Source organism: Lontra canadensis, unplaced genomic scaffold (genome assembly GCF_010015895.1).
Source record: "Lontra canadensis isolate GAN:19392208 unplaced genomic scaffold, GSC_riverotter_1.0 scaffold150, whole genome shotgun sequence".
NCBI classification, from domain to species: domain Eukaryota; kingdom Metazoa; phylum Chordata; class Mammalia; order Carnivora; family Mustelidae; genus Lontra; species Lontra canadensis.
In genome coordinates this window covers 2,674,400-2,818,578 of record NW_022631144.1, presented here as the reverse complement: position 1 = coordinate 2,818,578, position 144,179 = coordinate 2,674,400, and the positions used below count along the sequence as shown (strand labels likewise).

General features: G+C 39.2%; 1 protein-coding gene and 1 non-coding gene across 2 annotated transcripts; one reads left to right on the top strand and one right to left on the bottom strand.

Annotated features, from left to right (window-relative positions):
* Positions 1–2,460: 2,460 nt before the first annotated feature.
* On the bottom strand, positions 2,461–2,567 carry LOC116859219. The gene has a single exon (XR_004381117.1). It is a non-coding gene; the product is annotated as a U6 spliceosomal RNA (small nuclear RNA).
* A 49,822-nt stretch (positions 2,568–52,389) lies between these two features.
* Positions 52,390–135,094, top strand: CUNH12orf42 (chromosome unknown C12orf42 homolog). The gene is given in 9 exon segments (XM_032844327.1): positions 52,390–52,547; positions 52,550–52,564; positions 52,953–53,021; positions 72,188–72,227; positions 74,634–74,739; positions 81,367–81,451; positions 81,453–81,474; positions 130,628–131,002; positions 134,469–135,094. Coding segments are annotated over 9 exon segments (1,215 nt in total). The 5' UTR covers positions 52,390–52,511; the 3' UTR covers positions 134,936–135,094.
* The last annotated feature ends 9,085 nt before the right edge of the window (positions 135,095–144,179 follow it).

Sequence of the window (144,179 nt, the reverse complement as noted above, 5' to 3'; positions counted from 1 at the left end):
GGGTGGAAGTTCCATTTCTTCATCTTTGGTCCAAGTTACTTAGCAATGGCCAATCAAACTATGCACCCACCATATTGTTTTGCATGTTTGACTAGAACATTGACAGATTAATAGGAAGGGTAAATAGCAGAGCACAACTGCAGGGGCCCAGTGTGGGGTGGCAGGATTGACTGCTCTGGACTTTGTTGTGTTTGCTCAGAGGAAGCCACAGCAAAAGCCTGCTGGGAGGAGGTGACCCGGGTCACGGGCGTTTGTTTCTTGTCTCTATAGAAAACAATTGTCTTCTCAATGGAAGATGGCTTTTTCTGAATCTACATGGTTCCACCGAGGAGGAAGCATTTGCCATTCCAGGGTGCTTGCTAAAATACACACATACAGATAAAAAGGCCACACAAAAGTTCAAATTTACTGTATTCCCCCCAGAATCCTTTGTCTGAGGTGAACCAGCCTAACTTTGGAAAGTTTATCTAGAGGGTCTCTAAACCTTCACTGCTTCACGGTTAACTCCCAATATTTGATGTCTGTGAAGTTATTATGAAGTTTCAAAATGATCCAGCCGCCTTCCCACACCTCTGATTGATGAGTGTGGAATCCATTCCCATTTAGCACTGTTGACTTTGTAGACTCTGGCTTTGCTGGAAAGCTATTTTGATCTCGAAATTGTTCTATTTGGAATTAATATGAGTGAAATATGTAAATGGTGAAGAAAAGTCTACTGTGCAAATTTGAATAAACCGAAAGTAGTGTAGTGGATCTATTTAAAAGTGAGAACTGTGTTTCTGGTTGATAGATTTTGTTTGTTTGTTTGTTTTGAAAATGGCTGATTTTATATTTGCAGAGTTATAGGAGTTTTTGGAATCAGGTTTATTTCTAATAGAAGAGTTCAAAGGGTTCCACACTGATTTTTGATTAGTATTTCTTGATCTTTTTCTGTGTTTCTCTCCCTAATACATATAATACATTAAAATATATATTGCAAATAAATAACATGTAATCATTATTTTTGCTATATACATTATATCTATATTCTACCTACCTACCTACCTGTCTATCTAATCAGCCAGACCTTCTTCTGGATTTGGTAGGAAAGAGGTGTGGACAGGTGGCTCTTTAAAATTCCTCCTTTTGGTACTTTAATTAACTTTGCTTTGTCATGCTCAAATGCCTGTGAACTCTATTCCACCATCTCTCTCCATCTTCACTTCCTTTTCTCTCTTCTCTACACTTTTGTTTACTTTTCTCTTCTGCCTTCCATTTCCCTAGAGCTCAGATGTTGGATATTGTATGGAAATTTTACTGGTGGTTTAGTGGAAGCCATTTTAATTCCTGGCTGTTTACTTCAGGTTCCACCGAGTTTTATGTACCTCATCAACAGAAAACCCACCATGTGGGGAAAACACAACTCAAAAAACTCTGAGGAATAAAAATTTTCATGACACTAAAAACTAGGATCAATCTGAGAATGAAGAAAAACCAAGGCAGCTGCACTGATATGAGAAGCACTCTTTTATGGCATTAAAATCCTCTGACTCTGTGCTACTCCAAGCATAGTTCTTGTCCTTAGGGAGCTGACAGACTTGGGTTGAGGCATGGGGACAGATCATTATTCAGAGAGTTATAAAATAGCATATCCAGTGCCATGGTAGAGTGACCCCAGGAGGCTGTGACAGGCACAGAGGAGACACCAACTCTAATTTCTCAAGATACAAGAAGGTGCATGTATAATTGTTTGCCTTTGTATTGTAGCTTAATTTAAACTCCTTTGCAGGGCATAAAACAAAGAAAGAGCAAATATTTAGTTGATACCTGTATTGTAGACACATGATAAGCCTTGGGGAAAGAGCACTTGACTGTGGATGTAGAAATCGCATCTGTCACATTCACTGTGTAGTGTGTGAGCCTGACACTGATCCTGGGACTCCATGAATAACTGTGGAATGAATAGATGCTTGACACAAAGCCCAAAGACCATAATTACCAGTTATCAGCTGTGTAATCTTTAGCATGGCCGTAGGTCTCTCCAAGTGTCCCATTTCTTTACCTATCAGATGACTCCATAATGTCTGCCCATGTTCCAGTATGATCATAAAGTCAAGTCCTATTCATTGGGGACCTACTATGTGGTAGGTACTAGTCTAAGGATTTTTTCATGTGTTTACTCATTTCATCTCCACAATAAAAATATGAATAAGGTAATACTATTATCTCCAATTTACAGATGATTATGTGTCATCAGTTTTTTTTTTTTTTGTGGACTATAAAGTCCTTTATCATTTAAATAAAAAGGATTGCCATTAATATCATTCATATTTCCAAAACAAAAGCATGGGAATAGTTCTCTAGGACATCCTGTCTCTTGTCTGTGACTCTGTGGCTGTCCCACACTCAATTCTGACTGGGAGAATATTTTTTTTTTATTAATAAATTTTATTTTTTTTAAACATATAATATATTTTTATAAAAAATATGGAACGCTTCACAAATTTGCGTGTCATCCTTGCGCAGGGGCCATGTTAATCTTCTCTATATCGTTCCAATTTTAGTATATGTGCTGCCGAAGTGAGCACTGGGAGAATATTTTTGATATCCATCTTAATTAAGGATCTTTGTATCATAAAGAAGTGAAAGCATTTCAAATTTTCAGGAAGATCAATAGGTCTTTATTTTGAGTGTACGTGTCACTGGAATTGGAAAGCCAATTCCCAGAATGCCAGCAGGACAGGCTGCCATGCGAAGGACCAGCTTCTCTTTGACAGAGCACAGGTCCTCTGCTTCCCCAAATGAGCCCTCCATTATCCTTTCTTTTCAGTGGCATCTTTGTTTTTTTCACCATTGTTCTTTGTCACCAAGGCCCTTCCAGCTCCAGTGATGCCTCAAAAGATGCCTTTTAGCATCTTCTCCCAATTCTTGGGGTTACTTCCCTGTTGTATTCATTCTAGTTTATGTCATTGGTCCAGCATATTTTCTCATGCAAATTCACCTCACAGCTCTTTAGTCACCAGAGGGTCTGAACGAGGAGCAATGAGGGATCAGCAGTGTTCTGTGCCCTTGATGCTCCTGGGGGCTGTGGCTGGTTCCTTTCTGGAAGGAAAGGAAAAAAGGCAAACCTGAGACGGACATCTGTCCTACATCTTATTCCTGTCCAGCACTAGATCTGGTGTGAACTGAAGCATCAATTTTATTGTTTGTTAAATTTACCCAATAGAGCTTTTTTTTGAAGAGTCTCACATTACAAAGGAAAGAGGCAGATAGAACTTTTATTAGTTTCAGAGGTAGAATTTAGTGATTCAACAGTTGCATATAACAACCAGTTCTCATTACATCAAGTGCCCTCCTTAACATCTATTACCCTGTTACCCCACCCCCCACCACTTCTCCTCCAACACCCTTAGTTTGTTTCCTAGAGTTCAGCATCTCTTAACGTTTGCCTCCCTCTCAATTTTCATCTTATTATATTTTTCCTTCCCTTTCCCTATGTTCATTTATTTTGTTTCTTAAATTCCACATATGATGAAATCATGTGATATTTTTCTTTCTCTGACTGACTTATTTTGCTTAGCATAATACCTTCTAGTTCCACCCATGCCATTGCAAATGGCAAAACTGCATTCCTTTTGATGACTGAGTAATATTCCATCACACACACACACACACACACACACACACACACACACATACACACACACACCCATATCTTTTTATCCATTCATCTATTGATAGAGGTCTTGGCTCTTTTCATATTTTGGCTATTGTAGACATTGCTACCAGAAACATTAGGGTTGCATGCAGCCCTTCAAATAACTGTGTTTATATCTTTTGGATAAATACGTAGTGGTGCAACTGGAGGGTCATAGGTAGCTCTATTTTTAACTTTTGAGGAAACTCCACACTTTTTTCCAGAGTGGCTGCACCAGTCTGCATTCCTACCAACAATGTAAGAGGGTTCCCCTTTCTCTGCATCCTCACTGACATTTGTTGTTTCCTGACTTGTTAATTTTAACCATTCTGACTGGTGTGAAGTTTTGATTTGTATTTCCTTGAGGGATAGAACTTTTAAGGATTGTTTCTAACTGGAAAAAGAAATTAAATGAAAACTTTGGTTTTTAACCTGTGGCTAAATAAGAAAATGGTCTTGGGGTAATGACTTCCCAGATTTTAAGTCCAATTAGAGAAGGTGCAATGATTTTGTAGTGTCTGTGTTTTCAACAATTAGAAACAGGTTATGCAATTGATTTGATACATTACTACCTACATTTTAAAAAATGGAAAATAAACAGAAAAGAATAGGGGTTAAGGTGCTGTGTACTTGAAGGTATTCATTGTTTCTTGGCACTTTTATTGCAATATTCTGTGTGTGGTCATGTTCATTGATCATGGTGGAAGATGAATTTTTAACTATGGGATGTGACCAAGAGACCTGAAAAGTACTGATAGTGGTTAACACCTGAGTCTGGGGTCCTGTGGTTCCTGGTTCAAATCTTGACTCTACATTTTGAAGCTATGTTACTTTGCCTCACTGAACCACAGTTCCCTCTTCAGTAAAATGGGTTAAGAATACTTAACTCATGCAAACAAGATGCTAAGGTAATGGGGGAAAGTGTTTAGCATAGCATTCAAATAAATGGTAGCTTTAAAAAAATTTTTAAATTGACCTCTGCTAATTATTACTTGATTGAATGTGGAAAGTTTCTGGAAATTTTGTACATTCAAGATGTGGATAGGCATCAGGAAGTGGGAAATTGATTGCAAGCAAACAAAAAAGAACAGAGAAAACATTTGACATTTTAATGTCATCTGGAAAATCCATTTCTAGGTCCTTCGTGTTCTGGGTGACTTTTAAGTCTCTTTTTCAATGCAACCATCAACAATATTCATACTATATATTGTTACAAATGTCCCCAATCCAATTCTCAGAGATTTTTGGAAGTAAGGTAGGGGAAATGGTAGTTCATGGCCTGGTGAGGAAAAGGAAGAGGTGGAGAATAGTTGTCTTAGTCCATCAGGGCTGTTATAACAAAATACCACAGACTGGTGGATTGTAAGCAACAGAAATTTACTTTTCTCAGTTCTAGAGGTTGAAGTCCACGATCAGGGTGCTGGCATGGTCGAGTTCTGGTGAGGAACCTCTTCTAGGTTATGGACTGCTGACTTCTTCCTGTGTCCTCTTGTGGTGTGAGGGGACTTCTCTGGGGCCTCTTTTATTAAGGGCACTAATTCCATTCATAACACTCCTCATGACTTAACCACCTCACAAGGGTCCCATCTCCTAAAACCATCACATTAGGCATTAGGATTTCAACATATGAATTTGGGGGTGTGGGGGGAAGTCACAAATATTCAGTCATAGCATTAATGAAATAAGATGGGGCTATTTCAGCTACTTAGTGGTGTGCGACAAATGTTTCAAACAAACATAGTGTCATAAAACAGCAATCATTCTATTATGCTCATTAATTGTGTGAGCCAGGAATTCAGCCAAAGCACAGGGGGATGGCTTGTTTTAGTTCCATGATGCCTTGGGCATTAGCTGGGAAGACATGAAAGCCAAGGTTGACTCAAATGGCTGGGTGCTGGAATGGTCTGGAGACTTCTTCACTTCTCTGTCTGGCATCTGGGCTGAATGACTTGAAGGCTAGGTTTAGCTAGAACAGTCATTCAGCACATCTACTTGTAGCTTCCCCATATGGTGTGAATTTCTTCATCGTATGATGGCCTCAGAGTGGTCAGACTTCTTACATGGTGGCTCATGGCTTCCAGCACAGGTATTCTTAGTGGGTAAGGAGGAGGCTTTATTGCCTTCTGTCACTAGGCCTTGAGCATCATGTGGCACACTTCTCCTGTGTTCTTTAGTCAAAGCAGTCACAAGCTTGTGTAGATTCAAGGCGAGGGGCCACAGAACCACCTAGCATCAGGAAGAATTTGTGACTCTGTTCTCAAGCCATGACAGGGTCAGATGGAGAAGACGTTTGAATGCAGAAATTAAAAGGTGGTTTTAGATGGGAAAGGTGGTATCACAGAGAGTCTTCAGTCAGGTCCATGACTTTCATGTTCTTGCCATAAAAGGGAGGCAACTCAGGATGAAAGACAAAGAGGCAAGAAAGTGTCATTCATATTTGATTTTAGATCGTCACTTGAGATATTTTCAGAATGGACTGAGTTTCCTCCTGACAGTTGGCCCTAGTTAACTCAGAAACAAATTTGAATTTTGGGACCCCTCTTCTCCAAAAGGACCCTCTGGGAGATGTGGAAGGTGATGGTGAACTGCTGGGTGCAGGAGTAGCTGTCTTGTGCACTGCTGTAAAGATGTGGACAAAGGATGGGGAGGAAGTTTATCAAATGAGCATTAAAACTCTCCTCTATATCGCCATCTCTGCTTTGCAACAATGGGAAGGGAATAGAGCAATTCTTGGTTTTAGTTCCAAGTTCATCACTAAATGTTTGCATGACCCTGGACAAACCACTTCACCTGGTGGGTCATGTGCTCTGTGAGGTCACTTTCAGTTCTCAGTGACTGATTTCATCCCTTCCCAAATGGGCCAGATATGTTAATTTTATGAGCAAACCAAGCTATACATAATGCATTTTCTATCTATAATCTGAAAAAGTGACTTTCCGTCTGTAATTTTGCCTGTCAAATGAGCACAGATTAAAAACTGAATGTGGCTGAAGGGCATTAATATGGGACTCCTGTTCTGTCTAATGGCTGCAGCTTTTCTGGAAAGCAATTTGACTCAATTTTATGTACCAAGTATGTTGACATGTCCATATCTATTGATACCATTCATCTCTTCTGAGAATCCATCTTAATAAAATAGTGTGAGACCAAGATTTCTGTACAAGGATGGTCCCTACAATGTATTTATAGTTATGTAATAATGGGAGCCACCGCTGTGGTCCCCTAACAGGAAGATTCTGTGACTTACAGTGCATACAGACAATGATATTAGGTGGCTATAAGAATCTTATTTTAAAAAAAAGGATTTATTCACAATAAAGTTGCATACAGTAATTAAATTCTGGACAGAGGGGCATCTGGGTGGCTCAGTGGGTTAAAGCCTCTGCCTTCAGCTCAGGTCGTGATCCCAAAGTCCTGGGATGGAGCCCCGCATGGGGCTCTCTGCTCTACGGGGAGCCTGCTTCCTCCTCTCTCTCTGCCTGCCTCTCTGCCTACTTGTGATCTCTGTCTGTCAAATAAATAAATAAATAAAATCTTAAAAAAAAAATCTGGACAGAAAAAGACTGGAAGAGGGTACCTGGATGGCTCAGTAGGTTAAGTGTCTGCCTTTGGCTGACATTTGGAGCCAGGCATCAGGCTCCCTGCTCAGCCAGAGTCTGCTTCCTCCTCCCCCTCTGCCACTCGCCTTGATGTGCACTCTCTCTCTCTCTCTCTCTCTTTTGCATGCACACGCTCCCTCTTTCTCTCTCAAATGAATAAATAAATAAAGTCTTTAAAAAAAAAGACTGGAAGGAATGGAATCAAGATGTCTAGATAGAATTATTGGTGATTTTGTCCCCTTTCTTCATAATCAGAAAAGAAAATGAGTAGTATCGATAGATGTCTTTTACGTATCTTTTTTTTTCTTTTTTGTCTTGTTCTTGACAGAGTGCCCTAAAAGAGAGCTGTCAGGTTAAGACCTCTCAGAATTTGAGTCTTCTGAACACTAAGCCTTCTGCCTGAACCCTCCCCAAACTCCTTGCTCCCTTTCCCACCCAGCTGGGCTTCCCTCCCTGGGCACTGGCTCTGAGGTTGTAAGGTGGGGGAAGGGGGCCAGGGCAGGGGTGTCCAGCAGGTCCAATGGGGAAAAAAGTTTAGCAGGGCATCTGTGAGTGGCTGTGGGAGACTTGCAGGCACCATATAGCCTGTGGGCATGCATGTGGTCTCTCTGAAGGAAGCCTCAAATCTCTGCAACTATTAGCTAGATTTTACTGCAGTAAATTACCCTGCTCTGCAAGAACATTAACAAATTACCATGAAAATGCTGTCCTCACCAGCACAAATGTCTCTCAAACGCTCACTTCAGTGGTTTTTTTTTTTTTTTTTTTTTTTTTTGTCTGCACTATAAGATTCACTTGTTAGTTCTACAGAAAAGGGGAGCCTGATTCTCATAATTTGCACTTTGGGTGAATTCACCCTCCCCCTCTTTCTCCCCCCATAGGGTTTGTTTTTGCAGCCAGGCTTCTAGACGCTTGTAAAAGACAGGAGCAGTTCTGTGGGCACTCGAAATGGGGGAAGAATTCCAAAGTTGTTGCCTTCTGTTACACACCAAGAACGAGGAGATTGCCTCTTCGTCTAGAGTGAGAGAGGTCTGAGTTAAGATCAGTGAGAATTTTACCCGTAAAAGTCTGATTAGGAAAACCCCCACGGTTTACATTCTAGAAGTTTGCTCTCTGGTTGATAAAATTACTTAGCCATTCTATGAATAACTATCGCATGCATTACATTTACAGTTCTTTGGAGAATAAACACCTTTCTTCACCCAGGGAGTCTTAAGCTGTGTAGAGGGTAAGTCTGGGATTCAGAAAGGTAGGCCCCATTTACGAGGAGGAAGACCATACTTTGCACATCAACTCCTCTCTGAATGCTAGCTAAAATTTTAGGCTTTTCTGAACATTACATTTCATTAAGAAGTAAAAGCCGGCTTAAAAAAAAAAAATCAGAAGGGTGGTTAGCAGGTTATGAAATAAAAAATAGTATTCAAAATAAGCATTTATAGGCTGAACTTCTGTTACCAATTAAAGTTTTATTCTGTAAATGCAATCACGTTCAGACATAAGTTATTTTGGGGGCACTTGGGTGGCTCAATGGGGTAAGCCTCTGCCTTCAGCCCACCTCATGATCTAGAGTGCTGAGATCAAGCCCTGCATGGGGTTCTCTGCTCAGCAGGGAGCCTGCTTCCCCCTCTCTCTCTGCCTGCCTCTCTGCCTACTTGTGATCCCTCTCTGTCAAATAAATAAATAAAATCTTAAAAAAAAGAAATAAGTTATTTTCTAAAGCACATTGTATGAAACTTCACCTATCTTGTATTTATCAATGAACGTTTGCTGTTGGTATACATTGTTTCCATTTTAAAATGGATGCCCCTCATCAGGTCCATCTACCAGGCCCAGGTAGAAAAAACTGTAGCTTTCCTGCAATCTTTTCTAATATGCAGATAGATAGATTTATTGACCAGAAGCGTTTAAAACTAGCAAAATCTTTTAAAAACCTTTAAAAACCAGCAAAATCGACAGAAAAACAACCTCTCATTTCCCCTCAAATGAACAAACAAAAATCCATCAAAATAGAGAGGTTTGGCTTTCTGTAGTATGTCAGAAAGCTTGCAGTCAGAACAGCTAGATCCCAGCATAAACGAAAGTTTTGTGTCATTAAAAAACACATATTATTTTGAATGGCACATAGCAGAGGGCCCTGTGATCTTGCTAATGATTTGAGTTTCAAAATATTTAAGTCCCCTCCTGCTCAAATAAGGCAGATGAGGTTAAGACTTTTTGACATCTGGGCTCTTCAAGTAGACACTCTCCATCGAAGGTCAAGTGGCCCAAGGGAAACAGAGTGCATCTCTTACCACTGGAGGTCTGCAGGTTCATGGTCCCTGGTTGCAGACAAGAGCACCTGTGCTGGAAGGTGTTTTCTCAGCCCTGCATCTGCCCTTGCTGCTGGAGGGTTCAAAGTCACTCCTGAGGGAACTAGGGCAAAGCAGCCTTGCTTCTCAGGCAGGACAAGCCAGTATCTTGGGAGAAAGAGAGAGAGAGGAACCTTTCATGATGATCTCAGCTGCTTTACCTGGGATGTGGTCACTACCATCCTTTAATTGAGATGGGGAGCAGTCTTTGTACATTGTGTGCAGAGATGCGTATCCATCAATTATTTAGCAGAAATTCCCTCAAATGGAGCAAATACCTCCCTGCCCACCCCTCCCCCACTCCCCATGAATGCAGTGATGGATACTTTAAGTTAGTGTACGGCGGTCACATGATGATTAGGGCTATAAGTGTATATTTTATAATTCTAATAAACAATAAATTCTACCAAATTTTTATAAGCAAAATTATGGTAAATATATAGGATCTCATCAGTGATCTACATTTAGAACGAAATGCTTTCTCATATCATTTTATCAAATCTGTAACAGACAACTGATAATAGTGACTATGTTGCTCAGGTGTTTGAGGGCTTTAGCTGATATGGTCTGGACCTGGTTGATCTCAGCATGGCTCCCTCACACACCTGTGCTCAGCTGTGAGTCTGTCTGTTGGGCAGCTCTGCTCGTTTTGGCTCTGGGATTGGGCTGTGGCTGATCTAGAATGGCATTGACCGTGGTGACTTGGCTCTGCCCTATATGTCTTTCAGCCTCCAGCAGGCTAACCAGGACACATGCTCAGGTAAAGACAGGGAGCAAGAGTGAACAATTCCAATAGTGCAACTCCTTGAGCCTATGCTTGCGTTTGCATCTGCTACCCTCCCATTGGCCAAAGCAAGTCACATGGCTGGATCTAGTTTTGAGTGGCAGCTACTACGAAGTTACATGGCAAAGGGGCATGGAGACAGGGAAAGGTGAACATGGATACGGGGACCTGATAAAGCAGTCTGCCACGTGGGATAACATTTGAAATGTTATATGATTTGTTTTGCATTTTTGAGAGTTCTTGTTTTTCTACCCATTCCACCCCTTGAGACTAAGTTAGAATTTTAACATGGCATTTCAGAAACAATGGCCTTGGAAGCCAGCTTTCAATTTTGAGAGTCAGGTGTCTGAGAGAGAAAAGAGCCTTTTGAATTCCAAAGGCTTTCCTAGCAATAAGGTTGGCAAAGTGACCAGAGCTTTATCATTACAGAGTAGATTGGATCCTGGAAAAGATTATCTGGCAGCTTTCTTCCAGATAGAGGAGAGATGGAATGACTTTCTGAGCTAAGGAGAGGGGGAAGGGGAGGGCTGATGAGATATGGAAGGGAATGCCCAGAAGATGATGGGCTGTGAGACAGACAGAGAGAGAGAGAGAGAGAGAGAGAGGAAGCATAATGAAACAGCTCTCATTTGAGAGGGCTGTAGGGGAAGTGGGATCCTCAGTAAGAATCTGGGTTCAGATAGAATAGTCTTCTTAATGTGTTCTTCTAGATCAGCATCATCAGTTGGGAACTTGACAGAATTCCAAATCTTTGGACCCCACCCCAGACATACTGAATCAGGACTTCTGGGATGGACTCAGCAACTTATATTTTAACAATCCTTTATTGGTTAGGTATTGGTGTGTAACAAATTATGCAAACCTCAGAAGCTGAAAACAATGGATATTATCTTTCATTGTTTGAGGGTCTGGAATCCGGGAACATTAGCTGAGTGCCTCTGGTTCAAGGTCTGTCATGGGGCTGTGGTCAAGCTGTTGGTTGGTCTGCAGTCATCTTGAAACTGATGTAGTCTTAGAAGGGATAAAAAATGACTTCTGTGTTCTATTCGTAAGAGGTGGGTTGTGACTTCAGCTTACATTGGAAGGTATTACACAATGTATGAATACTAGGAATGAGGGATCATTAGGGACTATTTTAATGGCTGTCTACTACAAAGTTCTCCAGGAGACCCTGATGTACTTCAAGTCTGAGTAACACTGAGTTACAGTAAGAGGTCAAGAGGACCATTCAGAAAAGAGTCTGAGAATATAAGGAATTTTGTACACCATGGACTAGGGATTCCAGAGGGCACAAAGAAAGGACTTAGGGTAGTAGCTTTGAAACATTTTTGATGGTGTCCCACGTTAGAAAATATATTTTTCATCCTTATCTCAGTATCACACACACACACACATGCACATGCACACCCCTGCCCCCCACAAGCTGCACATAACAATATTAATCTCATTACATGTGATGTATTTCCTTTTCTACTGTACCTCTCTTACTCTTTCATGTTCCATCCCTTTGCATTGTACTCCATTCCATTTTCTCTAAATAATTGGTGATCATATCCCACTAAACTGACCCTGTGATATGCCAAGAGGTCATAATTAGCAGTTATAAAATATTTAGGAGAGTCAGGGAGAATTAGAAGATAGGGTCAGAACAGAAGGCAGATCTCAGTGAGTCTTGATAATCCTGGCTGATGATAATGGTATACTTACTCCCTGTCAGGCACGGTGCTGAGCATTCTATATAGGTATATATCTGTATATAATCTATACAGACCTTATTATATATCGTTCTATTACATTTGGAAATTGAGGAGCAGTTTCCTTAATATGGGGGGAAACTGAGGCACAAAGAACTTAAGCACTTTGCCTGATTCCACAGAGCAGGCAAGTGACACACCCAGGATTCAAACCCGCCAGCGGCAGCTCCAAAGGCTGGCTCTTCACGATTACCACCTTCTTGCTCAGGACACGGCCTGGACCAGGGGGAGGTGAGAAACAAAAGTTTCATTCATTGGTTTTTAGGACATTCTCCACTGATGGGCTTTTGTGAGTAATGCGATCAATGACCCTATGACATCTTTGATAATACTTAGCCATCACACCGACAGTGCTTTCTTGGATGTGCAGACACCCCTGGTATTCTTCAAATCAAGTCGGGTCCATTGGAGTTCCATGCCTTCCATGCCAGAGTTTACCAGCGTGGTTGCCTCATAGTAGGTAATGCCCTTCCTAATGGCAGCAATGCTTTGTCTTTACCCAACGAGTTTGCTTTCCTGTATTTTAGTCTGATAGACATGCTCTGTGTGTGGCTTTTAGGGGACATTCCAGTTGAAGTTGCTAAAGAAGGCAGCCTACAGTAGCACCCTATTGTGTGTTGTGGTATTAGGAGGGTGCTTTGGTTTCTGGCTGTAAACAATGTTTCTTTGTCTGGACTTCAGGCCATCTTCCATACCTTGTCAAAAATGGAAATAACGCCCAGCTTTCTAGATGATGTGTAGATGGATCAGCAGAGCTAAGTCTTAAACTCCACTGTATCTACTCGGGTTCCAGACTAAGCAAGCATGCAAAAGAGTTGGACAGTATGAATGTGACTACTTCTCTTTAAAAATCTTACATTTGCATAACACTTTGCAATTTCCAAAGCTCGTTTCCATATACTTCTTTTTTTAATCCTTAAGAGTATTTTAAGATTAAAAAGGGGTGGATAGTTTTTTTTTTTTTTTTAAGATTTTATTTATTTGTCAGAGAGAGAGAGAGAGGGAGGGAGAGAGAATGCACACAAGCAGGGAGAGTGGCAGGCAGAAGGAGAGGCAGGCTCCCCACTGATCAAGGAGCCCTGATGTGGGACTCGGGACTCCATCCCAGGACCCTGACCAAAGCAGAAGGCAGATGCTTAACTGACTGAGCCACCCAGGCATCCCCAAGCGTTGATAGTTTTATAACCAGTTTTCTGTTTGTGGAAATGGAGACCCCAAAGGTTAAATATATCATATAGAGTCCTGGATGTGGGAAAGTTATGTATGTATGTATGTATTTTAAAAATTTACTCATTCATTTATTTGACAGAGAAAGAGAGGGAGTGAAGGAGAGGGAGAAGCAGGCTCCCTGTGAGGCTTGATCCCAGGACCCCGGGATCATGACCTGACCTGAAGGCAGATGCTTACTTAACCCGCTAAGCCACCCAGGCACTCCTGGATGTGGCAAAGTCATTTAATCTAAATCTTTGCTTTACAAAGGAGGGAACAAAAGCCCAGAGAAGTCAGGTGGCTTGTTCAGGGTCACACAGCTAGTAAAGGCAGAGTTGAATTAAGAATTAAAGTCTCTTCTTCTTATCACAATCTGCTATCACTAATCTAATTTCATGAACATAAGTGCAGACATGGCAGATATGGTATCATTTATGTCCACATGTCTATAAGTGTTAGGGAAATGTTTTATAAATGCAAAGTGCCTCTGGAAGGCAGTCTTTGCATATGTCTCTAATCAGGAATGTATTGTCCAACTTCCTCATAGACCTAAAATTTCCAGACTTTAATTTGTAAGCCCATGATATTGTCTGTCCTCTCCATGGACATGCAATGCAGGATTATGTTGTTAGGGGATTATGAAGAGCTATTTGTCATCTTCAAAGTAAGGGGAAGCTCTGATGTGGCTTGAAAAAAAGATACTATTACTAATTGTCTGAGCTAGTGGCTGGATTGCCGGCAGTCTTTGCATTCTTTCTAAGCATATGTTCGAAATGGCATATTTGCATTTAAGTGTGAGAATATAAAATGAAATTGCATCATAATGCAATGAATGTGGTCCTAAAATTGTATTCTTATAAGACAGATTGCTTCATTGGAGGTTAGTGGAAGACAGTAATTTTAGTCGACCTGTTACAAGGATCATGGAAGTAAAGATCCATTTAATGGTGTTTTCAACAGACAGGATATTGCACCAAGGAAATACCTAAATGATCACAAGTGTCACTTCCTAACAGACCTTGGATCTACTCAGGCCAATGATAAGAATTTAAGTTTGTTAGAGGCTGGGAACCAATTGTCAATTACCTGATCTCCAAATTCACATTTAACATATGTGCATTCACTCCCACGTATATATTTAGCTCCTCTAATTTACAGGTAGGACTTTCTTACTAAAGTCTGCTTATAAATAGGTTGTTTACTTTCCACCTGGAAACATGTACTAAGTGTTCAAAGCTGAGCTCAGTCCTGTGGGTAGGCTCTGAAGCCACAACCTCAAAAGCCTTTGAAAACAACACTGTAGTAAGGGCCTATTTAGCCAGAGCGGCCCCACCCCGGTTGAACAGCCATTTTGTTGTTTATGCAGTAAAACTTAAATTGACCCCGCCCCCCGCAGGGGAACTTACTTAAAAGCAAGTGGGGGAAACCAGTCCCAGGTAACAAAGCCCCAATACAAGGGCGGGTCAGGTCAGGTGGAGGTAACAGCCTGAATGCAGGGAAGAGTCTGGTCAGGTGGAGACATCCAATCAGTAGAGCCCGCATACGGTCTCCCCAGCTACCAAGGAGTGTGGGCCCCGCCTTTTGGGCGCCAATTCTGACCAAGGTGATAGGCTAGTTCAAATGTCTACTATACGGTAAATTGTAATTCAATTGGTCACTTATGTGTGACCTAGCCTGACTGTGCAGCTTTCTCTGTGTGTTACAATCTCATTCGCCACCTGTGTGTGGCCAGGCCCAACCACATGGCCTTTGCTCTATAAAAGTTAGTCTGTGAGGCAGGGAGGGGTCGCCCTCTCTGTAAGGTCTGTTTGATGGTTGGTTTGATTCTTGATGCTTGGCATGAAATAAAGCTTTGCTTGACCTTTGCTTTGTATCAGTCTCACTCCTTTGACCATGGACCCATTATTGGGGGACTCAACAACACTGCAGCTCCCATGGCACAGATAGTAATTTCAGTAAGTCTCAGATCCCAGTCCCCAGGTCCCAGTGCCCCAGGCTCCAGTACTGGGTCCTTTTACACCGAGTTGGCTAGGTGCTAATCAAATCTACTCCTGCTCCGGAGCACACAGTGGGACCACAATTTCCAGCCTCCCTTGCAGGTAGATGTGGCCTTGGAATTTGTGCTGGTCAACAAAATGTGAGTGTGGAAGCAATGGATTCCACGCCCAGGCTTGGTCCAGAAAAGTCTCCCAGGATTTCCTATATTCTTTTCTGTTCACTGGCTGAAAGAGAAGGTCCCCAAGTCTCAAGGGGTTCATCCAGTAGAGGTTCCTGAATGATTGTGTGGAAGGTTGACTGTTACATATCTTCAGGGATTGTCGGATATGCAAAAAATAAATTTCAGTTGTGTGAAGCAGTTGAACTTTCGGGATTTATGTCTCACAGCAGTGAGTGTTAACAAATATTTTTTTATGAATCCTGTGCCCACAGAGTTAAGTCACTTTGGTCTGAGCTTTTCAGGAAGATGGGATGGCTTAGGGTACAGGAAGCTCTCAAGGTAGCTGAGGAGGAAGGGTTCTTGCAGCAGAGGTATGGAGAAGGACAAGGGTATCAGGGTCCTCAAAAGTGGGTGAAAGAGCGTCCTCTAGCTGTGGCAACAGTTCCAGGTAGAGCAAAGGCAATGTCTTCAGCAGCTCTGTGCATTGCTTGCTTCATGTAATATTTCTTAATTGAGAGATTGGTGCTACACACACACACACACACACACACACACACACAATCTTTTTTGAAACATCTAAATTTTAATTTAAGATTGTGTCTACTTCTGGATAAAATGTGAAACCTAATTAGGAAGCTGTGGTCACCATAAGAATTCCCCTCTCTGGTCTGTTAGGAGGCCAAGCATGATGGGGATACTGAGGCCCATCCTGGGAGGCAAGAGACTCTTCTGATGGCTGACTTTGGCTTGAGGACTCCCAGGCCTTCTAGATGTATTTTCCATAGATTGTGTGGCAGGATAGGAAGTTTCCACCCAGCCTCTGCTCTTTTCCTTTCTCCTTGCCTGCAGGGGTCAGACTTGTTTCTCCCCATTTTTTTCCACAGACATTTCTCCTAATACTTTTCTTCGTTGTTTAATCTGTTGTGGCATCTTCTTCTTGGAAGATCTGAACCAACACAAAAATCATTCTAATCTCTTTGGAGGTGTAAAAAGGGACCAATTCTCTTAAAATGTGAGGGAGCCTTGGTTGTCTCATCTAGTTACCTGACCAGGTGTGACTCCATTGCAGAGCATGACTTGGCCCTTGAGCTATAGATGGCATCTTGGGCAGAGACCCCTGTGGTCCACTCAAGAAACAGGACCAGAGTCATTAGGAAAGATAATTTTTGCTTTTAGGTCCAGAGATCCCTGATGGAGATGGGGACAATAGAAAAGGAGGAACATAGACTAAGACCTTGCTCAGCTGGATGTTTTCCACAGGGATCTCATTGGATTATTAAATGGAAATCCATTTCGGGTAGTATTTTCATCCCAAAGAAAGGACGATGCTCAGACACTGTAAGAAATATCACAATCTGGTAAGAGGCAGAGCTGGTATTTGAACCCAGATCTCGGTTCCACTACCTGTTGTACTCTTTCTAATTTGCCACATGCCTTTTCAGAGAGCAGTTTTGCTGTGAAATCTTGGAAAAGCACTGTCTGTTTTCTTTCCTACAAGTTGATGCTAGAAACCTACTGGTTTCAGAGTCTGTGGAGAAGGAAATGCCTCCTCCCATGGTTGTTGGATTCACCCCTGCCCCCCATGTCTTCTTTATGTGAAATGTCTCATAATTAAAAAGTACAGATTCTATACAGACACAGAAGCTTTTCAGTATAGACCACATTTCCAAAAGTGGTTATTATGCATGGATGTGCTTGGAGAATTAGATTTCTGTGCTCTTGACTTTAATTGCCCTGTCTAGATATGTGATTAAGCTTTTGTTCTTTGTTTCAAGATGACCAGTCAATGGAGTTGTGTGGTTTTCATTTTATCTGAAGTGCAGTTGGAGGACAGGCAACTGAGTCCGCTGCTTTTTCCCCCTTCTCCTTCCTAGTTGCTATGATTATTATCTCAATATATTCAGGTCTTATTAAACACCAAGACTGATATGAAATAGCACTACACTATGGCCAATTTTTTAGCAATGTGAAATTTTATTTTATTTAAAAAAAAAAGTCATACAGGAAGATAACAAAGATTGAAAATTTTACTTGTGCCTTTACCCCACCCCACCAAGACAGAGCATATAGACGTAAAGTTTGTGGGAAGTCGGGGCAAACAGTTTAACACAAAACTGTAGTGTAGGCCCCTGTCTTTGAACATCTGTTACTATGGCAACTGATTTAAAAGCTTGAAAGATCAGGTTTTTTAGGCAACTTAACTAGATGTTTTTGAAAGTATGGGAACTAAAAATATTTAAAAACAGACCCTTGTAGATCCTCATTCAGCTGACCTGGCTGACACAGCAGTACGACATTGTTGTGACAAGCGGAGAGACTGCACAAAGGAACGTGGCTCATAAACAACAGCTCCAGTCAGGAGAGCTTGCTTGGGCACCAAGGCGGCCATTTTCTCTCTGTTTTCCCAGAGATGGTCAGCTGGGCGGAGCTTACAGGCTGCCGCCCCTCCCCCTCCCGCTACACCAGTACAAGGGTGCTATTCGCTTCATCTTCTCTGTACCTTTCAGTCACAGATGAAGGAGCCAGCTGACTTTCTCATGGGGCACAAGCATGGAAAGGAGAAAAGTGAACTTCCTCAGAGAAACACAGTATGCATCTTGGCAGTACCTTCTGTGGCTAACTATGCTAAATGTCACTTTCTGGGAAGACTATGATACAGAAATTCAGACTTCCCTGCATGTTCATTTGGAATTGCAAACTCCCAGAATTCTCTCTGTTGCATCTTATGCAGAGGTTCAAAGTACAAAGTAAACAAATAACAGTCTCCAGTGACAACAAACAACAGGGTCCAAGTTCTATGAACACAGTTCTTCAGCCATACTGGTGAACATAGTAGCTGAGGAAAGATTACAAAAGGAAGAGGAAGCCTCAGGATCATGCATCCTTCCCTCTGTGTCATGAGTGGACCATTTAGGCTTCTTAGGAATTGCATTTTTAAGATGGTAATTAGTCAGATAATCTTTGTTTGAGAAGTCTTTTCATCATCCTTGTGAATTTTTCAAAGCAGATTATATTACTTTAAAACTCAGACCAAGAAGACAGAAATCACAAGTGACTGGATGAAGGATTTTACTAGCTTATTAACTTATTGCGTAAAGTCACACATAAGAAACACACTTAAATCTGCAAGGAATTTCTGTTTCTTTTTTTATTTACTTGAGAGAGAGACTCTTGAGAGAGAGAGAGGGAGAGAGTGAGAGCAGGAAGAGTCGGGGAGAGGCAGAGGGAGAGAGATAATCTAAGCCTGCATGCCCAGGGTGGAGGCTGATGTGGGGCTCGATCTCGCCACCCTGAGACAGTGACTGAGCTGAAATCAAGGCTCGGGCACTTAACTGTTTGAGCCACCCAGGTGCCCCTGTGAGGAATTTCTAAAAGGAAAGAGAAATGGATAAATTCAGACTTAAGGGGAAAACTATACCTCGATTTCCAAGGTCTATTGAACAACCTCAGTCTTTAAGCAAGAATTGATTTGTAGAGAAATGTTATGCAGTACCATGTAACTGGGCAAGTGTTAGAAGAAATATCCGGTTCAATTTCCAAACACTTTATGTTTTGCTTGGTTCTTTTCTCATGTGTGCTCTGTTTTACTGTTTGCCTGATGAAAATGGTCGATATGGAGTTAAAAGTCTGTTTTTCCTGGTATAGTGAAAATGGCAGCTCTCAAACTTTGGACTTTTGAACCCAAACATTAGTGAACTGAGGCAGGAATGAAATGTCTTTGTACTGATCTTTGACAAGATTTGAAAAATCCCTGTTGTTTCCAGAAAATGTCCCATAAATGTCAAAAGCCATCTTATTCAAAGGGGCTGTGTTCTAGAGTCATCAGCGACAGCAACATCTAGTAGACAAAGAAGAACACATAAGTCTGGGATTCTTAGTGAAGTTTATCCTGGATAAATAAAAAGGAATATTGTACAAGTAGATGTTTTTAATAGAAAACAAGTAGATAATTTTAAATATCTCTTATTAAACTCATAAATACTTACTCTAAGCTTGACAGGTTAAAAAGTAACATGCAGATTCACATCTTTCTTTTCCCTCTTTCTTAGGAGATAATAGGATGAAAAGATCCATGGGCTTATCCTTAAGAGAAAAATCAGTGAGGGTAGAAAGAAGAACCTCACATCTTAGGGAACATGAGGGAGAAAGGAGAACTTTCAGACAGTGTCAAGAGGAACAGAGAAGAAAGGGCCATCCAGGATGGTGGAAGGAGACCTGAATAGTGGGAGATCTGTATGGTGCAGATGAGAGTTTATTTGAGGAAGAAGAACAAAAGACTGTATAAGCAAAGATAAAATACAATGGAATATTACTCAACCATAAAAAGAATGAAATCCTGCCATTTTCAACAACGTGGATGGAACTAGACAGTGTTATGCTAAGTGAAATAAATCAGAGAAAGACAAATACCATATGATTTCACTGGTGTGAAATTTAAGGAACAAAAGATCATGGGGGCGGGGGAAGAGGAAAACCAAGAAACAAACTCTTAACTATACAGAACAAACTGATGGTTACCAGAGAGGCAGTGGGTGGGGGAATGGGTTAAATTGGTGATGGGGATTAAGGAGGGCACTCTGATGAGCATCCGGTGATGTATGGAAGAGTTCAATCACTAAATTGCACACCTGAAATGAATATTACACTGTTTGTTAATTAACAAACTAGAATTTAAATAAAAACTTATAAAAAATTTTTAATAAACATTGCTTTGAACCCAGGGGAGATTTATGATGGACATTTCTACTTATTCCACTCTTCTTTGAAAATTATATCACTCCAGAACCATAGTATAAGAGCAATTTTTTATATGAGTAATTCAGATGAATTTAATCCAAGAAACATTTGTAGGTGTGAGAGACTGCTATGTGTGTACTCAGTTCATCATTTTGAAATAGAAGTCTCCTGGCTTCCTTTTACATGGTTTTTCTTCCTAGTCTCTTTGCTATGTTATCTGAAAGATAAAAAGATGAGAAAGACAGTTTTTCTCTCTGAGAGCTGATAATGTAGTAGAAAAAAGACTTGCATGTTCCTTGGTATAACACTATTATGATTGTCAGTGACAGTTATGTATATATGTATATATATTTGTATATGTATATATATAAAATAACAGTTATATATAAGTGTTGTTCTAACTGCCAGGAGAATTCCAGCAAGAAGACAAGCAGATGGGATTGTTATTGTTGTTGTTGTTGTTATTATTGTTGTTGCAGATTGGTGATGAAACAAGGAACTCTTCAACAAATGGTGCTTGGGCAATAGCTTACTCCTAGATATATCTAGATTATCCTTAGGAAAAAAAAAGAAGTTTAACTCTTAACTCATACTTTATATAAGAATCAATTCAAGATAGATTAGAGACTTAAATATAAAAGACAAAGCTATAAACATTTAAAAGACAATATAGGAGTGCCTGGGTGGCTCAGTGGGTTAAGCCTCTGCCTTCAGCTCAGGTCATGATCTCAGGGTCTTGGGATCAAGTCCTGCATCAGGCTCTCTCCTCAGCAGGGAATCTGCTTCCCCCTCTCTCTCTGCCTGCCTTTCTGCCTACTTGTGATTTCTCTCTGTCAAATAAATAAATAAAATCTTAAAAACAAAATTAAAAAAATAAAAAAAAAAGACAATACAGAAGAACATTCTCATGATCTCTAGCTAGGGAAGATTTTTGAGAACAATATATAAAAATATTAATCATAAAAGTCTTGATAAGGACAATATATTAAAAATTAGTTCGTTCATCTAGACACCACAAAGAAAATGAAATAGTAAGTTGAAAAAGGGGAGAAGATATTTACAATACACATGATCCAGAAAGCATTAATACCCAGGATATACAAACAAGTCTCAATAACCACTTTACTATATATATTCTTTTATATATACCAAATATATTTAAAATTATAAAAATAATATATTTAAGTGAAATAATTTAGGAAGTAACATGACAAAGAAAGCATTTACACTAACATTAATTTCAATGCAAAGATATTTAAAAGGAAGAGGGGGAAATTCTGATATTTGTACAATTTCTAATACTTGATTTTATACAATTTCTGATATTTGATTTTATACAATTCTGATATTTTAAAATGACAGTAATGGCAGTAAACAATACATATGTGTATGTATATGTATATACCTCCTGATAGAAGAGAAAAGAACATGTTTATTTGTATAATTGAAACACGCATAAGTAGAAACTAAATGTGGGTGAGTCTTTAGATAGAAATAAATGAGTCAAGTAGTCAAAAATTATTATGCCTATGGAAAATATAAGTAACATAATTAGCAGTTATTATTTTTTTCAAGATTTTATTTATTTATTTGACAGACAGAGATCACAAGTAGGCAGAGAGGCAGGCAGAGAGAGAGGAGGAAGCAGGCTCCCTGCTGAGCAGAGAGCCTGATGTGGCACTGGATCCCAGGACCCTGAGATCATGACCTGAGCCAAAGGCAGAGGCTTTAACCCACTGAGCCACCCAGGTGCCCCCCAACATAATTAACAATTAAATCCAAATAGATAGTAAGCATAATTTTAAAATACATTTGGACAACTTATAAAAATCAATTATGTATTTACACATTAAGTACATAGGAACACTCAATGAATTTCAAAATCTGCTATCATAGAAATGACATTGAGGACAATCACGCAATAAAAACTTAGAAAATGCTTTCATTTTACTCTAAATTTTTAATTTGAAAGTGTAAAATTAAGAAGTAAAGGGTAATAAATGGAAGCCCTTCATATCAACACCAACCAGAGATCAGCCATACAGGGGCCAGGGAAAAATATCTAGCTTTTGGTGGCATTTAATTATAAACAAAAAACAGTAAGAAAAAAAGAACGAATCAAGCTTTCAACTTAAGAAGCTTCTAAATGAGTAACAACATCCACCCCGATCATTATAGTTACTGAATATAAAATTATTGAAATGGGAAAAAAAGCTAGTAAAGTTGACCCATAAAATCAAAAGTTGAATGGTTTCAAAAAAACAGTAAAATAAATATTTGGCATATATAATAAAGAAAAAAGAGAAAGAATGGAAGAATTTTTATTTGATTCAAATAAATGTGTCAAATTGGTAAGACACAAACAGATTTTAGAAACATTAAAATGAAGGAGTACAACATTAAATCTAGAAATAGGTAATAACATTTCAAGGATTTAGCCATGCACACTGGATGTGAATTTAAGTGTATAGTAGTCTCTGTCTTTCACAGTCTAAGGCCCTTTAGAAAATAAACTGAAGACTGATGCTAACTTAACATGAGTTCATACGACACCTCTGGTAGTGTTTATGGTCCGTGTCTCCCCAGTGCATTTGGGTAATTTCTGCTGAACAAGCTGTTGGCAATGTTTCTAATGGACTGTCAGCATTTGATTACAGATGCGTTTTGTTTGGCCTGCATAGCATTTACAAATTATTTCTGAATTATTACCAGTTTTTTTTTTTTTTTTTAAAGAAATCCAGAGATCTTACTTAAAAATCTAGGTTTCTGGGGCATCTGGTTGGCTCAGTCAGTTAAGGGTCTGACTCTTGATTTCGGCTCTGATCATGATCTCAGGTTCCTGGGATTAAGCCCTGCATCAGGCTCTGTGCTCAGTGGGGAGTCTGCTTGAGATTCTTCCTCTGCTTATCCCCCCACCCCCTTAAAAAAATCTAGATTTCTGTCACAGCAAAATTGGAGTTAGGGCCTGTGTTTTTCTACTTCCTGCATCCCCTGTGGAGTGAGGGGGCCTAAATTTTAGTACCACTTCTGCCACCCACCAGCAGGGTTGTTTTGAGAAAGTTACCCTACTCTGAGTGTGTCAGTTTTCCAAATTTGCAGGGTGGAGGAAATATTTGGCTTATAAAGTGATGGTTCAGGTTCATGGGTGTTAACTAAGATACAGAACATGGAAACATCATCTAGCAGTTACCTCTCTACCCTTTGTTGTTGTTCTGCACTGCCAGCTGTTATTTAGTCATAGAAACAAGATGTGCAACACAATTATTTGACAGAACATTCTGTAGTAAGTCATATCCTCTGCTTGGTTATTTGTACAATGATCCACATGCTGTTTGATTTGGGTTTAATCTAATGATTAAGACCTCTGCTGGTTGCTAGCCATGCACCTTCTCACTAGCTTGCGAACTCAAGACCTGTTTCTTTTCATGGCCTCCCCTATCCTATCTTCACCTGTCAGCTCTCTTTATTAGACTGTAAGCTCCTTGTTACCTACAAGGAGGGCTTACGTAGCCCCCCTTAATCCACCATTCTCAGCATGTTGAGCAAATCTTGGCACCTAATAGGCAACTCATACATATTTGCTAAGTGACTGATTTTAAGAGATTATTACATACAGAATTATATATTATCTATAATTATCTATAGTTAAATATAAAATACATAATTAATATATTTATATTATGTTACATAATATAAATATAAAACTAAACATATAATTATAAAATATAAATATATTATGAGACAGAAACAGTGTATGTATAATTTCCAAGGCAATTTTCCTTTCAAATAATATGAAAAATTGTTTCTTTACTCCTTAATGGATCTGTTATTTCTTCGTTTATTTATTCTTTCGTTTTCTTTTAAAAAATCATTTGCAACAGAAGGAAAGCATATAGGACAGTGTCTGGCACATAGAAGGAATTTGTTTGCTCATTCAACAAATTGATCTCCACTATTGTAATCACAAAGCAGTGTGATTTGTTGATTTGTTAAAATATAAAAAATAAGAGGCGCCTGGGTAGCTCAGTTGGTTAAGTGTCTGCCTTCAGCTCAGGTCATGATCCAGGAGTCCCAGGATGGAGGCCGGCATTGGGCTTCCTGCTCAGCAGGGAGTCTGCTCCCTCTGCCCTTATCCTGTGTGTGCTCTCTCTCTCTCTCTCCCTGTCTCTCTCTCAAATGAATAAAGAAAATCTTTTAAAAAGGTAAGCATAAAAAATAAAAATTCAGTGATTATCAAGACATGCATAGAAAGGTTGTACCAGGACCTACAAGGAACGGGCTGAATGGAGGGCTGATTTGATTTCAGCAGGAAGAAGCCACGATGAAATAATCTAGCGCTCCATTTACCAGACTGGAACACCCACCACAGGGTTTTCCAGGGAGAACTACCTTGTTTTCCACCTGCTGAAGATCTTGGGCAATCTGCTGGGTTTGCACATCAGTAAGGTTCAGTACTTGCAGATGTCGTTGGTCCCAGAGCTGTCATACCCGTGTGATTGTGGCCCGGAAAGCAGATAGGAGATCATCAGTTACTTCTCTCCTTACTTTTGCGAAGAAATGGCAGTGAGTGTGCACATGCGTTATGGTTACTGGCTGGCGTGATCTTGTAAGAATCAGGGAAATGTACGTATACCAGATTTCACAAGATGGAATATAGAGTAGGGTAAAGGTGTGAATGCGGAGGAAAACGAGCATGTTGTGAAAATTTTAGCGGAAGTTGTAAAGGTTATGATACAGGTTCTTGATTTTTAAGAGAGAAGAATGTTTTGAACAATTGCATTTCCTTTCCAGTGGAATGACATTGCTCCCTTTCCCAACAGAAGGTTCTGTTTTTCTTTTTGTCGTTTGAGAACACATTCCCTGATTTCACAATTGCCCATCTGAAAATTGCACGGGACCTGAAACACGAAAGAGACTGTGGAGAACATCCTGACGGCGGGGTCTTCTTTGCACAGCCCCTTAGCACAGTTCATTGTCCTGGCAGCTGAGGACTCTTCTGTGCTGAACTGTAAGGGTTCTCGTCTGATCAGAGCTGTGCTGGGTGCTGCTCTGGACCTCAGAGACGGTTGCTCTTGGGTGGCAGATCCACAGAGTTGTCTGAGTTCAGAAATATATGAAAAATAGAGACATATGGAGACAGAAGAAGAGGTGACAAGTTTTTGGGTATGTGTAGAAAGTGTTTCTTGAAATAGCCTGGTTTGACATTATTGCTCCACTTTCTCTTTTTCTTTTAATAATCAAGTTTCAGTTCAAAGGCTTTTACATCTGGAGAAAAAAAAATTTTTTTTTTTCATTTCTGTAAAACCGGGCCCAAAGCCTTGGGCTTGTATTAACATTAACAGCAGCATAAAAGTATAAGACTGTCTTGCAAAATATAAATTTCCTCCCCCTTTTTCTGTCCACTTTTGAGTTAATGAAATTTCCAATAAACTTGGGTTGGCCAAGGGGTGTCTAAAATCTCATGACCTTTTGGAAAGTACAATACTTAGGAGTCTAAATACTTGGAAGGAAATAATATTGCTTTTCAGAGAGTAAAAGTAATTGCTTGTCAATGACAAATGATGTTGGTCACATATAACCAATTGTTTGCTTGCTCTATAAGTGGATTTATTCCTTTCCCATTTAATGGTATGCATTAACATTCCTAAATCAAAAATGATGGGGATAGAGTAAGATTCCACCCACTGCAAGCACAGAGCAATGGCACATTTTTCAAGGTGTGCTCTATGGGCAAATGGGAAGTTAATAGATGTTAAATGTAAAAAGAAAAAAAAATTCCATGGTCAAAGTTTTGGAATTTTGATGAAGCCAAAGTTTGCTGCAACTCATCAGGAAGGAAGCTATAGTGTGCAAAGATTGCCACACTGATTTGGCCCCAGGGCAAGGATCTGAAATCCTCTTTTGATATGAAGTCAGACAGGTCTAGGTTGATTCCTGTGCCACTTTGGGCAAATCATAAAACCTCTTTGAACTCTGGTTTATCTGCAAAATGGGTCCAATAGCACATACTCCATGGTTTTTTGAGAACATCAAATGAGGTAATGCACATAAAACACTCAGCAAAGCTACTGAATAAGAATAAATGTTAATTTAAAATTTATCCAAATTTTGGAGTAGGGGTCTATAGTGAAATACCCATATGCATGGGACTAGGATTTAGAAGAAGCAGGTTCTGCTACTTTCTGACTAATCTCAATAAACCTCTTAACTAAAAGAATTGGGTTCCTGATGCCTTCACCTTAAAAACACCATCATCATCATCATCAATGTCATATCAAAAATAACTACAACAACATCTGTGCTCTTTTACATAGCACATTTATGAGAATCAAGTTAATTTTAAACTTGTTTTGGAAACTCTCAAACATCATGATATTTTATCCACCAGTTCTTCAGTATGTATCATTAATATTTTATACCAAAATTTACATCTCTCTGTATTTCCACATACTTACCATGCTATTATTATTCCTGAGAAAATTATCAATAGTTCATCAACATAATGTAATGTTAGTCCACATTTCTTTTAACCATATTGTCTCAAAGTGTCATTTTTCCGTTTGATAGGATTAGATGAAGTATCAAGGCAATTGCACGTACTGTGTATGTTGTTATATCTTTTGAGTTCACTTTTATTTGTAACTCTCTCCTTGTCCTTTTCCTTCCAACCCATACCACTCTTTTGTAAGAAAAAGTGGGTTATTTTTTTGCAAAATGTCCCATATCCTGGATTTTGCTGATTGCTTAATGGATGTGTCTGTTAACTTGTTCTTCTATCCCCTGTATTTTTGTAGACAGGTAGTTGGATCTAGATGTTCAGTTAGACACTGGTACAATTTTTATATCTATCTAGATAGATAGATATAGATATATGGTATATCATGTATCTATATCTATATAGACATCACCTCTTCTTTATATAGATATATATGATATATATCATATATATATCACCTCTTCTTTATCCATTCATCTGTTGATGGACATCTAGATTCTTTCCATAGTTTGGCTATTGTGGACATTGCTGCTATAAACATTGGGGTGCATGTGCCTCTTCGGATCACTATATTTGTATCTTTAGGGTAATACCCAGTAGTGCAATTGCTGGGTCATAGGGTAGCTCTATTTTCAACTTTTTGAGGAACCTCCATACTGTTTTCCAGAGTGGTTGCACCAGCTTGCAACAGTGTAGGAGGGTTTCCCTTTCTCTGCATCCTCGCCAGCATCTGTCAATTTCCTGACTTGTTAATTTTAGCCATTCTGACTGGTGTGAGGTGGTATCTCATTGGGGTTTTGATTTATATTTCCCTGATGCCGAGTGATGTGGAGCATATTTCATGTGTCTGTTGGCCATTGATGTCTTATTTGCAGAAATGTCTTTTCATGTATTCTGCCCATTTCTTGATTGGATTGTTTGTTCTTTGGGTGTTGAGTTTGATAAGTTCTATATAGATTTTGGATGCCAGCCCTTTGTCTGATATGTCCTTTGCAAATATCCGTTCCCATTCTATTGGTTGTCTTTCGGTTTTGTTGACTGTTTCCTTTGCTGTGCAAAAGCTTTTGATCTTGATGATGTCCTGATAGTTCATTTTTGCCCTTGATTCCCTTGCCTTTGGCAATGTTTGTGGGAAGAAGTTGTTGTGGCTGAGGTCAAAGAGGTTGCTACTTGTGTTCTCCTCAAGGATTTTGATGGATCCCTGTCTCACATTGAGGTCTTTCATCCGTTTGGAGTCTATTTTTCTGTGTGATGTAAGGAAATGGTCCAATTTCATTCTGCATGTGACTGTCCAATTTTCCCAACACTATGTGTTGAAGAGACTGCCTTTTTCCCATTGGACATTCTTTCCTGCCTTGTTGAAGATTAGTTGACCACAGAGTTGAGGGTCCATTTCCGGGCTCTTGATTCTGTTCCATTGATCTATGTGTCTGTTTTTATACCAGTACCATACTGTCTTGATGATTACAGCCTTGTAGTAGGGATTGAAGTCCTGAATTGTGATGCCACCAACTTTGATTTTCTTTTTCAACATTCCTCTGGCTATTTGGGGTCTTTTCTGGTTCCATATAAATTTTAGGATTATTTGTTCCATTTCTTTGAAAAAACTTGGTGGTATTTTGATAGAGATTGCATTAAATGTGTAGATTGCTTTAGGTAGCATAGACATTTTCACAATATTTGTTCTCCCAATCCATGAGCATGTAACATTTTCCCTTTTTTTTGTGTGTCTTCTTCAGTTTCTTTCATGAGTACTTTGTAGTTTTCTGAGTACAGATTCTTTGCCTCTTTGGTTAGGTTTATTCCTAAGTATCTTATGGTTTTGGGTGCAATTGTAAATGGGATTGATTCCTTAATTTCTCTTTCTTCTGTCTTGCTGTTGGTATATAGAAATGCAATTGATTTCTGTGCATTGATTTTATATCCTGACACTTTCCTGAATTCCTGTATGAGTTCTAGCAGTTTTGGAGTGGAGTCTTTTGGGTTTTCCACATAAAGTATCATATCATCTGCAAAGAGTGAGAGTTTCACTTCTTCTTTGCTGATTCAGATGCCTTTAATTTCTTTTTGTTGTCTGATTGCTGAGTCTAAGACTTCTAGTACTATGTTGCATAGCAGTGGCACTAGTGGACATCCCTGCCATGTTCCTGACCTTAGGGGAAAAGCTCTCTGTACTTCCCCATTGAGAATGATATTCGCTGTGGGTTTTTCATAGATGACTTTGATGATATTGAGGTATATACCTTCTATCCCTACACTTTGAAGAGTTTTGATGAAGAAAGGGATGCTGTACTTTGTCAAATGCTTTTTCAGCATCTGTTGAGAGTATCATATTGTTCTTTTATTAATGTTCTTTTATCACATTGATTGATTTGTGGATGTCGAACCAACCTTGCAGCCCAGGAATAAATCCCACTTGGATGTGGTGAGTAATCTTTTTCATGTACTGTTGGATCCTACTGTCTAGTATTTTGGTGAGAATTTTTGCATCTGTGTTCATCAAGGATATTGGTCTGTAATTTTCCTTTTTGATGGGGCTTTTGTCTAGGTTTGGGATCAAGGTAATGCTGGCCTCATAAAATGAGTTTGGAGTTTTCCTTCCATTTCTGTTTTTTGGAACAGTTCAGGAGAATAGGTATTAATTCTTCTTTAAATGTTCGGTAGAATTCCCCTGGGAAGCTGCCTGGACCTGGGCTCTTGTTCAAGAAAAACTTGGGAGATTTTTTGATGACTGCTTCAATCTCCTTATTTGTTATGGGTCTGTTCAGGTTTTCTATTTCTTCCTGGTTCAGTTTTAGTAGTTTGTATTTCTCTAGGAATTCATCCATGTCTTCCAGATTGTCAAATTTGCTGGCATATCCAATTTGCTCATAATATGTTCTTATAATTATTTGTATTTCTTTGGTGTTGGCTGTGATCGCTCCCCTTTTATTCATGATTTTATTAAGTTGGGTCCTTTCTCCTTTCTTTTGGATAAGTCTGGCCAGGGCTTATCAATCTTATTAATTCTTTCAAAGAACCAGCTCCTACTTTTGTTGATTTGTTCTACTGTTCTTTTGGTTTTTATTTCATTGATTTCTGCTCTGATCTTTATTATTTCTCTTCTCCTACTGGGTTTAGGCCTTCTTTGTTGTTCTTTCTCCAGCTTATTTAGGTATAGGGTTAGGTTGTGTACTTGAGACCTTTATTGTCTATATACTTTCCTCTCAGGACAACCTTTGCTCTATCCCAAAGGTTTTGAATAGTTGTTTTTTCATTTGTTTCCATGAATTTTTTCAATTCTTCTTTAAATTCCTGGTTGACCCATTCGTTCTTTAGTAGGATGCTCTTTAGCCTCCATATATTTGAATTCTTTCCAACTTTTGTCTTGTGATTGAGTTCTATTTTCAAAGCATTGTGGTCTGAAAATGGGTCACAGTGATCCCAATCTTTTGGTACCAGTTGAGACCCGATTAGTGACTCAGGATGTGATCTATTCTGGAGAATGTTCCATGGGCACTGGAGAAGAATGTGTATTCTGTTGCTTTGGGATGAAATGTTCTGAATATAACTGTGATGTCCATATGGTCTAGTGTGTGATTTAAAACCTTTATTTCCTAGTTGATCTTTTGCTTAGATGATCTGTCCATTTCAGTGATGGAGGTGTAAAAGTCCCCTACTATTCTTATATTATTGTTGATGTGTTTCTTTGATTTCATTATTAATTGGTTTATATAATTGACTGCTTCCATGTTAGGGACATAGATATTTAAAATTGTTAGATTTTCTTGTTGGACAGATCCTTTAAGTATGATATAGTGTCCTTCTTCATCTCTTATTATAGTCTTTGGCTTGTAATCTAATTTGACTGATATAAGGGTTGCCATCCCAGCTTTCTTTTGATGTCCATTAACATAGTAAATTGTTTTCTACCTCTTCACTTTAAATCTGGACGTGTCTTTGGGTCTAAAATGAGTTTCTTGGGGCTCCTGGGTGACTCAGTTGGTTAAACCTCTGCCTTCGGCTCTGGTCATGATCTCAAGTCCTGCAACAGGCTCTCTGCTCAGCAAGGAGCCTGCTTCCCCCCGCCCTCCCTGCCTCTCTGCCCACTTGTGATCTCTATCTGTCAAATAAGTAAATAAATAAAATCTTAAAAAAAATAAAATGAGTTTCTAGTAGACAGCATATTGATTTTTTTTTTTTTTAAATCCATTCTGATACCCTGTGTCTTTTAGTTGGGACATTTAGCCCATTTACATTTGGGGTAACTATTGAAAGTTATGAATTTACATTCAGGGTGACTATTGAAAGGTATGAATTTAGTGCCATTGTATTGCCTGTAAGGTGACTGTTACTGTATACTGTCTCTGTTCCCTTCTGGTTTGTTACTTTTAGGCTCTCTGTTTGCTTAGAGGACCCCTTTTGATATTTCCTGTCTGGCTGGTTTGGTGTTTGTGAATTCTTTTAGCTTTGTTTGTCCTGGAATATTTTTTTTTTTTTTTAAATCTCTCCTTCTATTTTCAATGACAGCCTAGCTGTATTTGGTATTCTTGGCTGCATATTTTTCTGGTTTAGTGCTCTGACTATATCATGCCAGTCCTTTGTGACCTGCCAGGTCTCTGTGGATAAGCCTGCTGCCAATCTAATATTTCCATTGTTGTACGTTACAGACCTCTTCTCCCTGCTTTCAGGATTTTCTCTCTGTCACTAAGAGTTGAAAGTTTTACTATTAGATGATGGGGTATGGACCTATTGTTATTGATTTTGAGGGGGGTTCTCTGTGCCTCCTGGATTTTAATGCTTGTTCCCTTTGCCATATTAGGAAAATTCTGTACTATAATTTACTCCAATATACCTTCTGTCTCTCTCTCTCTCTTTCTTCTTCTTCTTCTGGGATCTCAATTATTCTAGTATTGTTTTGTCTTATGTTATCACTTATCTCTTGAATTGTCCCTTTGTGTTCCAGTAGGTTGGTTGTGTCTCTTATCCTCAGTTTCTTTTTTCTTTGTCATTTGATCTTCTATATTACTAATTCTCTCTTCTGCCTCATTTGATTGCACCTCATTAATAGCTTTTTTGATTTCAACTTGGTTAGATTTTAGTTCTTTTATTTCTCCAGAAAGGGATTTTATTTCTCCAGAAAGGGATTTTCTAATATCTTCCATGCTTTTTTTGAGCCCAACTAGAACCTTGGTAATTGTCATTCTCACCTCTAGTTCTGACGTGTTACCAATATCCATATTGATTAGGTCCCTAGCTGTCGATACTGCCTCTTGTTCTTTTTTTTTTTTTTTTTTTTTTTTTGTGGGGAGTTTCTCCACCTTGTCATTTTATCCAGATAAGAACAGATGAATGAGACAACAAAACAATAAAAGGGTGGTGAGGACCCCAGAAAAATATATGTTAACCAAATCAGAAGAGATCCAAAACTGGGGGGAGAAGTAAGGGAGAAAAATAATAAAAAATAAAATAAAAAATATATATATTAGACTGGTGAATAGAACAGAGCCACACACTTGATTTTGGGTGTATTCTGGTCTCTTAGAAGAAACTACCTCCCAAAATTTTAAAGAAAGAAAAACACATATATACAAAAATAAGGGTAAACATGACGAAGAGTTGGAATATGACTGTAAAGATGAAAATTAAAAAAGATTCTAAAAAAGGTATTGATGAGTTAAAAAGTTGGTTGAAAAAAGAGAAGAAAAGAAAAAGGAGAAAATGTCATCAGGTTGGAGAGTAGAACAAAGTCATATGCCAGATTTAGGGTGTATTTTGATCTATTAGAAGAAATTATATCCCAAAATTTTAAAGAAAAAAAACCTACATGTAGCAAAAAATAAGGTTAAATACAATGAAGAGATGAAATATGACTATAACAATGAAAATTTAAAAAGATTTTTTAAAAAGGTATTGATAAGATAAAATAGTTAAAAATGTTAAAATAGAAAAGAAAAATTTAAAAAATAGAATAGAAAAAATCAATTTTAAATTTAACTTTGCAAGACTAAAGGATCATGGGAAAAAAGCCATGAATTCTATCTGTTGCTTTCCCCTAGCTCTGGAGTTCTGCAGTTCCCATTGATCAGTGAACTTGGTCTTGGCTGAATGTTCTTGCTGATCTTCTGGGGGAGGGGCCTGTTGCAGTGATTCTCAAATGTCTTTGCCCGAGGTGAAATTGCACTGCCCTTGCCAGGGGCCAGGCTAAGTAATCTGCTCGGGTTTGCCCTCAGTAGCTTTTGTTCCCTGAACCCTTTCCGTAGAGCTTTGGAGGACGGGAATGAAAATAGCCGCCTCCCAATCTCCGCCCCTGTAGGAACTGAGAGCTCGGGGCCCCACTCCTCAGTGCACCCTCAGAGAAAAGCAGTCAATTCCTCCCACCTCCCTGGTTTCCCACTGCACTCTGAGCTCACCTGGCCTGTGACCGAGTGTTTCTATCTCTGGTGCATGGTCCTGTTTGGAGTCTCCAAACCCAGCTGATTCCTGCAATGTGCTCCTGCACTGCTCCTTCCAGAGGAGGAAGGTGAGTCTCCCCGGATCTGCCACTTGTGGGGTCCTTGCTCAAAGAGTAGTGGTCTGACTGTGTCTTGGATCATGGTTTAAGGTAACTCTGAGCTGAGAGCTCACTCCTCACCTCCATTTCTGTAGCCGGCTTCTCCAGGCTGATACCTGGCAGCTCTGTCACACCAGTGTCTTTCTGTGACCCTGCAGGTCCTGAGACCACACTGTCTCTCTGAGGGTTCCACCCCCCGCTTAGCCTTTGGAACCATGTCCCTCATGGAGCAGACTTCTGAAAGTTCTGACTTTGTGCTCCACTGCTTGCCAGGAGCTGACCTCTCCCACTGCTGTCTATCTTCCTTTCACTTCAGATTCACTTATCTGCATGTCCTGCCTTCTAGAAAGTGGTCGATTGTCTGTTCCTAGAATTGCTGCTCTTCTTCTCTTCCAACTCCTGTTGAGTTTGTAGGTGTTTGAAATGGTTTGATAACTATCTAGCTGAACTCCTGGGACCTGATGATATTCCAGTCTCCTATTCCTCCTCCATCTTGCTTCCTCTGGTCCAGCTATTGTTTCTTGAGCACTTATTATGGGTCATGTTATTACCTGATTTCACCTTCAAAATGACCCTCAACTTTGACTTTTATTACGGTCATTATCATTCCCATTTTTAAGGATGAGGAACTTGAGGGGAAAAAGAGGTTATTACATAAGAGCTAAGTGTAGGATGTAGAATTTGAATCCAGTGTTTATGGTTTTGCCACAATATTATGCTGCCTATGATATTTAGCCAAATGTTTTATAAATGGTAGACCTCCATAAAAGGTTAGATATTTGTTTGGCGGAAATAGCATGGACTCTAGAGTCATAATGGCCTCTATTTACCTTTTGACTTCATCACCCCCAGCTCTGTTGTCTTGGGCTCCTAATTCCTATTAGTCACAGTTTTTCAATCAAGAAAATGGAAATAATGATGTGTAACTTGATGAAATTTTGTGAGCATTTGAGAAAGCATTAGAGTCTATGGAGACTCTAGCACAATGTCCGAAAGCATAGATTCTAGATCAATGGTAACTATTATGCCAGACCCCTCACAGTCCCTTGCATACTTTCATATTCAGTGAGTTTTTTTCTAATTTGATGCTAGGTAGTTACCCTCAAGGAATGGAGACAAAGGGGTAGTAGTGGCAGGTTGCATTATTACAGCTAACCCCAGAGATACAGATCTAGTCTGTAAATTCATTTATTAGCTCATCCCCACACCATTTATTTCATGCCCATGCTGTTTGAGAAACTGGGAGAGGCATTGTCTGCAGGGCAAGCAGGATCACAGGTGGAGCGTGTCCTTGAAGGGCTTCACTTCTGCATGGTGATTGGTATTGATGTGTTTCTAACAAGTAGGTACCAATGCTTCCCATCCATCCATTTGCCAAAGTAGGCCAAGTGTCACCCAGTACATGCAATTATAACAAAAGTATGAAATGCACAAACCACCAGTGTCCTGTACTTAAAAAAAAAAAAAAATCCATCTTTGGTTGATAGAGCTGAGTGAATTTTTATATTAAGCAAATAAAAAGACATTTTGTTTATATATTTCAATAGAATTACAAATTACTCAGAAATAATATTCAACTTGTTATCTTAAAAGGGGATGCCAAGAGCTTTGACTTCCTTTGGAACGTTCATTTGCCATAATTCTTTTTTTGAAACTCATTAAATTTTAACTAGATGCACACACTTTTTGCTCAACTTGGGGGAAAACATATTTTAAATATCTGTCAAGTCTGTCATCATTGCTCATAGAAATGTACCTAATTGTAAGCCTCGAAATGTTCATCTGCTCAGAGGAATGCCAACATGTCAACCAGAGAACACGCAGGGGATGCACATGTACATTAGAGGGACACAAAATCTTCCCAGAAGTTTCCCGGTGCCTTAAAACTGGAAGGCTCAGTTTGGAAATTTTTCATTCAACCGTACTAAAGACTTGGGGGCTGGGGTGGGGAGAGAAAACCCACTTATCTTAAAGATTCATGATTCAAACTCCTGATAGAATCTGCAGTTTCCATAGTGCTGGGCTCTAGATTTCCCTTTAATGTAATTAAGCCTCAAGATTTATGAATACAGCAGGCCAGAACTTGATCCGTGTTCATTTTCAATTACTGCAGTGAAAGGGCCCTATCCAGATGTCTCTATTTACAGCATTCAGGCAGGCCGGACCAGGGGCCGAGGGGGGAGGGCCCACAAATTGTCACACTTGTTAATTCTTCACAGAGGATACTCAGCCGAGGTCCTGGCTTTGACCCTGTGACAAAAGGCTGGGGGCCCCCGGGGCAAGGGCATCAATGCTTCCAGGGACAACACGGTGACCCACGGGGGTCACTCCCTCTGCTTTGTAGGTATTTGTGTAATAATGGGGTCCATTCCTTATTTTTATTTCTGTTACAGTTCTGGGAGCATCCAAGGGAAAAGACTGGCTCTGATGTGAAAGACAAACATATATAATGAGAGCATCAAGTGTCCCCTGGCAACAGTAACCACGATAAAATGCTACAGGGGAAATACACAGTATGCAGTGACCCACATAATCGGGCCTATTTTGGGAGCATTGTTTTATTTTTCTTTTGAAGCGTGTTGTGTTTTTTTTTCTTCCTTTTTTCTTTACTTCTTTCTTTCTTTCTTTCTTTCTTTCTTTCTTTCTTTCTTTCTTTCTTTCTTTCTTTCAATATTCCCAGGTCTGCAATTTAGTTTTGCTAGGATGATTGGAACACAAGTGTCTTATCTACTTGTTACAGTTACAGTCCTGCTCTTGTGCGTGCAGATTTTCAACCACCAAATAACCACCTGCTAGGGCGGCCTAAAATATTCCATTTTATTCCCTTATTTTTGCTTTAAAATATTTCTGTGCTTTCTATGACCATTCTACAGGTTTCTTAGACGTGTGCTAAGTGTTTTCTTACACTGATGTGGACGCTGGCATTGAGGTATCATTTTAAAAGGAAAATCCCACACAAAAGGCTTAGAAATAAGAGCCCAGCGGGAGACTCGGAACCTCTAATGAAATGAACTGCAGCCAGTAAAAAGCCCCAAATCCTACCCCACGCTTTTCCTCTGTGGCGTGTGTCCGGTCCACCATTTCATAGTCTCAACTCACAGACCAGAGTTGTTACCTTGTGAAAAAGAATGAATTGGGATATTGCTTCTGCTGAACAATAATTGGCTGTTCTATTAACGGGATGCTGAGGAAAATGGAATTGTTGGCCATTCTCTTCCATTTCAGGCGGCTCTTTCGTGAAAGTATTGCAGATCTCTCCTTGATGAGCCTCTTTAAATCAATTTTTGGGTTTCTTTTTTCAGTCATGACCTTCACAGGACTCAAATTCATTTCGGTCAATTTGAAGAGATTTGAATAGAACAAGGGATGATTCAAAAATAGAGGTTTTTCTTTACCCCCAGATTTATTCCATTCTCGCCCCTCAGACTGACATCTCTTTTTTTCTTTAAAAATTTGATTTAATAATTTAATAATTTTCTTTAAAAATTGATTTAATAATTCAATACCAAATCCAGTCAAATTCAGTACTTCATTATACATACATTTATCCTGCTGGCTCCAGTGAATATATTTCAGATACAAATGGCATCATTTCTGACCATCTTGTATTTCCTTTTTTGGAAGGTGCGTCGTACGAGGTGTATAGGGCCCGAGAATAAGGACTCTGAAGCTTTTTGTGACTAGTCATTCCTTCTGGAATGCTGTTATCTTGACAATTTCAACAATTGATCTGTACATTTTATAGAGGCACTTGTGATCACTCTGACTGTACTGACAGGGAATCCCAGTCCTGTGGTATATACTGGAGCAGTTTTCCTCAGAACAGCTCTGAGACCATTCGAATGGATGGGGATATTTCTTTCATTAAGTTGTATTTACTTAGTTCTTTTGCTATTTCTGATTGCTATATTGATTATCAGTACATTTTGTTTTCTAAAGTATTTTCAAGTTTACATGGATTTGGTCTTCCTCTTCTTGTGGCCTCTTTCCTTCTCTCTATAGTCTTTCCCTCCTTCTCTCTTGTTCTCATTTTCTATTAATCTCTGGATTTCTATGTTTTTGGTTATGGCGATAACGACTATGTAAAATGGTTGTATAGGAAGGGCCGCACACCTTTTTCCCTTGCTCACATTCCCTTTGGTTTTTAAAAAATGCTATTTTGAATGCAGTATATACCTTTGTATAATTTTGTACAGCTAATAATAATTATGGAAACTTCTGTTGCAGAAAAGTCCCCACAGCTTCAGTTTTGTGCCGGAAAACCTTTTGTGTAAAATCCCTTCTGTTAAAATCCCTGCTCAGGCAAGATCCCTGCTCACTGGAGGGATGTGATACCAGGTTTGGGCTCTAGGAGGCAGAGCTATGGCAATGTATCCCCAGAGGACACCAGGAATGTGAATCACTCTCAAGTAAGGTTCTCTGAAAATGCAAAGGTCAGGCTGGAGAAGTCAAGTTCAGTTAAAAGAGTGGACATAAACATCTGGAGGACTGGCATGGGCACAGAGCCAACTCGGAGAACTTGGGAGCCCAGCCTGCAGAACTCTGGGCTGGGGCCGTTCTGAGAGCTGGGGGTCACTGAGATCCTTATAATCATCAATGGTGTAGTCTCCTGTGACTTACTCGGCCTCTTGTCTATTGCATCCCATAACCCCTCCACATTTGGGGCCTAGGTGGTCTTTCTAAAATGTATCTTTGCTTTAAAAGTTGAACCTTGGCTTCAAACTTCTACTGCCCTCCCACTGGCTCCAGGATAAACTCCCACTGGCTCCAGGATAAATTCCAAACTTCTTTACAAATTTGTAAGGTCCTTTGCCATGGTAAACCCTGCTTCCTCTCCAGGTTTTTTCTGCCACTAAACTCACTTTCTTCTCACTTCTGCCATTTCTCTGAACTATTTTTTTTCTCTGCATATGCCATCATCTTTCTGTCATTGTATATGCTGCCTTCCCACTCATCCCCCAGTCTGAGCTTCATTTAGGAATGAATTAGGATGGAGCTTCCTTTAGGAAGACTTCCTGCACTTTCTGGTTTCCCTGGACCAAGAAAACAACTCTCCTCTAGTATAGCAGCTGTGTGGGACATGTCTAGTGGATTTTCTCTTTCACTGATGGGTTCAGAAAACCAGAAGCACATGGGTAGAGAATGCTGGGTGTTTGTTAACAGTAGAGATAATATAAATAAGCCATTTATGGCTTATAAACATGGCTACCAGAAAACCCCCAAAACCCAAACCTAAAAATCCAACAAAAAACTTAATGAAATGTGGCATACAGAAAACGAGCTTCTTGGGGCTCCTAGGTGGCTCAGTCTGTTCAATGTCTACTTTCAGCTCGGGTCATGATCCCAGGGTCCTAGGATTGAGCTCCACAGCAGGCTCTCTGCTCAGTGGGGAGTCTGCTTCTCCCTCTCCCTCTGCCTACTGTGCTCCCCCCCGACCCCCGCCCCGGCTTGTGGTCTCTTTCTCTCTGTCAAATAAATAAATAAAAGAAAAAAAAAGAAAAAAAATCTTCTTAAAAGTTCTTAAAACTTAAAACTTCTTAAAGGTTTTAAAAAGTGTTCCTGCACCCCGCTTGGCAGTTGGCTATAAATCATGAGTTTTGTCTGCTGTAAATAACTGGTTTATGCCAGATCCTCCTGCTGTATCCAAGTAGCTGCTTGTCATCTGCTGCTTGATGGAGATCAAATGATCCTGGTAGTACTGTGTGTTGTCTAACGGTCTCTAGGTTTAAATGAAGGCTGTGCACCCTTATCTAAGAAAAGTACATGCCTGCTGATATCAGGCTTTTACCATCATTATTTTGGAATCTCAGAGACCCATGTTGATTATTCTAGAAATTTTCAGATGGAAGATTGTTGTATTGAGAAAACAAAATATTTTCCCAGTCAGTGAAAGGAGGATTTGGCTAGGTAGTACTTTAGAAATAGATCTGGGCTGAGATTAATTTAAATACCACTCCCATGCTAAGCATAGAAATTAATGACTATTCCAGACAGCTCTAGGCTGTAAGACAGGGTAGCAAAGTTATCTTTTAGAAATGTCATTGACGACAAAGTTGCATTATACCAGAATCAGGGTTCAGTTGATGTTCTTTTCCAGAAAATTAGTGTCTAGTGACTTTATTAGATGTTGTTTCTCTTACTTCGATCTCCTGTATTAGATACACTTTCATTAGCTCATTCATCTGATCACCGATCATCCATTCATCCATTTACCTATTCATTCCTCACCCTCCCACCTACCCATCAGTCCGCCATCTTTCCTTCTATCCATCTCTGCATCAGTCCATTTACCACCCAGTAAATCTTTTGTAAGCATCTACCCAGAATGAGACATTCTTAGTTGCAGAGGGGATTAAAAAACAAGCAAAATAGCTTCTCTTCTCAAAGCGCTAAAGGTCACTTGTGGACTCTTAGATCACCACAGCGGGGGCCTGGATAGACTTAAGGGGAGAAGAGTGTCAAGGCAGAGGAGAGACTATGAATGTTGCTGTGCACTGGAAAGTGTGAAGTATGCTGGGAACAGTGAAGTGGGTGGAAGGGGGATCTGGGGTTGTGTGCAGGGGAAAATGGTGACTCTGGCTGGAACCGTAGCTTGGATAAAGGGACAGAGGTTCTTCAGTGCCAAACAAAAGAGTGTGGAGAAACTTTGGTGTTTTCTTACAGGGGAAAATAATGTGAAGGTTAACTAGTCTTTAGGGAGATCAATCCTTCCTAAAGGATTGATGGATTCCTAAAGAGATGGATTGGAAGAGGGGATAAGAGGATAAGCGAGAGATAAGAGGCAGAGAGACTGTTAGTGCTTCAAGATAATTAGGTTGGCTCTGATCTGGGTCACTTACAACACATGGACTGGGCCACAATTAAGTTAGGGGATTTTCCCATTCAACCTCCTCAGGTATGGTCACATGTCAGGATAGAAGAGAGAAGTTATGGTTATGTTATTCTTTTTGGCTAACATTTAATGTTGACTTTCTCCTAGATATTTAGGAGAGTGATTTGTTTATTCAAAAGAACTGTTCCTGAGCTAAGCATTCAGGTGGCTTTTGCTTAGGAGGAAGATATAGTTACCAAGCACGAGCTGGAGAGTGGGGGAAGGAGAGGCCCTTTCTCTTAGTAAAATAACATCAACCTTAGAAACCAACCTTTTGTCCTTGCACACACTAGTTGTAATATCTCTTGTGTAACTACTGTGAAAACAAATATTTGACTCATTAGTGATGTAACTTTGAAACACAGTGCTCTGGGTATGGAAGGCTAAAACAGAGGTGAAGAATTTTGGATCAATTCTCAAGGTCACCAGTATGAAAGAAAACAAAATTGGAATCATGCAAAGTATGGAACAGTAGATTCTTTTTATAGAGCGATAGAATGCTTGTAAAGTTACTTCAGAGAAAAAATGTCTTCACTGTCTTGGAAGACAAATTGTTTCAACTCCCTGCATACATCAGTAAACACAGCACATATATGAATAAACTTGCTCCTTATTTGGTAGTGGGCCACTGCAATGCTTTCTTCAATGTTAAGAAAATGTCTTTTCCTCATGAATTTATTATCCCTGCATAGCCCCGTTGAAGATAACCAACCTCAAACCTCATTGCAGAAATGTTCTCTGGCTTCTCTGACTTTCCACTGGATTTTCAGTCTCTCAAGAAAATTGTCCTAATATGTTGAGCTCAGCCCAGGGTTGGCTGCATGTTGTCCCTGAAATGCACTAAACCTTCAGTTCATAGAATGATCGCTCAGATCTTGAGGGCTTGCCCAACATTTCAGATCAACTGAAAAATTCTGGGAGTCAAACTCTTTTTCTACACTGTTTTTATGTCAACTTCTGTATTATGTATAAAATGCACATGTCTTCGTGGAATAACACACATTTTTATTATTAAAAAAACCAGCAGCCAAAATGATATCCCACCACACACATGCATACGCACTCAGTTGCAAAAAGGCCAGGAACAAACATTTTGAAATGAAGACAAAGGACCTTAGGAATCACTGCTAAATCCTCGGGACCCATCGGAGAATGAGGACACTTGCAGAAGGCAGAGGGGTTTTCTCTTCCTGGAAACGGGGGCGGTCGGGGGGATTGAATAAAATTTGGCACTTTCTCAGTGTAACAGCTGTGCCTGTCTCCACAAGAAAACACCATCAAGCAATTCGTGAATTCATGTTAAATAATTGCTCTTCACGTAAGGTGACTATTGTGTTCTGTCCCTCATTATGAAAATCTTGTGGTCTGATTTTCAGCACATTTAATCCTGTTCAAAACCAAATTAAACTCTGAAAGCATATGTTACTGTAAAGTATGAGTCACAGACTGTCATGATATTTTGCAGAAGATTATTCAGCAGCTGTCTTAAAAATAAAAAAGCAAAGAGCTACATCTACTCTCTGCTTATGTGCCAGAGCCTATATTAACTGATTCATGGGCCAGCATTAGGGGAGTGCTGCGGGAGAGGCAAAGCTTTACATTCAGGGGTCTGGGATTAGAACCCACAACATCACCTTTTACCAGAGAGGAGAGCTCTCCTGATGGGAGGCCTGCTTCACTGTCTAGAAAATGCTGGCAAGAGATAGTTTGGCTGAGCCTCCCCTGGGCTGGCCCTACATTCCCCAGACAGTGCTGGGAGAAAGAGAGGCTGTTAAGAAGAAGTCACCTAATGGCTCTGGTGTCTCAGACTGTGGCTTCCTCCCAGTAGCAGGGTTAAGTGGTTTAAAGGACACATGAGACAATGTGAATATATTGTTACAAAATGTATTAATTTCATTGACTTGACCAGAATCCACAAGAAAAGAAAGGGGTCTCTGATGCCCAGGAGTTTTCGACAGGCATGCTTGGATTTATAATATAAACAATTACACCCTTCTAAATATATATTTTTTATTGTTTCTTTTGGTTTCCATAAAATATCCCCCCCCCCAGAGAAAGCCTGTACCCCATTCAGGGGAGTTCACAGGGCTGCCTACCTCGCCAGAGTAGGCTTGTTCGTGGCCATCTTTATCACCATGAACATCGTGGTGCCCTAGGCTACTCTCATTGCTGGCCGTGCAGCTCTCCTTCAGTTGAAACCAAGTATATACAGGTCTGCTGGGCTGCTGGGGTTGAAATCATGAAGTGATCCTTCACTCAAATCCATTACCTCTTACAGACCCATGTGATCTGACATTCAGATGTCTCCATTGTCCTTGTATATTTGGCTCTCCTATTTGGTGAAGACTGGCATTTTCTCAGATTGTTAAAAAAAGTTTCTTTCTCAAATACAACTTTAACTTGTGAGTCAAAGAGCTAATGCATGTGGATGCCTGGCATGGTGTAGGTGTTTGATAAATGATTGCTTTTGTTATTAGTCATTGGAGGTCACAGAGCTAGAAAGGAAGGAAGAGACAAATGAAACATGTCAGGCTCCAGAGCCCATGTTTTACCCGCCTCACATACGACTCAGCCTCCCCTGTGAAAAGAAAAGCCAAGTTCGCTCTTTTGATATGAGAGATTGGTATCTCTCAAATTTTGTTCCAGTTTATCTGATAAACACCACAGAGTGTGTTTGTATCACAATGATATTTATTTGGTTATTACTGTATAGTTGAGGTAAAATAATCTTAGTGTTTAATTGAAAGGTTGTTAATAAAAAAGGGCTTGGTGTTCAATGAATTTCTCATTTTGATTTTGAAATAAGACATTTTGCTTGTGCTCATTCAAAGGTTAAAAATTTGGACTTAGTTAAAATGTTAGTGAACAGAAAGAGTTCCAGAACATGTGCTTTATAAGGCTGGGGTATCAGATGGTGTTTGCTGCCTTGGTAACAAGTCCAGTTGTGGCACCTGTGTTTATGTGTCATCTTACTTGATTATGCTCTACAAACTCAGAGCACCCTAGTTAGTTGTGAGGGCTCATTGCCCTGATCACTCAACCCATTAGCAGGAGAAACAATACTGGGCTCCGTTATGGCCTATATTTATATGAGTAGGAGTAGTGGATGGAATTCAAATGATCAGGGTTTTTTTTTTTTTTAAGATTTTATTTACTCATTTATTTGAGGGGAGGGGAAGAACGGGAAGGAAGAGAAACAAGCAGACTCCCCACTGAGCATGGAGTCTGACTTGGGGCTCGACCCCACAACCCATGAGATCATGACCAAGATCTGATGCTTAACCAACTGAGCCACCCAGGTGCCCCTCAAACGATCAGTTTTATGTCAGTTTCTCTCTCTCTCCCCTTATCTTTATCACTTTCTAATTGCCCACATCGCAAATTTATTTTCTGTAATTTTACTTTTGGATAATTCCTGTATTTTATGGTACCTGATGATACTATCAAATGGAAGAACAGAATAGAGGGTTCTCTGATGAATATATTGCTGTAGTTTTGTGTAATCAAATTGACAGTAAGTCCTCCTTGATCATTCCTTCTTTTAAAATGTTTGCTTATTGAGAAAGATTAATAGGGTTAAACATATATCCCTCTTAGAATAGTGTTATTGCTATAAAAGAGTGATGATTTTTTTAGGTACACAGAGAGTTAATTAGTTGCATATGAGCTTGTATCATGGATAAGACTGGTAAATGAATCTGCTGGTGTCCAATCTAATGTTCAATAGAACGGACAAGAGAGGTTGGGAACCACAGCATGGTCTTTTGTTGTACTTCCATCTTGAAGGGAATTAAGATATTAGTGAAAGCTCCTGGGGTGTATTTAGAGGTATTTTGAGGAGAGATTTTAGTGCAAATCCCTCTTATTTAGTAGCTGAGTATCCTTGGGACAGTCAGCCAATCTCTCAGTCAGTACTCTCATCTGAAGAGAGAGCATAATACCTACTCTGTAGGGTTGTTGAGATGTACTCAGTAAGTGCTGATCCCTCTTTTTCCTTAACCTAGTGCTTAACTTCTAAGACAGTGAATGGATGTGAGCTTAGAGAGTCTTCTACTTTTAACCAGATTTGCCAGACAAAGGTTGCTCTGGTCCCTAAGGTGAGATCCTTTCTGGAAGTAATTGTCAGTGGTGCCAGTCTCCCAGCTGTACTTGCTGGACAATGTTACAGCCCCAAATGATGTTCTTACAGCTCTTCTCTAGGCATTACCTAGAACGAAGATGGTAAATAAGGGCATACATTCCTCATCCACATGGGACTTGGCTGTGCTGTTGAGAATCATGCAATCAGTCATGGTGCTCTTTCTCAAGAAACCTGGAAAAACTCAATGTCCTGATAGCATTCCAGGCAGCCAATACCAATTGATCTGAGTTGATGTTCTAGTTGGAGAGGATTCACTCTTCTGACCCAACAGCTCTACAGGAAAAAAATGTATAGCACACACATTTGAACACAATGATGGACACGCAGCGATAGGCACACAAATATTTCTACCTTTTAATTACACAAGTACAGAGAAATTAAATGAGTTACTTGAAATCCCAAGTTGGCTACAGAACCAGGATTAAAACTGGGGGCTCTTGATCTCAAAATTAAGGCTCCTTTTTTCTAAGTTTTCACTCTGCTTATGAAAGGGTTGCCTCCTTGCAAATACTGGTTGCAGAAAACAGTGCGTTTGGAGGTCTTTGTGGAATTGTCCAACTACATGCTGGATAACAAGATGGCAATAGTACTGGGGGGATTCAGATGTCAGCTAGGATGTTGGGTTAAATGGTTTTGAGGATGTCTTCTGGGCTCCAGATTCTAATATTCTCCCAACACTGTCACTGAGGAATGCAATTTCCTAAACATGAAAAGTCTCAGGAAGTAAGTTCCATGTCTGGAGCTCATTTGTAATTGCACATGCAAGACTCTAAATAAAATTTGGGTTAATTAGCTTTTCTCTGGTTTCGTGAAGCACAGCTAGTACTTCTGACTATGTCAGTGTGTTTGCTCATTGAAAGGTCGTTAGCAGACTTGTGAAAATGGTGAAATTTGGAAAATAAGGATTGCCACATAAATACTTCTACTTTTTTAAAATCAAGGATCTCCTAAATGCATGAGAGAGATAATTTTCTTCTTGGTAGTGAAGAAATCTTATTCATCTAAATATCATTTTTAGATAGGCTCTATAAGAAAGTTGGCAATTGAAGATAATTCATGACATATCAGAAGTGCACATCTGTCCATTTCTGACAACAATGAATATTAAGTAGATTTTCAAGTTTTTTATTATGGGTAACATAGTGATGTTCTTATTGAACCTTAAAAGCCATAGTGAGCCTCTCTTGTCTCCCACCTTCCCCTTGCAGCGCTGTAAATCCAACTTCTGCCTGTCCTATTGTTCAGAAAAAAGCAGCCATATTGTGCTGATTGCTATTAAATTAAAGCAGAAAGAGAGAGGCACAAATGTGGAAGCCCTTCTTACCAGCAGGGATACCACTATCTTTTATTTTGCATTTTGGGAGGGTCAGAAAGTCATGACAGGCATCTGACCTCTGATAACCTCTTTGGTGTTTCTGTGCGCAGTTTTTGGGGAAGAACTTAATTAAATACAATTGAATTTCCCTGCTAACATTGCCACTGAAAAGACTCCTTTTAAATGGCTTGGTGTTTGCTGGTGAGGAACAAACAAAGATGCTTCTTTTGTTCCTCAAAGAAAAGTTAGCATATGTTAGTTAAGGATTTGTGATTTCTTTGACTAGACTGGCGGGTTCCTAAAAATTCAATGAGTCTTCTGAAATGAGACCCACAATAAAAGATAAAGCATACGGCTAGCTAAAACTCTAACTCTTCTTATGCTTGATAATTATGGTGGAGGTTAATGTTTTTAAGACTTCACTATGTTTATTTGTACTCAAATAAAAATGCGGACCTTAGATTTATGATGAAGTTGCTAATATTTGGCCACAAAAAATATAACTGGTCTGTCTCTTGGATTCTCCAGCTACCAGAAGAAGAGAAGAACTGCCGGCAGTTGTATATCTAGTACTTTCTGTTAGGAAACCATTAACAAGAGGTGCTGACAGAAAGAATATACAGTTTTTGGTTATGAACAATTTGTCATGCATATTAATTGCTGATAGGAAGCTCATCTACAAGTTACACTTTAATAAAAAGCAATAACCATATAAATATGTGGGTTAAAAATCCATTTTCCCATTTTGATAATGGGAAAGTCCATTTTGATAATTACTGGGTAGTTATTTGTTATTCTTAGGGTTCTGAAATCAGAGGAACTGAAGAATCAATTTTATAATCAAGACCTAGAGAAAGAGTGGGTTATTTTGTTCAAGTTTGAGTCTTAGTGCTCATTTTGAGAGGAATCAGGTTTGTGTCTTAGATGCAAAAAATCTTTTAATCCCACATGATTTTGTTTTCCTTGAAGAGAGGATTAGAATGAGGAACTGATGTTTTTGAATTTAAAGTTGACTATTGTATGCCCTAAGCCTACTTCCTCGACTCATACCCCCTTCCACTATTTGAGCTTTCTCAGGTCTCTCTAATTATTTAGAGGGTGGGGGAAAGTCAACACTTGACCCTGCTGACCTGTCTGGCTTCTGTCTCATCTCTTGTTTAATACTCACGGTTGAACTGCTAAAAGTAGTGCGTGCTACATCCACAGTTTTTCTTTCCATGTCACTATCTCTCTGGAGTCTAGTCTCTAGGTGCACCCATGCGGGGTACTATGTACCCCAGCTGAAGCCTCCAACTTTGGGGCCACCATGTTAGGTTGGAAGCATGTACCCTCCGCAAGGGTTCTAAGCCAAGAGGATAAGTGGAGGCTGAAATCCAGGTGCATTTGCGGTTCCACCAAACCCTGTCATGGGGATGTATCGGTGAAGAGAGGGCAACATTTTGTGTTTTGAAATTTTCCTGAAGGCTCCACAGTACTAGCTGTGCCTTTGTCAATAAAGGCCTTTGGCCCAATCTTGATCTTATTCTTCAAAATCTAGATCTTTAAAAAGGCAACAAATAAGCATGTAATCAAGAGTGAAATCATTAATTTTTTATGGGTACAAAATTCTTTGTAAACTGAAGTCTGCCCAAAGCTGTTAAAATCTTAAATCACAATGGGACTAGGATGGGTTATTTTTCTGTTTTTTGAGCAAAATACTAGTTGAGGAAGGAAAAATCAGGGCTGGGATCCTCATGGAAAATGCAATTTTGATTCCTTATCAGATCAGTCCTGCCTTCCATTCCACAGCCGAGGTGCTGAAATACAGGCAGAAAGCACAGGCTGGAGGACCAGGTAGACCCATGCTGGCATCTCAGTGCCACCACTTAGTGATATCACCTTGGGCTGTCATAAACTCTTGGAGCTTCAGATTTCTCACCTACAAAATAGTGGTAAGAATAGTCACTTCTCAATAGTCCTCTGGTGGAGGATTAGGGGAGCTGTTGTAGGGACACACCTCCTATCTTGCCTGGAGTCAGAATGTTCTCACAATCTAGACATTTCCCCACACTGATCATCTGCTAACAATACTCTTACTTCCTCTTCTTCAACTAGGTATGTTTTTGCTCAAGCTTCGAGATTCAACATCTTTTCCAAGAAGTGTCTCCTGATAGATATTTTTAAAGATTTGTTTATTTATTTGAGAGAGAGAAAGAGAGAGGGTGTGTAAGCAGGGGAAGGAGGTAGAGGGAGAGAGAGAATCTTAAGCAGACTTCCTGCTGGGTGTGGAGTCTGACCTGTGCTTTGATTCCAGGACCCTAAGATCATGACCTATGCTGAAATCAAGAGTCCTTATTTAATCAACTGAGCCATCCAGGTGCCCCTGATATTTTTTAACTTGACTAAATATTCTTCTCCTTAGCTCTGGTTGAGGTGCTCCTCTGGTACATTAAGCATCTTTTTTTGCTGTATTGTAATCACACGGGGGGAGAATTATGGGGATTATGCCTCATTTATGGTTACATCCTCAGTGCTTAACCTAGTGCGTGGCATTTTGATAATTATTCGGTAAAATCAATTGTCCAGATTTCAATGACTGGAGAAATGTTAAAAAACAGCTAGGGTGGCTGGGAAGCATGCATTAAGGTGTAGTGGGGAATGAAACATATTCCTTGCATATTTCATTTCTAAAAATTATTCATTCCTCTATTGCTTAATTTCTGGTCCATGATGCTTTTCAAGGTTTCTTCTTAGAGAGGAACTGATCTATTTCCAAGGCTTCAGTAACCTCTGGTCCTGATCTTAGGAACTTTTTAAAACCAGCTATCTGCCACAAAGCTGAGTAGATGAGTACCTTGTTGAATGGAAATCAACATTTCCTGGGAGCTTGTTATATACAGAGTCTGAGGCTCCAGGCTAGACTCCATGAATCAGGATCTGCATTTTAACTAGCTCCCCCAAATGATTTGAAGGTGCAATAAAATTTAAGAAGTCCTGGATTCATAGCAGGTATCTTCAAGAATAGTGTATTCCTTGAATTTCCTTTATATAAATGTGTTTGTCTATGAAGATACAGGAAAAGGTATTAGGATTGTTCCAGAGTTCCCGGTCAAAACCAGGAAGTAATTTTGTGATCAAGAAAAATATCAAATAGGTGACTAAAATAAAAGAATAAAAATTAAAAAAAAGGAAAAAAAGATCCTCAAATAAAACACTCCATATTTGATTAGAACAAGGCAGACAATCTAAATATTCAAAATGGTTTCAAATAAGTGAGAGATGGGTTTTTCAGCTTACTGTCGTGATCCTCTGCTTGAAAATAAAAATGTTTATCTTTTTAAAGAAGGGCCCTATTTCTATAAAGAAATGCACACACCCCATCATGACAAACATAATTTTTTTTTGGTAGCAGTTAAATGACCTAAGTGAGGATTTCAGAGCTCTCTCTTGGTTTCCGTTTTCTCTTCCAATCCCAAGGAAAAGCAAGTATTTGCTTTTAGCATAGTTGATCCCCGAGCACTTTGCAAATGTTTCCCCAAAGCCAGCTGCCCTTTATAGATCCCCCTGGGAACCTTTCTTCTGGTTACTAACCCTTAAGCACCCACAAACCCTATTTGCGAAGATATTTGTCATATGGGAAGGGTCCATGAATCTTCAGATTTTTGGAGGAAAGTGCTTAACCTCCAGTTTGGAAAGCTCTGTCCTTTGGCCAGGACCTTTGGGCTCATCTGAAGACTGGCTTCTCCAGCCAAGGAAAGACAAAAATATGCAAAAAACCAAACAATACCTCTGTAGTGTGTCTTGGCTCACTCTGGTAGGCTGGAAACTCTTAAGAAAATTCATCTTGAAGGGTTTCTTGGATTTTTTAATATTTTTGGAGCAAAGTTTCTGGTTATGAGTATTGTAGCCACATGGAATCTCAAGTTCACTTCATTTGCTTCCTCATAGTTCAGTCCTGATTCTTCCCTGGGGATTTCTTTCATCACACCTTATTCTGCTCTTTCCCCTGGTTGCCTTTAATGACTGGTCTTTAATGCCAAGTGTTAAATTGAATAAAGGACTATAGTCAAATACTAGGAGGAATCAAATTGCAAAATTGTCAGTGGCAGAGCCTCCATAACTCCCGAGATGCAGTGCTATCCAAAAACCTGATTGTCGATTCAGGTTTTACTCTTCACACATCTAAGAGGTAGTTCAAATATGTCGAGAGTGTGTGTGTGTGTGTGTGTGGTGTGTGCATGCATGTATGTTCATGCCTGTGTGCACAAACAGAAAACTTGAACTCTCCAGCACATACCACCTGTTTTCACATTATTTTTGTCACAAAAGAGTTTTCTTTCTTTCTTTCTTTCTTTCTTTCTTTCTTTCTTTCTTTCTTTCTTTCTTTCTTTCTTTTAATTAGCTGAGCTGTCCTATTTTTCAGTAACTTGCCTCTTCCCTAACATATAGGCTGTAACCGTATTTCTTTTCATTAGAACTGGGCCTCGTTTGTCATTTATACCATACTTTTGCCTTTCTCTTTCATTTTGAAAGAAAGAAAGGTTTTCCTATTATTTTAGAGCAAAGCACCTCTGGTTTATGTGGCGACTCTTGTGGCTTTCTAAATGCACTTGATTTAGCTTTCAATGTGTAATTACTGCCAAACAAGTTAATTGCTTTATAAGTGTCCAAAATTCCCTGGTTTAATTTTGCTTTCATTTACCAACCTTCATTATACATCCACTGTTCAACATAAACACAAATGATTGTTAATGAACGCCTAATGCCATATTCATTAGAAAATCAGGTTAATGACTGGCAATGAATATCCCAGCTCCTTTATTCTTCCAAGACATTTTTTTTGGCTTGTTGATTACAATAGTTTTTTGTTTTTGTTTTTGTTTTTGTTTACAAAGAAATTCTACCTGCAGTATAGGCTTGCTTTAAAGTTCAAGATAAAGCTTTTCTAAGAAATCAGAAAACCCCAGCCCCTGATTCTTTCTGCTTACCTATGTCTTTACCCTTCAGAAAGAATCTCCTATAAAATGGAACAGTCAGAATAAACATGATTCCCTTGGACTATTGACTATCATAAAGCCTTATTGTTTGGACAGCGAAAGTCTCAGGATTTTTGTGTACAGGTGTTCAGGTGGTGCACTGAACAACTTGAGGAGGTATTGTTTGCTTTGCACTCTAAATCATGGGGAATGTGTTATCTACAACCTGAATAACTCAGGCAGTAACACTGAGAAATCTGTGTTGAAATAAGAAATGTGTCACAGCAGTGTGACTTGGGAAAGCATTCAGTGCTTGGTACTAATTGCCCTAGACAAGAATTACTTACCAGAAGACAATCAGATATGTGAAGATACATGGTTGGAGTGCATGGCAGAAGGTCCATTGAGGAGGAGAACTGAGGTCCACATCATGGAGACGGGCTTTACCCTCCACCCGGCAATTCTTGTTTTGTAAGTGAGACCCCTTCCCTTTCCCACAGATGTGGAGTTGCTTTCCAAATCAAACTTGACAGCTGGGTTTTGAGGGCCATTTGTGTGCTGACAACAGAACAGAGGATTATGTATGGGCTTGAGCACAGAACCCCGGTGCTAAAATTTGGTCACTGGCTGGTTGTTACATGCTGGTGTGGACTGAGCAGTATCTAATAGGAATGTTGGTGATGTAGTATTCCTTCCAGTTCTTATGCTCTGTGACTCTTTTTTGGTATCATGAGTCAGTCCACCTGCATTCTTTAAAACTATTGATTGGATGCTTACCATGTGCTTGGCATGGATTTGATGTCAGGGATATTGTATTAAACACACATTTCCTGGTATTGTAGGAAGACAAACAAGGGTGATTCAATGCCCCCATGCACATGTCAGGTAGTACCACTGTGGTATACTTACAGTCGCTCAGTGTCAGCACTCTGAAATCTTGTTATGCTCCCCACTCTTCTTTGGATCTTTTTTCCTTATTCTTCCATCTGGAAACTTCTACTTCTCTTGTCACAGTCCTTTTGTTTTGGTATTTTGATCTCAGAGACATCCCTGTCTCTTCCAGTTTTGTCTCTTTTTGGGGTTCTGTTTCCATCAGCTGAGTCTGCATCATTTATAGTCCTTGGCTGCACCTATGTCTGTACTCCATGTGTCTGTCCCTCATAACATTTAGGGTCACTGAACTTTCGCCTTGATTTGTGTGATTCTCTGAGTACTAATTCTGCCTTAGACTCTAACTTCCTCAGGGAAATCATGTGGTAGACTAATTGTTTTCCTGGTGTCTGGACATATGCTTGTAGCCTGGGCATAGATCTGTTAGGATATTGTCTTCATGACAACAAGCTTTGCAGGTCAATGAAAGGCTGAGGCATGATTTTAACAAGTATTAAACAATAAAAGTTCAAGGACCTGAAGGTTGTGACTAAATAAACAAATAGAAAGTATCAAATTGAAAAGCAGAAGTACAAAAATAAATCCTGATATTATCTTACTGAGGTTTGATATTTTAGTATCAAAGTTCCAGGATTCCAAACCATTGGCACATCCTTGGGGTGACCCCCAAATGGACCTATTGTAGGTATTGTATATTTGTATCAGTCAGGTTTCTGCTATGATAATTCTGCACAGCAAACAACTCCAAAATCAGTAGTTTTCAACAAGAAGCATTTGTTTCTTATTTATGTTCTCTGGTCTGCTTGTTGGCCATGGCTCTGCTATGCTCAGCAGGGACTGGCTTAAGGCTATGGGTCTAGTCTATTAGATTTTGTCTCCTTGTTCTGGGACCAGTGACTACTTGGGGCATGTTTTTGTTTGTTTGTTTGTTTGTTTGTTTTCCCCTAGCTAAGAGAGAAACATAAGAGGCCAAGGCAAACCCTGTGTGTACACTTAAAGCTTCTGCTCCTGTCATGTGTGAACATGTCACTGGCTAAAGCAAGTCATGGGGCTTAGCTCAACATCAATGGGACAAGGAAACATACTTCATTTACTCAGGTGTGGAGGACTTCAAAGCCACATGGCAAAGGATGTAAATGTTTAAATCTATTTCATCCTACTATATTACAAGGTTCTCAAAATACTTCGTTTCTCTCATTCAAAACATTTGTTCCAGTTGAGATTTTGCATTTTTTGGTATGATTCTTTAGCTACTGCCTGTGTTTTCTTCTGGACCTTGAAGGTAGGAATCGTGTCTGTCAGGGCTCACTGTTGTTCTGCCAACACCTAGCACCGTGTTCTGGATGATATCAGGTACTCAGTGAATGAAGAACCATTGTTCAAGTGAATTAGCTCCTAGTCTTCCTAAAAATTATCGCAGGAATGGAAATATATCTTTGTGAGAATTACTGGTGTGATACTAAGGGCCTTGTTTCAAACCTTTCAGAAATCCTCTTGCTACATTTCCATTGTGAGACCTGCAACCCTATGGGAGAGGAACATATCCCATGCAAATGTGAGTAAGTAGAGTGGTGCTATGCAGAATGGTGTCCATAGTGGAATTGTTTTGGTTTCAGTTGCTGGATGCATAAGAAAATTTGTATTTTGTTTTTACCTTATAACTGGGAAATATTTTCTTTTAAATTTCAAAATAAGGAGAACATTAAAAGACATATCCTATGGAATTTTGTATCTCTGTCTGAGATTTACAGTACATTTTTATCTTTTCTACATGGATTATGTAACTGAGAAAATAACTTATTCATTGGATAAGCAATAGTAGAATTCACCGCACATTAGGTGTGTGTGGAGTGCTTGTGTGTGGCACAACATACAGAAACTAGGACAATAATGCCATCTAATATAATCAATAACAATAAACGACTGAGTTCATCAAGTGAAAGACTGACATGTTAGTCAGTTAGTCAGAAAGACTGACATGTTCTCCCCCCATCCCATATTCTACCCACTGGTTGCTAATGATGTCCTGTTGGTGAGAGCCACAGTGAGTGTTTGTTGCTACAGCGTGCAAATGCATGTCTATAAATGACTGCAATGTGCACATGGAGATGGTCGCCATGGCTGGCCTGTCCAGTTGTCATGGCGCTGTGGGAACTTCCCAGGTTCCCTCCCACCAGAGTTCTGTGGACAAAAGTAGGATCTGGAAAGAAAAAAACCTTTCAGCCAACACTTAAATTTACATCCAAAGGGCTCTAATTGCCTTCATTTCCTTCCTATTTACCACACCAGAATGGCAAAGCCCTTTGGAGAGGACCACACAGCTCAATGACACTGAGGAAATCAGAAAGTCCCAAGCATGTGTGGAGAGGGCCATGCTAATTATGTCTTCCAGAGTCTCTGCTTTCCAAAATCTGGGAGCAGGGTTGCTCCAAATTACTACTTGTGGAGAAGTAGCATATGAAAACTGCAAATATTCAAGAGAAGAAATCAAGAGACGTGAAAAATCATATTCTAAGAGTAAAGAAGAAGGCCAACTGTGGGAAGAGGAGAAACATGACCTAGTTGAAAAATGTGACCTGGTTTTCTAACTGTTCTTATATACCACTAAAGCACAGAATGTATCTAAATAAGGTGTCTGAAATATGCTCTTCTACTGGTCATTTTTCCATTTGGGCTTCAAGAACCTCTTAACAATTAACCAGAGGATTCCATGACTCCCCACATGGACTGTATTCAGGAGGAAACAGACCCCAGTGAAGTCCCTGTATTTGACCACTAGTACTTTAAGGCTCTAAGAAGGCAAAGCTTCGTGGAAGGGGATCACAGGCCCATTCACTTGATAAGGAGTGACACACGTCATAGGGAGGATTGGAGATTGCTATTTAGCTTATACTATAGAGATAGAATGCTTCTCAAGCTTATAGACAGGTGCCACCTGGGTGCCTAGCACTCTCTTCCTCCTACAGCTTAAGTAAGCACCAGGAAACAAGTGCAGGCCTACATGAGATCAAGAGGTTGACATAACTGGATCCTCTTTCAAATTGTTTTGTCCCCTTTTTTTTCTTTCTCTGTATCTTTTCCTTCTCCTTCTCTTTCTGCATTTGTGTGACTTTGGAGGAATTCTAGAAGAGGACTAAGAGATTTTGAGATGTATATCTTCTAAAGACTTCTGTGTTATTTGTCATTGTTTTATTATGCTGACTACTATACACTTTATTGCATATTATATATTATAAGTTGTATATTATATCTTGTACATCATATGCTATATATAACATATCTCATATAACATTAGATATCCTAATATATTGCCATATATTATATATCAAATGATCTATATTTGTATGTGTATATATTTTAATTCCATACATTGTATATTAGATTTACTGACCACCTATGTTGGTCAGAAGGCTCTTCTGAAAGCAACAGTAAAGAAAAACTCTTTGCCTTCCAGGAGCCTGTCATATAATGAGGAATGTAAATAATGGAGAATTAAAAAAACAAAACAAAACAGTAATTGCAGGTAGTGAAAACTGCAATGCTGTGAAGAAGATAAATAGGGGTTATCAGGTCAAAGATGATGTGGGTGACAGGAGTATATGGCTTTAGTTAGGGTATAGTGGTCTGGGAAGTCCTCTGTAAAAAGGTGATATTTGAATCTAGTCCAGAGCTGTGAGAAGGGGACACCCGTAACATTCTGGTTCACAGAAAGTTCTTGGAGGCAAACTATTCCAAGCAGAAAGGACAGACTGAGACAGATCAGGCTTAGAACACTAAAGAGTGGACAGAATGTGACCGCACTGGAGTGGAGACTGAAGGAGTGGATGGAGCAGTGGCAGGGGCCAGGGCACAGAGAGCCTCATGGCCAGTGGAAGGACTTTGTCTTCTACATGCAAGACAGAACCTGTAATGAGAGTTTATTTTATAGCAGGAGGTGAAATGATCTGGTTTATTCTTGAATAGGTTCAGTAGGTACTATATGCAGGATGAATTTTTGGGAAATAAGAGACCTTGAGTCCCGTTAAGAAATCTTGGATTATATCAGAGAGGGTAGACAGTGACTAGGACTAGGTTTGTAGCAGCTGAATGAGTTGGAGGAGGTAGTCAGACTTCAGAAATATTTTGGAGATGGAGCTGATAGGCTATCATAATGAATTAAATATGGGGTGTGAAGAAAAATCAAGGAAGAGTTTTGGACTTTTGGCCTAAAAACTGGGATGGATAGTGGTGGAGGTGGTGAGAATCTTGAGAAGAGGTTTTTGAGGGAGACCATCAGTGGTTGCATTTGAAGAATGCTAAGCTTGAGATGCTTAGTACTTAGTATCTCTGTAGTTAGAACTTAGTCTCATGGTCAGACCTTGCTGCAAGAGAGGCAGGGAAATGTCCACTTACTGGGCACATCAACCTCAAAGTAGGGTTCCATCACAGAGGATGAGAGGAGAATGGATGTGGGGGTAGGTGCCTAAGAGTATCTGCCACAGAAATAATAACAATATGACCCAAAATATGGTTTCCAAAAACAATTACTCTGGCCCATGATTCATGGGCCAAAGAAGAAATAATGATGAAAATGAGAATACTCAGAATGGAATGATAATAATTTTAAAAGTGATAGTGCAGCTGAAGTGGTTCTTAGGGGTAGACTTATACTTTAAATGTCATCATAGAGAAAAATGAAGGTTGAACATTAATGAGGCATTCAACTTAAGGAGGAGTTACTCAAACAACAAAATGAATTCCAAGGAAGCAGGAAAAAGGAGATAAAAAAGTAAGAGGAAAAAGTCACCAAAATAGAAACCAAAAAATACAGTTAGAGATAATTAACAAAATCAAAAACTTGTTATTGGAAGGAGTATATAAAATAGATAAACCAACCAAGATGGATCAAGGAAAAAAAAAAGAGGAGAAACAATATTATGGATGAAAAGAGAAACATAAGTACTGACACAAGGGAAACTTATAAAACCTGGAGTCAATACTATAAATAACTTATGTGAACAATTAAAAACACACTATTGAATCAATATTCAGAAATTTTCATTTTCTTAAATTTTCTCAAAAATAGCAGGCCAAGAGTTTTGGAGCTGAGTTATTAAAATTTCAAATGTCAGGTAATCCTTATATGGAGGAAGAGGAGAAGCCTCTTCTAAGTTATTTTTTTGAAGTTAGCAAAACTTCTAAAATAAAATGGAATACTATGGATTAATCTCATTTATGAAGAATATTATATTAAATACTAGCAAAATCAAATTCAATAATGTATACAATAAAATATATCATAATCAAGTAGAATTTATTCCAGGGATACAAGAATAGTTTCTTATGAAAAAATCAATTCATGAGATATATAGCAAGAGACTTACAGAGTAAAATCATATAACCATCCCAGTGGATATGTCAACATTAATTTATGGGAAAAAAAAAACTCTTCTAGAAAAGTGGGAATAGAAGGGAACTTCCTTAACTTGAAAAAAATCTATAAAAATCTACAGAAAAAATAATTAGACTTAATAGGGAGCCTTTGGAAGCATTTCTATTAAAGTAAGGGAAAATAAGAATGTTTACTATTATTGCTTCTATTAAAAAATGTCCTGGGGGACCAAAGCAATGAAATATAAGAAAAAAAAAGATATAAAAAAAGGTTTTTTGGGGAAAAAAGATAATATTGATTATATAACCTTCAAAATCTAAAATTATTTCATAATATTAAAACTTATAAATTATTAAAACCAAAATTATAATTTACTTTGGAATAGATATAACAAAATATTTGTAAGGCATATATGGATAAAATTATAAAGCATTACTTAAGTATATGTAAAGGAGGGTCTGAATAAAGGAAGAGATGCTATGCTAATGAGTGAGAAGATTATCATGGAATTTTCCTAAAGTTAGGGTGGGTCCTACAAATTGCATGAAAGATAAAAGACTAAGAGTAAATGAGGGAGTTATGAAGAATAAAATGTGGAAACTTTCTGACCAGATATCAACATTTTTATAAAGCCATAATAAGACAGTGAGCTCAAGAAATGGCTGATTTGGGCACCTGGGTTGTTCTGTGGGTTAAGCGTCCAACTCTTGGTTTTGGCTCAGGTCATGATCTCGGGATCATGAGATCGAGCCCTGTGATGGACTCTGCACTCAGTACGGAGTCTGCTTGACATTCTTTCCCCGTTCCTCTCTTTCCTCCTCTGCTCCTTTGCCTGCTTGTGCTCTCTCTCTCTCAAATAAATAAAATATTTAAGAAAAAAAAAAAAGAATAGGCTGATAGAACATAGTAGAATACATACTGCTTTCTGGAAAGGATGGCTTTAGGTGGTTCCCCATTTTAATCACAGAGCCACATCAGTGATTGTACACTAAACACATATTTTAAAGTCATGAGCTATTCAAGGCTTGTATATAAGCTATCATGGATTCGAGTGGAGAAAGATGTAGTAGAGTCAGTCATAAAACAAGTTAGTAACCTTGCAATGGATCATTTCCACAGCAAGTGGTAAAACAGACATTTGAAGGAATGAACCAGGAGGTAGCTAGTCATGGGTGAGCTGAGGACTGTGGAAAGTAAGGTAAATGTAGGGCGGGTCATGATAGTTATGACCTAGAAAAGAGCATCAGTTCCTCAGCAGGTGTGTGTGAGTTAGATTTGCACAGGGAAGGCATTTTTAGATCTTTCATGAATGAGTTATTTGAGAAGTGGTGTGTCTTCATCTCAGCATGCCTCGGTAGCAAGCTGATTCTCTATCTCCTCTGTGATTTCAGCAGGAAATGAATCCAGCTGTGGCTCAGATGATCTGGGCATACATTTTATGTTCAACTAAAGTGCTTCGGCAGACTTTTAAGTGTGGCCTCTAAGTAATTTTAGAAATGTTTGCCTTTTCCAATATCCACTATGAATATCTGAGAGAAAAGGAGAAGAATGCCCATTCACTTTGACCGAAAACTGATAAAAACTGGCCCAGAGGATAACTGGAGAGTCAGTGTCCTACAGAAATGACACAAAGGTGGCATATCTGCATACCTGGGGGAGGTCCTCTTAGAGATCTGCTGGTGCCCAGTAATGTGCTCTGCCCAGAATCAGAGGACACAGAGCTGGAAAGTGGTGCATTGCAGAGGTGAAATCATAGGCACAGAACTATGAATGAATACCTCATGCTTTGCCTTTTAACAGATCTGGGTTGTTGTCAGCATAAAATGAGTTAATTAGGGTTAGGTGTTTCATTCATTCAACAAACTGTATTAAGTGCAATATATACCAGGCACAGTTTCAGGCTTCTAGCAGTGAACAAAATAAATGACCTTGACTTCATGGAGATTCCATTCTAGTGTGAGAGTCAGACAATACACTGAGAGGTCAGATACTGGTAAGTACTGTAGAGAAAAGGTAGGATCACAGAATGGGGGCATGTGCCATTGTTGAGTGTACCAAAAAGGATTGTTATTTGCACTCAACAGAAGCTGACTCTGGTTGATTCGTCAGAGAAATGATTGAGCAAAATAAAATTGGGTGGTTCACAGGATCTGTGGGAGGGCCATGGAACCAGATCTGGGGATAGGCTTCCTGGAAGAGTGACTCAAAGAACATGGTACAGCTGATCGATACTGGCGGCCACCTACATCACCTCCACCACTGAGAATGAGATGCCACAGTTTGCACTGCTGACATTTCTGTGGGACGCTTGAACTTGCAGCAGAAAGAGAAAGAACTTCCTGCCCTTACCTCCCATGTTACTAATTCATGAGTCTGGCTGCTGATGTCAGTGCCTGGACCTTGACAGTGTCCCTTTCTCAGATTTATTTTAAGATTCAACAAGTTAGGGCTAATAAACAACTTCAGCAAAGCTTCAGTAGGCAAAATCAACATGCAAAAACCAGTTGTGTTTCTGGATGCTAGCAAAGAAGAGTGAAAAGGAAATTAAAACAGTTCTATTTACATATTTATTCCATTTATGTATCTAGGAATAAATTTGACCAAAGAAGATTAGGATTTATATGTTGGATACTATAATAAATGCTGAAAGAAATTAAAGACCACCCAAATAAATGGGCAGGCATCCTGCATTCATAGATTAGAAGGTTTGGCATTACTAGTATGATAATATTGTCCAAAGTGATCTACAAATTTAATGCAATCTGATCAATATCCCAACTTTTCCTTTTAAGAAATAGAAAAATTCATCCTAAAATCTATGGAATCTTAAGGGACCCCAAATAGCCAAAGCAATGTTGAAAAAATACAAATTTGGAGAGCTCATACTTCTTGATTTCAAAACTTACTACAAAGCTATAGTAATCTCAACTGTGTGGTACATTCATAAGGTTAAACATATAGACCAATGGAATAGAACTGACAGCCCAGAAATAAACCCTCACACATATGGTCAATTGATTTTTGACAAGCATGTTAATACCATTCAATGGGGAAAAGGACAGTCTTTTCAAGAAATTGTACTAGGAGAGCTGGATATTCACATGAAAAAAAATGCAGCTGGACCTTACACAAGATATGCAAATTAACTTAGAGTGGATCAAAGACCTAAATAGGAGTTAAAATGGTTAAAATCCTAGAGGAAAACAGGGAAAAATTCTCATTCATTGCCATTAGTATAGCAATGATTTCTTAAAGATGATACCAAAGCATAGGCAACAAAAGAAAAAATGAGCTGGATTTCAACAGAATTAAACACCTTTGTACATCAAAGGACACTATTAGGAGAATGAAAAGACAACCCACAGGATGGGAGAACATATTTGCAAATTATATCTGATAAGAGGTTAATATGCAGAATAAATAAAGAGCTCCTACAACTCAACAACAAAAACCAAATAATATGATTTAAAAATGGCCAAAGGGCTTGAATAGACATTTCTGTGAAGAACATATATAAATGGCTAATCAGCATATGAAAGGAGACCAACACCATTAGTCATTAGTGAAATAAAAAAAAAAACACAGTAAGAAACTACTTTACACCCACTAGATGACCATTATTAGAAAAACAGAAACTACCAAATGTTGGTAAGAATATGGAAAAATTAGGGGTGCCTGGGTGGCTCAGTCATTAGGCATCTGCCTTCAGCTCAGGTCATGATCCCAGGACCCCGGGATCAAACCCTGCATTGGGCTCCCTGCTCCGTGGTGCGCCTGTGTTTCCCTCTCCCACTCCTCGTGCTTGTGTTCCCTCTCTCGCTGTCTCTCTCTCTGTCAAATAAATAAGTAAAATCTTAAAAATAAAAAGAATATGGAAAAATTGGAACCCTCTGTGCATTGCTGGTAAGAATGTAAAATGGTATAACCACTATGGGTATATACCCAAATGAATTAAAAAAAAAGACTCAAACAGATATGAGTATGCCAATGTTCGTAGCAGCTCTCTTCACCATAGCCAAAAGTTAGAAACAACCCAGGGTCCTCAATAGATGAAAGAATAAGCATACTGTGGTATATACATTCAATGGACTGAACCATAAAAAGGAATGAAGCTTTGATACATGCTACAATGTGGACGAGCCTTGGAAACATTACGCTAAGGGAAAATTATTGTATGATTATACTTATGTGCAGTCTGTGGCTCCAGCGTCAGAAACTAATCAATGGCTTGCTGAATGAATATGCAAACATCGGGTAGAAAGAAGAGGGGAACTCAAGGGAAGTTCTGTATTTTTCATTCATTGAAATAGAAAGGATGGAACTGGTAAACATGTCCTTGGGCTATCAAGTTAAGAAAATCATGACATATAGAGGAAGTATATTCCAGGCAGAAAGAACGGTGAGTGCAAAGGTCCTGAAACAATAAGGTAGGATAGGATATTGAGGGAATAGCAAAGTCACAAGTGGAGAGTACTAGATGAAATGAGAGATAAGAGGACTTCCTTGTTGCCTGGACAGTCCAGGTTTATACCTGTCGTTTCAGGATAATTGTCAGTAAGTTCCCTTGTTATGCTAAAAAAAGTATTGAATTGGCCAATACCATTGTGTAGATGCCAGATCCTGTTTGGCCTGTCTGTCTGTTTGTATCTATGCGGGTTCCAGTCCTGTTTGGTTCAGGAAGAAACCAATGGAGATTGTACTCTGAGTAAGATGAGGAACCCCTGGAGGGCTGTGAGTGGCAGGATATGACTTTGGTTTAACAGGACTGTTCAGCGGGCTTCTTGGAGGTTGCAAACAAGTTTGCAGGCGTGGATTTCTCTCAGGAGATGGGGCTCTTGCAGGAAGAGTGCCCAGGCAGCTGGCCTGATTCTCAAGATCTCCCCCCAGGTCTAACACCTGGAGCCTCAGGCAAAACTTCAGGGTACCTGAGGGTGTTCAACCCACTTCAAAGCTGCCTTGCTTCATGAAAGAGGGAGGGCGACTGCAGTCTGCTCTGTGTCTTATAAGCAATCCCACACTGCAGGACTGGTTGCTAGAACTCGAATCACCTTCCTTCTGTGATACATACTTTGTGCCTGAGCATCAAGGCCTGACATTAATAACTATTTCGGGAAGACTGTGAGTGGCAGAGGACTCTGAGCGCTTAGACAGCCTCCTTCACTCATGGTAGAGGTGATGTCGTTCAATGAGCTTCAGGGTTTTAGAGTGTTGAGAAAGGATGAAAGAAGCCAGAGAAAACCTGAGGGGCAGGACAGGATGGATTTCCAAAACAGTGGTTCAGTTCCAGAGTCGAGTTTGGAATTACCGTCAAGCCCTTGACTATATTCCAGGTTCCTTAGCAATGTGATGTTGAGGGTGCTGGCACCTGCTTTCAGGTGGCTATTGTTTGAATGGGTGGCAAATGGAATGAATGGTGAAAGATGGAGATGATACAAGCAAACCTGGGGTCCGATGGCCTGAGTTCAATTCTGGCTTTGCTGCTTTCCACCCTATGAGATACCTTAACTTCCTCATCTTCCCATGCCTTGTCTTCCCCTGCTTTCGCTTCCTCATCTGTAACATGGGATAATGATAGCACCTATCTCATAAGGCTGTTGTGGGTTTAATGTACATTGCCTAGAGCAGTGCTGGCACACGTGGAAAATCTGTCACGCATGTTAGCTTTTACTACTATTCCTTCTGACTAAGGCACTGTTTATGCCCCTCTTTCTCATGAGACCACTCCATTTTTTTCAAAAAAGAAGGAAACTGTTGTCCTATTGTTTGTTTGCTTTTGACTTTTGGAAGTTAACTGGTATTGAATCTTATAGACTAAGACGTTGAAGGTGTTTTGAGGCTGGTCTATTTTGATCGCAGTGATTGGGCATGCTGTCCTCTGTTTTGGGAAGTAGGTGGATTATTTCCTGTGGAGGCCTCTGTACATCCATCAGCCAATATTGCTGGTTTAACAAAGTCAAGCTTAAAATTATTGTATGATTATACTTATGTGCATATGTGATTATACTTATCTTTTACCTCAGATTTTCACTTTCCTTTCAAATATGAGAAAAATCAAACTAAACTTGTGAAATTTCAAGGGAAAACTTTTTTTGGTTTATTTAATTCTGACTAGACCGGTAAAATTTAGAACCCTGGTAAACAGAAATGATGAAATTGATTATCCTCAGAAAAAATAAGGCAAGGATTCACTCATATAGAAGGTGACATCATTACAATTCATTATAATCATTTAAAAACTTTACTGAGGGGCGCCTGGGTGGCTCAGTGGGTTAAGCCTCTGCCTTCAGCTCAGGTCATGATCTCAGGGTCCTGGGATCAAGCCCCGCATCGGGTTCTCTGCTCAGCAGGGAGCCTGCTTCCTCCTCTCTCTCTGCCTGCCTCTCTGCCTACTTGTGATCCCTCTCTCTGTGTCAAATAAATAAATAAAATCTTAAAAAAAACTTTATTGAGTATTATCTGGATATAGTTATGAATCTGCTTTTCCTGAGTAGTTTTCATATTCTGTTAATGGGTTACTTATATAACACAAGAATGAGTGCATCTCAAGGAAAGATATATTTGGATTCATTACTCATCATAAGTATAATTATTGTTTAACAATATTATGAAGGGCTAATGATGAGATGCAGGTGTTTAAACATGCAGTGCCCGTAGATTTGACATGGTATTCAGTTCTAGGCATATACATTTTTAAAGACTTCTATTCACCAAGGGGACAATAAAACTCTACACAATGATAAGTGTGTTTGCTAAAAACATGACGTGACTGGTTAATTTTTAGTCTTTAGATTTTAAAATGGATTTTTTGGTGTGTGTGCAGTGACACTTGTTTCTCAACTTGCTGGTCTATACTTTAAACTTTAGCGTAAAAAATAAAACAGAGCTATATTGATAAAACCCACCTCTCTGGGCCCTTACAATCATCTCTGGAAGGTGATGGGAAGTGGAAGACACATGTACATTTCAACTTCAGACTGTGCAAATAAACTTCAGAGTGGTAGTCTGAAGTTTTGACACATATTTTCTACCTGGAATTAATGGTACCTTGGGACGGATGTGGCTCAAACTTCTCACTTTCTACGTGAGAAAACGGAGGCTGGAGGAGGTCTTGATTTGCCCAAGGAAACAGGGCTGGTGGACCACACTCTTTGTACACTCAAACCTGAGCCCATTAATTGTTGTTACAGAACTTTTCCTAGCATGCTATGTTACCTCTCATCAAATGTGAGACTCTATTTGAATTCTTGACTCAATAGACACTTTTGAGTATTGGCTATGTGCCTGTTCTAGGCTCTAGGATCTCTAAATTCTTAAACTTGGTTTTGATGTCACTATTCTGCTCTTTATTCTTCTATGGGCTAATGTTTCCTTCATTAAGTTCTGTGAGTGTGTTAATATGTTTGTGGCTTATCTTAAAATTTTAGCCCTTAATTGGGAAGGAGCTAAACTGGGAAAGAAAATTTCCAGTTTTAAATTGGGAAGAAACCAACATTTACTGAACACTGCTATGCACTTTATAGGTGCCTTTATGAAAAACTTATGAGCTGGCATTGCACCCTAAAAAAAGAAAAGCTAAATTATTTGATGAGGTTTAAATATCTTTTAAGTGACAGTGCAGGAAATTTGTTCACCCACAGTTAAGATAGTGTCTGGCATCCAAACCACTTCAATTTTGTTGAATGAATGAATGCATCCGTGCATGCTGGACTTTAAACTCAGGTCTATATGGCTCTAAAGATCTTTCCACTATATTCAGTTACCTTTTTTGTATCCCCTAGGGTTAGAAACATACTGGCTTTAAATACTACCTAGCATATAAGCAATGTTTTCATAAAAACTTTTGCTTATAATGGCACATAAATTCCCTAAGACTTAGAATGCTCACATAGCTGTCATTATATAAATCTTTGAAGAATAAGAAACTAGATACATAAAAAATTAATTTTTAAAATTATCATCAGAAGATCGAAGGAGATAACAATGAGCATAATAGAGCTGTGAATATTCTTCAAAATCCTGGAGGCATGAATATGCCCTCTTGATTTGAGGCAGCTCTGTCTGCATTGTGACTTCCAAGCACTTCTGGTAATTTTCCCAATCCATGAAAGGGTCACAGCACCCAGACCTCACTTAATTAAATGATTTACGTGGATGTATGATTTCAGTTCAAAACAGCTTACATTTCCCCGGGCTAAGCAACTTTTTGATGTTACCTCATCTTATCGTTCAATGGTTTTTAAAAATATGTTCCCATTTTTTAGGTGGGGAAAGTTGAATTCAAGAATGGCTAAGTAGAGGGGTACATAAGCGGGTCAGTGTGTTAAGCGTCTGATTCTTGGTTTGAGCTCGGGTCATGATCTCAGGGTCCCGGGATCCAGCCCCACATCGGGCCCCTCACTTACTGGGAAGTCTGCTTGTCTCCCTTTCCTTCTGCCCCTCCACCTGCTCCTGTTTGTGCCCTCTCTCTCTTTAAAAAAAAAAAAAAAAGTTAAGTAGAGATTAAATCCCATAGCACAAGTCCAACTACTACATTACCTTGGTTGTGGTTTATTTTCACACTCCCAGTAATTTGCCACCTTGTTCATTTAAAGAATGAATTTAAAGAATTCATTTAAATAACATGCATTACTTATTATTATATTATGTGAAGCTGAGCCAGAGAAACACAAGTCAAATGGTGGCCAAGAGCATGCATCTACATTTTCTCACGTATAAAGAAATATGAGAACCAAGTTTATTCATTGCAGCATTCGCTGAGGTAGCCAAAACTCAGAAAATATTTATCAACAGGGACTGGTTAAATGTATTCTTAACACTATATAATACTATAGCCTTTAAAAGAATGAGGCAGGATGCTATGTGCTGATGAGAAGACATGCCCCTGATGAATCAATAAACAGAAGAAGCAAATTGTAGGCAATTAAGTATCATATTGTGAGAAGGGTGACAAAGACAAGGTGCATGTGTACGTTCAAAATCCTTGACCTCTCCACTGGCCTTGGAAGAGAAAAATGTCTTTGTTGTTTGGGCCCACCAGCCATGTCAGACCTTTTACTGGGTTAATCCAGTAATGGTTATAGAGAAGAACTGAGAGAATCCTAGGAAGGCTAGTGATTTTGGAATGAAATAAAGCTCCTAAGGAATAAAATTATATTTAGAAGAGGCAGGAGGAAAGGGGAAAACTAAAACTAGCATGGATTGAATTTTGAGGAGATTTATTGGTGGGGTGGGGAGGACAAAGTTGTGTGTGTGTGTAGTGGGGGAAAGGCAGAGGGAAGGAAGCAGGGGGAGGAGCGAGAGAGAGAGAGAGAGAGAGAGAGGAAGCTACCATGCTGTGAAGAACAGGACTTTGAGGAGAGAGGGGAAGATAACAGACACAATTTCAGAACACATTACTGTTTGCCATGTAACGCAATACTTCTTTTATTATTTCTTAAAAAATTACTGATGGAAAGATTTTACTTGCTTTCCAACTAGTTTTTGGATGTAGGGATTAAGCTTGCTTTCTTTTGAATGTGGCACTCATACTGAAGTGGATGAGCCATGAAGGAACAGATTTATTTGGCTTACATCATGCTCTCGTTTGCATAAAAAGAGTGTATGTGTACAATCATACTATACATGCATCAAAACTTTCTGAAAGCAACCAAGAACATTTTTGTAGTGTTAATTACCTCTTGAGAGTGGTGACGTTGGGATACTCTTCTATACTGTTTAAGATTTTTAGAGTGGGCATTTATTACTTTTAAAAATTTAAAAATAGATTTATTTTAGTGGTACTGTTTATATTTCTCATAAACAGAATAGGAATATTAAGTGAAGGAGTTGTCCCAAGCAACAGTATGTTTCTTGCCTCTTGAAGTTTAAACAACTACATCAATTTTTATTGGAAGACCAATAGTGCAGAGACCAAAGGGAAGATCTAGCCAAATCGCTAAGGATTTAATTCCTCACAATGGCTCTAGGGAGTGTATCAGGAGGGCATTTCTATTTTCAAATTGCAGAAAGGGCCACAGGGGTTCATAGCATCTATGTGAATCGAGACAGCTGAATTTGGAAAATCTAAGATGTTTCCATAGATTAAGAAACAAAGATATTTGCCTAAAATTGGGGAGGCAGTGGGGGGTCTCTCTCTTCATTTTCTACTGGGTACTGCCTCCTCACATAGCAAAGAATTGGTTTGATGCTGAATAGATCAGAAAACAAAACAAACGAAAAAGCCAGACAAATGTTTATCCTGAGGTCTAAGGGATCAATACATAAAACTCCTCTCTTCTTTGAATGAATTTTGAACCAGTGAGAAGATAGAGAAGCTGGCCGATAGATGTTGAAATACCAGATAGGTTAGGAATGTGATTTAGGTGTTTGGGCAACATGGGCTTTCTGTTCGGACCTGCAAAATGGCAGCCTTGCCTGAACTACCATGGTAAAACTTGGAAAAGGCAGAACTCCCCAAGGGTGGGAAACAACAGACTCTTCCTGATAGGCTTACCTCATGACTAAAAGCAGACTGGAATCACCTGCTTTTTGAGACCCCCAAAGACAAAGGAGAGTGCATTGAGGTAAGCATGCTCAGCTCTTTTCTCCAAATTCCCTAATTAAGTAAAAATCTCCAGGAATTGATGAGAAGGCAGGTGTGATTTGCAGGCAGGGTCTTCTCTCCAGGACAAAACTGGAACATATGTTTTTCTAAAAAAAGTGAGAGGTTTAAATGGGTGAGGACCTACACTCCTCATGTGGGAATTGGTTCCTTAGAATGAAGCCTTCTCATTCTGGTGTTTGGAGGAGCCCCAGCCAGCTCACCCACCCAGAAGTGAAGCCAGTCAGTTCAAATGCCTTGACCACCTCTACCAAGCTCATGGTCATGGGAAAAAGCCTTGAATTCTCCAATAAGAGAAGCACATCTGCACAAACAGAAAGGAAACTCATCAACTAGGCTTTTATTCATAATATAGGCATACCTTGTAGATATTGTGGATTTGGTCCTAGACCATTGCAATAAAGTGAAAACCACAATAGAGTCAGTCAAATAAATTTGTATTGTTTTTCGGTGCTTATAAAAGTTGTTTACACTATACTATATTAAGTGTGCAATAACATCATGTCTTAAAAACCCAACACATTATATAATTATATTAATTAAACTATACTTTATTGTTAAAAAATGCTAACCATCATCTGAGCTTTTAGCAAGTTGTAATCATCAATCACAGATCACCATAACAAATATAAGAATAATGAAAAAGTTTGAAATATTGTAAGAATTATCAAAATGTGACACAGATGCACCAAGTGAGCAAATGCTGTTGGGAAAAAGGTGCTGATAGATTTGCTCTATGCAGGGTTGTCAGGAAATTTCAATTTGTAAAAAATGCAATATCTGTGAAGCATAATAAAGAAAATGCTATAAAAAGATGTATACCTATACCAAGGACTGCCAATATTTAAGGGAAACCAATTGCACAAAAAGAACCAAGAAGACCCAATAAAGAAATTGGAATTGGAAAAAACAGATATAATTCAGAAGCCAGAAGATGATATCTAATTAGTGCCTTCTAGGGAATTCTGAGAAAATCCATGAAATAAGAACAGCTGTGTCCTTGAAAAAGAAGCCCTCAACAAACAGAAAGTGTTCATGGACTCAAATATATGCTTGTTAAAAGTAAATAGTTTAACAGATTACTGCAAGAAGAAGTTGAACATATTCCAGAATGTAAGGCAAGAATAAAACATAAGAAAAATGCAAGAGGAAAGTTAAGGCATGGGGAATCAGTCAAAAAGTCATCAAAGCAAATGTAGAAGATAGAGAGACACAGGATAGACGTGGCCTGAAGCACCAGTTCCTCCTCACTGGTGCATCAGTGAAGCTGCAAGCAGGAGTGTGTAGGGCTGCCACGCCCAGGCTCTGATCTTCATCTTCTTCCATCAAGTTCCGTGTTACCATTTCTCCTACTTCTGCTGTTCCCATTTGACTTCTCTCTCTCTTCTCTTTAATGTTCAATTAGCCAACATACAGTACATCATTAGTTTTTGATGTAGTGTTCAATAATTCGTTAGTTGCGTTTGACTTCTCCTGAACTGAGAGCTCGGCAATGTACCCAAGTTTGGAGAGCTCATTGTTAGTGCCTGAGACAGCAGTGGAGCTATGCTGACCAGTCTTTTTTTTTTTTTTTTAAATTTTATTTATTTATTTGACAGACAGAGATCACAAGTAGGCAGAGAGGCAGGCAGAGAGAGAGAGGAAGGGAAGCAGGTTCCCCGCTGAGCAGAGAGCCCGATGTGGGGCTCAATCCCAGGACCCTGAGACCATCACCTGAGCCCAAGGCAGAGGCTTAACCCACTGAGCCACCCAAGAACCCCTATGCTGACCAGTCTTAATGAATCTTTTGCTTCAGGATGATGTCAGAGTAAGCACTGTTGTAATATAAGTAGCCTGAGTATAGACTTCATAGAATAAATTCTGGACATGCCAGGGGAAAATGATTTGAACTAAAGATTAGAAGTTTGAGATCTAAAACCAAATCAAGTTATGAAGATGAATAAAATTGATAATCTTACATATATTTAAGTTTGGGGTAGGGAGAGTCATTTGGACAGTTATTTGAATTTCTGTGTGACTCATTTTCCTCCTCTGTAAAATGGGGAGAGGAAAGTACTGATTTTATTGGGTTACCATTTGATGAATTCACAGGTCTGAAGTGTTTATAACAATGCCTGGTCTATACAAGGTACTCAATAAAGAGTTTGTTGTTACTGCTATATAATGAATAGCAGATTAATAATAAAAGTTATTCATAAAAAGATAAAAAATCTAGAGTTAAGGACAACCATGCCATCTTTCCCTTCTAAAAGCAGGTGCTTCTCTATGTTTTTTTTGGAGGATCTAAACACTCTCATTTTAGAAATATCACAACTTCATTTTCTTTTCATCCTTCTAATCAGATCTGCTTTTATATATCAAACTTCTAACCCCTAGTTCAAAATAACTTTTGCCCTCTGAATTCCCAAAATTTATTCTGCATGATATATACTCAAGTTGCTTGTTTGCATTAGTACAGCAGTGCTCACTCTGACACCATTATCTTTGCCAAGAAGTGCTTTTCAATCTTCAGATTTTCGATATTGTTTGGTGGGAAGCATTGCATTTATTTTCAACAGCACAGGATTAAGAAATAATACTTTATGAAAGAAAAAATACCTCATTGTAGAAGCTTAGCATCTGTTTGTGCAATGACCTCAATAGGTAACTCTGATTCCCCTTTGATAAATTTCCTATTAGAATTCTGGCTGGTCTACTTCTTATTTGTTAGAAATAACTTTCACCAGAGGAAATTGGGCAGAAAACCTTGCCAGCATATTTAACTTCTTGTCCTTTAAGAAATTATACTTTGATTTTAGAGGTTTGACTTTGCTAGATAATGAAATTATCATGGTGGAACAAGCCATAGAAATAATAAATACAGTAATTCTTCTTTGCCTATTGTGTGTCTTTGCTATTCATAAATTTTAGGGCCTTAGATATTAGATACACTTACGTAAGGCCTCACGAACGGTAATTATCTTTTGGCCAAAGAAAAAGCCCAAACGAATGCTAAGCTGCATTATCGCTTGGCTTCTGACATGAGCTGATAATCAGATTTTCTTGCTTAAATCCATGGTGCTCGAACAATGCTACCCACTGTCTGTGCTTCCCGATATTACCCTTAATTAGAAAGAACAGAAACACAAATCTGAATTATTTCAAAATCTGGTTTCCATGGTCAGTGGTTTGAAGGGCTTAACTTTATTATAAATAAACCTGGCTTTATTGGCTAATGAAATCTGAAATGTGAAGCCTGGGATAGAGGGAGTGTAATACTCTGATGTTTACACATCAAAATATCCAGTGTGGGCAAAGTGTTTTGTAATAAATCTTTGGATAATTGAATTATGATTCCTTTGTCCAAGTACAATCTGAACCCCAACACTAAGGAGAACCTGAAAGGAACTTCGGTTTATGTTTTCTTTAGAAGTAACACCTTTACATTTAATAATATATGTACCCACAGCTGTCAAGGAGGTGTTGACCTTTTTATTTATTCTCTTTCACTTTAGTAATTTTTTTTCCTTTTTACAAATTTGGTCCATAGTTATAAGTGTGTGATGGTCTGGACCTGCACATGTACACATCCCTCAATGTATTAATTTTAAATATTCACATTGGGCTCTCTTTGCTACATAGAATTGTGCATGGACTAGCTTCTGAGCAAAACAGATGATAAAATGAAACATCAGCTGTATTTTTGTTTATGCACTTTTTAAAAGAAGGCTAACAGTAGGCAAGGATGCCTGACCCCATTTGAAGGGCTAATTAGTAACTAAGTGGAGATGATAACTTTGTTCTTTTCCTGGAAAACAACATCAAGAAGCTAATTCCTAGAACTGCAATTGCATGTAAGGACCTCAGATGCTATTGACAAATAGACGTATATACATGTACACATTAAACAAGTCTATTTATACATATGTCCTATTTTATAAATAGTATATCTTTATACTTTATGTTGCTTCTATGCAGATGGTGGGGGCCTAAGTATCGGTGTGTTTGTAAACTGTGGCCCTAATTCCTTTTATTCTTTGTTTAATGGTATTTTTTCTAAGACCCTATCTTTTCTTCTTTGTGAATATTATCTTTTTCCTTTCAACCCTCATTAATATTTTCTCTGTGCTAGGCACTTTGCAACTGCTTTCTCACTTAAACATTCAGGGCAACGGGAATTACTCTTCAGTTTTCCAGATGAGGATATTGAAACTTAGAGAGCTAGAATAATTTTCCTAGGATCATGTATCTAGTAAGTGGTGGAGGCATGCTTTCAGTGCAGGTATTATCAATTCCAAATCCCACGATCTTGAGTACTGGTTAGACTGTCCCATCAAAATGTATGTTAGCTTCTTTTAGTTTATTTCCTTTATCTTCTTTGCACTTCTGTTTCATTGGCTGGGATAGATGGGCCTCTTTCTCCAGTGTCCAAGGACCTAGTTGGATGTGTCTAGAGTTCAGGTTCCTGTGACTTGAGAGTCATCATGGAGCTAGGTACTTGTGGAGATATTGGGGTAAAAAGCAGGGTCTTTACTACTTCCAGGGATAGCAATCATAGAGAAGCCTTTAGAGCCTCTGGTGTTCCTGGCAAGAAGTATCAGAAAGATACCATTTAGATCAGCTGGAAGGATACTCTGGGACCAAGAAATGGATGACCACAGGGGGTAAAACATCATCTAACCTAGACAATATAGAAGAGTGAACAGTGAGGGGTGGCTGGTTAAACTTGGTAGACTGATGACATCTGTTTCTCTCCTCTCCCTTTCCCCAGACCCTTCAGATTCAACAACAGAACAAAGCCTCCCAAATGGTATGTTGCAAATGGGTCACAGGTAGGCTGAGATATTAATCAACTTAGTCCTCTAGGTAGTGTTGTGAAGGCTAGGATAGCAGGTAAAGTCAGACCAGTTGGCCTTGGCCTTGAATAGTCTTATCCATTAACCTCATTGCTCCCTACAAATGTTATATATTTTTGTCTCATGTGATTTTGAAAATGATTGGGAAGCACTGCTTTAAAACCAAATGCATTCACCCACAAGGTAAAAAAAAAAAAAATGAGAGGAGATAACATTGAGTGAGCAATTTCAACAATTCTTTTGAAAGCTGTCAAATTGGTTAAAATGTGGTCGCTGACCTAACAGAATGGAGTGATTCCCAACACAAGTCTACACTGGGATGCTACAAGAAGTGAATCAATTCATTCTACTCCCAAGAAACCTGGAACTTGAAGGTTTTACATAACTTCTAAAGCAGGAAACAGGCCCAGGGCCTAAAATGAAGGGCCAGCAATAGTTTGGTTCCAGAGCTCCATTTTTCCTTGGCTCATCCTGTAGAGTCAAGACAAGGATTTATTCTCTGGCAAAATTAATCTAGAGAGGCTCTCAACACAGGGACACTGGGCTCAGAGAAGATGTTGAATCTCCAAACAGGGGTTTCTTGAAATTTTAGGTGGTGGTCTTGTGGGAACTTCAGATGCTTTTCCCTGTTCTATTCCCAGAATTTGACCAGCCAGATAAATATTTCCTGGGCTCGTATTTGGAGCATGCTTCTGTAGAGAAGGCAGAGAAAAGCCCTTCACATTCTGACACTGAGGGATCTGTCATGGGAAAGGCAGGCTCACTGCCTGATGCTACAGTGAAGCCCAGTAGTCATCAAACCTTGCTCTAGGGAACCCAGTTTGCAGGCTACATTTTAGTGCCTTATTATTAAATATCAATGGGTAGCCAAGATTGCAAATAATTTTTTATAATTTTTAATTTTCAGAAGAATCTTTCTGCTGATGCAAATGTTTCTCAAGCTGTTGAGTATTTTTGTAGACAGTGACAACATTGGGATACATTTATGATAAATTGTTTTGAAATGTAAATTTTAGTACATCTAGAGTTGAAGATTTTTGCAGACAATATTTAAAAAAATATTTAACTCTTCATACACATTTGTTTTGTGTAAATCTGAATTTAATTTTAAACTTAAATTTATACAACAGTATTTCCATGTTTCCTCTGACATTTCTGTCACTTGTGGAGGTCTTACAAGAAACTGAAGGTGGCTTAATGATTTTCATATAATTCAAAACATTTGTTATGCAATTTCAGGAAGATCGTCCTAACTCAGTGCAAATAGGGAGGCTGGTTTTAGCTCCTTACTCTGTGGCTCACTACATATGTTAACAAAAGCAAAATACCTCTTTCTTTTAGTTGTGTTTGTAGCAAGTATCATATTTTTCATTTTGAGGATAAGGAAAGTACCTAGGATTTTCAGACTCAGCTAATTGGAGAATGATGCCAACTAAGGCAAAGTGGGCATCATCTTTTTCAGTATCAGGGCCATCTTTATCAGAATTAATCAGTTTAACCCAGAGTGAAAGAAACCATTCCATGACCGCAGATTGCATTTTAAATCCTCATGTCACTAATACATGTCTCTGGGCACCAGACAGAGCAGGAAGAGGGTTTAGCTCACCCAACTCAAGCCGTTTTATCCAAAAAGCAATTCAAAGCCAACTTGTGCTTGCCACGTTGGTAAGGTGCCACGTCGATGAGGTGACTGCGGCAACCCCAGACTCTGTGCTCTCACCGTCAAACCTTGAACCTAGAAGTCTCAACAAAAATCTTATGGTATCCCACTGGTTCTGAATTTCAATCCCTATAGCCAACAGAATGTAATGCACTGTTGTGCTCAGATGTGGGCATTTGCTTTATCCCTGAAGTCTGGGGGGAGACACACATGTAAACCAAAGGCATCATGATTTGGAGTCACATGGATGCCTAAATACTTGCTCCTGGAAGTAGAATAAAAGAATGTAGGGACTGAAAAGGCACAAATACCTTCCCCAGTGGTGGTGGTAATAGAGGCTGTGACCCTCTTTTTGGAGGAGACGTCTGCTTTGGGTTAGAGAAAGGACTGAAGCTTTACATGTAGACCATTTTTGTCCCTGCACTCATTTGCCACCTGCACTGGCTGGTCATCATGCCTGGCTGCAGTTCTTTTCACACTAATGTTCAGTGGGAAGAGATTAAGAGCAAAGATCAAGATCTCACAGGGCATGATCCTACTTCACCAAATGGTGGGTAAAGCTTCATGTAGAAGAAATGATCGTTTTATTCCATATTTATGTTCAGACCCTGGGGGTGATATTCTAAGTGGCTACCTTCAATCACAATTTGAATTTCCTGTTGCTGAAATCCTACCCTTATTTCTTGTTGCGGGTCTTTGGCGTTGGTTAAAGAATGATTCTGGATTTCCCCAAGTCAAATTGAAGAACTCTCTGTCAAGGAATAAGTTTCGTGAGGAAATCCAAACTGTTCTTTCTGGACTGCAGAGGTGATCTATTTTCAGTATCCCATGGGGACAGTGTTCAGTCACAGAAGCTCCAATTTCTGTCCTTCTCTTCTTATGTCCTCTAATTACAATTGCTGCTAGGTATCCTGAAGCTGGTTCTTCCCCTGCAGATTGCCAAGAGAGAAAGAAAATACACCGTCCTTGGCTACTGTACTTAGAATGGTTCCTAAACCCAAGCAAGAAAACCACGGTGATGTTGGCAAGCAAACAATTGAAACGTACAGGTGCTGGTCGTATGCACAGCCCTAAAATCAACATGACTTGGGAGGAGAGGGGGTTGGAGAACAAAGAAAGGTGCTTTTCATTCAGAGAAATTTATTTCTTTTAAATATTTGCAATCTGCAGCCGATCACATAGGAGGCCACTTGGCATTATTTCCCCACAAAAGGGAGGGCTGGGTGGTAATGAGCAGATGCTTGAGTGGCCTGTGGCGTGAGGTGCACCATCCGTCAAGAAGATCAATATTGACTGTTCTTGTATCTTTGTGGTGAAAGTTTGCTCTTCTTAAACAAAACAAAACAAAAAATGGTGGGGGTTGTGCTTTAATATATAGAGCGTGGATTTGACTTCAGGCAGTAAATCAACTGCGAACAGTGAGGACTGCACATACAGGACTAAGTCCCCCCCCTCCCCTGCCCAATGATAACATGTTCAGTGTATTAAGGAGTAAAATATATCTGCTCATGACACTGACCATCTTTTCTCCATCCATTCTTTTTCACTTCAGTTAAATCATACCTTGATGAAGATACTGTATGAATGTCATGCTGTACAAAATGTGTTTTAAAATATACACTGAGGTTGTTCACTTTGACTTAGCATATATCAATAAAGCAGCATGCCTTATGTAGCAGAGAGTGTGCTAGGCACTGGGGAGACCAAGATGGAGAAGACAGTTGCTTTTTTGTGCCTCAGTTTCCCCAGTTTGTCAAGCTTAGATCACAGCAAGAATTCTGGTCATGACCAGCCTCCTATACCATGGAAAACGATTTGATATTTTATTCTTCAGATCAAAGTGTCATCTACATCTTTAACATGCATTCAAATCAGCTGGGAACTCTGTTAAAATTTAGATTCTGATTGAGTAGGACTAAGGGCAGGCCACAGAATCTCCATTTCTAACCAACTCCCCAGTGGTGGTCTATGGATTTACTTTGAGTAAGAAACATCTACATATTACTTGTATCACTCACGTGTATGATGCTTATGAACTGTGCACATTCCTGCGCCCCCCTCTCAACTTTCTGAGTCAAAAATCTGCATTTTAACATGTTCCCCAGGTGATTTTTATGCACAATAAAGTTTGAGAGCCATCAGTTAGTTGAACAGTTAAGAAGGTGAGTGTTATGTCTCCTATTATATTTATTTTATTTATATTAATTATTTATATATTATTTATATTTTATTTTTATATTAAGTATATTTAGATTTATTTTATTATTATATTTATTATATTGGATTTTAGGAAAAGAAGGTGAATAGGGAATTCCACTGAGGTGAGTGGTGGGAACTATAGCAGTGGGATGGGTCTGAAGGACATTGAGATGGTGGGGCTAACGGGATTTGGTTATGAGTGGATCTGGGGGTGAAGAAGGTAGGAGGAGGCCAGGGTGACTTTCCAGGTTCTGGCTTGGATGTCTGGATTGCTGGTTGTGCCCATAAGATGGGGAAGCAGGATGGTGTGGGGTTAAGAACACAGGGTCGGGAGTGGGGAAGAGTTGATCTGAGTCCCGTCTTCAACGCTGACTTATTTACACAGCCTTGGTACGTTAATTTTTTATCAACAAAACATGGATAATGGTTTTTATGAGGTAATAGTAGCCCCATTTTGCAGAGGTAGAAACTGAGGAGTAAAGGGTAAATTGTCCAGCTCTTATGTGCGGAGAGGAGTGGGGGTGGGCTTTCCACATATGGCCTTCCTTGTTGGATAGTCCCTGCTCTGAACCTTTAGCTCCAAGGTTTCTTCAAGGACAGATGGGCTGGGGTAGTTAGCGGCACTCATTTAGCCACCCAAAGTTTTCTCTCACTTCACGTTCTCTCAAGGTCTCTTACTGTTACCTCTGAGCCGCCACCTCCCTTTAAAGTATAGCAAGCCCCTCCCTTTCACTTCTCTTCGCTCATCTGAGATGATTTTCAAAAAGAGTTTACTTAAGATGGAACAAATACTTCTAGAGATAAAGCAAATGCTGGCAGCTGTGGAGACTTACAAGTACAGGTGTCTGATCTTGACTCAGTTTATCTCCCACACCCTGTTGCTGGTGCAGCTGGCCTGGGGCACTGGGTTCCTGGCTCTCTTTCCACCTTTTAACAGGTTATATGTCCTCTTAAGTTTCATCCCAGCAGGTCTGTCCTGCCTCCTTGGTCTGTAGTCATGGCCAAGGAAGAGTTCCTCCTCTGTTCCCTCTTAAGACACCCCCCCCCACCTGCTTATATTTTCTGGCTTGAGAGACAAGCCTTTTCCATAGGGAATGGCTGGGGCTGGGGGAGTGTGGCTGTGGGATGAAAACCTCAGCCTTCAGGTAAGATCCTATTCCTCATGCAAGGGTTGTTTGGTCTTACAGACCCAGTGGGCTAACACCACCTTAAACACATATTGATTCAAACAGTAATATCCAATCATATCCAAACAATCAGCATTATGCACAAAAGCTAGTGGGCAGTTGGTGCTGATTACATATTTGCTGAATTGTTTAATTTCAAATTGAATCAGGCCATCCTAATTTATGACCTTACTCCTATTAATTATCCAAAATCTTTGCATCTTTCTTCTCTTTATTTTCCCCTTTTATTTCTTATTTATTATTTCAAGGAGACAAAGCTCAACTTCAAAGGTTCCCCTGCTTCAATCTTCTGTCATCCTTCTCTATGCCCTATGTCTCCACCGACTGTACTCAGAATTACCCTCATCAGGACATCCCATGGCTATGATGTCGCTGCTTTCAAATCTTTGCTTTAAAGTTATCCAGTCCAAGAAGGCATCTCTTATTTATGTGTATAAATTGGTACATTATCCTCAACATTTTCCATTCCCCTTATCTTGTCTTATTTTTCTTTTTATCAGTAAAAAAATTGCCACCTGATATATTATAGATGTATTTATTTATTTTCATGTCACCTCCACTTAGCATGTCAATTTCATGAGGACAGAGACTTCATCTATTATATCCCCAGTTTCTGGAACAACATCCAGCATATAGTGTAACTCAATAAAAAATTTGTTGAATGAACAGATAAATAAGTTAATTAGCCCCTTTAATGAAATATATGGGAAGGATGTGCATATGTAGGTACCTGGAGTCAATTGCAGTTACTATCAGGATTATCTTATTTAAAAAATAAAGAAGATTTTAAAATAATCTTTCATTTATGGAAGTAAGCATGACAGGTGGCATGGATTATTTTTGGAACCATAGACCTAATTTTATTTTGTGTATTTTTTCCTTTACCTTATAGCCCAGCCCTCCTCATGAAAGAGCTGCCTTACCTTGCTCCAGATTCACTGATCACATGAAGAATTTCTCTAAATCTCTTAAACTTAGAAGTTTATGTTTTCTACATTTTCCAGGTAAATTCAGAAATAATGTCAAGAAAGACCAGAGTTTCTAAAGAAACTCTAAAATATGTACAGGTAAAAGCATAAAGACTTTATCAAAGAACACTTGAAATATGTTACAAACTAGCGACAGTAAAAATTTCATTGGCTTGTGAAGTTGGTAAATCCATGGGACAGACTGGCTCAGAGCATGGCTGGATCCACTGTTCACTGATATTATCATGATTTTCTTTTTCTTTTTTTAAAAAAATCTCCATATTGATATAATTCTTATTTTGAGAATGTTAATGGATAGCAGTAATGGGTCTTGTCAGCTACAGGTTTATATGATTCTTAGAACTTGTAAGTTCAAAAATAGAGAAATCCTCTTTTGCTCATCATCTTTAACAGTCCCCACCTCCTATCCATTGACTCTGCTTGGTCAGATCTGAGTCTCATGTTCATTCCTGGAACAATAAGGGCGTGTGGGAGAATAGAGCACAGCAGTCAAATTTTGCTACCCCAGCATTTAACTCTGACAGCTATATTTAAATTACACAAAATCATGTGTGTGTGTGTGTGTGTGTGTGTGTGTGAGGGGTAGGGGGAAGGAGAACGGGAAGCATAGTTTCCCAAAATAAATTGATACAGGACAAGCAAAAAGTATTATTTTGTGTCAAACCAAAATAATAAGTGGTTGCATTAATTACATTCTATACAGTGCTGTCACAATAAACTATTATGACAATTTTGGACCATTTCACTAACTTGAAAAGATAAATGAATTTATATGTCTTACCTAAGAGAAAAAAAGTTTTTAAGATGATTGATAAAGCAGATAACTGCTACACTCTCATTTGGACAATGTCTTATTTTAGAATGTATTTATTTATTTACTTATATTTATATATCAATCAAGTTTGTTGCATATATAGATATTAGGACTGTTTGAAAGGTTTTGTTGATTTTGTATTTCCAAAGCTCTGGAGTAATGTGATTTTAATGGGATCCTGTCACCCTGTGATCTCCACCCGAATTCTTCTTCTTTTTCTTCTTCTTCATCTTTTTTTTTTTTTTAACAGAAGTTAGGAAACCATGTGTGTGTTGGTGGGCTGGTGGTGGTGGTGGTAGTGGAATTCATTCACATGGCTCAAAACCCAAAATTTGAAGAGGTTTATAGTGAAAAGTCTTGTTCCCACCCTTGCTCCAATCTGCCTCATTCCCCCTCCCCCATAGGAAGCTGCTTTTTCTGGTTTCTTGGCAATCCACCCACATTTTCTCTAAGCAAATAAAAGTGTGTCTGTGAGCAAATAGAAGTATGTGAATTAGTAGCAACATTCTGGACTTTGCTGTCTTACTGAACACGTTAACTTGGGGCTCTATACACAGTGGTACACTGAGAGTTTCCTCTTCCATTTTTCTTGCAACTTCAGAGTAACATATTTTATGAATATACTTTAGCTGGTTTTCTTTGATAGACCCTAGTCTATCAGTATCGCATACCTATACTATCAGTATCGCAAAAATGTGTGGCTTCAAGAGTCAGTATACTAGGATCTGATGGTTGAGAGAATGGGTATAACTTTGAGAAGTGTCATGGTTAAAACAACTACATGGCTTGCTCTGATAGCTCTAAATTCCTTGCCGTGTTGATATTCATCTTAAATGTGGGGACATGAAGTCTTTAAGCATGCTAGAATTGAGGGGGAACCAAGGAATGGGGATATGAAGAGAGCAAGAGACTCTTCCAGAGATGAGGGTCTCACCTGGCTGTAGGCAGGACGCATGAGCAGCAGCATCTTGGCTCTGGGAGCCATATCTAGACAAGGACAGAACCCTATAAATAGTATGGAGAACAATTAGGGTTAGACACCTAGGAGCAGAGGATTGTCGAGCTAGTTTGGTTTGGTTGCTTGGGAATGGGAAATGATTACTTATTTACTTACTTATTTTTAAGCAAGGGAGTAATGTAATTTGATTTTACCTATATTTGTGTTTTTACTAAGATTTGTATATTTCATGTGTTCAGAAAAGAAAAAAAAGAGATCAGTGTGGCTAGAATATAGTTAACAAACAAGAGAGCTGTATAAATTGAGATTAGACACAAACAGGGTCCATATTGTAAAGAGCATTTTAGGTCACAATGAGGAGTTTTGGATTTTATTCTAAATACAGTGGGAAGCCATAGAAGATTTTAAGTGGTGATGAACCATCTTCTGGTACATTTTTTAAAATGATCCCAATGTGGTTGTTTGGACAATAATTATAAAGAGGACAAGTGAGGAACCAGGGAGACCAATTAGGAGACCACAGTAAAAGTCCCAAGTGAAAGATGAAGGGGAAGCAGATAGCCATCATGGCAGTGAGGATGGGAATAGGTGGATGTTGGAAATAAATTGTAGACAGATAAAACGAATAAGACTGTGGATGGTTAGGAAATGGGAATAAGGGACAGGTAGGAATCCAGAATGATTCTCATTTCTTTGGCTTGAACCAACTCGACAATGGTACTGTCACTTCTGGGTTGGAGAATTACTGAGTGAGGACCTGTTTTAGGGAGAAAAGTAAGGAGTAGAAAATGTTGGAGATTGCAGTCTTGATCAGTCTACAGCAATCACTTTCACCCTTGAAATGGCTTCTCCATGCTGCCTCTCAACCCACTGCTTCTTGAATAACTCCAGTAATCTCACATGCCTGGGATTTTTCAAGTTTCTCTTCTTATGACATGACTAAGGAAAATTCACAAAATTACAAAAGGACCACAATAATTCATTTCACCCCCAAATGTCTCTTTGAAATGTGTTTTTTTCAATCCTCCGATGAAGAGGTAGAATTCATTTCTCTACGCTTTGAATCTGTAGTTGACCATGTGACTTGTTTTGGCCAATGGGACCTTAAAAAATATGGCATGAATAGAAAATTGGAAAGTGTTTGCATATTGAGGCTTGCCTCTCTCACTGCAGGAAACTCTTCTGTCATTCCATGAATGAGTTAAGACTATCTTACTGGATGATGAGAAACTTGAGGTTGTCACCCCAGTTAACATTATGAGTGGAACTTTAATTTTTCTCTCCTAGGTGTGATCATGAGGTCAGGTCCAGACCCAGGATGATGGTAATGGCCAAAGAAGGGTCTTTTGGAGTCCTGATTGGCCTGAGGTCCTGGGACCTTCCTTCAGCAGACAGGTGGACCACACTGAGGACCACAGGGGAAGGGAGGGAAAACTGGATGGGAAGAAATCAGAGAGGGAGACAAACCACGAGAGACTCTGGACTCCAGGAAACAAATTGAGGGTTACAGAAGTGAGGGGGATGGGGTAACCAGGTGATGGATATTAAGAAGGACATGTGCTGGGATGAACACTGGTGTTATATGCAACTAATGAATCATTAAACACTAAACAAACATTTATGATGTACAATATGCTGGCTAACTGAACAGAATAAAAAAAATAAAAGCAACAAACACATTTACTTAAATAACAAGAAAGAAGTAAGAGTGCTTGTTTTGCTTTACATGAACCAAATCCAAGTGGTGTGAAGAGAAGAGAAAAAGGAAGCTAAACCCATTTTCTTATCAGCTGAGCAGAAGTGAGCAAAGGCTATAGTTCTGTCTAATGAACCTGAACAGACACAGATATTCAAATGGGCTTATTTATAGATGTTTCCTTTGTGACTTAGAATAAAGCTCTGAACTGGGGGAAATGTTCTTTTCAGAACTGAGAGTCAAGCACTTCCCATGTCCCTAGGTGTGCTTTGGGAAGGTTTCTGTGATTACTACCCCATACTACCCTTCTGTTTGTGCTAATATCAGCCTCAACACAATGCATTGTCTGGAAAAGTCTCACCAATATTGGAGACTCCTATATTACAGACCACAAGGGCTTCCTGGAGAAGACTCATTTCTCCTCTTCCCAGGTAGAATATGGAGAGAGGAAATGGCCTCAAAATGTCTTAGTTTTTCCAAACATATCTCCTGCCAGTTTGCAGAATCACATCATAGCTGATCCCAGGTGGATGAAACTGACTGGGTCTTGCAGGGACAGCCTCCTCTTTGTTTTCCTGAAACTCTCTTGATCTTTCTTTGCCATAGCCAAAGGCTCTCATTCCTCTTCTACTAAAACTTGTGAGAAAACTCTTGGATTCTGACAGGACTCTTTCACTTACCCCGGTGAAGAAATGCTGGCTCTCACTGGAACCTTAAATGGTCTGTACCTTTCTCACCACTTTCTTGCAAGAGCTCGGAGTGGGATTTGCCATTCACCCATCCCTTGGTGAAAACACTTTCCATGGGTTGACAGAAATCTGCATTTGGGGCAATTTCCAGTTGTTTGGCTTTTGAGGGGAAATAGTGCAAATATAAACCCAAGGCTTTTCTTGGGAAATTTATGAAGCATCTTGCAGAAAGGGAGGGGGAGAAGGACATTTATCAAAGTGCCTGTGCTGCTGGTCCTCATATAAATGCTCTTTCTCCTTCGTTCCTACCAGACTCAAGAATACAACTCAAGCACCAAGCAGAGGAGGCACTGGCAAGTGAATGCAATAGTGTTTTCTAACCTGTGTGGATCAAAACCACACAAATGTTGATTCTGTAGGAAGTCTTCCTTAGCATGCTGGATTAATCACATGGATTAATAAAACACAATTGCCTCCCCTCACTGGTGTCTCCTAGCTTTTGTACTTGCCTTCCCCCAACCCCCTTCTTTTTAAAATTCTATGGAACTCTCAGGGGGGAAAAAGCATTTTCTGCGAGTATCCTGGCCATTGGTTCATTGGTTGAACCCGCCTGGAAGGATGGCTCTCTGAATTTTTCAGTGTGCAGACCTCTTCTCTGAGCCTGTATAGCAACCTCTGTGCTTTGGGGAGAACTCAGGGTGTCTTTTGGGGAGAACTCAGGGTGTCTTTTGAACCCCACACTTTGCAGGGTTTGTTGTGAGTGGAAATAGCACACTGCAATTATTTACATGTAAACACAAGCAAAGACTACATTAAAGGTGTTTAGTACTTGGTAGAGGATATTAGTTAAGGGCTTGGTTACGGATGTATATGTTGGTCTCAACTCTCTTCAGCCTGTTTCGCTTCCATGAACCCAAGCCTCCCTGTCTTCTGGGATAAGATCAGCCAGCCTATGTCTAATTCAAGAGCAGCTAAACTTGACGAATGTGATTACGGTGCCAGGCATCATTTTACCACTCCATATTCACTTAATCCTTACAGAGACCTTAGGAGACATCATAGTATCATTTCTATTTTCTGAAACAATAACTGGGACCAGAGATGTCCACTGTCTGACTCAAGGTCATACCACTGCTAAGTGGTAGAACTGAGACAAGGCAATCCAGCATTCTCTCAAGTTGTGATCCTAACCATTGAACCTCCTTGCCTAAAGCCAGTTCCTTTCAACCTAGGTCAATGCTGTCTTCATCCAGTAGATAGATTTCTAGGCTATGTTTGAACATTTCTTCATGAACTTTGCCTTTTTCAAAATGATAACATGGCAGACAATTTTCTATTTCACCCTCCAGCTCACACTTATCATTCATTAGGGGGAAAACCCTGATGAAACCTCATAGGGAAAAGCAACAGAGGGAAAAATGGATGGAGAATAGGTAGCAGATAGTAATGTGAGAAAAAGCAATGTCTTGGAATGGATGGGCATGGATTTGGCACCTTGTGCTTATGCTTGAGTGCCATTATGATGTGGTGCAGGGGCTTGGTTTTACTCTTCAGGGTCTATCTCCTGTACAGCCCCCTCTTCCCTTACCTTCCCTCAGAGGGAGAATTCTTTCTTTTTCCTCAGTCCACTTGATCTCTTCTTCAAATTTATCAGCAAAGAAGAATTCTGCCCTCATCAATTAGCTCCTTGGCTTTTAATATCAGGCCAGGGTAATGGTGAATGAAGAAACAGGAAAGTAGCAAGGACAAGAGAAGAAGAAAAATGATAGTGTGAAGGGGAGCCAAGAGGAAAGGACAGGGAACCTGTGGTGCCAGCTGGTGTGAAGGGGGGACTTTGGGGGTTTGGGAGTGGGGCAGCATGGTGGGGGGATATGGGGACCGCTGCTATTTATACAGGAGAGAGAATGAGGGGAGAAGAAGGGCAAGGAAGGAACAGAATGAGAGGGGGAGAGGGAGAAAACAAGGAAGAATGGGGGAAAGAGGCTTTCAAGGAATTTGTTGTGCCTTATGCATCTAGACTTTCTTAGTATCTCTGAACTAGACTGAAATTGATTTTCAAAAATCTTTAGACACCCATTAAATTTTTTTTATCTAGGCACATCTAGGCAAAAAGGGGCCACATATGGGATCCCCCTCCTTAGGGATTACCCATCTTAAAATCTCCAGGTTGTGGGCACATGCATCATCTTTTTTTTTTTTTTTTTTTTTTTTGGTCTAACTTGAGCCCCTTCGCTAGAATATGTGAGCCATGACAGTTGTTTCTCTTTGCACATACACAGTGTAGCTATTTTATCTCTTCACTTTTTATTCAAAATAGTATTTTCTGAGTGCCTGCTCTGTGCAAACCAGTACCAAACAAGACGTGGTTCTTGGCATTTAGAACTGGCTTTTAGAAAATAAGCCACTAAAATATATAAACAACATAATTACAGATTGTGCAAAAAAAAAAAATCATAGTAGAAGTAAACTTGGAGCAATTCCCTGTAAAAGTGACAGTTAAATCTGGATCTGAAAAATAAGAAGGACCTAGTTACATGAAGAGCTCTGGGAAGAAAAGTACGCTATGAATTTTTAGGGGAAATGTCTTGGAAATATATTTTTAATTAGGTTTCTTCACATCTCTATTTTTTTAAAAAATCAGAATCTTGAGAAAGAGCAATAGAATTTACCAATATGAACAAAAGAAAGAAAAGAACATTCTAGTGGACATGTGGGACAATGACCAAATTGCTAACACTTTTATTGTTGGAGGCCCAGAAGGTGAAGAGGAAGAGTGAGAATGAAGAAGTATTTGGAGGAATAAAGGCTGGAAACATCCTAAATTTGGTGAAAAACACAAACCCACACACTTAAGAAGCTGAGAGAATCCCAAGTGGATTTAAAAAAAAAAATCCACATTAAGACGTATCCAAATTAAACTTCTGAAAACTGAACATAAAATGAGTGTATTCTGTTACCCTTAAATCCCTGGTATACATTTTAAAAAGTGAAGATTTAATGTTTTAGGGGCAGGGAAAAAGTGATAACTGGTTGTATCAGCAGGACATAGCAAGAAATATTTGACACAGTTGAAAGGGTTTCACAGAAAGTAAGTTAAAGGGACCATATGCAGAGAGGAGTCTTGTCTATCTCGAAAGGAATGACGTATTTATCTTTTCTTCTGAGGGAAGATTTTAATCTCTGTGTACCTTTTCCTCCCACTGTAACATGCAGATAATAATATGGTCTTATTTTAGGAGCTACCTTTAATATTTTATAAAATACTATCCCATCTGTAGTTCTGTGATGAAAAATTTATACAAAAGGTGACTTTTCCTTCATAAATAAGGAATTTAGCAAACTATGCTTACTCCCAGTACCTCTTAACTTCCTGGTCTTTAGTTATAGAACGTGGAATACTATTTTTAGTAAATATTTGATTTAATTAATTATTAATACATTGATTTTAATTTAATTATATATCCTCTTATATCTGAATCATATTATTTACCACAATTCTTTAAAACCAGTCTATATGCTTACATTTTTTTTCTATATTCACCCTCAGCTTTCTGCTCTTTCAGTTTTAATTCTTACTCTTGATTAATTTTTCAGCTTATTAGGGACATTTTAAGTACAATTGTATTTTATTTTTTAAAAGGATTTCATTTATTTGACCGAGAGCGAGAGAGGACATACAAGCAGGGGGAATGGGAGAGAGAAGCAAGCTTCACGCTGAGCAGGGAACCTGATGCCAGGCTCGATTGAGGACCCTAGGATCATGACCCGAGCTGATGGCAGATGACCTGAGCTAAAGGCAAATGCTTAACGACTGAGCCACCCAGGCGCCCCTGAAGGAAAATTTTAAAGGAGCACGTTTACTTGGTTTGCTCTTTTGTATTTCAGAAAGGGTAAACTTCTCGTTTGTCCTGCACATCAGTATTCTTTTAAATCCAGCCAGAAAAAGCCTACCAAGTCTAGTGTGGGGGGGCCCTAATCTTGAATTAGTCCCCCCATGCTAATAAGACAGCCTCACCTTCCAGAAGAAAAGCAGTCTTCCCGTGTGTGGACATCTTCATTAGCAAACTCTTCTCAGAAGCCCCCCAGAAGACTTGCCTATAGGTCTCATTATGTTTAACTAAGTCATGTGTCTTCCACTTGACCAATTACACTGGATGGAATGAGATTACCATTAATAGGGATTTTCCCCTGAGGTGGGAAGAGGGCTACTTCTTCGAGGCGTGGATACCTGAATGAAAGGTGACCTCTCTTTGTAGAGAATACAGTTTCTACTGCACCAATAGTGCCTGCTGCATCTTCTTTACTCGTGATTTGTTTTTTTCGTAATGTTGGTTATTCCATTTAGTCATCCAAAGAAGATCTCGATTTTTCTATCAGACATTTAATTTACTTGGGATTGTTCCTCATCTTACCCTGCTCTGTCTTCTCTCTGCTTACTGGTCTTTGCCAGTCATCCTGTTGTTTTCATCTCATCCTGTTCTTTTGCTGGTTTATGTTCCTGTTCTGTAAGGCTATATCTTCTTTCCATTAAGGATGCCAAGCTCTGTTTTGTTTGTTTGCTTGTTCCTTACACAAAAATCATTTCATCTTTCTCCATCAGCCACTTTTACTTTCCTTCTATATTCTAAGCTCCTCTCTCCAAAAATCTCTTCTACTGTCCAGAGCAAGGGTGCCTCCCTTCCTTTTCATTCCCTACCCTGAGCCCCAGACCATCCAAGCATCTTGGCAACTGGATCTACCATCTTGTCTTTCATCATAGAAGTGGATAAAATACACGAGTCTTCTAACCAGCCCTGAAAGTCTGTTTCTGTGCAGCTGTCCTTACATTCTTCCGAAACCCTTCACATCATCTCTCTCTTACTCAAGATCTTTCAGTGGCTCCTGATCACACATTCCTGTTCTTAAAAGGATAGACTGGTTGGAGGACTCTGCCTCTTGCTGGCCAGGAAAACCAGTCTGTGTCGATGTTGTTGAGCTCTGTTTTTGAAAATTCCCAAAGAGATTGATTGCAGGAGGTTTTTTGTGAGCCTTTGGGATGATGCATTCTCTCCTTCATTTTGCTGTATGTAACTGCATTTCCATTTTATATAGCATTATATGAATTCAAATTTTTTTCATCTTTGAGTGAACAGGAGTCTTTCTGGTCCTTGGTGCTTTCTAGAAGACATGATGTACAAATATCATTTGCTTCTGTTCACTATCCACTTGGAAGTTGTTAGAATCTTTTTCAGGTCTACTGCTGAACAGTAAGGTGATGGTACATGGCCAGACCTGTTCCCAGGTTTAGCTTCCATTATAACCCTAAACCCACCTTGACCTAGCAGTGCTTTCCCTTGAGAAGCTGGGACCTCCCGCCCACTACCTGATTCTCTGATACTCATGGGTTATAAGATAGATGACAACTCCAGGAAACATTGTTACCATGAAGCTCTTCTCCGACCTAACACTTGACATGTAAGGTCTACATCTTTTGGCCACTGTCTTCTATCTCTCACACATCCAAGCACCATGTTAGGGCAGGGACTGGAAAAATACATAGCCTACCTCTAAAATCGCTGGGCACAATACATAGAGGTGACTATGCTTTATTGTTGTTTTCTTTTTATTTTGGCCACAGACCCTGGGCTGTGCTGGGGAAGTGGACAACTGGATGGAGGCAAAGCATCTCCCTCCTATTTTCCCATCAGCTGGGGCTATTTTGTTAATCTTCTAAAGTATGGATATTGCATTGGAAGTTCTCTTTCTATGTCATTCTTCATAAAAATGCCCCTCAGAATCCATCATGGAGTGTCTCACAGGCTTAGAATTAGTAAAATGTGAGGAGATGCTGTACCTGGGAATGATGGCTGAAAGTTCACATGATTCTTCCAATAATGGATTTTTACTTGGTTGTGTGGGGATCATGGATTTTTTTCCATGTAATCTCATTTACATTTCATAGCATCCATACAAGTGGCAATTCCAAGAGATGGCACAAATAGTCCGTGGCGCTGTGATATCAGCTGGGATGGGCTGACAACAGCTTTTCTCATACTTCTAATCACTTGGTACATCACTTCATTTTTTAACACTGAGTTTATTGCCCCTTTCTCTCCCCATTAATGTTAAAGAATAAGACTACACAGATAAGCAAGAATGAGTTTTTGATATTATGTCATTTGAAACTTGTCTTCACTCATAAATACCTTGTGAACTAGTCTTTGCCTCTACCTGTGACTTCGTCAAGGTGGTATCAGACTAGATAAAGAAATTCCCAGGTCCAATGTCATAGAGCATCTGGATATAAGAGGCCTATATAGTGAAACCATGTTAGTTGCTAAGGACTTCTGCCCAGGATGGCCCCACCACTGGAAATAGATTCATTTGTGTAGGACTGCCTCCTGAAATCACTCTTTCTAAGTCACTTCTTTGCTAACTACATCTAGTAGAGGCTCATTTGATTTCAACATTCCCTAGCATGGTGTAGAGATGATTTATGAAAAGAAAGCTCTGTTAACCAGTTGACCTTGAACAATACAGTTTTAAACCACATTGGTCCACTCCTATGCAATTAAAAAAAATGTGGTACAGTACTGTAAATGTATTTTCTCTTCCTTATGATTTCCTTCATAACATTTTCTTTATGCTAGCTTATTTTATTGTAGAAATACAGTATATAATACGTATAACATACAAAATATGTGCTAATTGACTGTTTATGGTATTGGCAAGTCTTCCGGTCAAAAGTAGGCTATTAGTAGTCAAGTTTTTGGAGAGTTATAAATTACACACAGATTTTTGACTGGACAAGGATTGGTGTTCTTAGTCCCCATGCTGTTTAGCAGCCAACTGTATACAGTTAAGTGCTAGTGTTTATAGTATTTATCCACTCATGCACCACAGTTATATGCTGTAATGAATTAAGGTAGGTTAACCCATAGTTAAACCAGCAATAACATATTATTTATTTAAAGATTTAAACTTTGACAATTTTTTTGATGTTTAAACATCATTTTATTTATTTTTATTTTTTATTTAATTTTTTAACTTAAATTCAATTAGCCAAGGCATAATACATATTTAGTTTTTGATAAAATTTCCAGTGATTCATTAGATGCATATAGCACCCAGTGCTGATCACATCATGTGTGACCTCCTTATTGCCCATTATTGAGTTACCTTTGACAAAAAATTTGACAGATTTTAATTTAATATTTGATGGACTATGATTAAGGAAAGTGATTACTGTCAAAACTGTGGAGGATTATCCTATGCTTCTTCTGTATTTGAAAACAACAGGATTTATTTTCAATGACTTTGTCACTTAACATTGGAGGAATCTAATTAATAGTGTACAATGCAAGTATTTCTACTATGAAAAATTCATCGCAGAAAGTGTGTCAAAGGAGTGAGAATTCTCAGATCCTCCTAACTTGACAAAACGTATCATTGTTTCAAAGACTTATTTAGATTGTCCCATATGCATAGATTTTATCATAGGGTTTCAATCATAGAAAATGTATGACTGTATATTCTGCTTTAACTTACCATCATATCATTTTTCTATAATGCCTCATAGTTCAGTTCAACAAGCATTTTTACATTTTCTTTCAGTGACTCAACAATTTACCCAGCTGACCTATTATCAATGAATTAATATTATCATTAATATTATAATATTATCATTTCTCCCTTATGGGACATACAGGTTGCTTTTACTCATTTTTTTCCTTTTGTGAATAACTTTGAAATGTTTGCCTTGATAGAATTCAAGAACCACATTAACATCAACTATTAATAGGAGTGTCAGTAAGAATAGTCCCAATGAAGCATCCAAGATTTAGGAAGTTCTGAACAGAGGCAAATATAATTCCATCATTTGCTGATTGACTAGCTTAATCTGCAAATGTGGTGATGTTAAAAACACTGCTGGGTTCAGCAAGGGGCTGGGATTACAATAATAATAGCAGTAGTAATCATAGGAATGAGAACAACAATATCAACAATGATAGTAGTGATAAGAATGGCATCTACAGGGGCGCCTGGGTGGCTCAGTGGGTTAAAGCCTCTGTCTTCGGCTCGGGTCATGATCCCAGGGTCCTGGGATTGAGCCCCACATAGGGCTCTCTGCTCTGCAGGGAGCCTGCTTCCTCTCTCGCTCTCTATGCCTGCCTCTCTGCCTTTGTGATCTCTGTCTGTCAAATAAATAAATAAATAAATAAAATCTTAAAAAAAAAAAAAGAATGGCATCTACAATTTATGGAGCACTTTATGCTGAGTGCTCTTCTAAATGCTTTAAGTATATAAACTCATTTGACTTTCACAACAACCTTATGAGTAAGATGCCATTATAATTTTTATTTTATGGAAGAGGAGACATACACAGAGAGGTTAAAAATTCCTTGTTATTGTAGTGCTGATTAAGATTTCTGTGGTGGTTCTCTTTCAGAAGGAGATATGGGCAACAAAGTACGGGTTGGCATATTTATTGTTGATTGAAACCAGATAGGCAAAACCCAGAGCTTTCCTGGTAGAGGGAAGAGACTGTGTGGTCTTTGCCACCTACTGGTGCTTTCATTGATCAGCCCATGGAGTTCTCGTATATAGTTCTTCATGGAAGACTTCAGTGTCCATTGGCTACACTCTGGTATCATCATGAACATTTCAGCAGTGGCCTCTGTGCTATGAGAACACAGCTTGGGAAAGTTTGAATTAGATTAATTTTCATCTTTGTGGATGAGGTCAGGAGAATTTCTTTATTTTGATCCAAGACCCAGCTGCCCCATCTTCCCTCTTTATTTGTATCACAAAGATGAAAATGGCTGAAAACAACTTAACTTTATACAAATGCAGGAGGGACCTCAGATAAACTGCCTTGCCCTGTTTTGATCACATCAGCTGACAACTGGTAACATGCCCGAACCTAGCTACTACTCCTTGTCCAGATTTAAAGATGAAAGAGATAAAAATCTTTCCTTCTGGATATGTACTTCAGGGAGCATGGATACACTAATTGGTAGTGATGATTATGGTGCCAATTCAATGAATTTGTATCATTAATGCTAGCGACCCTGGAGAAAAATGTTGAACTTTCTCCCCATGATTCTATTCAAGCATTACTAAAATTCTGGCTTCTGAAGTGCCATAAAAAAGCATGTCAGGAAGCATTCCTTAGCTGGCCTAATTGATTCTCTTAAGATTGTTCAACTACATAATGACTTTTATAAATATTCTTTTTGAAATGGAGAACTTTGTCCATAGTCTAATTTGAGAAAAATCTTTGATTTCAGCATGTTTCCCTTTTTAAAGCCGTGTTTTAATTTTGCTGCACTGAATTGCTTTCCCCCCTCGGGGTAAAAAGAAGTCAAATTGAATTGATTTTGTGTTTCAAATGCCTACATAGAAACATATTGAAAGACGATATTAAATACCTCCATTTTTTATGAGAAGGCAGTTGGGGAAATCATTTTGTGCGTGCTGGGGTATAGAAGAGTTGTGCTTTCATTCATGAACGTTAGAATTTCATTTCGTTAAATCACATTGGCAGCAATGTGTATTTTGAAAGTGGATCACTCCATTTGGATTTGTACTAAAATTTTGACAGCCTATTTTCCTTTAATTGTTTTCAACGTTACAACATCTCTACTGGGTTTTTTAAACTCTCTGCTCACTGGATGTGGGGTATGAGTTGTAAACAGGGGAGCGGGCAAAGGATTCTCAAACACTGTTCTTGACTCTGTCCCTGGTACTTGTCTGGTTTTTTTCTTTCTGGCGTCTGGAAGGGTGGCAGAGACCCGGTGACAGGACAATGAGGTTTTCCTATCAATGCTGACCCTCAGAAAAAGACGTCATCTCTGTAATGTAATTCAGTCCAGCTGTCTCTGCATTCTGTGGCTTCTATTGTGGAGTTTTATTCAAGAGTAGGCTTGTTTTTATAGAAAGAGGAAAATGCATATTTAATCTTTGAATTTGCCTTTGTATTTTTTTAACCTGAAAGAGTTAAGATGTTTTCTAATTTGCAAGCTTTCTGATTAACTCTGCTTAAGCTTCTTCAGGACTATGTATTATGAAGTAATAATACGATATAACTCAGCCAGATTTGAAGACTAGAGTTTGTGTATATAGAACACTTAGTACAATGCTCAGCACAATAGGTTCTCAATACATATTCGTTATTCTCCATCACCTCTCTTTATTTGAGCATCATTTTTAGTGGGATCCAATAAGACATCATTCCTTGTCTAGATCTCAGAATAAAATAACATATCCCAGACTAAATGGGATGAGAGAGGAAGTCTGATATGGACACTTGATATCTTTATAACATTTTCAGTCTTAGAAAGTTGGTTCTTCTGTTAAAAGTAAAAGGTTGAGAAGGCCCATGAATCTTTTGAGTATCTGCTGAATTTTGAGGTTCCTCATGTGCCACATGTATCTAACCCAGTACCTGTCCACCCGGGAGATCCATAGAAATGCATACATGCCAGTGAATTGATCAGCTTGATGTAGATATTTTATCCATCAATCTCATCCATTCATCCATCTTTATCTACCTTGCTTTTTCTTCTTTTTCCTCCTCCTCTTCTTCTTTATCGTAATCATCATTATCATTCACCTACTTACACATTTGAAATTTTGGTTATGCTACGTATCTAATGGGTACATGGTAGGTAACGGCTATCCTAGAACAGGAGGAAACTGAGGGATGATGTTCCTGTAACACCAAAGTGTATTCCCTCCAGTTAAGGGAAACTTTCTTTCTCTCTTTCTTTTTAAAATGTAAATGGACTTAAGCTAGGTGACCTTTTAATCAGGGCCTAGTTGGCATAAAATAAATGACACATATTTAAGGTACACAAATGTAATAAATTTTGACATACATAGACACCTCTGAAACCTTCAACACGTTCATGACCGTGAACATACCCATCATGCCCCCAAAGCTTACTCCTTTACCTTGTAATCCCTCCTTCTGGTCCCTCCATGCCTCCGTTCCCTGGGCCATCCACTCACTGACTGGTCTGCTTTCTGTCACTCTAAGGTAGTTTGCATTTCCTAGAATTTTACGAAAGTGGCATCAGGCAGTATGTCCTCTTTTTGGCTGGGGGAGAGGAGGCCTGTCTTCTGTCACTGTAATTATTTTGAGATTCACCCACGTTATTGCATATACCTGTATATGCAATACTGGTATTTATCACTGTCCAGTAGTGTTGCATTGTAAGGTGTAGTGCAATTTGTTTATTCATTCACCTGTTGAGAGGCATTGGGTTGTTTCCAGTTTGGAACTATGACAAAGTTAATGCAAATGTTTGTGTATAAGACTTCATACAGACATATGTTTTCATTTCTTTTGGATAAATACCTAGGAGGGAAGTGGTTGGATCATCTGGTAGTTGAACTTTTTTCTTCCCTGTTGGTCTGGGCAAAGTCACATCAGCAGTGTTGGGAGTTCCTGTTGCTTCACAATCTCTCCAACAGTACACTGGTTTTGATTCCCATTCAAACAGGTGTGCAATGGCTTTCATTAGCATATTAATGACTGATAGTGAGAATCTTGTCACAGGCTCATTGTTATTCACATATCTTCTTAGGTGAATTGGCTGTTTAAATTTTTTGCCAAGGTTTCTGAATATTCCAGATTGCTTTTATAAAAATGTGCTTTTCTATGAATCCTTTTTTTCCTCCTTATTATGTCATGTTAGTCACCATATAGTACAAACTGTCCTTTGGCACAGCTCAGGGACTCTTTGAAGGTGGTGAACTGGACAGTTTCAGTGATTACCTCAGTTTCAGCCTCACCTCGAGTCCTTGTGCTTTCTGATTTATGTTAATTTTTTTCTAACAGCTTTTTATTAAGTCTTTCCAGCTTTCCAAGACATACTGTTAAAGACATTTTTGTAATGTGACAATAGTTTATTTTATTGAAATTCTGATTGAATAATATGAGTACAGATGATCGTTTGAATATTACTTGAAGTTCTGAAATAAATGTCCTTGCTAGAATAGTACACAGATGAAATATAAATTCAAATGTGTATTTGAATTTACTCAATAAAATGTGTATCTCAATATGTCACCCTGCCTTAGGGACCCAAAATGCAAATAATATTTATGTCTTAAATTGTTCTTATTGTGGAAGTTAAGAAAAGTCCTCTAAATGTAATCTGTTTGTAGTTTAAAAAATCAGTAAAATGATGAAACATGGACATATTTATGCTTAATGTGAATGAATATTCCAGATTGCTTTTATAAAAATGTGCTTTTCTATGAATCCTTTTTTTCCTCCTTATTATGTCATGTTAGTCACCATATAGTATATCATTAGTTTTTTTAATCTTTACCACAAAAGAAAGATGAGCTTGTGCACTGAGCATAGGTGGCTGTGTCTTAAGGGGATTGGATTCAGCTAAAGATTTGGTAAAAGTGCTGAAATCAGTCAAAATGTCTCCTGTCATCTTCCTCTTCTACTGCTCCCACTCCTGTTGCACTGTTTCCCATTCTAACTCTTTCTGCAAATGTATGCAACACCAGCCTTTGTGAACTGAGAATCAGCCAGAGAATCCACAGAGCACCTCTGTTATTAGACATGCTTCAGGGACCCAAGAACTATAGGCAACAAGGTAAATCCGTGGCCTGAAAACTAAAAGGGGTATGTAGAAACACTTTAGGAAGTTCTTACCTTGAGAAAGGGCTTTCTAAAGAAATACAATCTGGAAGGAGAAGATTGTAATGGTAAATGCAAAAGAGCAATTCCAGGTGACCAGGAAACACTTCTTCGGTCCTTGTTAGAAGAACTTGCTGTGCAGAAGTCAGATGCTATTCTGAACTTTGCCAGGATGACATCAGTTTCAAGGGCATAAGCATAGGAGTAAAACACAGAATCTGAAATTTTGAGTTCCAGGTGTTGGTGAGAGAGTTGTTATAGATGTTCAAAAGGAACCTGGAAATGTGGGTCTGTTTCTTGTCCTACTAGAAATTTTTGATTGTCCTCTGCAGAGAGGAGATAGGGCCAGCAAGAAGAGAGGGTAAAGTTTCTAAGGACACACAAAAGATGAGACAGAACTCCATGGTTGTGCTGCTTAATATACTAACCACTAGCCACATCTAGCAATTTAAATGTAACTTAATTAAAATAAAATAAAATGAAAATTGAGTTCTTCAGTTGTGCTAGCCACATTTCTTATATTTGTTAGCCAGATCTGACTAGTGGCTGCTGTATTGGACTGCATAGATATAGAACACTTTCATCTGTGTGGAAAGTTCTTGTACCTTGCTGCTTTAGGGGAAGCTTACATTTTAGAAAGCTGGATGGTTAGACAGAGATGAAAGGAAAACCAGTAGGCAGAAAATGATAAAATCAGAAATGTAAAGGGAAAAGCAGAGAGGACAATGTGTAAAGAGACTGGGAAAGTATGGATGTAAGGAGCACACAAAATAGCAAAATGCTGCAAAAAAATTTAGTGAAATGCTGCTTAGTGGACAAGAAGGAAGAGGACATAGAAGTTGGGTGGGGTCTCTGTGTGCAGTGATGACCGTCTGGAGAGCAGTTTCAGTAGTGGAGGCAGAATTCAAATAGGATTAAGGAATAAATTAAGAGTGAGAAAATGGAGGCATTCAGAGTGGGCCCCTTTCCCGAAAAAATTGGTTGTACAAGAAAAGAGTAAGATAAGATAGCTAAATATCAGATATCGGAGCTAAATCATCTGAGTTATTTACAGGTACAGAAGAAGAGATGGAAATTTCCAACAAAAACAGGGACAGTCAACACAATGTGATGCAAGAAGGGGCAGAGGATGAAAGGAGGAGGCCAGGTAGAGGTTTACCTGTGTCCCAAGGAAGGAAAGAGGATGAAGAGTAGATGCGAGGGGACAGACAGGCAGTCCATGAAGGGGTTCCTGGTAGAAGGCTTCATCTTCTCAATGGTATTAGGGTCAAAATGAGGTTCTGGGCTTGAGGAGCACAAGGAGGTTTGTATGGCCACCATGGCAAGGCCACAGAGATGAAGTCATGAATGCAAAGGAACTCATGCAGTATCTCCTTCCAAAATAAATGTTGGTTTTCTGGGGGTGTGAGTGGCTCAGTTGGTTAGGCATCTGCCTTCAGCTTGAATCATGATCCCAGAATCCTGGGATTGAGCTCTGCCTCAGGCTCCCTGCTCAGCTGGGAGTCTGCTTCTCCTTCTCCTTTTGTCCCTGCTCCTATGCTCTCTCTTTCTCTCTCTCTCACTTGCTCACTCTGTCTCTCAAATACTTAAATAAAATCTTAAAGAAAACCAAAACAAAACAAATTAAATGTTGGCTTTCTAATGGAGACCTTCTAGAGGCAGTATCTTAACCCCAGATCATGACTCCCTGTAAAGAAAAAGAATTTAAGGGTAACCTAATAAGCCCAAGTAGACATACATTGGGCAAGGCAAGGAGACTTGATAGCACATGTCAGCTGGCCTCATGTGAGTAGGGGCCTGCTCCACCCTCCCTAGAATTAACCTTGACTGTCACCTCCTATTTACCCAACCAGTTCATTTGAAGCTAGGCAGTTTTTTGCAGGGGACTATTCAGAGAATCATTTTTACAAAGCAGCCATTTAACCATTGATTAGGGAGGTTAGGAAAAGGAGAGTATGGGCTTGGACAGGTGGCAGAGTGCCATGGTGCATGTGGCTTGCTATAGGAGACACAGCTAGAGGGACACAGTCCACGTGAGAAGCCATATCCTATATTAAAATTCCCTGTCCCTCCAGGTTTCCAGTATGCTCCTCCTCACAGCACCAGACCCTTGTCCCAGACCTACATCAGGGACTCCTAGGCTGCTGAATATGAGCAAACTTTTCAGCTGTGCACAAAGGGAAAGGTAACACTGGGACAGACTAATGCTGCAGGCAGTTCCTTCCTCGGTGATGCTGGACTTGACACTTTTTGCTTTGGCTTCTCCTTGGATATCTTTCTGGGCCATAGACCAATCAGAACAACTCTGCTTTCATGTCTCCAACTCACTTAACTGTAACTTTCCATTAAAATATTTTTGATTATGCAGCAGAAGTACTTCCTTTAAGAGCAGGTTCCTTGGTGAAGCATCCCCAACCTTCCCTCAAGAGGCTAAACTTTGAACTAGATTTGATGTCCACCGACAGGATGAAAGTAGGATGCCAGAGACTTGAGAATGGTTTGTTTGACCAAGTTATTGCTAATTCTCCTTAGGATGGAAGCAGAAGGGGGCTTGTTTCTAGTGCCCTATATGAGCCAGGAAGAAGCCACTTCAAGCTCTTTTATTTTGTCTTCCCCAGTGATGCATTGTTAGGGTTTTATGAGTTGATACGTATGGGGAAAATAAAAAGGCTTGCTTCGAAGTAAGAGAGTAGATCCATAAGAAACTCCTCTCACGTTCCAAGTTAGCGTTTGTTAATGGTTCCTTCAAATCAGAAACCCTGGGATTAAGCAGGATTGATGTTTTGAGAATGAATTCATTGATTGTGAACTCAAAAATAGCCAAGCTTTGACATCTGCTTGGTGTTCCGCACCATCTGAGGGAGTTTGCATGACTTATTTTTTAATCCACGAAATACCACAACAGAAGTATTTTATTCCTTTCCTACTACATTTTATCAACAGGTAAGGAAACAAACTTGGAGGAATCAAGAGGGAGGTACTAACGGTGAAGTGTGGAGGGAAGTATGATGTAGATGACTTTCAAACTATGCTGTTGCCCCTACATTTTCTGGCTAAAGGTGTATGGAAAACACTTTGTCAACTGCTCTTTGACCCAAAATAGAGCGTGTTTTCCCTACACTTCAGATTTTAGAGTGGAAATACATAAAAACTATAATTTTTTAAGTTTCCTAAAATTTTAAAATATTTGTGTATTTATTTTTTATTTATTTATGAGTATAATTAAAGGCCAGTGGTAGTCAGAAGGACAATGCCATTAAAAGGATATAATGTCTAATATCCACTTACAGTGCCCTCTAGCAGAGATTCTCCAGCTGTGATCTAGAAAATACTCATGGTTTCTAGACTGGTCTTGCACCATATTCAAGATTATTTATAGTATTGAAACTATTCACTCAATAATTGCTTATTGAAAATTTATCCATTGTAGTCCCAAGCATCTAGCTGCTACCAAGAATACAGCAGTGAGCAAAAAAGAAGCAGTCCATGTCTTTAGTGAGTTTAATAGTCTAGAAGGTGATGCCAGTGTTATTCTAACTGATCACGAATGTAAAGAGAAAATGACAGTCGTCATTCATAGCTTCTGGTCCTGATTTGCGTTTCGCTTGTGAGATTCCTCTCAACTGTCTCATTAAATCAGCACCCCTCTGGTGATTTATTCTAACAAAGCATTTCTTTTTTACCCACAAATAAGAGGGAGGATCTTTAGGAACTTCTGACATGGTACGATGGTCTGCAAACTGAAGATATTTGAGAACCACTGACCTATAGCCAGACTCTGAGAATTACATTAGAGAACATGACAATTGCCTGCCTCTTTTTCTCAGGGTTTCTATGTTTGCATGCAGCATTCGCATGAAGGCCAAGGTCAAAAAGTAGTCAGACTTCAAAAAAAAAAAAAAATCTAAAAAAAACTTATCAGGAGTAAATCAGTGTTGCCTCACCCTAGAAAATAAAAAGATGGGTGCAAACTTAGGTACTTTTGTCTTGCAGCATGTATAGTAAATGCATGTTTATTTTCTGACTGTACGAAGATCTTTTTCTCTTGGGAGAAAATTGCCTATTAAGGCTTTTATTCTTGGGATAGTGAACTTGAAATCTTAACTGGGTTCCTAAATCATGCTAAGAACATCAAGTGCATTTTCTGTTGGAGTAAGGAGGTGAGTGTTTAACAGTTAAAGAGGCCCAAAAGTGCATCATCCTGCTTGAGACAGTAGTAATGGCATTCAACATAAATTTATGCCTACCTCTTACGCATCAAGGGCAAAAAAGCATCCTGGTGCTCAGCTTTGACATGCCAATCTTTATGTGGACTGAATTCATCATTTTGAAAAAAAAAAAAAAGAAGAAGAAGAAGAAGATTGAAGCCATTTTATTAAAAGAAAGATATTTGGTTGTGAAATCTGGTCATCGCCCATTGGGCTGTAGCCTCTCATGAAAAAAAAAAAACAAAACACAACAAACAAAACCCCACAAAATTACAGTTTGCTCCTAAATGCTATAGACTCCAGACTGTCACCTATTTGAAAGGAAGCAAAAGCAAACGGGACAGAGCTTGAAGCTGGAAAAGAAAACACACATGCACACACACACACACACACACACACACACACACACACACACAACTTTTGTTAATGTATAGGCATTCAATCCCCACTGTTCATTAACACACATATTGCTAATGCTTGGCAATGAAGCGGACATTTTTCTTGAGTGGGGTCGAAAAACTAATTATTCGCCATATGGTGGTTGGCTCAGCAACAATTGCTGAAGCCGTGGAAGCAAAGAGAAGTTGGCCGAGCGATTTCTTTGGGCAGTTTGCACAGCTCTGACTCTCTTGACATATGCCATTCATGTGGCCTCTGGAGAACAGATGGGCCAGGGCTGGGAACGGAGGGGAAATCATGGCTGGGATCTGGTGGCAGCCCCTGTCTCTTTATCCTTCAGAATGACTTGGAGTCACATGGCATGTGAAAATAACAAGTAGGTGATTGTACTCGGAGAACTTCCCTGCCTTCTTTTTATAAAGCCACAGCGTAATTTTGACTGCCTTTTCGTATTTTGTTTATTAAAGGGATCAGGGTTTTAGATGAAAGAGATTCCTTGGTTGTGGGTAGGGTCTGGCCTATGCCAATGACACTTGCTCATTGTCAGCAGGAAAAATGCTGGCAGTTTGATAAGGGATAAGAAAATAGAGGGTTTTTTAAATTAAAATTTAAATTACTCTTTATTTGTTCTCTTCCCGTTTGTAAATCTCACATAAGCAAGTTAAGATAAGAGCTGGTTTAGATTCAGGATACTCAAACCTCCTGAAATGAGTTAGTGTGGGCTCTTTTATTTTTTTCCTCTCCTGAGGATCCAATGCAGGAAAGCCAAGAGTAATGGGGACATTGTGCAGGCACAACTTGGGTGCTTTCTGGATTTTACATTGTCCTAAAGAAACAAAAGAGGAGAAGGAGAAGATATTGCCAATTACTGATTAACTGGGCATTTATATGCATAAAAACGGCTTAAGCGAAAATTGTTCACTCAGCAACTTAAATTTTAATTAAGAAGCCCTTGCAGTTAGGGTACCAAAGTTATAGTCCTGGGAAGGTATTTATGCTTCTGTTCTTACTTTTTCAATTATAGCCCTGGTACTCCTACTAAATACGAGGCATTGTTCTTGGTCTTAATTCTGGAGATTGACTTCCCAAGCTGACTCCTCACAGAGAGGCATTCTGAATGCCACATGCAGTCGTTCACATTTTGTGAGTTTCTGAAAGCAAAATCACTTGGTGATTTGAAATTGAAGAATTATAGGTCTTTTTTTTTTTTTCTTTTGACTTTTTACATTTCAAATTTCTACCATTCAAAGTTTGGTGCTAATACAAGATGGTATTGAAAGAGGACAGTGGAGTTTTTTAGCTCATCTGGGAAGTTGATGTTTTGAGTTTTTATAGCCAGAGCACGGTTTCCCTACTAGAGCCGAAAAAGGAAAAATGGGTTTTGTTCTTCTTTATGTTTCTTTCTTGTTTCTGAAATTTATTTTTAACTTTTTTTTTAAAGGATATATTTGTTTGTCTTGGGATGTTGGGAGAGAGAAAGAGAGGGAGAGAGCAAGAGAAGGGCAGGGGCAGAGGCAGAAGGAAAGAGAGAACCCCAAGCAGACTCCCTGCTGAGAGAGGAGCCCTACCCAGGGCTGGATCTCAGGACCCTGAAATCACAACCTGAGCCAAAACCAAGAGATGGTCCCTTAACTGAATGAGCCACCCCGGTGCACCTGAAATTTATTTTTAACTTTGGCTAAGTTTTAGGCAGAAGGCCATGACTCTGTTCTCAAATTTATGTAGTTTTCCTTTGTGGTCCTATGAGGCAAGCATGATCAGCCTTTTATATTTTCATTTCTTGCCATCTGAAATTCCCCTCTTTGTGTATCATGCCTTCAGATTACAAGTTATGCAGTTTGGAGTGGCTTCCTAAATATTTGTTTGATTCTCAAAACAGAGAGACAGACTGGTTAATTCAGGGTCAGCAAAGTTTTTCTGTAAAGGTCAGGGTAGTAAGTAGTTTAGGATTTGTAAGACATTGGTGGGACATATTTGGTCCCTGGGTTATAGACTGTGGATTTATGCAGTGTTGCTGTGGAAGTGTTGTAGTTTGCTCAAGTATTAACATTTCTCCAGCCAGGTCATTTTTCATTTCAGCTTCTCTTGGTCCTGCTGAAACCATCCTTCAGAGTCCCTTAAAAATTAATACTCTCTAGCTCTGCCCCCCCCTGCTAAAAGTGCCATCTGAGGACCAGCCTCATGGGGGTCACCACTCAGGAGCTTGTTGGAGATACATAATCACAGACTTTTCCCCAGACCTCCTGAAACAGAGTCTTCTTTTCAGAGAGGGAGCACTGGGTAGACAGCAGAGCCCACTCAGAGATGCCCAACAACTCTCCAAGGCCACCCCTCCAATAAGGAACCAAGCCCAGATTTTTCTTAAGCCTGTGTCATTAAGTGCCTTACTCTTAATCATTTGGGTATAGTGTCTATGTAGATCTAGAACTCTGGAATTTGAGTATCCACAACCAGAATCTTCCCAAATTGGAGTGAATCCTTTCAAGAATGACTTTTCAGCAGCAAGATGGAAACTGAGACTGGGTCCTTCCTAAAAAGTCCTGTTAGTGCTTCCCATGCATCCGCTTCCTGTTTTTTCCATCTATTCCTGATGGAACTCTCCCTCCTTCCAACTTGTGTCACCATGCAGTTCATTCATTCAGAGGATATTTTTCAAGTGCTGTATGAGTTACCTGGGGTTGCCCTAAGAAATAGCTCAAAGCAAGTGGCTTCCCCCACACAAGTTCATTCCCTCGCAGCTCTGGAGGCTGGAAGCTTAAAATCGAGGTGTCACATGGCGATGCTCTCAGCAGGCTCTAGGGGAGGGTTCGCAGGCCACTTCTTAGCTTCTGGTGCTTGCCAGCAGCTCTTGGTGTTTCTCCACTTGCAGCTGTGTGGTTCTAACCTCTGCTTCCGTTACCAACTGACCTTCTCTCTGTGTGTGTCTGGACCTCTTCTCCCTGTCTTAGAAGGACACTAGTCATTGTAAATTAAGAGCCCTCCTTACTTCAGTATGAGCTCATCTTAACTTACATCTTAATTTCACCTCTAAAGACTCTTCAAATAAGGTCACATTCTCAGGTGCCAACAGTTAGGACTTTAGCACCTGCTTTCTGGGGACACAATTTAGCCTCCGACAGGCATTCCTGAGGATACAGTGGCAGACCAGCTACACAGTCTTGCCTTTAAGGAGCCTCTATGGAATAGAAGGAAAAGCACATAAAATATTTTCAGATAGGGATGAGTGCTGTTTAGAAATCAAACAAGGTACCGAAATAAAAACTCAAGTAGCTTTTTTCGCTGGTGAAATTGTTGAAGGCCTCCTTGGTTTCCTCCAGATTTATTGACAAAAATTGTATCTATTTAAGGTGTCTAAGATAGTGTTTTGAAATATTGTGAAATGATTACCAAAACCAAGCTAATCAACACATCGATCATTTCACATAGTTACTCTGTGTGTGGTGAGCACCCTTAAAACCTAATCTTTTAGGAAATTTCAAGGATACAATGTAATGTTATTAACTGTAGTCACCATGCTGTACATGAGGTCTCCAGAACTGAAAGTTGATCCCCTTGGAACAAGGTCTCCCCATTTCCCCCACCACTCAGCCCCTGGTAACCACTTTTCTATTCTCTGTTTCTATGAGTTCAGCTTTTGAGATTCTATATATAAGTGAGATCATTGGTATTTGCCTTTCCATGTCTGGCTTATTTCACCCAGCACAATGTTCTCCATGACTCCAGCTTCATCCATGTTGTTGCAAATGACACATTTCCTTTTTTTTTAAGGCAGAATTATATTCTATTATCCATAGATACCACATGTTCATTATCCATTCATCTGCGGATGAACACTCTAGGTTTTTTCCATATCTTAGCTACAGTGAACAATGCTGTGATAAGTGTGGGAATGCAGGTATCTTTCTGAGACATCTTCATCTCATCTTCATTTTCTTTGGAAATATACTAGAAGTGGGATTGCTGGATCACATAGTATCTTATTTTTAAGTTTGTTTTTTTTTTTTAAGATTTTGTTTATTTGAGAGAGAGTGAGAGAGAGAGAGAGTGCAGAGGGGAAAGGTCAGAGGGAGAAGGAGACTCTCCACTCAGCAGGGAGCCCGATGCGGGACTCGATTCTGGGACCCTAGGACTATTACCAGAGCTGAAGACTGTCACTTAACCCATTGAGCCACCCAGGTGCCCCCTTACTTTTAAGTTTTTGGAGAACCTCTATATTGTTTTCCATAGTAAGTGTACCAATTTATATTCCCACCAACAGTGTATAAGGGTTCCCTCATCTCTATATCCTTGCCAACATTTGTTATCATATGACTTTTTGATAATAGACATACTAACAGGTGTGAGATGATATCTCACTGTGGTTTTAATTTGCGTTTCCCTAGTGATTGATAATACTGAACACCTTTTCATATACCTATTGGTTATTCATATGTCTTCTTTGGAAAAGTGTTTATTCAGGTCCTGTGCTCATTTTTAAATCAGTTTGGTTTTATGGTATTGAGTTATATGGACTCCCATATATACTTTAATTATTAACTCCTTATCAGATACATGGTTTGCAAATATTCTCTATCATTCCATAGGTTGCATTTTGATTTTGTTGATTGTTTCCTCTGTTGTGCAGGAAATTTTAGTTTGATGTAGTCCTGTTTGTTTATTTTTGCTCTTGTTTCTTGTGCCTTCTGATCTTTTTAGTTTGCTAGTACTTTGTTGATGGTCTTGCATCTATTTTGGTCAGGGATATTGACCTGTGATTTCATTTTCTTATTGTATCCTTGTCTAGTTTTGGTATTGGGGTATGTTGGACTTATAAAAAGAGTTTTGAAGTGTTCCTCCTCTTCAATTTTTTTTGAAAAATTGGAGGATTAGTATTAATTCTTCTTTAAATGTTTGGAAGAGTTCACCAATAAAGCTATCTGGTCCTGGGCTTTTTGTTGTTGTTATTAGGAGATTTTTGATAATTAAGGACCCTTAAATGTGAGCCACTTCCCTGTGCTGTCCTTAGTTTCACATTTTGAATCACCTTACACTTCGTTGCTTAAGGAATTTGCCCAAAACACTGATTTCACTGCTCTGACTTATTTCCTCTGTAGTAAATTTTAGGTTTGGTGAGTGAACCAGAGAAGTCACCACTTACTTTATGACCTTTAAGAAAGCAACTTTGGTAGAAAGCTTTAGTACTGTTATCAGTGAAATGCCATTATTATGAAAATTAAATGAGCCAGTTTACACACGGTGTCAAGGCCAGGACCCAGCACTCAGGTCCTTGATAAACAATTGCTCCATGGTGTGTGATTTTTCATTTCCTTCTTTTACCTCTCCTTTATACCTCTTTTTGCACAAATTGCTTTTATTGTTGCTCTCCTAATTTCTTTATCTCTAGATCTCTCCTAGAATTCCTTCCTCCCAATTTCTTTTAATTGAAATCCTCTCCATTTTCCAGAGCCCATCTGGAATGCCGAACATCTTTTCCCATACTCCCCACTGTGGAGTGTGGAGAGGTTAGAACCCTTCCCTATTCTGACTCTCCATAGGACTTCATGCCTCATAGCCTGTACTGCCACGTTGTATCTTAACCTACCTCCCCTTGTGGGCAAGAACTATGTCTACATTCACCTCATTTATTTAACTCTACCTTTCTAAGCTAGTCATACATTTGATTTAACCCTGCTCACTTCCCCAGCATCCTTGTTCTTTGTGGTGAATTCCGATGTTGGGCTCCCCTCACTATCCTGCTTTTCCAATCCTACCATATCTCTCCCATCATTCACAATGCAGTTCTCTCTGTATGCGACTGCTTCTACCCCTTTACATCAGTGAGCGGGCCCCATGTTCTTCCTATGTTTCCCTTTAGCTCCCTGGGTTTACCTTATCATCATATTTTCTATATTGTCTGAAAATTGCAGTATTTGGACCAGACATAAACGAGAAACAGCCTCAAACGTTTTATGAAGGAATGAGTGGACTCTTCCTTGCAGTTGGAAGTATTTAGTACTTTCATTAGGGTTAACCATGAACTATTATAACTTTTATGTTTGTTTTATTAAGAATGATATACCAGTTAGCAGATATGAGTCTTATGTATCATTCTAGGTACTTTATGTTTGGCTGTTGTCCATACTTTTTTAAGATAAATGTATTATTTATTTGGTAATAGACTTGAACTTCATGAACTTCATCAGGGATTTTCTGAGGGTTAGAACTGTAGTTGAAGAATTATTGGATATATTAGACTGGTTCTCTTACTGTAAGAAATGTACAGTTGATGATAGTTGTTCTGCAGGCCCAATCTAGCTGTTGGATATGCTTGGTGTTCCTTGTAAAACAATGAAAGATAGAAAAGAAAGAAAGGAAGGAAGGAAGGAAGGAAGGAAGGAAGGAAGAAAGAAAAGAAGAGAAGGAAGGAGGGAAGGAAGGAAAGAAAGAAGAGAGAGAAAGAAAAGGAAGAAAAAGAAAAGAAACAACACTAGGTGGGTATTGAGCTTTTTTAGTTTTTGCTTGCAGACCAAGTAACTGACTTGTTTCTGTTTGTGTTATTTGCTTGGCCCATAGATATTTGAATTTGTAACTCATTGTCTTTAGGTAGGAACAAGATATTTGAACAAGAAGCAATATGTAAGAACAAAAGCAAAGTGTTCCATGGTTTACCAGAAACTTCCTTACACATTGAATTTGCTTCTCACATCAAATTCCCAAGATAAATGGCAAGAGTTATCTTTGTTTTATGGGTGATATTACTGAGGTTCAGAGAGTTTTATTTCAGTTCTCCTGTCATGAATGGGTTAGTATTTATCTCCAGGTTTTCTGTCTCTGTGTTTATTTGCACCCTGACAGTCATTAAAAGAGATAGTGGGTTGTTGTTCAAAACATTTGCTGCCCTGACTTGTGGGTAGTTAATGCTTCTCTGCCTCATTGACATAGGGTTGGCTATGTGATCGTTCAGGCCAGTGAAGGACAAACAGAAGTGTTTCATTTCTTGGCTTCTTTTTCCCCTGCTATGATATGAGCAGTATCCCACATAGAGACCGCTCCTTCTACACGAGGCTCAGAATGAAGTTGACATTGAGCAGAGCTGAAGCTAACTTGCTAATAAACATGAATTGTGAACTATTGAGAACAATTCTTTTTTTCTATTAATCACTGAGACTTGTTCGTTATTGTGGCATAACCTGACTTTAAATCAAATGCTAGGTGATTTCCTATCAGCAGTAGGGTCTAGAAGAGTGGTTTAGAGAACGATAATATATACATGAGCTAGAGCAATCTGGTGTAAACCTAAGGCAATGTATGTCTTCCTTAAACATTTTAGCTTCCCTTCCCTTCTAAGATAGATGAGGTCCTATGATTCCACAGTGGTGCCATGCTGTAGTGTAAATGCAATGGACCAGAGATTTCTCTAGCTCTGTCTAACTACCTTGTGCCATTTAACTTTGGGGAACTTAGTGTTTCTGGGCCTCAGTTATCTCATCTGTAAAATGGGAATATTAATGTTTGCTGACTCTATATCCCAGAACTACTGCGGGAGGTTCCTATCCCATTGGTGCAGGGTTCCATGACAGCCTTTATCACACTATGTGGTGATTATTTAGTTGTCTTACTGTCTCTAGGCTGGAGCATCTAGGGGGTAGAGATTGGGCTTCATTAATTTATTGCTCTATGACCAATGTTTAGCACAATGCCTTGCATGTAGTAGATGGTAACAATGACTTGTTAGGTGAACTTTGAAAGTTGTAAGACCTCTTTGAAAGAGAATGATGCATGGAGAAAAGGCCTTTCTAGGAAGTGGTGTGCGTGTCTGGGACAGGCAGCTGATTGCACTCTCACTGAAGCACACCAAGCCATGTGCACATCCAAAGAATGGGAGTGATGGAGGTTTGGAGGGAGGCAGTCACTAATACTTCACCATCCAATTGACAATAAACACAAGGAGGCAGAATAGCATCAATGCCTCAATGAATGGTAAAGCTGGGTGGGAGAATGTGGCAGTTTTCCTGGTGTGCTTACAACATGGGCAATGGAGGCACCTAGTGAACCAGCCCTGCATAAGAGCAGGCTTATAAGAAAATAGCAGTGTGACAGAAGGCATAGATTCTTTTTCCCACTTTGGGGTGCAGTGATCCTGGAGCTGATAATCTGTCTAGTCCTGGCCTGAGGAAGGGAGTAAGGTGAAGGGTAAGAGAGAGTACTGGTGAAACCTTGATGTTGAGTTCCTCCTAAGCTTAAATTTAGATGCGTGGAAACAAAATAGGTGAGGAAGACATAAATAGTCCTTAAAAGAAGAGGAGTCAGGTAAGGACACAGATGATGGTAATTCAAAATGACACAGGTGGTGAGATAAAGCCTTCAGGGGAGTTAGAGCAGGAAAAGATAACAAAAAGTCATACAACTGGGAAGCAGAAGGTGAGGATTTAGAAACAGCAGTGACAGTGGACAAATGGCCTTCATCCTTTCCCACAGAGTCATGTTTGTCTTGGCCAACCATCTACAATAAATTCAGATCCAAATGGTGCTTCTATGTTGTGGGCCTGAGCAGCCAACCACATCAGTTTAAAGTTAATAGTTACAGATTATCCAGACTTTGACACCAAGGGATTTATTGAGACTAATGGGTCTAATCCTATTAGAACTCCCTGTGCACTCCTGGGAGCAATTCCTTTACCTCCAATGGAACTACCTCATTTTTGAATTTACAAAATAAGATAAGATAATCTGAAAATCATTATTGGTATTTAACACAGATGCATGCTTGTGAAGTCAAGAGCCACACCTTTATATATAGGTCCATCTGGAATAAGATTGACTCATTAAATTCTTTTCAATGGAGTATGAAAAATAACTGAGATTCCTCCCAACCCACCACTATAAATGTAATAAAAATGCTTTGATGCTGGTCTGAACAGGAAGGAAGATATTATAAAATCACATGAGAGTTATTTGTTAATTCTAACTGCTTCTATACTTGGAGAAAGGTAAATGAGCAAAGGCAGTCCAACAACATTTTTATTTTAAAGTAGGCTCCATGCTCAGAGTGCCCAAAGCAGGGCTTGAACTCACAACCTTGGGATCAAGACATGAGCGGAGATCAAGAGTCTGATGCTTAACCGATTGAGCCACCGGCACCCCAAGGAAGTGCAAACAACATTTTTATCTCCCTTAAAGTTTATGGCACTTCAATTTTCTTAAATTTTTGGAATTGTAAATCTCATCTGTTTTGAAGTTTGACATCTTGACCTGCCAAAATGAGTCATTTCACTTGACAATTTCTTTTTATTGCTTCTGTCAAAAACTGTCCAGAAGGAATGGTGATATTATCACACAGCCTTATTATAGAGTCGTAAAAAAGTCTTGAGGGGATATTGGCATGGCAAATGTCTAATGACAGAGGGTTAAGTTAAAAATAAAATATAAAATCATCTATATTACTATAGGTGTCATATATATCTTCATGGATATACATATACATTATACATTTTATATATATCAGATCAATACATGTATATTACAATAATCCATTTTTAGACAAAGAAAGGAGGAAGACTGGATAAAAATAGCATAAAAGTGCTATGAGTAGTTATGTATTTTTTCCTTGTTTCCATGTCTTTTCTTTATTTGCCAAATTTTGTACAACAAATATGTATGCTTTTATCAGCAAATGAAAAGCCTTTATGTTTTATAAAAAGTAATGGCTCCTCATTTTTTCTCTTTTGGACTATCTTACTAACCATTGAAACAGCAAGGTGACAAACTGAAAGATGTTAGAAATCTTTACACACAAACATACAGCTCTTACACTTGAAAAGCATAGAGATAAGAGCCCTCCATGTGTCGCCATTGTGTTAAGTACCACCTCCTGTGTTACCATAGCCCTGAATGCCTATCTGCCTCGCTACCCTCATCACATCATTTGATAATCTCCTCTGCTCTTCTTTCTTTCTCCTTCACTAGGTCTAGATATTCCAAAGTGCACTAACCATGCTTTAGTTATCTTTGTATTCCTAGTTTTGGAGGCACAGTCCTTGGAACATACTAGGTGCTTAATAATTGATTTCAATTCAGAAACATCCTAGAAATACAAAGGTGGTCCATCTCACTCTCTCCTGCTGAGGTACTGAATTTACTAGTGTTGGAACACTCTGTGGAATTGATCCACCCCACCTAGAAAAGTCTGACTCCTCAGAGTTCATTCCATTTTTTCAACCCCATGACTTGCATGAAAACCACTGCTCGAGAGGCAATCCTTTCCACCGTTGCCTATATATATATATATGAAAGCTTGTCTTTCTAAAGAATTAAGATGTGTTCTGTCCAAGAATGTTTTCACTCCAACAGTATGAAGTTTCCTCAAAAAAATTGAACATAGACCTACCTTACAACCCAGCCATTGCACTATTGGGTATATACTCCAAAGATACAAGTGTAGTGATCTGAAGGGGCACGTGAACCCCAATATTCATAGCAGGAATATCTACAATAGCCAAACTATGGAAAAAGCCTAGAAGTTCATCAACAGATGAATGGATAAAGAAGATGTGATATACATGCACAAACATACATACAATGGAATAATATGCAGCCATCAAAACCTGTGAAATCTTGCCATTTGCAACAATGTGGATGGAACTAGAGGGTATTATGCTAAGCAAAATAAGTCAATGAAAGAATGACAATTATCATATGCTCACACTGATATGAGGAATTTGAGAAATAAGACAGAGGATCATAGGGGAAGGGAGGGAAAAATGAAACAAGACAAAATCGGAGAGGGAGATAAAACATAACAGACTGTTAATCTCAGGAACCAAATGGAGGGTTGCTGGAAGGGAGAGAGGTGGGAGGAATGGAGTTGCTGGGGGATGGGCATTGGGGAGGGTATGTGCTATGGTAAGCACTGTGAGTTGTGTTAGACTGGTGAATCAGAGACCTGTACCCCTACAACAAATAATACATTATATGTTAATTAAAAAAAAAAAGTTTTCACTCAGTGGAATCTAACAGTGGGCAAGGGATAGAGTTTTGGGAAGCTGGGGAGATGCATCTTGCTAGTGTGAAGGAAAGACTTGTTGAAATTGTGGAGGCATAGCTGGAGGAGGATGACTGAAATAAAAGTATGTTAGCTTGAGCGATACTATTAATATCACTGCATAGACTGAATTTGGAATATAGGACTTTCTGGTACTTTTATCTGCTCAGCATCCAATGTCTCTTTTTTCTAGTAACATCACCCTCCTCCCCAATTCTCAGTCTCTATAACTTAGGTGGGGCTGACCCTACTCCTAGTTTCATGAGCATATATGACCAAATGAGTCTCACCAGAGCATTTGATTCTCTTGGGCATTGTAATATTGATTTGAGTGTTGGTATCTGACCCAAAGCAGGCCATAAAATGCTGTCCTTGCAGGTTTGCTGAAACTATTGAGAAAAAGAATCCTTTTTTCCCGAAGAGACTGCTAACCTGTTAAGATGTTGGCCTGGAACACAGGTGATCATTTTATCACCATGAAAGAGGAGACTGTCAAGAATGAAGCCAGTGCATGAAAAAATAGTGGTGAGACTTGGATCCAAATCTTGATGACATCATTTCTTCATATCTGAATTCAGTCATTCCTGAATCAAGATCCTTCTGGATTTTTCAGTGCAAAATAATAAACTCATTTTTTTGCTTAAGCCCATTTGTGTTGGATTTTGGTTACTTTCTATGAATGGAGTCCCATTTAATACAGAGAAGGTCTGTCTGTTCTCACTCCATCTGTGGAACTGAATTCCTAGTTTTGGACCCGTCTTTGGAACTGATCCACTCTCACCCAGAATAGACTCCTTTCATCAACATTCAGTTCTTCCCACAGTGTGACTTGCATCCTCCTGGAGGTGGAAAACCCCTGCTGTTGGACAGCAACGCTTACCACCATTCCCCTCCTATACTGATTGAAAAGATGGTGTCAATGTCTGGTCTTAGTTCTGTCCTCTAGAGTCACAGAAACTAGAGGTCTTTTCTCTTTAGATATTTGAGGGTCTCTGTGAATCATGTCTCTTTCTCAATCAAACTGATTTTCTCCAGACTGAATATCATCTCTCCCTATAATATAGGGTTTTTCTTTGAGTGTGATCCATAGTGTTTTCAGATAGACTATAAGACACTCAGTTTACCCTTCAGAATATTTTTTAGTATAACCATGGCCCATACAATATAATGTTTCTTTGAAATTCAGGCTTACCGAGGCATCCTATAGGTTATTTGCTTAATCTGACAACCTTTTCCACACATCGTTTGAGTTAGAGTCACCTAGGAGCTCCCCACTTTAGAGGTCCTGACACTAAAGGTACATAGTTGTTCACTGGAGTTTGAGAACCACTTCTTTAACCATTTCATACACTCCTACATGTCCTACTTTGGGCATACTTTGGTTGGTTAGTGTTCCAAATTTTTGAAACTTCTGCAGTTAAGCAACATTGAGGCTCTGGGGTATTTCATAAAATGAATTGAGTGGTTTTTTTTTTTTTTAATATGGCAGACATCGGTCTAGGCAATAAACATTAAGAGTTCTGCCTTATGGAATATACATTCTGGTGGGACAGCCAGACTGTAAACAAGTAAACAAACAAATATGTCATAACATAATTTCAAGCACTGGTGAGTCCTATGAGGAAATGTAAATCAGGGTAAGGAGAGACCAATGAGATTAAGAGATGTCTTTTTAGAGAAGGGGACAGAGGAAGGCCTCACAGAGGAAGGGGGATTTGCACAGAGCCTGGAGAAGGCAAGAGAAATAATACTCTAAAGTAGAGGCACCAGGAAAGGCATGGAGCCTGGGTGGAACAAGCTTGGAGTGGTCAAGAAGCTGGAGTAGAGTTAGAAAGATGGAGGGTTGGAAGGTAGGTAGGCAGAGAGGTTAAGAGGGGCTCAGATTGTGGAAGGCCTTGTGACCGTGATAAGACATTTTTATTTTTTTGTAAGTGCAATGGGAAGTGGTCGGAAGGGTTTGAGTGAGGAAATTAACAGGATCTGATTTCACTTTTACGGGGATCCTCCTGGTGGCTCTGTTGAGAATGAACTGAAAAGCATGAGATTGAACACTAGACCCTAGTTGTGAGGCCAGTAACAAAGTTTTGGTTCCTGCCTTTGAAGACCATTTCTTGTTTTGGTGATCTTTTCCCAGTGTTCCCAAGAGCACCACATCATGATGGTGAAAGAACATGGGCTTTGTAGCCAAACGGCCTTGGGTTTGAATTCCAGTTCTGTCAATTACTATCTATGTATGGGGTGTTGGCCCAAATTCTTAACTACCCTGGGCCTTGTCTTCTTAATTTGAATAAGATGAGGTTCATAATTATACCTACCTCATCAAGCTGTTGTGGGGAATTAAATCAGTTTATGTAAGTAGAATGTTTTGAACGGTTCCTGGCCCATCACGAGCATCCAGTAAATGTTAGATTCTATTATTATTAAGCACAATATCCTCTTTCTTGCCTTAGGACACTATTGTCCATTTTCCTCTTCCATTGGGCTAATGTCTGCTTGTCCTTCCTACTTTGAACTGTCACAGGAAGCCTTTCTTACCACTTTCATCACAACCTCTTAGGCAAAACAAGTCACAAGACGAGCCCAGATTAAGGGATGGGAAAACACACTCTATCTTGAAATGGGGCAAAGTCACACTCCAGGAGAAAGGGTGGAGAATTAGGGCCATTTCTGCGATCTACAACCAGAGAAACCAAGAGAATTACTGGCGAATGTTGCCATAACACACTCTTTCAGTCATCTCAGTACCCAAAGGACCCTGTCTCAAGACAGTTTTGGCATCCTGTTGTGACCTTCTACCTTGGTGTTGCGAGACTCCACTTTTCTGTTGTCCAGAATGCTGGCTCTTCTCTTGGCCATATTCACTGCTTTCTAAATGGAAACACTGCCAACAACGGTCTGCGTGCACGAGAGTGGGATGGGGGATGGGAGGGAGAACCTATGTTCCAGCAGCCATGTGCTCCTCGGGCTGTGTACTGAGTCCTCAGTGGAGAACACTGGGGTTTGATGCCAGATCTGAACGGCTCGGGACCACAGGCCTTGAGGTCTGTAAACATCAGATGCTTTTAATGCTGCCTTTCTTGCTTTGCCACGGGAGCAGTCGCTCAAAGAGGGAGTCCCTCCCTCTGCCCGTGAATGAGGTCTGCCTGCCAACACCAATTCCAGCTGTGAACATGTAATCAGCTCTTCTATGGCCGCAAAAGGGGAGTCCCAGAGGCCTAAATTTAATTTTCATGCATATTTGTCTTCTCCCTCCACTTTATGCAAACACTATTTTGTCGCCAACACAGGCGCCAACTGTTTTGTTTGGATAATTGCTTGAAGTCAACCCCAAACTACAGGGAGCTCCTTTTTTCAGAAAGCACATTTTGGTTAATTTTCGGTGAACCAAATGATATCTTCCTTCAGCTCTTCCTTCAGGGTTTCAGTGATGATTTCTGTAAACATTTTATTCATTCTGAAGCAGTTCGACAACAGCGTCAGGTTTATTCTCCTCCATCCTGGGTAGGTTGGAATGAGCAAAGAAAACAGGAGCTCGGCAACCCCGCGGATCATCTGCTACCGCTGTTTTTCTTTCAAATAATTCGCTATTCATCTTGCCACAATCAGCTGGTCCTAGAGTGGCTGTAATAACCCAAGTAGGGGTTTGTGGCCATAATAGGGAGGAAGGGAGAGAGAAAAATGAACTCTTGTAAAACAAAGATCTTATTTTTATGGAAATGAATAGAAACTCTGAAGTAAGGATGAGACATATGGAAAAGCATAAAATATGAACAGAACGTTTTAAAATAGAAGGTCCTCAGAAATGCTCCATATGGCCCAGCCGTATTTAAGGTAACAGAAAACAGTTCACGGCGCAGCTGCAAGTGTTCATTCCTGGGGTTCAGGACTCAGTTCACAAAACTGTACTCTCCAATTTGTCTTGAAGAATGCTTTCTTTGTCTAGCTCCTGGGGCTAATTCTCTTAGGGTTTGGGGGAGAGTTAAATGAGTAAGTTATTAATTAAGACCGACAATTTTAATTAATTGTATTTCATTCTTAATGAAGGGATAAATTACTCATAAATGATCTCTCCTCCTCCCTTACTTAATAATCAATAGTTATGAAAGAGTTATGAAAACTTCATGGAGTTTTAGAGCCTCTTTAGAGCTTAGGAGATCTACATATTAGAGCGTAGTAACAACACAGTGCTCATAATGGAAACATTATTCTAAAAACAAAACGACCCTGGACATTCAAAGGGCATCTCATAAAAGCACAGCTCAATACACTGTTAATGCTAGCCCACAGTTACTATCTAAAGAGTCAACCAACAAAAATCACACATTTTACCAAGGATTTTCTGATTTTTGCCATGGTATTAAAAATGACTTGGGAAAATCAGTGTGAACATCAAATGAGTTTTGTTATTTAGAATTCTCCATAGATAATATGTGTCTCAGTATTCTTTTTGCCCTGCAGAGAATGAAGGGAAGATTTAATTCACCAAATATGAAACTAAGTCATGCTGAGTGCTTGCATCATAATATGTCCTATGCCGGCCTTACCGTAGGAAAGCATTCTTTTTTAATATCCTGTGCTAGGGTGTAACTCAAATCTTTGGATACTGGCTTTGTTTTTTCATGATTTCCATCTGAAATTTGAATGCACAAAATGAGATAGAAGGAAATGGGAACGTAATAACAAAATGAAGGAATCTTTTTTTTTTTTTTCTTTTCGGTATGACCTTTTTGTTTTTCTGACAACAGAAGTCTCATTCTTACTTTTCTTTCCTCTTTAAGTTTGTAAATTCTGCCAGAACGTTTACCATGCCATTGTAGTGTCATTTGGTTCTCATTTTACTTTGTCTGTACAGTCCTGGTCAACTAATTTCATTTTTCCTGCTGCTAAACTGTTGGTTTTTTTTTTTTTTTTTTTTTTTGGGCTGAATTGACTGGATGTTTGGCTTTGTGTAGACACAGCCTCACTGTACGTTGGCCCCCTAATTCAATAATTCACCATGAAGACTGGTTTTCATCCTCAGTGTGTTGAACAGGCATCTAATCAATCATTAATTTCCTTTTTGTTGGATGAACATAGTAACTATTTCTTTCCTTCTGATGAGAAACAGAATCAGAGAGGATTAGGGGTTGCCCTAAGTCAGAAAGGGAAGTTGCAGAATTTAGCCTCAGGAACCCATACAGTAGGAGTGAAGTGGTAGAGAAAGGCCAGAATTTCTGGGAAAAAAGACATGGAGAAGAACTAATGGGTAGGTGCACAAATGCAGTGCTAGACATGGCTCTCAGCACTTTAAATCAAGCCTAGAAGGTTCTTTTATCAAAGAGTTGGACGACCTTGGACAAGTCTCCTAGATTCTCTAAACCTATTTCTTTATCATCCCAGAGTGAAACCGATCAAGTGGAACTGAGCAATATTCTATCTTTTTATAATGCATAATTGTAATATTTCCAATGACAAATGTGAAATTATGCATATTGTTACTTGGTGTCTTGTCATTTTCATACTTGTCTTTTGAATTTATTAAGAGATAATAAATTCTACCATATTTATGAGGATGAAAAGTCTTCACTACTTATCTAAGTAACTTTGTTATAAGCACTCCACTTATTTAAGAGAAATATCAGATAAGCCTAAGAGCAGTTTAATGAATTTAGACACTTGTGGTGGAGACCAATTCAAACTTAAAAAAAGTGCAGTTACAGTTAACATAATACAATACTCGACTAGTTTGGGGGGACCTGGGTGGTTCAGTCTGTTAAGTGTCTCCCTTTGGCTCAGAGGTCCCTCAAGTCCTGGGGTCCTGGGATTGAGCCTTGTGTCAGGCTCCCCACTCAGCGGGGAGTCTACTTCTCCCTCTCCCTCTGACCCTCCCCTTGCTCCAGCTCTCTCTCTCCCTTTCAAATAAATAAACAAAATCTTTAAAACAAATTGACTAGTTTTATTAAAGCTGACATCATGGATATCAGTCTGAATTATATTGATCTTATTTATCTAAAGTAAATGCAATTTGGGCTGAAGCCTCAAGGATGATCTGAACCAGGACTTATGAGAGCTTCTAGGACCTTCCATCTCATGCTTCTCATTCTTCCTGCATGTCACTTTTTTCTTCAGAGCAGCATCTTCAACGAGGACAGAAAACATGGTCTCTGATAACTCACAGCTCATATTCCAGAGCATCTCTTTCTGGAAAGGAATAGGCATGTGGTTGTGTGGGTTCTAAAAATGAAAATATATTGAGAGAATCTGATTGTTCAAGCTTGAGTCAGTTGCACAAAACTGTGTAAGGGAGTGTGGTATCATCTTAAATGATTCCCATTGTAACTGAGAGGAAGAATATAATAATATAATAATATGGAAACTCCCCTTTAAACCACTTTGAGTCATAGGATCTTTGTCCCAAAGAAAGAGTGTGTGTGCGTGTGTGTGTGTGTGTGTGTGTAGACAGAATAAAACATGATTACTAAAGTTTAATAAAGCATTGATAAAAGAAATTCTTTTTTTTAGAATTTGCTTAAATAATTAGAATGGTTACTTTTGTTTGTTAATGAATTTATTTAGAAAACATTGCCTCAGCTCTCTCAGAGTGCAACATGCTAGGCCTTGGGCTGGATTCAGAAAAGTATAAAAATGCAGATTCTTTCCTCGATTAATTTACAACTTGTTAAAAATAAAAAGGACATACTCACCTAAGACTTTAAAATTTTTTAAAATTATTTATTTAGATTTTTTGAGAGGGAGAGTGGGGGAGGAGCAGAGGGAGAGAATCTTAAGCAGGCTCCATACCTAGTATGGGGCCTGACCTAGGGCTTGATCTCATAACCCAGAGATCATAACCTGAGCTGAAATCAAAAGTCAAATGCTTAACTAACAGAGCCACCCAGGTGCTCTCTCACCTAAGACTTTGAATTATAATGAGGTTAGGGTCTAGTGAGAATACAGGAAGAATTAGTACCACTTACCCTGAGTGTTGGGAAAGTACTGTGAACATAGGCAGCAGGGGAAGGCTTCATAAAAAGACTGGTACTTACCCTGGGCCTTGAGGACTAATAGGAGGTAGACAGGTAGACAACATTCCTTTGGAGGATATTCTAAGTGGAGTCAATGTACAGGGTTGGAAAGAAGACTCAGAGCCAAGGCAAGTGGCTGAGTGTTTTGAAACACTTTCCTGAGATATTATGTACGTAATTATTTTGCCTAGAAAATGCCTTTTTCAAAGATAGTTCAAAATTTGGCTTCCTTTTATCCCTTATTTGGTTATGCCTTGTTCTGAAATAATAGAATATGAATTTGTGAGGCTGTATCATAGTTAGTTGATGCCTTGTCTATAGTACAAAAAAAGTTAATTGTCCCAATGCTAAATCCCTCAATGTGCATGAGAATTTCTTTTATTTAACAGAAACTTACTATAGGTCAAGAGGTGATAAATTGAGACTTCGATCCTGTTTTATTATTGAAAGTTACTATTTATGTACAAAAATTTATGGAGTACCTACAATGATGAAATTGACATATCCTGTCGCTGTCCTCCTGGAGCTTGGAACAATTTTGAAGGCAGGATAATTTGATAAGCAATTTCAAGTGTTAATTGTTATGATAAAGCAAGTCCAAGGAATGATGAGAACATGCAGCAGAATGAGATAAGCCATTCAGAAGTTAGGGAAAAGAGCAAGAAAAGGAGAGGAGTAGAAATTGGTGAGAGGAGCAGGGTCTGTGAAAGAGATGCCACAAAGAAAGAAAATGTCTGAATGTTAGGATATAGTATTGAAAGTATGATGTATCCAAGGAACTAAAAAGAACTTTCTCTCTTCTTTCTCTTTCCATTTCCTGTCTCTTCCTCCTGACCCACACCATGACTATGACTAAGATCAGAGTGACCCAGCTGAAAGATACATGCATATTCACTACTCTTTCTCTGGCTTATTTTCTTTTCAGATTTCTTAAGTTGAAATAAATTCCAACTCTTTTTCAAGATGGTGCTTAATAACCAGAACTCCATAGTTCTAATATCGAACATAGACCTGTTCTGACCAAGATTGTCAAACAGGGAAGCTTGCCATCTGCTCTTGGGTTTAGTAATAAATGCATGTGACACAATTTGTTCAATTCTGCCATCACACTTCACTTTGAATAGCCTTTACCCAAGACTCATTGTTGTCAACAGACCCAGATCTTGAGTTCTTTTGTACCAACTGTATTAGATCTCACTGATAGAAATTTCATGGACTTGTTTGTCTTTACTATTAAGAAGACCATTCAAGACTCTGAGATGTTAAAATAAGTAATTTCTCTTTTCAGTGTGGAAGGCTATTCCTGTCAAGAGGAGATGCCATTTGGTCTAATGATTACATGGTATTAAATTAATATTTTAATTGGATTGCCTGGTTATTCTAACCCCCTATGGCCTTGAGGTATATTCCTTCAAGATGATCTCTTACCATAATGTCTGCTGCTGATTCAAAGTAGTGAAAGGATATTTCTTAAAAGAAGAGCTCATCACTCAAGATCATTTGCCTCGTTGGTGTCAGCCATCAGGCTAATACATTTATTTGGACAACAGTAGGTTCTGACAGAACTTAGAAAGTTCTCTTTCTCGGTTGTGAAATATGATGGATGTGCCATACTGGTGACCTTTACACAAGGTCACATGTTAATATTCAGGACCTCCCTTTTGTTGGCCCCAAACAATGGCTGTCATTAAGAAAGCTTGGTTTGCCAATATGCCCTCTGTTAGGATGCTGGACCACTCCTGATTGGTCACCAGGAAGTATCATGTGCCTTTGATGGAAATGACATGGAAGATGTATGGTCAAAGTGCTGTGCTCACACCACTGCTGTGCAGGGGAGAAAACCACTATGACCCAAATAGCCCTGTGCTCAAACAATGTCGCACCAACCAAAGACAACATATTGGGAAGAAAAATGCTTGTAAACCGTGTGTGTTGGAAGATGTATTGGCCAGACGGCCATAGGGCAATCTTTGAACTATAGAAATCTTTAGAAATATTGTTTGGTTCTGAAACAATACTTACAAACCTAATTAATCAAGCATAGATGGTTTATTTTCAGGCTTTCCACAGTGTGTTTCTTTAATGCAAGAAAGGGTCTGTCGGGTTCTTTTTGCTGTTTCACAGAGGCATGCAGAAACTCAGCATGGGCATTCATGTTCATACAAGTTGAAGCTCTAAATTTCAAAATAATATCTACATAGATCTCTGGTGATCCTTTCAACAAAGGCCGAGATTGGGGGTAGCCTGGATTCCTTTTTCAATTGCTCCTAATTCTATGTGTGATTTTTCTTTCCACCCTTCTCCCTCATTTTATTTGTCAGAATCAGAATCCCTTATTCACAGAATCATTGAAGAAATAGTCTCATTTCTGTTGCATTCTCTAGCTTGAGGGGAAAACACTTTTTCTTTTCTTTTTTTTTTTTTTTAATAGAATACCTATCATGAAGAGTTACTTTCCTGAACATGTACTACTGAATGGTGTGATTTAAATTGTTTTCCAGTCTTAGTATCATATTTTAAAAGGGTCATTGGGAAACTGCACATCCTCCAGGGGAAGGGTGAGAGATATGAACAACATTTCATGCAAGAAATCTAAGGTGCCATCTGGAGTGATACCACAGGCAGGTAGCACAAGCCTTTGTGTCTCAAGTAAGCTGTGGCTGAAATAAGCTAATCACTCAAATAAAAGAATTGTCCAAGTCCTTATTTCATGCAAAATAGTGCTGGGCCACAGTTTCAGCAAGACATGAAATATTACACTGGGTCATGCCAGTTGAATGGTATGAGTACAATCCCCGAGGGTCAACTCCTGGTTATTTATTTAGAAGCAGGTTATCAACTGGGTGGATTATCCAAGCTCCCCATGGTGTCCTCCAGGGCTAATGTCACTATTCACCAGCTGGTTAGACTATGAAGAGCAGGAGAAGGAAAGGGGTTAAAACTCAACACATGCTTATAAACTTTGTAAGCAATTCAGATGAAAGATTTGGTGGGAAGAGAGATACTCAGGCTCATTAATTTCAGGAAAATACACAGATTAAAAACGTAGTAGCAATACTATTTTATACTTGCCCGAATGGCGAAGATTGAAAAACATAGTCAGGTAATAATAGCAAGTGTTGGCAAGGCTGAGGGACAGTAAGAAGCCTTGTACACTGCTGGTAGGAATGTAATGCTGGTAGGAATGTAAAAAAACACTCTGGAAAACAGTGGGCTCTGTACAATAAGGTGGAAGATGTGCATACTCTGTGGCTTAGCTATTCCACTTCTAGAGAAACTAGTGTACCTGAAGCAGGAGTTGTGTGCAAAAATGTTCACATCAGCCTTGTTTGTAATATTAAAAAACTGGACTTCACCCACACACCCATCAATAAGAAAATGGATGACTAAGTAGTGGATATTTATATAATGAAGCTAGGTTGGTCTGTGGATTTTTTTTTTAACTCTGCATCTATGTCTTGCATAGTCTTGTAGGCATATTAAGTTGTAAAATATGAAATTGCCTATATTTGACCATTTTTGTCCTACAAAATAGCAATTTCATATGTTAACATAATGTCCTAAAAATAAAGAAAGGAAAAACATGTTCAGTGTAGTTAAGAAATATTCAGAGACTCACAGGACTGGAGGCCTGGAGAATAAGGCTGGAGAATAACTAATAGATCATGTTATTTCATCTATAGATGAGGAAACCAGGGTCTAGAAACTTTCATTCAGTGAATCCATGAGAAACTGAGTGCGTTGGTTCCCAAATTATACCCTGTGTTTGAAAGAATCTGTAGCCTATCCAATCCACTTCTATGTCCCTAGGCTGGAAAGTTTTTGTGATTCTGTGTACTTAAAACAGAAAGGTTGATGTATCATGGGGAACAGGTGGTGTCATGGGAGGATGGTGAGGTATGTTTGAATGCTCTTCAGTTCTGATGTTCTGATATGTAATGAGAGGCTGACTCTGTGTGTGTCCTTTTACTAGAGTGATATCAGAAGAAGAAACACCCCCCTTGCAGAAGGCAGGGACAGGCACGGTCACAATTAGCAAAATACCTGAGCTATGACAGATGCCTGCCCCACCCATGGTAGACATCAGCAACTTCCCCATGAACAAAGACACAGCCGTGGAACTCTTTAAAAATTGGTTCCACCTCCAATTTGGGCTTCTGGTGTTTTGAGATGAAGCTTGTTTGCCCTTTTTTTATAAGGGACAATGCACTAGAGCTGGGATTGTGATTGTGATCAACTGAGCAATGTGGACTAATCCCAAAGGAGAGAGAAGGGAAGTCATTACTCTCAGACAAGTCTGCAGAAGGGGAGGATGGAGGTTGATGTGCACAATGGAGAAGAATAATGTAACACTGAAGAGCATCTATCAGAGGGGTGAGAGGTCCATTCAATTGTTTTTTTCCAAGAGAAGTTTCTGAGTATGAACTTCCTGCCTAGTGTTTGAGAAACTGTGGAGAATGATTCAGAGATGGTACTTGCCCTCACAGAGCTTACATTCTAGCCAGAAAGATTGGCATAAACTTGTAAACAATTACTTATATAAAATATTATTGTAATATATTGAATAAAAATAAAGCAGAGTACAGAAGCATGATGGGGTCAGGAGGCCATTTGGAAATGAAATGGAAGAGTAAGCTTCTTTGAGAAGCAGTTACCTTTTAGATTAAAAATAAAAAAAATTTAAAGATTTTACTTATTTGTCTTGGAGTTCTTTTCTTTATGTAGATCTGAATTTATGACCTCTATTATTTTCCTACTCCTTGAGAAGTTGTTTTAACATTTCTTGTAAATAGGTCTGTAAATAATAAATTTTATTCACTTTTTAAAAAAATATTTTATTTATTTATTTGAGAGAGAAAGAGAGAATGAGTGGTGGGAGGTGAGAAGCAGGGAGAAGCAGACTCCTCGCTGAGCAGGGAGCTCAACTCAGGGCTTGATTCCAGGACCCTTGGATCATGACCTGAGGTGGAGGCAGATGCTTAATTGACTGAGCTACCCAGGTGCCCCCTCTCCACTTCTTTATTATTATTTGAGGAAGTATTTCTTCTTAAGTGTTGAAATATAATTTTGCTGGATATAGAACTCTAGGTTGGTGTTTTTGTTTTTTTTCTTCTGGTACTTTGTAAATATGTCATTCTACTCTCCTCTTGTTTGCAGTTTTGAATAAGAAAACCACTTTAATTCTTATCCTTATTCTTCTAAAAGGGGATCCCTGCCTTTCCCCACCCCTGATTCTTTCAAGTTCTTCTCTTTGTGTTTGGATTTCTGCAATTTGAACATGATATGTCTAGCGTAATTTTTTTTTTTTTTCTTTTTGGTGTTCATCTTGCTTAATGTTCTTTGAGCAGCCTGGATCTATTGTTTGTGTCTGCCATTAATTTTGGAAAGTTCTCAACCATCATTACTTCAAATATTTCTTCTGCCTCATTCTCTCTCTTTTCTTCTTCCAAGAAGGATGTGTATGTTGCATCTTATAAAATTGTCCCACAGTACTTGTATGTTCTGCTCTGTTTTTTAAATTTTTTAATTTGAATTTTCCCCCATTCTTTTCTCTTTTCATTTTAGTTCAGAAGTCCTTCCTGACCTATCTTCATGCTCACTGATTCTTTCCTTGACCATGTTCAGTTTACTGATGCGCCCATTGAAGACATTATTCATTTCTGTTTCAGTATATTGTATTTATAGCATTTTTATTGTATTTTTATTGTATTTCATTTTTAAATAAAAGCTGTATATATTTAAAGTATACAATATGATGATTTGATACACACACACATATATAGTGAAATGATTACTACTATAAAGCTAATTAAAATGTCATCTCCTCACATGGTTACCATTTTTGTGTGTGTGTGATGAGAGCACCAGAAATATACTCTTTTAGCAGATTTCCAGGATTTGGTACAGTATTATTAACTATAGTTACTATGCCGCACATTAGATCTCTAGATTTATCCGTCCTATATAACCACAAGTTTGCTCCCTTTGACTAGCCTCCCATTTCCCCCACCTCCCTGCTCCTGGTAACTTGTGTTCTGCTCTCTGCCTCTATGTGTTCAACTTTGTTGGATTCCACAGATAAGTGAAATCAAGTAGCATTTCTTTTTGTTTCTTTTAGTTTCCATCTCTCTGCTTACCTTACTTATGTACTCTTTCTTATGTACTTTCTCTATTAGAGCCCTTAGCATATTAATCATAGTTATTTTAAATTCCTTCTCTGATAATTCCAACATCAGTGTCAGATCTGAGTCTGGTTCTTAGGCTTTGCTTTGTCTCTTCACTGTGTTTCTTCTTGCCTTTTGGTATGTCTCATAATGTTTTGTTGAAGACCAAACTGGATATATAAAAATATAGGAACTGAGATAAACAGATCCTTGGTGGTAGGGGGTATTGATATGAATCTGGCTAGGTGTTGGGTTGTGTTTAATGTTTGTTGTAGCTGTTGGTGTCAGAAGCTTCATATTTCCTCCATGTTCCCTCACTATTCTTCCTCAGAGTGAGTCTTTGTCTTCAGCTCTTTCAGCTATAATATACTAGAGACCTGGTGGTATGATGATAAGGTGTGGGTGGGGAGAAGCATTTTATGATCTTATTATTAAACCTCAGTCTTTCAGGAAGTCTGTGTTTCTGGGCTGTGACATTCACACATATTTCTTGTCTTTTATCTCCCTTATGTGAGACAAGATGGCTAAATGGGGCTGTAGTGGGATAAATGCCCTTCTCTGGGCTGAGATAAGTCTCTGGTATGTCTTTGCTATGGAGAATGCTCTGGGCATATTTTGCAATGACTATTCTTCCCTTTTATGCATCAGAATTGTAAAAGAATCTTTCTCAGGTCCTCAGCTTGAGGTGGTTCTTCTGGGGTGGGGTGCTGTGAGTGGGATTCTTCTAAGGCAAAACCCACTGAACTGTAGAGACCCCCTAAAACTGCGCCATCAGGAGGTTCTCACTTTCAAGCTACTCTACACTTAGCCTCCAACAATTCATCAAAATTACCATTTAAATGATCCTACCAGTTTATGACTTCAGAGGCTTCTACTCTAGGTAAACAGACCTTGATTTGAATCTTTGGATTCACCTGTCTCCAGATTGTTGGGTGCCAGTTTGTCCTGTGAACTCAGTTCTCAGAAGGGTCCAAGTAAAGTTGTTGATTTTTAGCTTGTTTAGCTCCATCTTGTTGCAAGGATAGGAATGTCAATTTCCAAGCTGTTTCCATGTTGGAGCTGAAACTGGAAGTCCATTTCTTATATTTTCCTCCATTTTTGTTACCATTGTCCCCATTTTACAGATGAGACAGATCCAACACAGACTCTCTAGCTCATAACTGCTATATAAAACTACCAGGCACATCCAAGTTACATTACCACTCACTTGTCTGACTGCCAACTGCCTTCTGACTGGCTTCCATTCTTGTCCCCATCTGCCCACTTTTCCTTAGAGAGTTTTACAAAGGTATGTGCTACTGTCATCACTCATCTATGTGAAACCTTCAGTAGCTTTCCATTGCACCTTCTGCAGTCCCCCGACCCCTCCTGCCCCTTTGCTTCAGCTCACTTCCATTCAGCCACTGAGGTTAGCACTCTTGGGAACACAACTCAGTACTTGTCATGCTGAAATGCTCTTTTCCCTACTCCTGAACAACAAAGTCCTTTTCAGTCTTTGGGTCAGTCTCAGAGTCAATGTTACCTTCATGGGTCTCTACCTATATTTCTCTGTCTCAGCCCCTTGAATTTTCACCGACTTCACTCACCACAGTTTGTAACTGCTTAGTTGTGACCTATTTTTGGCATCTTCCCCAGGAGCTTGCAAGCTCCATGAAGGCAGGGGTCACATTTGACTTAGTCTACTGGCCCCCAGAGCTAAATGCAGGGCAAAACACGTTAGTAGGCATTCGAGAAATATTTTTGAATAAATAAAATGAGGCAAACCCCAGATGGATGGAAAAGATATTATTTTCCACCTGAGTCCTTATTGCTGAAAGAAGTCATTTAGGAGCTATGGGGGGAGACTGGAAGGAACATTTTCTTTTCTTTTTTAAAGATTTTTACTTATTTGACAGAGAGAGAAACAATGAGAGAGGAAGCACAAGCAGGGGGACTGGGAGAGGGAGAAGCAGGCTTCCTGCAAGGAGCAGGGAGCCTGATGCGGGCTCGATCCCAGGACCCTGGGATCATGACCTGAGCTGAAGGCAGACGCTTAACAATTGAGCCACCCAGGCACCCCAGAAGGAACATTTTCAATAACAACAACAGCAATAGTAACAGCGAAGCCTTGCTGAGTACTTCCTGTGTGCCAGGAAGTACTCTGGCACACAGGAAGTGTGCCACACAGTGTGGCACAAAGGAACTGCATTTGAACCTCATCTTGTAGGTATTATGATTATTGCCACTTTATGAATGAGAAAACTAAGACAGAGAGCAGTTGAATGACTTGGTCCTAGTAACACAACCAGGAAGGGAGTAAGAGAGATTTGGTCCAAGGAGTCTGGGTGCAGAACTTGTACACTTGGTCTTAAAGCTCTACCACTGCTCAAGGCTTAATGCATCACAGCCTCCTCTGTAAACTCAACCCCATTTGCTTTCAGTTGACTCTCACTCCACAGCTAGGAGAAATGGTGTGAAGGGGCAGATTCCATTTAACTCCATGGTGTGGTTTAAGAATCTTTTTAAAGAGTATATTGTTGGAGTTTTCAGCATTAATTAAAGACCTATTTAAGGGTTGTATTTTACTTTCTATGAAGGAGATGACATCAGTTAGTTTTAGCTCCTATTTGTGCCAACAGTCAAGGACAAAATGAGCTTTGGGAAATTAATCATCTCTGGATTTTATTCCCCTTCTAGGATAGTTGCCTCTGGTCCTCCCATAACATGAACACGCTAGCTAGAAGCCCAAGAAAGCAAAAAGAGGATGGGGATACACACACATAGGAGTTATATATTAAGGAAAGTTGCTGGGCATGGATGCAAAGGCCTGTGGTGCTGTGCCTGCTGATATTGTAGAGAGGCTGAAAGTGCAGGAGCTAAATGACTAGAAAATGAATAAAATGAATAAATCAGAATCTGTCATGACTTATCATGAACTATTTTGTTGCTCAAGAGAAAGATAAATTGCTTCTGTGGAAGACATTCAGCACTGAGGCTTATTTTATTGTACCTTGAAATCTCCTGTCTGCCACAATATTACTTCCAATGAAATTAGCAGCAGATGGAAGACCTGAGCGGCAAGATGACAGGCGGAGTCGCCTACACATGAAAAGAACTTGCAAAACTGGGATAATGGGAAGAATTTTTTAGCAAACAACACACCACAAAACAAGGGCCTCAACTAGTGAGAAAAGTTGGAGGGGTGGCTGGGGAAGCCTTGACAATGTGGGCTTTCATGGGAGCGAATTCCAGTTATGGGGCCATAGGCAGGTGCCCTTTCTTCTTCCGCACATCAGAAGCCCAGCTGATAGCATTGACTATGGCCCAAAGCATGGACCCTACGACAATGTCAGATCTGTGACCAGGTGTCACTGCTTGTTAGTTGTTATTGTGCACACTTCTGTCCCACTCTTCATCAAACCCAGTGCCCATAGTTTGCTCTGGCAATGCTGGAATTCATTGTGCAGTAGAAAAACAAAACCCCCTCAAAATAAGATGTAGGTCCCCATCCCAGCTTCTGTGATGCTTGGTGAGTGGGGTGGAGAAGGTGCTTACTTGCTGACTTCAGTTTTCTCTTCAGAAAAATGAGGATGCCAAAGGACTATAGTCAGTCTCAAGGGAGATTACTGATGGGAAAAGAAATAAGATGTAAAGGAGTGTACAAGCTGTAAAGTGATACAGAATGCCATTTTCCGAAATGAAGACTTGTCCACAGAGAGATAATACTCTGAGGAGAAAGACACCTTTGACTTCATGCTTCAGCATGTTCATGATTGCTTGGACTAACTCATAGTTATAACAGTACCTGAAATTTCTAGTGAGTGAATTAGACACATGAAAGTTTCCCTGCTCCCTAGTTATAATCCCCATGGGGCTTACGAAGCACAGGTCCTGGGGTCCTAGGACCACATATCTGTATTTTTCAAAGCATGCCGGTTATTGACTAATGCACAGACAGGATTGAAAAATACTGCATTAGATTCAAGGGATGGCTGACCTGACAGAGTACTTGACTTGAAATCATGAGCAGTGGATTTTGGCTCAAGTTCTGTTACTATTTTGGTGGGGAAATTTGAAAACTTAAAAAAAGAAGAAGACTGGAAGCCATTGGAGATTGCAAAATGTCCTTCCATTTGCCACAGTCTTTTTTGTTTGTTTGTTTGTTTGTTTAATGTTAAAACAACTGGTTGTTCTATTCAATTCAGACAACCTGGAAATTGTATCAGAGAGGAAACTTGAAATTCACTCTGGTGTCCACGAGAGGTTCCGCATTGCTATGCTGAAGTCCATTTTGCTATAAATCAGCTGGTCAATTTAGTCTCAAAATGATCCATTCTGTTGACCTGAGTAACATTTTGTCACTAGAGTAGTACCTAGTATCTGATAGGAGCTCAGTAAATATTGGTTGAATAATTAAATAAGTATAGTCACCACCTGTCCCAACACCATACAAGGAGGCTTTAATAATTATTTCCCATATTACATATATCCATGTGTATAATATGTTTATTATATTGCAAATACAATGTTACTTATTTGCTCTTCTAATAAGCAAGGAAATCTCTGTTGCAGAGGTAGTGAGATTCAGGTTCCTAGAGGCATTTTTTAAAAAAAGATATTATTTATTTGAGAGAAAGAGAGAGAGTATGAACAGGAAGGGGGCAGTGGGAGAGGGAGAAGCAGACTCCCTACAGAGCAGGAAGCCGGATGCAGGACTCAGTCCCAGGACCCCAGGATCATGACCTGAGCTGAAGGCAGACGTTTAACTGACTGAGCCACCCAAGCACCCCATAGATTCCTAGAAGTATCTAAGCAGAGGTGGATGGTGAGGGTGGTGGGGTTCAGCCTCAGGTGATCTATAAGATCTCTTTCAACTCCCAACTTTTAGGATATGAAGGTGTGTAAAGTGTCTTCGAAACTTCCATCCTGCTCTTGACGTTTGACAATAAAACAAGGGCAGATCAAATGCCGCTGGTTCTAGTGCTATAAAATTTCCTTTGGGAGTAAGAGTCCCAGAGCTACTTTTTTGAAAGATTCCAGATATTGCTTTGCATTTAGGAAAGCCTCATGTATTTGTGTGCCGTTCGAATTCTGGGCTTTAAGATGAAATGAGGCAATCAATTAAATATAAATAAAAGTTCAGTCTTCCTAAAGTGTTGGATGTAGACAAGACTTCTGGAACTCTAAAATTTGCTTATGCACAAAGCTTGCACATGCATCCCCATGGTGCCCAGCTGAATATTTATAAAATCAGATTCTGAGATGAAGATGGTATGAAGGGAAGCAAATGATACTGTGACTTTTACAGGGCTGGCCATAAGCCAAAGATGCAAATTGATGGCCTGTGGTGATTCAGAGAGCAGATGTGTTTTGTGGAGCCCACGCTGTGTTTTTTTAAAAAATTGAATGAGTTACCAGCATTGAAAAATTATAAGTTTTTACATATATAAAAAATATATTTCTGTTTCTCCTGAAAAGCCAGAAAAATCTGTCTACACTGGGACCACCTGCCCTCATGGCAACATAAGGCATGGTCTGAGAAGTGGCTGGCCCCAGTTGACAAGACATAGACTCCCAGGGTACCCCTCCTTGGCCTTTTCTCTCATTTCTGCTATCCGCAACCCCCCTCCCCCGAGGCATTTGCTTTGATTCCTCCTTTTGCAAACAAGGCTGTGGTTTAGGAGGAATGTGTCCTGGTACCCAACATGGCCAGCATCCTCTTTGCCCCATGCCCACAACTTGCTAAGACTTGTTGTGCCCTGGCACCATTTCTGCCACACAGTAGAACTCATGCAATAGCCTCCCTTCCCCTTCCCATTCCACACTTCCCACCTCCTGGTTTTTCCTTTTTTCTACTTTCTACTCCCCAAATCCGAACATCTTTTTCTTTTTCTTTTTTTCCCCAGTATGAAAAGGGCTGCTGTTAATAACTGCTCTGGGAAAATTGGAACTATTGTGGATACCTGTTTCCTAGCACTGCTATAATAAAGAATCACAAATGGGATGGCTTAAAACCAAATTGTTTTCTCCCAGTTCTGGCAGCCAGAAGTCAGAAATCCAGGTGTCAAGGATTGGCGCCTTCTGGAGGTTCTGATGGAGAATTCCTTTCATGCCCTTTTTTGAGCTGCTGGTTATTGCTGTAATCCTTGGCATAGCTTGGCTTGGAAATCCCACACTGCCATCCCCACTTCTGTCATCATGTGGTGTTCTTCCTTTCTTCCTGTGCACCCCTGTCTGTTTCTCCTTCTGATAAGGATGCTCATCATATTGGATTATGGCCTCACTCTAACAACCTCAACTTGATTACACCTGCAAAGACCCTATTTCCAAATAAGGTCACATTCACAGGTACAGAGGATTGGGGCTTCAACATATCTTCTTGGGGGACACAATTCAACCCATTAGCTTCAAACCAGCTTTCTGACCTATGAAATGGAGTAAATGATAGCATCTGTTAGTTATAGTTTATGTGAGGACTGATTGATCAACCTGTCTAGCCCTTCACACAGTGCTTCCAACAGAAGCATGTTCAGCCTCTTACCTCCCTTACTATGTCTCTACCCTCCTCACCTTCTCCCACTTTGGTACCCAGGTTCTTGGCTTGTCACTTCTGTTTTCTCAGTATAGAAATATGAAACAAATAACCTATATATTGCCTGATTTCATTCTTTTTACCATTAGTTTCGAAGGTAATATTGAAGTGCATTCTTTTAAACTAATACGTTTGCCTTTTTCCGTGTCTCCAGGAAAGATTCAGACTCCAGGAGCATGTAAAAGCCTGCTTTGTGCCCACCCGCACACCGTCCCGAGGTCTCCAGTTTCGAGTGCAGCTTCTTTGGAAGAAGAGAGCCATGCAGAAGCCAGTTCCTCCCAGACACCATCCAGTGAATGTGATGAGGCCCTACTGATCTTCACCATCAGACGAGAAATTAAGAGAGCCAGAGCAGCACCTAAAAAGGCCTGGAAGAGTCCAGTTTTGGCAAAGAACATGACAAAAAAGCCTATTAGATCCCACTCAGTCACTCCTTTGGACCTGGAGGCTGCAGGCACGCACATCAGTAGGCATGCGAGACTTCAGAACCGGCCCTCCTATAATTCCAGGGGAGATTCTGCCCCACTGGGTAAGGATTACTTTGTGGTCCTTGCTTTTTCTTTTTTTTAAATTAATTAGCTTATTTTAGAGAGATGCAGAAATAGCACAAGTGGGAGGAGCAGAGAGAGAGAATCTCAAGTAGACTCCACACTGAGCGCAGAGCCCGATGTGACCCGAGCTGAAACCAAGAGTCAGATGCTTAACCAACTACCCAGGTGCCCTGACTTTGTGGTTCTTAATTCTTTGTTTCTCTCTTCAGTTGGTCACACTTTGTTTTTAGCTTCATGTAAACAGTAAAATTATTGACTCAATGGCAGATCCTGTTCTAGAAGGTTCTATAAGAGCTGTATCAGTCATTCTCGAATGGAAGTCTACTTGTTGCCAAGTTACTGTATTGGAGAAGAGAACAAGTGTGATTTGATGACAAGTAATGTGATGATTCAGGTATTGCACCAGAAAATAATGATAATGACAGTTATTGCTCACATATCAGTCCAGCCCTCATTTAATTAGCTCTCACCATGGGCCATACACTGTGCTGAGCATTTCACATTATTTCCTGAAACCCTCCCATAATACCTTTAGGCAGGTCATGTCATTATCCCTATTTTACAGGTAAGAAAACTGTGAATTCATAGCACAGGATAACGTATATGATGACAAAGTGTCTCAAAATTGCTCATAGGAAGAATGAGTAAAAATAAGGAATTGGACCAGAAGGAATGAGCTTTGAAACCAAGGACACCTAGGCTCAAATCTACCTTCTCCCGTTTCTGTTCTGTAGCCATGATCAGTCTTGTACATTTTTTTTTGAGCTCAATATTTTCATCTGCAAACTAACAACAATTACTGCTTTGAAGGGATGAGGTAATTAGAGAATTGATGTACGTGAACTTCATTGAACACAGCAGGGACCAAACAGGAATGGGGTGATGGTGGTGGTATTTATGGTGCTGTTGTTCAGACTGGAGGTAAGAAAATGTGAAGGAACAGTAGATATTCCAGATGATCTAGAACTGTCATGTAGAAGGATGAGATTAATTTTACATAACTTTTTTTTTTTGGAAACGTTTTTGGGTAGATTTCACTGCATAGGTTTATGAAGTTTGTTGGAATGGACCAACAGAAGAAAGAGACAGATTTTTACTCAATACAAAAGCGAATTTTCTTTGAACTAGAGGATAATGTCCTGTTTGGACTAGAAGGGGCAAAGGAGGGTCTGGTAGACCCTCATTCAGAAAGACGCTCATTCAGAGATCACTTCATTTTAGGAAGCTGGGCTTGAGGATGGGATGCTGAGGGCGCTGGTTCATCAACTTTTTTTTTTTTTTTTTTTTTTGGTCTTACTATGTGTAATGCAATGTGCGAAAATCTGGACATACATCTTCAGTTTTGATCCATATGGCCATCCTCTAAGACAGGAATTGCTATTTTCTCATGCTTTAGTTGCAGAATCTGAAGGTCAGGGAGATTCTGTAACTTTAGGGCTAGAGCCAGGATTCAAGCCCTCTATTTTGACTCCAGGTCAGAGTATACTGATACTGATTTCAAACATGACGATAATAGCTCTTGGGTATTGAGAACTTACTATTTACTAGATGTTCTACTTTTAGCATGGTCCTCTCTCAGACACTTAACTAGTTTGCTTTTTCACTCCCTTCAAGTCTTTATTGAAATTGTTACTTATGTGTGCATTATTTTTCTACTTTGGATTTATTACCAGTTGACACTCCCTCCGTTCTTCATTTGCTTCTTTAGTCATCCACTTTCCCATCCCCAACCCCTTTCCCCAAAACAAGAATGTAAGCTCTTGTAAGTGCAAGGATATTGCCTGTTTTATGCTGCTCTGGATTTCCAGTGTCTAGAATACTGGCAGATATATAACAGACAAATTTTAATGAATGAATAAATGAACGAACAAACTTAATCCTATTAGTGACCTTGTGAAGTGGGTAATACAATCCTCATGGTTCAGGTAAGGACAAAGAGGCTTAGGCCAGGTGATGTGCCAGGATTTGAATCTACGATGGTCTGACACCAAAGCCTTGTTGATTCCATTACATCACACTCCCTAAGAGAGTTACAAAATGCATCATTACCGAATTGCATTCAGGGAAGGAATTCCTATTCTTTGTTTACGACAGAAACCTGACCTGTCTTAACCTGTCTAGGTTTTATTCTGTTGCTCCAAATTCCAGAACCACATCCATGTTCTCTTATGGAATTCCCTTGCACTGATTATTGATAGCAATGAATTGGTCATCTGTCATGGCTGCAAATCCAAATCAGCAAATATCTATCAAGCATCTAGTTTTCAGAAAGTAGTGTGTCTGGCATTCTGGAAGCTCTTACTTAATGGAGATATTGAAATGCCATTCCACTTTTATTTCCAGGAAATAATTCTTATACTGAAAAATCAAAGTCACTAAAAGTTTTCCAGTGTTTGATTTGCGTATGATGAGTATGTAGTGAGAGATGCCTGATACATATCAGGCACAGTATGTAATGAGCTAATTGAATTGCCTAGATATAGACTGGCTGTTTGACACAGGTACCATGCATTTTTAATTTCATGCATATATTTTTAAAGGTGAATGCTCCTGTAGGTTGCTCCAAATAGCCTATATATTTACATGCTGTTCAAAGCCCTTTAAAACTTGTGCAAAGTGGTTTAAAGCACATACATTGTCTTAATTTACTACAGAAGAATTAGAATTTATGTAGGTCAATGGGTAGAATTTCTCGGGGAAAATCTATGTATAAGGAAATTATATATATATGTACATATATATATACACACAGGTACTATATATATATTCTTTAACAGTATTGACTGTATGGTAAAAATCCTCAGCTTTGACATAAAAATTATTCAACTGGGCAATTAAAGAAAAAGGTCAAATTAGTTATTAGTATTAGTGTGTATGTATGTGTTGTATAGGTCTGGACCATATTAACTCCCTGATTGTTTTAATTTTCAGCTGGTTGAAACTTCTAATAAAACTTACAGAGTATTGCCTCTTGGGTGTTTAAATTATCAGTTGGAAGTCTACATGGGCTGTGGATCTGTTTGCTTTGCCCGCTTTCTAATTCCACTAAATTTTCCACTCAAACTTTTCCCTCATTTAGAATTTGTGGTCCTATTTTTGTCACCAATTCTGTTTCCCTCCTCTCTTGAGCTGTTTTGAACAGCTTTCCTTGAAATAAAAAGTGTTATGAGGAGTCTGTAAAAATGATTTTTTTTTTTTTTTTGGAGGGGGTGCTTTTAAACAACAGGAAAGGAATAGATATCATTTTATTTGCTTAAGGCAATGCCGGGAAAGCATGCAAAGAGAATGTTTGGGGCCTCTCTCTCTCTTTCTCTCAGCACGTTGCAAATGTTGATTTCTCCAACATCCAGTTATCAGCAGAGATTTTCTGAAAGTCGCGGCAGGGCGGCAGGGCGGGTGAATTCCGCACACTTCAGGGCCACTCCTCCCTTGTCTGTCTTCCAGGTCCCGCTGCGAGGCCTTCCACCGCCATCGGCCTCTGCAGGAAAAGCCAGACCCCCTCGGCTTCGTCGGGTGTTTCCCAGAGTTCCTCGGAGCTGGAGATGGAGGACAGGAAGGCAGCCCCAGTAGGAGCTCAGGCGGACCCCCATCGCCAAAGCCGGCCCCGGGGCGCGCACCTAAGTCCGGCTGGAGGAGGCGCAGTTGCCATGGCATCAGAGATGCTCCCCAAGCATCCTCATCCCCCGGAGAAAAGGGGGCCCAGGGCGGACGCCTCTCTCCACGGCAATCTGGCAGGAGCTCCCCTTCCTCTGCGGGCCGGTGCTCCCACCCATCTCCCCTCAAAGAAGTTAATCAAGGTTCGCTCTTCTCCCTCTGCCCGCCCACCCCAGCGTTTCCATACGGTTTGTTCACAGACCCCTCCTAGGCCGGGGGTGGGGGTGGGGGGGGCGGTGAATGCTCACTTACATTGACCGCTGCGAGGGAATTGTCCGCGGATGCTGCCCATCTTCAAATCAATGCCTGCCCAGAACAACAGAAAAGGCCTCAGATGTACTGGTTTCCACAGAACCATTGTTAGGCTTTTGTGAAGCAGTTTTGAACCTAATAAATAATGTCAAAAGTCTCTATCGCTGCCAAAAATGTTCCTTTTGAAGCATTTCTAATAGTATTTTTGTTCTGCGGTGTCTCCCAGTGTCACAAAGAATTTGTGCCTCACAATGGGGATGGGGTACATCGCGTGCCACTTTGCAATGTGCCCGCAGGGATTGGACCCCTCTTTGTTTTGCTCTCACAGGTAAACGGTTTCATTTGCCAACTTGAGCTTTGGTTTAAGGATGTTTTCTAAGGGCCTTTTGAGTCTCTAAACAGAGGTTTGGAAAACATAATTGAATGTCTGTAATTTAATAGTTAACATGAAATTTGATTACTCCTGATGTGCCTAGGGGAATTCTTCAGACTGTATTAAAGTTTTTATGTCAGAAACCTGAAGCTGGATCCTCCTTTGAGGTCCTAAACACTTGGAACCCAGTTTAATGCAAAAAGAGATACTGAGTTTTCTCTTTTGGAAAAACAACAACAAACACCACTGGAGAGCCTTAGGCAATATTCTATCAAATTGGTCATTTTGGGCAATATTTTTTACTTCAGTAAACATAGTTTCAACGGCAGCCTTTTCCATGATTTAATGCAGAGACTAACTTTATCACATGAGTTTATGTTTTTTTAATGTAGTATTCTTTTTTTCAGCATTGAAAGAGAATCACAAATTAATGAGACCAATACATCCATGTGTAGTTTTACACTCAAGTTCCTTGCATTTTTTTTCCCCAGGCTTGAATTCAGAGAGTCTCACAAGTGGAGTTTATAATTCCTACTGCATTTTCTGCTGTTCAAATTAATGTATAGAATATTCCCATATTCAAGACTTATCAAGTTTACAAGTCCAAATTTAAGTCTCAAAGTTTTAATAGGAATGAAATGTTACAGTTAGTAACTGCTTAATATTTAGAACTCTGTTTAGTCCTTTGAAGATGATTTGATTTCTTAGCATTCTCTAGGGGGTAATGTATTAAAAAAAAAAAAAAAAAGATACCAAAGCTTTAGAGCATTCCTTGTTCCAGACAATGATTTATAATAAATATGTTATTTTTTATTAGTTATTTATTAACATGATTTTATTGTAAGAGAGCAAACAGGTTATCAGTGATGGTTGCTATAGTTCCTTGAGGGGATAGTGGCATCTGCTCACTGGAATGCAGATGACAATCCTAAATTCAACTTCATGCCATTTGGTTGGAAAGAAATGTGTGGATAAACTCATGGCTTTATGTGAAATTTTGATTCTGGGATATTTTAATTTGTTATATAATTATGAGTTTAGGACAACTGATATTTTTTCAGATAAAGAAACTATTGCTTTGCTTGAAGCGATTCTAAAACAACTAACCAGAAATCTGTCATGGTCAATTGTAGCAGTAGGAAGTGTTTTTAATACAGTAAATATATTCTTTCATCTGTGGAAGTACAAAATAGTGAATTTACTAAAAATACAATAGAGAAGAAACAATTCTATTCATAATTGAGAAAGGGGATACAAGCAAAAGATGTGAAATATATAATATATCATATTTTATCTTTTTAAAAATTCATTTTTTGGTAAGAGAGAGCAGGGGTGAGGGATGGGCAGGGACAGAGGGATAGAGAATCTTAAGCAGTCTCCAGCACAGTGTGGAGCCCAACATGGGCCTTGAGATCATGACCTGAGCTGAAATCAAAAGTCAGATGCTTAACCCACCCAGGCACCCTGATATACTATATTTTAAAGCAGTTTCCCAAAGTGTGTTCCATGTGTATCTATCTATCTATCTATCTATCTATCTATCTATCACCTATCATCTATCTATATTAAAAAATAGCACCTGTCAATATCTTGCAATACTAGTGTCCTGTGGAACACATATGAGAAAACTTTGCTTCAACTCTATTCTAAATATACCAGAATTCATATAAACAGGTAGGGTTCAAAGTAAGGATTTCTTTTCAAAGGTAGTGAAGAAAGAATCAGAGCTAAAGAAAGCAACCCTTATTAAATACCTCCAGGGCCCCATTATTCTTTGGAGGAATGTAACTAGCTGTTATGGTTATTTTTTCTCATTTTGGGTGCACATGATTGGGAGAAGGTTAGTCAATCCAGCCATGATCATGTTTTGATAGTGATAGATGAGGAGCATTTCCATTGTGACTATTAGAGTTATGGGCTATGAGCATTCATGTTCTTCTGAATGACAACTACTTTTGTATTAGAATTTATACACAAACACACCAATATAAATGTAGTTAATCTTTTCCAATGCAATTATTTCTGAAACCAATGCTGAATTAAACAGCCATAATTGAGGACGAATCAATTTTAGGATACAAATTATATGTATTTACTTATAGTACTGTCACTGAGGAATAAAATAAGGTCCTATGGTATAAAATAATTGTTACTAAGATTCTGATTTATAGCTTGCCTGTATTTCTTCAGGGGTGTCTGATTCGACTTACGGTACATTTATTACACATATTGTCAGTGTCTTCTAAAGAAGATAATATGCCAGTTTGCAAAAAAATGTTTTTCTGAAAGTCTCATTGGAAAATAGATATTGATCATTTTTTTAAATTGGTGTGTTAAAGAAGCTAAGGGCTTAACACACTCCAGAAAGTGATATTTACAAATGAGGAATCCTTTTATAATATATAAAATAAATAATTATAATGACAGATAACATTTATTGAGTGTATATTATGTATTAGGGACTGTTCTAAGCATTTAGTAAATATGAATTCATTTAGTGACATGGTGGCTTTTTTTTTAGTACTATTACTACTGTCTATTTCACCGATGGAGGAAGCTTTACTTTAGCAGTTATAAGACACATATGTATGTGTGTATGTATATAGACACAAATACATATAAACTTTTAAAACTTTATTATTATATGTCCTACAATTTTATTTCATATATAAAGCTATCTTATTACATACTGTATTACTAAAGCTGACATATGTACATATATCTATGTGTGTGTATTCCACTTATACAGATAGCATCTATACATCTATAATATATAACATGCTATTGGTCCCTAAGTGAGGGAGCTATAGAAACTCTATTTATGTCCCTTTCCCCCTGACAACAAGGTGCAGAGTGGGAGCTGCTAACTGTGGGTTGACGTCACTTAATATGTTGAAACTCTTTGAAGAGCTAAGTTGGGTCAGAGACTTATCAAATAGTTTTGTCTGACCCATCATCTCTGTGAATGAAGGTTCAGAAAATAAGGGAAGAGTGGATGGGTTTGAGGTCCATTAAAGATGACATCACTTTCTCAAGGCAGCGCCGGAGTTCGCTGACATCAGACTTTGTGCAAGGGATGGGATGTCAGAAAGTGGGGAGCTAAGGAAGGTGCTGGGGTCCATCTAGATACAAAGAACCAAGAATTCATTCTAGTAAATGTGACCTGAACACAGTGTCCCTCCATCATTTGGCTGGAGTTTCATCACTGTGAAATTGTGATGACATCTTTTGTTCACTGCAAAGGTGAATTTGGGAATTAAAGCATTTTGAAAAGAGAACATGCAAATGCAAGTAATTCTTGTGTGACTAATATCAACAATAACTGCCATAAACATTATTCTTGGTTATGCAGGGCTACTTTAAGGACTTAACCAACGGCTGCTCACACTGACATAAGTATTCCTTCTGGTGACCATGCAATCTATCACGTCCCTCTCTGAGAAGCTTTTTTTTTTTTTTTTAGATTTTATTTATTTATTTGACAGATATAGATCACAAGTAGGCAGAGAGGCAGGCAGAGAGAGAGGAGGAAGCAGGCTCCCTGCCGAGCAGAGAGCCCGATGTGGAGCTCGATCCCAGAACCCTGAGATCATGACCTGAGCCGAAGGCAGAGGCTTAACCCACTGAGCCACCCAGGTGCCCCTCTGAGAAGCTTTTATATGCTAGTTCTTTACCTTCATCACAGCACTGTGGGGTAAGTCGTGGTATCTCATTTACAGATGAGGAAACCGAAACACAGAAACAAAGCAATTTGTTGCAATGATGGCTCCAGCACAGATGCTTGCAAACATTCCACATTTAAAAAACAATGTACATTGGGGCGCTTGGGTGGCTCAGTGGGTTAAAGGCTCTGCCTTTGACTCAGGGTCCTGGGATGGAGGCCCGCATTGGGCTCTCTGCTCAGCAGGGAGCCTGCTTGCTTTCTTCTCTCTCTGCCTGCCTCTCTGCCTACTTCTGATCTCTGTCTGTCAAATAAATAAATAAAATCTTTAAAAAAAAATGTACGTAGCTGAGAAATTAACAAATCATTCCATTTAGAATCTCCAATTTAGAAAAGTTCAGTTGAGAGCACAGAATGCCAGTCAGCATTCTCTATCATCACATGCCATCTTTTGGTCCAACTTTCTATAAAAGTCTCAAACTACCCAGATAAGATGTGGAATAAGGCAAAGTTTTTGTGAACTAGAGATGAGATGTTAAGGATTTGAAGTCAAACAGGGACCCAGGAAAGAGCTGGTTGTTCGAAAAGACTTGACATTAAGAAAGATTCTCCAGTGTCCAGAAGGTGGGTGGCATCATTTCCCCACAGGCCAAGGTCATTATGAAATGCAAGCCCCTACATCAGGACTTCAGTACAAGCCTGTCCCTATGTCTGGGCTTTTTCTCCTACCACTTCCTCCAAACTCATCACCCTGTGTTTTCCTACTTCTACGGGAATCAATCTGATTTTTAAGTCAGTGATACTGGGGTAATTGTAAAGTGTTTATTGGGTGCTTACTGTCCTAGGTAGTCCTATTTGAGAAGTGTGACTTCACTCAACTGCATTTATTAGGCATTCCCCAGGTGCCAGGCACTGGCCTTGGTGTTGGGGATATTGACTAAAAAGTACAGAATTCTTTTCCTTGACAAGTTCTACCTGGTCTAAGACTCAGTTCTTTCATTCATTCATTCTATCAAATTTATTGAATACTCATGATATTCTTTATAACATAGTGGTGAAAGCCATTTTGGTGAAGTAAAACCTAAGGAGCGAGACATGAAATAATGACACGATGTTAAGGTCTATAGTCCTTTAATCATAGTTCAGAAATCCCAAATCTCAGAAGATTGAAAATTCTTTTATAACTCATTTGGCATTGGCTATGACCCGGACTGGAGTAAGGCAATTTATAGCTTTGTCTCAGTGTGAACAGTCATGTATTTTGATAAAGATACATTAATATATTTAATTATGTCCAAGGGTGTTACCTTGGACCCTAATGGATAGTGTTACATGAAACATAATTTTTGCACCATTACATAATACATAATTTATGCACTATCATATACAAAAACATTTAAATTCTCAAACTCAACCTGGGGGGTTTTGGAAAAAGGATTTTGAAGTTCTCTAACAAATAAATACAGTGAGACCTTATAGAAGGGAGAAGTCAGTCCAAGTTGGAGCTGTCACAGGCTCCCTGTGGCAAGATTTGGACTTGATTTTGAAGAATGGAGGATTTGAAAGAACAAGGTAGTGAATGTGATGGAAAGTAATGATGGGAATGATGGAAATGATTGGAAGTTCCTTGTTGTTAAATAAGGAACATATACACTTTTATGGGGCCTGAAGGTTATACATTTTGAGGGGATCTTTTTAAGGAAAATAATGCAAAATTATGGATATTGTTAGATGAGCTGGGAAAGACCTTTGCAGATGAAAAGCTCAGAAGCTTAAGTTATATTTATTTTTTTAGTAAATCCATCTTTGAGCAAGGCCAAAAACATAGATCATTTATTTTACAAAGTGAAATATATCTGTAGATTTATGAATAAATATGTATGTTGGTAATTGGAGGAGAAAAGACTTGAGTTCTTGCAGGAGAAATGAGTGAATTTGTTTTCATCTTTATGAATTGTTTGAGATTTTGAATATTGATAACCACAACACAACAAACAGTCTTTTTTTTTTAAATCTAGGCATAATATGTATGACCTTTGAAAAATGGTTCAAAGAGTTTTTTTTAAGAATGAATCCAATTATGATTGTATTTCAGAATGAATGGCCTTTCTTAATTTTCTCACGTTCGATTCCGTAGCTAGTCAACTTCTAAAGTGATAAGACTTGACAATCATAAATAATTTTATATACTTAAGTGGCAAACTCTCTAAAGGAGAGAAGAAGCCATATTTAATTTAAAATTTTCTTTTTAAATAGGCTAGTCATAGACTGCCTTTAGATTTCAGGGGATACACTTGAATTTAAAAAAATCTGTAGAGATGAATAATTCAAATTAAAATGGAAATTTCAATTAGATTCCCTAGCAATACTCTTTTCTAAAATTATGCACATTGATTTCTATTTATTCATAAAAATAATACTGATAGTTAATGTTTTATGAGTACTTATTATGGGCCAAGTACTGCTCTGATTTCTTTGCCACAGTGTATCCTCACCCTCCTTTCTTTTTTGTATCTTTCATTTTGTTTTTGCCCTGAAGCTCTGACTGTCATTCTTGCTTGGCTTCTTTTATTTATTTTTAATAGGTTTAATAAGGTATAATTCACATATCCTACAAGTCCTCTTTACAGTGTACCCTTTGCTGTTTTTTTTTTTCTTTTTAGTATTTTCACAGATCTGTGCAACCATCTTCACAAATAGTTTTGCATTTCTATCAGCTCACATAGAAACTCTATATCCTTAACTATTATCTTCTCCCCTCCTGGCTCTAAATGATCACTAATCTCCTTTATGCTCCTACACAGTTCTCTATTCATGGAATTCAATATGAATAGGATTATATAATATGTGGCATTTTGTGGCTGGCTTTTTCCATTTTATGTAATTTGTCAAGATTCATCCATGTGGTAGCAAGTGTCGCATTCATTCCTGCTCATGACCAAACAATATTTCATCGTGTGCCTAGACCATACTTTGTTTCTGCGTTCATCAGTTGATGGACATTGGGGTTATTCCCACTTCTTGTTATCCTGGATGATGCTGCTGTAAACAGTTGTTTGGGAGTTTTGGGGTAGGCATATGTTTTCATTCCTCCTGGAGGCAGTCTCAGCATTAGTCCTCCTGTACTCCCATGGTTTACTGTGGTTTCCTTTCCCACAGGTGGAAACAGAGTTGCAAGGTTAGAGCGCTTGTCCCAAGTCACGTGACTTGCGCAAGGCGAAGCCAGGCCACAAACGTCGTTCTTCTCTCTAGACCAGCTCCTCTCAGAAGGGTTTCTAGGCTCTCCTTTTCAGGACGTCTAAGAAATTGTACAAAAGTAATACTGCCCTTTAAATACATTCACCCTCTACCATTTACCTGTCATCTGACTAAATGCTACACTCGTCTCCTAAAGTGCATCCAGAAGATAACATTTTTACAAACGTTATAGCCTGCAGGGAATTAGCACCGCTTGCACATTTTACATCATTTTAAAAACAAATAATTACCTTTTCCCCACTTTGCCCCAAATGACTTATGTTTCTAATAGGCAACGTGGCAAGAGGTTCGAAATGGCAGTATTAACGCATCCCCCCACCCCCCGCCAATTTTTCTTTGGGATGAAGTCAGTATTGCGTGTTAGTTCCTTCCTTCCCACACCTCCTCTAGGTTAAAGTTGAATTCTTTGAGATCGCGATTTTTTTTGTGTGCGACTTTAACAATATTCTCTTCACATGTCCTTGCATAAGCCCAACAATTGCTTGTTGACCCATTTTAACCTCTTTTGAGCGTCATCTTCAAAGTGTAACTGTCCTTGACAATGAAAGAGACCTTCCTATTGTCTGGTCCTTCCAGGCAATCTTTAGCACAGAGCTAAATGGCTTTCAGATGGAGGAGTTGGCCAGAGGAAGGAGACAAAGTAAGCTGTTGTTCCTGAGTGACTTTGCTTAAGTTTCCCTTTTCTCTCTTAGAATGGTGCCTTTCTATAGAAGATGACAGACGTTTTGACAGGTGCAATATGCTTTGAACTGTTGTGTCCGATAATTCTTTTGTCTTGGTTTTTCCCAGCAGAGTGGTACATCTTAGGATGCTGATATGCATATTGTTTGCTTTTCATTTAATGTGGTGAAGCCTTCCTTCTCGCTTTCCCTCCTCTTCAGTCTTGAGGCCCTTTGCACACATGTCACTAACCCAGACGGGAAGGCAGGCACTGGTGCAGGAACATTTCCCCAAACCTCCCCCCACTTTTTTTTTTTCTCAAAATGGAAATCGCTTCTCACATAGTTTTTGCATTATTGTTTAAAAAAATAAAGAAAAGAAAAAGAAATTACTTAGAAAAGGACAAAACACAGTGACACATCAGACGCAATGGCCAGCAGAGCTAAAACCCTAATAATAATAATACCTAAAACATATTGAGACCCTTCTTGTGTCAGATCTTATGCTAAGACCTTGACATGACTTGTCTATTGTGGAAAAAGTGGAAATTATCTATGACCTAATAACCCAATGACAACCATTGTTTACATTTTGGAGCATATCCTTTCATACATTTTTCTTTGCATATTATATTTTGCACTTTCTTGGGAAAAATGAGCCACACTGAACATGCTGTTCTTTACACTGATTTTTTTCCCTATCACAATGAATGTGCATATCTTTGTCAAATTAACAAATAGTTTATATCATGCCATGTTAAATGTCTACATAGAATTTTTTTGTACCATCATAATTTAGTTAACCAATTCATTGTGTTAGAGCATTTTTGGTACTTCCAAGTTTCACTATTGTGGATATTTTTTGTGATTAATATGATGAATATATCTTGTATATTCTTAAATGTACTTTTCTGATTATTTTTATAATGAAAATTCCTAAGAGTAGAATTGCTGGTGAAAATGCATGCAAGATTTAGCTTTTGATTATCTTTTGCCCCTGTCCAGAAAGACTCCTAAGTATTCATCTGACATGCTCTCTGACTTCCAGAACTTAAAAACAAAGGTGATGTTACAAAAGAGTTAGCCTAAACAAAAATAGACACCAAGGATCCTGAATTAATCATTATGCCTCTTCACGTTTTTATCATGGTGAATTAAAGCTACACAGATTTTTCTGCCTTGATATAACAGGGGAAAGTTTTTGTTTGACAAAATAGAGGACTTCTCTTATTTTAGGAACTAAAACTAAGAGCTTCCATGTATATAATGAAATAACACTAATTTTCTCATATCTAAAC